Below are 138,468 nucleotides of genomic sequence, written 5' to 3'. Positions count from 1 at the left end.
GACTGCAAACTGTAACGCCCAGCCAGCACTTGAAGTCTATGGTAGTACCATGTCACAGACTTCAAGTACTTGGGTTCCAAGATGGGCTATAGTGTTGGAGACCTAAAAAGAAGAAAAACACTAGCCTGGGCCGCTTTCTGGAAACTGGAACGCCTTTGGAGAAGCCCATCCCTGCCAATCGGAACAAAAATCAAGCTGTTTGAGACAACTTGTGTCACTATCCTTCTGTACGGGTGCGCATGCGAGTCATGGGTAATCACCAAGGACGTGGAAAACAAGATCAATGCCTTTGCAACATCTTGCTACAGAGTCTTGTTAAACATCAAGCGTGTGAATCGGATCCCAAATGAAACCATCTACAATCTGACCAACACCACTCCACTGGTTGCCAGAGTCATGATTCATCAACTCAAATTTCTCGGCCATGCGTCTTGAAGATGACGAGCCTGTGAAAGAATATTCCCTTTATATTCCACCACATGGGAAGAGGAAACCGGGACGGCCGTGGACACTGTACTTACAGTATGTACAGCACCTCTTGGGAGATACTGAAGGGATGCTGCAGCCAAACAAAATTGTTTCGCTTGCCCAAGATCGCAACAGTTGGAGAAAGCTTGTAGGCGCCTGCTCCGCAGCCGACTGATGATGATGATGATGCTATCTACCTAAGATGACTTCGTCAGTGAGTGTTATCTACCTAAGATGACTTCATCAGTGAGTGTTATCTACCTAAGATGACTTCATCAGTGAGTGTTATCTACCTAAGATGACTTCATCAGTGAGTGTTATCAACCTATGATGACTTCATCAGTGAGTGTTATCTACCTAAGATGACTTCATCAGTGAGTGTTATCAACCTATGATGACTTCATCAGTGAGTGTTATCTACCTAAGATGACTTCATCAGTGAGTGTTATCTACCTAAGATGACTTCATCAGTGAGTGTTATCTACCTAAGATGACTTCATCAGTGAGTGTTATCTACCTAAGATGACTTCATCAGTGAGTGTTATCAACCTATGATGACTTCATCATTGAGTGTTATCTACCTAAGATGACTTCATCAGTGAGTGTTATCAACCTATGATGACTTCATCAGTGAGTGTTATCTACCTAAGATAACTTCATCAGTGAGTGTTATCTACCTAAGATGACTTCATCAGTGAGCGTTATCTACCTAAGATGACTTCAGTGAATGTTATCTACCTAAGATGACTTCATCAGTGAGTGTTATCTACCTGAGACGACTTAGGATGACTTCATCAGTGTATGTTATCTACACTAGTACCTAGGATGACTTCATCAACGAGTGTTAGCTACCTAACCATACATTGGTTAGGTAGATAACCATACATTTTGCACCATGCATTTTGTACATGTGATAAATATTTTTAGGCAAAACCTCTTAGTAAACATGGCAATTTCTGGCCAATGTTTGATGTTCTCATCTTTTAAAGGCCGCACATCCCGTGAATTAGTGTGATTCTCGACAGATGGTTGACTTCCTGGTACATGCATGGCTAATGCATTTTATTCAACAGATGTGGAGCAAGGGCTTTTGACAGGAATACAATACATCTATCTATATATCTATCTACAGGGTGTAACAATAAAATTTGTACAATTTTGACAATAGAATGACAGTATGCCACTTATTTTTTGGTTTGATATTTCTATTTCTATCAAGATCATTTCGTTAGCCACCAGATAAGCTTTGTTCCAGTAAAATCGATGATATACAAATGAAGATATGGCCAATTATGTAACCTAGTCTTAAAACCACTTGGGCCACTTTTGTCTAAGTGTTACAAAAGTGACTGAATAGAGTTGAACCATGGACCAGTTGGACGGTGCTCTTATGATAGGTATTTTTAAACAATGAGGTGTTCGAAGTGGTAGAAATGTGTTATCTACCAAGATGACTTCTCAGTGAGTGTTATCTACCTAAGATGAATTCATCAGTGAGTGGTATCTACCTAAAACGACTTCATCAACGAGTGTTACCTACCTATACACTTCTAGTGCCCGTTTCTATTCATCGTTATGTATTCTTCTCCCGTGCATTATTTTCGCGAACTACCCTTCACAGCCCAAATTATATAAACCTGCACGCTAAACAATAGATTCTAGATAATACGTGCACGCTCAAATACTAGAAATACTACTTTCACATAACCATAAAGTAGAGTTAGGTGGCGCTTTAGACACAGAGATCACATAACTATATAATTGTCTGTTCGATATATATACCAACAAAAAAGTACGAATATACATTCTGTGGTGTTAAAATGGTATAGTTACAAACGGTGTTCTATAAGGCCGTGTAAAATTAATATTTTGGTTCTCGTCCCTCCTCCTCAATTTCTGGGATTTTTTTTTTAGATTTTTCAATTTTTTAGACTTTGGAATGATTTATGAAATCTTCATACATATAAATAAGTTTATTAGAGAACAAGCATCACTTCCAAGTCTTTTTGTGGTACTCTAGGGGTTTATCCCTCAGAATCTCACATTTGGACTGTTGGAGAAGACCGAAAACTACTGACAATGCTAATTTTACATTGAAAAAAAAAAAAAAAAAAAAACACCTCCCTCCCTCATCAATTCATGAAAATCCTCTGGACGAGAACCAAAACATTAATTTTATATGGCCTAATAGTGTACAATTACCGAATAAGGTGCAACTCGCTAGACTTGAGTCCAGTCCTCGTTTACGGAGTTTAGGATTAGGGTTTAGGGTTGGGATAGGGCAGTCTTGTAATAAGACTAGTAGAGTTGCACCCTTGCAAATATCATTGTCATAAATTATGATTAATGACCTCAAATAAATCAAACATCAAATGAGAATAATCGAGCTTCTATTAATTAAAAGGGCCAAAAACAGGTGGATCATAATTATACAAGATGACACCATTGCAAAATATTCAGCATTTTACAAATGAAATACATGTAGGCCTATATCTAAAATAACATAGCCGGGCCAGGAAACACACACTAGCGCATAATATCATGATCATGCTTTATAATACCATAGGCCTTCAAACACATGTGTTTGAAGGCCTATGATAATACTGAACAAATTGTTAAATCCCAATGTCGTGTGTTTTAATATAAGTAGTTCAAATTATAGAGCTATAAAGTCCAGTTGATATTCACCGTAGTACTAGTCTGACATCTAAATCGATCGTTTCCAACTGGTTCAGTGCTCTCTGTGTTCGAAACCACGATATTAAATGATCACAACATAAAGTCAAGTCAATTAAACCATGCGTGAATAAGTTACCTAAGTATGACGTATGGCGCAATCGATACCATTGATTACAGGGATTGATTTTCTTTACCAGTTAAATGCTACGTAGCTGGTCAATGTCCTGACGGTGTTTTTAAAATGTAAGATATTTTCCCTAATATCAAAACTAATATAATGAATGCAGCAATTAATATTGCCTATTGTTTTAATAGACCTACACTCAAAGTGTATGACGGATAATGTACTCGTGTAATGCATTCGTCAAGATATTCGCACTTGCTATGGAGTTATTGCATTTAGCTTTCGAGCCTATCGGCTCTCAAGCTAAATGCAATAACTCCACGGCGCGTGCGATTATCTTGACGAATGCATTGCACTCAGTTCATTATCCTTATCATATCTCTATCAAGATAGTTTCTTTAGCCACCAGATAAGCTTTGTTCCAATAAAATCGACGGTATACAAATGAAGATATGGCCAATTATGTAACCTACACTCATACAAATTGTTCGTTGGCATTACTCAGTAAGTTGATGTAAGTCGTTGCGTCAACTTTCCGAGTAATCGGAGTAATGCCAACGCGTACAATTTTGAGTAACGCTGACTCGATATCATTATGTTGGTCGCACTCATTTGCACTTACTTTATTGAGTTGTTACAACTCAGAAAATGAAACTAGCCTAGGTTAGCATAATTTTCTAGAGGTGTGCTATAGTATACAGAATTTTGCACTGATTACAAAAATAAATATTTGAATACTGCTAATTGTGCAGAAAATGTTGTGCAGAAAATTTTAAGTAATGCCAACAAAGTTGATTAGTTGACGGAACTTTTTCAGCTTTTTCAGCATTTTTTAAGTTCGGATAACTAAAATGAATTTTGTTTGGCAACTTTTACACTATTTTTGAGTTGTCAAACTTACTCCTTTTGAATTGCTCCAACAAGGCGAACAAGTCATTTCTATGAGTGTAGTCTTAAAACTAAAAATTAGAAATAATTACATAATCTCAACTAAGCACTGACATAACAACCTCGTTTACTAGAAATCGTGGCTGCAGCTCAACAACTTCAACCCCAATTTACGTTGCCAGAGCGTATTTTTATTGTTGTGACATTCGGTAGCACATGGAGTCAAGCAGAAACTACGGAAGTAACTAAGGGCCACGTGAGTTCGCTTTGTAACGCAAGAAGTCAGGATCTTGTGATCACAAATCCTGACTTCTTGTGTTCCTGACTTAGCCAGTTTGAAATAAAGAGATAGTAAAGATATCAAAATAAAGAAATAGTTAAGACAACTCAGGATCTCAAGAACTCATGAAATCTGTTCAATTTTCACGGCGTTAGTAGTTTAATTGTAAGCCCATCTACTTTAGTTATCTCGAGATCCTATTTTCTTGAATTAAAGTCAAGAACTCGTGAACTCAAGCCACGCTTGAGTTCCTGACTTCCTGACTTCAAGTCAGGAACACAGGATCACGAGCTCCTGACTTCATGAGTTCAAAGTCAGGAACTCGTGAACTCAAGCCGCGCTTGTGTTCTTGAGTTCCTGACTTCCTGACTTTAAAGTCAGGAACTCGTGAACACAAGCCGCGCTTGAGTTCACGACTTCCTGACTTTGAACTCAGGAACACAAGAACTCAAGCGCCGCTTGTGTTGGCTTGTGTTCACGACTTCCTGACTTTGAACTGAAGAACACAAGAACTCAAGCGCCGCTTGTGTTGGCTTGTGTTCACGACTTCCTGACTTTGAACTGAAGAACACAAGAACTCAAGCGCCGCTTGTGTTGGCTTGTGTTCACGACTTCCTGACTTTGCCTGGACTAGCACGTGTGTTGCTAGCGCCATCATTTGATATTAAATATAATATTTAGGCTCTCTCAGCTGGGAGGTGACACCGAACCAGAATTACAAGTATCGAGACAGCCTGTATCGAGTTTCTCCCATCCATAAAAGAAGATGTATCCATAGACATTAAAAAACCAGCGGATGTATCAAACAGGTTTACGCCAATGACCTGACAGCCCGGGTGTGACGGCGGTATGTTTTGATTTGTTTGTTTGTTTTAAAACGGTCGCTCCGTGTGGAGACACGCTTGGGCCCTGATGGGACCAAGCTCAAACAAAATGCTCTTGAAAGCCAGGCTAAAAAGCCTATTTAAGCATGCTGGCCTGTATGAAAAGAGAAGAAACAGGCACGATGACCCCCTTTTATAAAAAGTCATAACCGATGACCACTTCCCTTCCCCGTTTTTTTTGTTGCGGCTACCCAATGACCCCCTTTTTTGGTCACGGCTACCCAATGACCACCTTTTAGATGTTCTAGAATAGCATCATCAAAATGCAATAAAACAATGCTGAAACTTCCACATTTTGCTCCATATTTTTACCCGATGACCCTTTTTTTTTTAAATACTCAATGACCCCCTTTTTCAAAATATTATACGCAATGACCGGCCCCCTTTTTGATTTTGTTTGTAGGCCTACCACGCATACCGTTCCCGATACTGGGCCCATACTTCGCGACGCCGGTAGGCACATAGACATAGGCCTACCCGTCGCTTCTACTTTATAGTTGAGTGCTGGGGGGGGGGGGGTTACTGGTCTGCTCCGAGGGTTGGTGCGATTCTTTCTTTTTTTAATGCCGCAAGCCTACGATATTTTAGCAATTGTCGGCTATGAAGTTATAAATTTTATCTTAAAATTATGAATTTTATCCTAAAATTATGAATTTTATCCTAAAATTATGAATTTTATCCTAAAATTATGAATTTTATCCTAAAATTATGAATTTTATCCTAAAATTATGAATTTTATCCTAAAATTATAAATTGTATCCTAAAATTATGAATTTTATCCTAAAATTACGAATTTTATCCTGAAATTAGGAATGAATTTTATAGGAATTTTATCTCAGATTATACTTGTGCCCCGCTGGCCAAAATTTATTGTGCAGACTGGAGGCCGAGGGTTCTGTTCAGCTCTTTTTCGCAGAGAAATTTTGTAGCATCAACCTGGCCTGAGCCTGAGGGTCAAGGTTTCCTCAACAGCCAACCTCGAAGCTGCAGGCTACATGTAGAACTAGAATGAGGAGCTGGTCGCCGGGGCTGGTCGATGCATGGAAGTAATAGATTAACTATTACTTCCATGGTCGATGGCATTATAATATCCCGTATAATATGTGTGATATAAAACTTGAGTAGATTTTTCTGTAATAAGCGTAGGCCTACAGCCTACCCGGATCAGATCATCAGTCTTCACGACGTATCATCATCTTCATGATCATCGCTAGTTTTTTTACTTTGACTTTTAACTTAAAAATTCTTAAACTTGTCGAAAGAAGAACCTCCCATGTGTCAGTGTCATCACTTTAATATATTTAATAATCATTTCTGGATCACTTTCATTCATTCTTTAAAATACCGGGCAAGTATGTCGGTAAATGTATTTTTGTGCTAATTTTATTACAAAATATTTGATATCAATCCACTATAGTTGCAAGATCCACTTATAAGTGGTAATGGTATCCGTCGCCGAGTATATGACAAGTTTAGTTCGGTGTCACCTACCCGCTGAGAGAGCCTAAATGCATGCATTGTAATATCAAATGATGGCGCTAGCAACACACGTGTTAAAGTCAGCAAGTCACGAACACAAGCCGTGCTTGAGTTCTTGTGTTCGTGACTTCCTGAGTTCAAAGTCAGGAAGTCGTGAACTCAAGCGGCGCTTGAGTTCTTGTGTTCCTGAGTTCAAAGTCAGGAAGTCGTGAACTCAAGCGCGGCTTGTGTTCACGAGTTCCTGACTTTAAAGTCGTGAAGTCAGGATCTCAAGCGCGGCTTGTGTTCACGAGTTCCTGACTTTAAAGTCAAGAAGTCAGGAACACAAGAACTCAAGCACGGCTTGAGTTCACGAGTTCCTGACTTTAAAGTCATGATAAAGTCAGGATCTCGTGATCCTGTGTTCCTGACTTGAAGTCAGGAAGTCAGGAACTCAAGCGTGGCTTGAGTTCACGAGTTCCTGACTTTAAGTCAAGAAAATAGGATCTCGAGATAACTAACGTGGATGGGCTTACAATTAAAATACCAGCGCCGTAAAAATTGAACAGATTTCATGAGTTCTTGAGATCCTGAGTTGTCTTAACTATTTCTTTATTTTGATATCTTTACTTTCTCTTTATTTCAAACTGGCTAAGTCAGGAACACATGAAGTCGGGATTTGTGATCACAAGATCCTGACTTCTTGCGTTACAAAGCAACCCGCATGGCCCTTAGTTACTTCCGTACATAAACCATAAGATTGCTTATAGCTCATTTTCCAAACTCAAGTCTTCCATCAAGGCATAGGCATACAATTACGAGAAGTATGTAGAATTTGTTAACAGAAACGCTGGCAATAGTGGTCCGCCCAGAACAGCTAGAAGCCCAACTGAACTAAATTTCAAATTGTATTGTTTTGTACTTATATAGAAAAAAAAACTGTTCTCAGTTTTACCAATGATATCTCAGGGATATGTGAAATTACTATTTCCCGAGGGGGGGGGGGGGCACTCGAATATGAAAGTGACGTACCTGTGCCCACCAGCGTACGAAACTATAGGGGTTTATCAGTGTAGATATTTTCTGAATAAAAGTGGGTCATTCGGTGTTAGCAATGTCAACAATGGGGTGATTTTGTATAGGAACACCCAAGATTTCACATCGTTAACAATCAAAAATAGCTTTTTACCCAATTTTAGAGTACAAAATAGACAAAACTCGTAAATTCTTCAAAAAAAGCGCGAGGCGCGGCGAAATTGCAATTTTGAAGACTAATTGTTCAATAAAGGGGGTCATTCAGTGTAGGCTACTGAAAAAAAAACCCGGGGTCATTGGGTGTAGGATTTGCCAAAAATATCGGGGTCTTTTCATGAACTCATGACGTATGTCAATATAATGGGAGTATAAGATTATTTGAAAGAAATGTCATGACTTCATTTATAGATTTTAAAGAAATATCATATTATTATTATTAAGTTCATGTTAATTATAATGACGAAACACGACTTATAATTCTGTTGTGTCAGTTCTTTGACGTTTAATGCACGATAAGCATATCTAAGCGGTTCAAACTTAATATGCGCAGACATGGCAAAAGTGGCCCAAGACGTGTTTTGGACGATTTAATTAATCGGACATAATTTTTGAACCCAAGCTAAAGTATAGTAAAGTAAAATAGTAAAGAAACCAACTAAACGTCTTCTTTTATCCAAGATATTACTGATTGTATTGCATATAACATTTGTACCATAACTCTTTTTTTTGAGAAGTCAAAATGCAATTGTATAAATTTCATTGTTACACCCTGTACACAGAGTTTGCGGTCTCCACCTCAACACAGTTTCGAGTCCGCGTGATTATTACACTTATCATACAGTCATCATGAAACTATGCTACCGTATTACGCTATTATTCGGCGTTCTTACCATCCTTCTAATTGTCCTGTGTACTGTCCTTTATTTACCTCTCAAAATTAACCTCAACTTGAGCTCTCTCCATGTCATCAGTCGACTTGAAACAGGAATAACTGGAGCGATTGGAAACACCAGTCATCTGAAATTTATTTATTATTATTATTTATTATTTATATCTTCCGTCATCAGTGGTGCAAAATAATTTGAAACTGTTATTGTAATTATTAATTTGTATTTGTCAGTTGTTATTGATAGTGTTTGTGTTGTTCTTGGCAAGGTCATCTTAATTTGATAGTTCGACTGAGCCAGGCCCCCGCGCGAATTAGTAGAATCGCCCGCTTTTTGCACGTTATTCATTTTTTTCGCTGGTTTTTTTTTCAAATCCACCCCACAAAAATCACACGTTTGACATTTGAGTTACATTTATTTCTTTTTGTTTTTCTCTTTTTTCGTACATGGTACTTATGGCATCTACACCAGCACTGGGCCCTCTGCTTGGCAATGTTCTGTCATCGTCTGCCTCTGTTTGTTGTTAGCCTGCTCATTTCTACGCGGTTTGCCCATCTTCTTTAAGGATACGATACATGATTTACCGACAAGTGACTCATTTCGGAATGCGATCATGGATGTTGAAGAAAAAAAGTATCCACAGGCTTCGATGACGGGACTCGAACCAGTGATTCGAAACTTCTTTGTTTACGAGTCCAGGTCATCCGGTCTTCCTTTACTTGGGCTTCCTCTTGTCTCGCCCCATATCTTTGGCCTTTAATGGTCATCTTTTGATATCTCTGTGTGTATGTTTAAACCGCGCGCTGCTTTGTCATGTTTGTTATGCTTGAATGCCGGTATCCATTACTGACTAGATTTAAACTCTCGGAAATAAAACAGAGCAAAATTTATTCTCTGTTCATCGGAATAAAATGACTACTGCGTGCCTACTCAAAGTCGGACCCCGCCCGCTAACTGCACCGTGCAGTCATGGTAATGAATATCGTCAACGCCGCGAGTCTATTCATCTATTGTGTCCGATTTGAACACTGACATATTGGAAAATGTTGCTAATCATTATTCATAAGATTGTAGAAACAGCGCCCAAAATTTCCAAAATTGGGTGAAAAGTTGGGATATTTTGGCTGCCACCGCCCGACAAATCTCTCTTCCATTATCTTGGATAATCATCACAACGCATGCGCGCGAAGTAGCATTATACTTCATCAAGTGATATTTGCCTTAAAGCATACTTTCGATCGTCATCTTCACTCTTAAATCCTGTTATTGATGTAGGTCGTTGATATCCAAACAGCGTCATATCCTTCTCAAATCGTTTCTCAAACTGCAAAACATCTTCCTCAGTAACTTGCTCATACGCTTTTTGAATCTTACTCTCACTTGAGCTATTAGTCGCGTGAAGTGGTTTAGCCTGCACTATGCTCATCAAAGTCGTAGCGCCAATATGCGATAAAATGAATTTGGAATCTTCGATAATTGTTTCTAATTTCGCGATGAAATCGTACTTGATAGAACATGGACTGCATAGTCGGTACATCTCGCGCCAATGTTCTTCAGCGTTTATCGCATATTGGCGCTACGAATTTGAGATAGATTAACAAACCTTGGATTATACAAATACCCGGACTTCTTAATCTAGTTTCCAGTCTTTAAAAGCGGGTCGTTATCGTGGCTTTAAAAACTTATGTATATAATCTAACACATTACGGCACTAATTGCTCGGTGTGCCGTAGCATTTATGCGTTACGTAATTAAAACGCCAAGTCAGATGTATTCATACCTGCCAAACACAAGTCACCCAATTTTGGAAACTGGGCGCTGTTTCTACAATCTTATGAATATCGAGTAGTAACATATGTATATAATCTAACACATTACGGCACTAATTGCTCGGTGTGCCGTAGCATTTATGCGTTACGTAATTAAAACGCCAAGTCAGATGTATTCATACCTGCCAAACACAAGTCACCCAATTTTGGAAACTGGGCGCTGTTTCTACAATCTGATGAATATCGAGTAGTAACATTTTCCAATATGTCAGCGCTCAAATCGGACACATTAGATGAATAGACGCTGCAGTCCGTTGATCATGACGACATTCATTACCATGATTTAGCGGGGTCCGATTTTGAGTAGTCACGTAGTAGTTTTATTTTATTCCGATGAACAGAAAATAAAATTTAGCTAAATTTGTTCAGTTTAATTTTAATTTTCGAGAGTTATGGATACCGGCATATCAAAGCAGCGCACGATTTAAACACACACAGACACCCCCACACACAGACATCAAATGACTAACCATTAAAGGCCAAAGACATGGGGGAGACAAGAGGAAGACCATGTAAAGGAAGGCTAGAACGTGTTTTTAAACAGAAAGAAAGAAAGAAAGAAATAATGAAGAAGAGAATGCAGGAAAAAAAGAAAAAAAGAAAGACAAATGGAGAAAGAAAAAAAAAGAAAAAATGGGAAAGAAAGAAAGAAAGACAGACAGACAGAAAGACAGAAAGAAAGAAAGAAAGAAAGAAAGAAAGAAAGAAAGAAAGAAAGAAAGAAAGAAAGAAAGAAAGAAAGAAAGAAAGAAAGAAAGAAAGAAAGAAAGAAAGAAAGAAAGAAAGAAAGAAAGAAAGAAAGAAAGAAAGAAAGAAAGAAAGAAAGAAAGAAAGAAAGAAAGAAAGAAAGAAAGAAAAAGAAAGAAAGAAGAAAGAAAGAAAGAAAGAATTTTGGCAGGCCGAGAGGGGGAATGAAAAGCGATTCTTGGCAGGCCGAGGGGGAAGCAGTTTTCGGCATGTCGGTGAAAAATATGTAACGTAACATCAGCTTTTATTAGCTAAGTTATAATGGTATCCAATCCACGGCATAGAGCGTGATTCTCAGCAGATGGTTGCCTCCCATGGCTAATGCATTTATAGAACAGATGTGGAACAACTTTTGACGGGAATACAATACATCTATCTATATACAACTGCGGTCTCCACCTCAACATACTTTCGAGTCAGTGTGATTCGGGGTGTGATTATTACATTTAGTCCTACATCATACAGTCATCATGAAATTAAGCTACCGTATTCCACTATTATTCGCCGTTCTTACCATCCTTCTAATTGTCCTGTGTGTTGTCCTTTATTTACCTCTCAAAATTAACATCAACTTGAGCTCTCTCCATGTCATCAGTCGACTTGAAATAGGAATAACTGGAGCGACTGGAAACACCAGTCATCTTCCGTCATCAGTGGTGGAAAATAATTGTAAGTCATAATTTGAAACTGTTATTGTAATTCATTGAAGAGATTCATCAGGATTGTCTATATAAATTATTACTAGAGTTCTCTTAGCAAATCCAGGTACTCACAATTAGTAGCTATTAGTAGTGACGTTTCGCAACCTTACTGGCTGGTTGCTTCTTCTTGACTGAGCTGTATCCAGTACTAGCACTTGCTGTCTTAGCTGTAGTGTTGCCAGTTGATTTTTCCTGGATAAGCTGGTTGTATGCATGACTGAGAAAATAAGGAAGAAACACAGTGTCTCTGCAGCAGTTAAGCCACACACCACATTGAGGAACATGTTAGTTCACCCTAAAGATAAAAGGGACATTAGTGAAACATCAGGATGTGTGTATGAAATTCCATGTCGCAACTGCACCCACACATATGTTGGGGAAACAGGAAAACAGTTTGGAACTAGAATGAAAGAACATCAGAAAGAGATAAAATCAGTCAAAGGACATGCATCAGAGCCGCTCGGTTATCATCGGTTCAGAACAACACAAGTCTGCCATTTCAGATCACGTTGCAGAACACAATCACATCATAGACTGGGAGGGAGCCAAAGTTCTTCATCGGGAAAGTGATAAGTTTCCAAGATGGATAAGAGAATCAATCTGGATCAGGAGGCGCAACGAGCAAGCTACGAGGGACAGTCAGTATGTTTTAAGAGTTGACTCGTGACCTCATATGTGGATTGTTTTCATGGCATTTCTCAATGATTACATAAACACTGTACCTTTGTCTTTCAAACAACACATGTAAAAATTATATCATACACATGATTACGTAACAGCATTAGCATAAAATCAATATACTAGGGACACTGCCAAAGCACGCAAAAAGGCGGGCCTTTTAAATTACAGAAAAAACACGTGTTTACAATGTCCAAAAAACAGCAAAAGTACAAGGTGCATATGGCTAGTTTTGGGCAGGAATAAACACTAGGTCCTCCGTTTGCATTTGGTAAAATATGAGACTTGTCACTAAACGTTGGTGGAAATGGGACGTCTGGAAACTTCAACAATTTTAGGGCTAGAATGGAAGCAAAATTATTCTGCAGAAATGGCGAAAATGAAAAAGCAGTTATTACAAATGACAGTAAATATCTCCAAAATGAAACAGACTAAAATATAATGACTGGTCACGTGTGAGAGCTGGTACTCAGTGCGATGATAACTGGTGCAAATGAAACAACAACCTGCGCATGCGCAGGTGGGATGACCGATACAACATGGTGGAAATGCACGAAAATTGTTAAATTCCATGTAAATAGGGCCTAAAATATTACAAAATGCTATGAAAATTGTAATTTAAATATTCATATGAATTTTTATGGATGATCTCAACCTGAAATGAACAGAAAAGTTTTAAAATAAATTTCTCATTCAAACGATGGCCTCTCTCTTTGTACCACTACTTTTTGTATAAATGTAACAATGGTACAATAACAGTTATATTTTAATCACGGATTCAAATATTTTCTAGGGAGACTCCCGTTTAAATGTTTGGAGATTAGTCAACAGAACTGGCAAAAAAATTTAAATTTCCACGTTTGCTATTGGCAATATCAAGATTTTTAAAGCAAGAAAAGCCTTGTTTTTGTCAAAAATAAGACATATTTGACCACGCATTTTAAATAAACTAAAACCTTTACAGCACAACAAACATGGTTTAATGAACTGGTAGTTTGTTTTCTATTACTGTTCCAAAAGGCAGCATTCTCCATTCTTTAATTCTCGAGAAAATATAGAAAATACAACAATACCTCATTTCAGCCTCTTATTTCCCTTAACAAAAACGCCTCAATTTCACAAGGTGACTCTAGACCATTGATTTTATGCTAATGCTGTTACGTAATCATGTGTGTGATAAAATTTTTACATGTGTTGTTTGAAAGACAAAGGTACAGTGTTTATGTAATCATTGAGAAATGCCATGAAAACGATCCACAAATGACGTCACGAGTCAACTCTTAAAACATACTGACTGCCCCTCGTATGAACAATCAGGGGGGCGCAGCTTATTTTCTCAGTCATGCATACAACCAGCTTATCCAGGAAAAATCAACTGGCAACACTACAGCTAAGACAGCAAGTGCTAGTACTGGATACAGCTCAGTCAAGAAGAAGCAACCAGCCAGTAAGGTTGCGAAACGTCACTACTAATTGTGAGTACCTGGATTTGCTAAGAGAATTCTAGTAATAATGTTATTGTAATTGTTAATTTGTAGTTGTCAGTTGTTATTGGTAGTGTTTGTGTTGTTCTTGGCAATGCCATCTTAATTTGATAGTTCGACTGAGCCAGGCCCCCGCGGGAATTAGTAGAATCGCCCGCTTTTTGCGCGTTATTCATTTTTTTCAAATCCACCCCACAAAATTTGTCAGACGTATATAGCCTAAATCGTAAATCTCAATAAAATAAAAGGTGGTCTCTTCTTGTCAAAAAGTTCGTCCCACAGATAAAAAAAAAATTAAAGGATAAAAACTCTAAAAAAAGAATTCCGCATTAGGTTTTTAACTTGCGAAGGGCTTTGAGACGAAGTGTTAAATTAAGATGACCTAATAGTGGCGATGGTTCCATGAAAAAACTGTAACGTCGAACATTTTAATGTTTGAGTATTTTATTGCCCCATTGAACCATGACAAAATACTTGACATATTAGAGAGGTTGCGATTTCCAAACGCCGTGATCGTACACACGTCTATCCATTCAAAATCACTCTCCTGTATCGAAGCGAGGTCACGTATTTAGCCAGTTGTGAAGATTTTGCACGTACGAAATGAACGCGGAGATAACGTCGAAAATGTTGGAAAAAGTGTTTCGCCCTCTTGTGACTAAATCAGTTGATCTTTGTTCCAGCCGCCGTGCTCCTTCGTGACGAAGGAGCACAATCCAGCCTGGAACCGAGACTAGCAATATGTATACGCACGTTTTGAACGCCGTATAAACACATGGTAGACGTGTGCAACATCGCAATCTCTCTATTAAAACAGCTTTGACATAGCCTACTTTTGAAATTTTGAAAACTGACTGTTTCGTTCTCCAAGAACGGAGCATGGGCCATAAATTGTCATGGTGTTCAATATATGTGTGACTCCGTGGAATAATACAACACATTTATTTGTGTTATTTTTGTCCTCAGATTTGGGCGATATACCTTGTTTAGATGAGTGTGAGTGGAACAGGGAGCAGAAGAGAAGACGAAACACTGTCGAAAACGCATGCGCACATTACAACCCTGAACAGGTCACTAAGGAAGTTCTGAGACACATTTTAGTTTCTGATGAACACAAAACTCTATACTGTTACATCCCGAAAGTTGCTTGTACCACGTGGAAAAGGATTATACTTGCATTGAATCATGGAAAGGATCACATAGCTGACGTGCCTCGTAACGTGCACAGTGCATTTATTCCGAGTCTAAGTATCTTTTCGCCAGATGAGGCTGTAAAGCGACTTCAAAATTACACCAAGTTAATGATAGTCAGAAACCCGCATGAGAGGTTGCTGTCAGCGTATATCGAAAAGTTTACCTCAACATCGCCCTATGCCATACCCTTTCAGCGCAACTATGGTCCCCGGATACAAGCAAGTAATGCCAAATATTGGCGAAAAAAATTTCATTTAAACTACACTGAAAAGACAGAACTAGATATGACTTCAAGGAAGAATGATAAAGTTCAATTTCAGGAATTTATCAGATATATTGGTGATGCCGACAATAAGTTAAATAGTGCCGCTGAAGAACATTGGCGGGAGATGTACCGACTATGCAGTCCATGTTCCATCAAGTACGATTTCATCGCGAAATTAGAAACAATTACCGAAGATTCAAAATTCATTTTATCGCAAATTGGCGCTAAGAATTTGATGAGCATAGTGCAGGCTAAACCACTTCACGCGACTAATAGCTCAAGTGAGAGTAAAATTCAAAAAGCGTATGAGGAAATTACTGAGGAAGATGTTTTGCAGTTTGAGAAACGATTTGAGAAGGATATGGCGCTGTTTGGATATCAACGACCTACATCAATAACGGGATTCAAGAGTGAAGATGACGATCGAAAGGACGCTTTAAGGCAACTATCACTTGATGAAGTGTAAGGCTACTTTACGCGCATGCGTTGTGATGATTATCCAAGATAATGGAAGAGAGATATCGGGTAGTGGCAGCCAAAATATCCCAATTTTTCACCCAATTTTGGAAACTGGGTGCTGTTTCTACAATCTTATGAATAATGATTTGCAACATTTTCCAATATGTCAGTGTTCAAATCGGACACAATAGATGAATAGACGCTACAGTCCGTTGACGATATTCATTACCATGACTGCACGGTGCATTTAGCGGGCGGGGTCCGACTTTGAGTAGTCACGCAGTAGTCATTTTATTCCGATGAACAGGGAATAAAATTTGCTCAGTTTCATTTCGAGAGTTTAAACCTATACCCCCAGCAAACACAAAACGTTTTCGACATCATTCGCAAAAGGTTATAAAAGGTTGTCAGAAAACGATTAAATGTCGGGTTATATAAAGGGTATATTAAGAGTATGAAACGTTTTCATAACCTTAAAAAGATTTTTGATAATCTACTGCTCAGCAAACAAAAATGTTTTACAGAAAACGTTTAAATGTCGGGTTATATAAAGGGTATAAAAACGTTTTAATAACATTCCAAAAACATTCTTGAAAACTTGATACAAAACATTCTAAACAGAATGTTATTTTGGGGTTGAAAAAATATTTTACGAGAAATGTTTGCCCAAAATATTTTCAGCAACGTTTTAAAAACGTTTTCATGACATTTATATAACCCGACATTTAAATGTTATTAAAAGGTTTTGAAAAAACATTTTAAGAACATTTCTGTGTTTGCTGGGTTCAAATATTTTAACATAATGTTATTTAAGTATTGACACAATATTTGGCAAAAATGTTTGCAAAAATAGTTTACAATAACTTTTTTGAAAACATTTAAAATATTGTTGTAGTGTGTTTTCATACAAAACGTTTTAAAACGTTATCATGACCTTTATATAACCCGACATGTTAATGTTATTAAAACGTTTTTACCTAAACCAAAAGCCAAAATATAACTTATTCAAAACGTTTTTAAAACGTTTTTGTGTTTGCTGGGCCGGTAGTCAGTAATGGATACCGGCATTCAAGTCTTACAGCATAACAAGCAGCGCGCGATTTAAGGTGTGGCATCACGCAGGATCACAAATTTTAGACATTGTTTTGTATTGTATCTTTAAAAGTAATGATGATAAGTATATAAAAGTATACATTTTCAGAAGGAAAATGACAAAAGGAATCCATCTAGCACGGCATATTTCTACAAAATTAGCATTTTTTGAGAAAAGCACCAACATTGATTTTCCATGCCATTTTTTTTGGTCCGCCATAACAACTTATACCCTAAATATCAAAATTGACGTAAATTGCATATTTGTGTTCTAAAGACACAAATCTAGAAAGTGTTTCCTCAATTTTTTGAATTTTTTCATTGTTTTGAAAATATACCTAAAAATATCCCAAATTTTTGTCAAAAAAAAAAAAAAAAAAAGTCAAATTTTGATCCTTTTTGACCCATATTTTTAAAACGAAGCAAAAATTCAAAAATTTAAGAAAACACTTTCTAGATTTGTGTCTTTAGAATAGAAATATGCAATTTTCATCAATATTTTGATATTTAGTGTAAGTTGTTATGGCGGACCGAAAAAAATTGGCATGGAAAATTAATTTTGGCGCTTTTCTCAAAAACTGCTCATTTTTGCAGAAATCTGCCGTGACGGTTTGATTCCTTGTGTCATTCCCTCTCTGAAGATGTATACTTTTATGTACCGTACTTATCATTATTACTTTTAAAGATACAATACAAAACAATGTCTAAAATTTCCGACTTTGAGTGATCCTGCGTGCCCCCTTAAACACACACACACAGATATCAAAAGATATCCTTTAAAGGCCAAAGATATGGGGCGAGACAAGAGGAAGACAAGAGGAATCACTGGTTCGAGTCCCATCATCGAAGCATGTGGATACTTTTTTTCTTCAAAATCCATGATCGTATTTCGAAATTAGTCACTTGACGGTTAATCATGTATCGTATCCTTAAAGAAGAAACCTGTGGATACTTTTTTTTTTCAAAATCCATGATCGCATTTCGAAATTAGTCACTTGACGGTAAATCATGTATCGTATCCTTAAAGAAGATGGGCAAACCGCATAGAAATGAGCAGGCTAACAGCCAACAGAGGCAGACGATGACAGAACATTGCCAAGCAGACGGCCCAGTGCTGGTGCAGGCATGAGTACCATGTACGAAAAAAAGAGAAAAACAAAAAGAAATAAATGTAACTCAAAGGTTTGCCTTTCGTCAACTTTGTATTTGATGGTTAGTCACTCTTAATATCACTGTCATCATCGGCGCTCCTACGGTTAAAGGATTTGGGATTTGACTTGGAAAAAAAATCTGAAATTAATTGGCAACTTCTGTAGATTAAATTCAGACTTCCGCTCTCCCCATGGTTCATTTAGAATTGGGTAAATTAATCATGAAAGTACTCCATCCAAGTTGGGAGGGGACGTTAAGCCGTCGGTCTCGTGTGCAGAGAGCCGATACCTGTACATGTATTTCGCAGCCAGTTTCGAAAAGAGTTAACCCCTGACTGTTCCCAATCCGTCCCGGTGTTCAAATGGACCCCAGTGGAAATTCAATAGAGGCTTTCTTGGGTTTTTTCAAGGGTTGTCAAAATCCGAACAAATCAAATCAAATCAAAAAAGGATATCTCCGGCAATCACAACATTATGCCTTATACCCTTATATGATAGAAAAATTGATTATCAAGCACTATTCACGTGCTTTTATTTGAAACAAACTCGTATTGACCACAAAAACGAATTAATACAGCCGTCTCTCAACACACGATATAGACCTTTTCCCTCTATCCCACAATGCACTATTCCAGGGGGGTATGACGTAGTTCATCAACCTCATAGATCGTGTGCATCCGATGGTCTTTGCCATACCTTTGCAATTATTTTGTCTTAATATGGGCATACTGATTCCATATATGCGGATTATCGTAAAGGCCATCGATGTTACTAATTATGCAATTATTGAAACAACGAGTGATGCAGTTACGGAGCGATGTAGAACATCTGTGTAAGAGATTGTGTTTACATTTTATTTTCATCTCCGAAAAAAAAGTGAAACGGACGCCGACAAAATATCACGGCGTGTCCCGTCATTAGTTTATTACCATTAGGTCTATAAAATGCCGTATACAAAGTTAGGTTTCAATAGCAGGAAACTTTTTTGGCTGATGACACCATGTCCATAAGGCATAAAATGTTGTTTTTTGCCCCGAAAGGTATTAGTGATCGCGGCGCCATTATCGTGATTATCGGGGATGCCTTTTGTTGTGATGAAGGCACCAGCCGAAATGTCCGTATTCCAGAATGTAATGAACTTAACTCTGTACTCCCCCGGGGAGATTATGTATATAGTTTGCGACACTCATACCCAATAGTGCATGATGGGAAAGAGGGAAAAAGGTCTATTCGCGTGTTGTTGGGAGCCGGCTGTTTTTATTCTTTTTATTTTAATTTTTTTTTTTTTATCTATGGTCAAAATAAAACCATGTGACCCACGGTCGCTTTTATAATACGGAGTTTTAAACTTTGCAGACATTATTTAACAGGAAGGATGAATAAAGTTATAAAGTCCCTGGCGAATGTCTTTTGGGGCTGACCTGACCTTGGTCTAGGTGTAGTAGTTCCAGTCTCTCGACGTCTCTTCAAAATTTTAGAGACTGCACCTCATGTAATTCCTAAAGCGGAACCAATATCCTTCTGTTTGTAGCCGGGATTACGTAAGTCAACGACGCGGGCGTATAAATCTGCGCTCAAGTCGTACCCCATGATCAGAAATATCGTATACAACAGACAGATGCAACAAAGTAAAGCTGGTTCTTCTTCACACCGTAGTGCAAAAGCCAATGCAACCTTATGAATGATATCGCTAAAATAACTGCGAAAAGGATACCCGATGGTTCATTGGTCAGGCATAAGAAGTCATTGTCCTACATTAGGTATTGTGTGATATGGAATGGTACCTAAGACCTTGCCAGACACCCATGATCCATTTTACATGGCTGACGGGTCATTAATTGATGGTAAGAAATGTGCACTTAAAAACAGGGTTATGCAAGAAATTTAAAATATTCCAAACTTTTGTCCATGACTGTATTAGTAAATTGTGATATTACAATTCATATGTATATCAATATCATGAGAAATATTAGGCCTAAAAAATAAATACATAATTTGAGTGTCAACTTATAATGTAATAATTATTCTCTTCAAATAGAGATAAACTTGTTTTTGCAATAGACCTGCCCTTTAACTTGACATAATGGAAGAACTCTTTCTTCCATGCTAGTCTCCTACACAGCCAGTTTGAGTCGGTCTGACACTCGTCGATCCTCCTAACAAACATGTTATGTTCGTGATAGCCACATACAGTCTGGCCGCGAGACTACTTCCATGCTTGACATAAGTAGGAGAACTCAGGTTGATTAAAGGGGAAGGTCGATAATACAAAATAGATTATTAAAGTTCCTCATACAATTTTCAATTTGCTTATGACGATGTTCGCAAATAAAATCACGGAACTTAAGATGGATTCATAGTTTAGAACTACAACTAGGCCTACTTGCGATTGTAAACTTTCTGTGTACAATAAATGGATAATTTCGTGCGCAAATAAAATGGACTAGGCCTACATCAAATTCACTGACTAAGCGCGATGACTCATCGCCATGCTATCGCTATCGACTGAAGTATGAACCCAGCTTTAACAAACATGTTTAAGGAGGCTACCCTACAATGAAAGAATAAACACAAGTCTTATTTGCGTTGCTACGGTTCTGTACCTTATACCATCCAAGTATTTACTCGGTAACTAAGTTGAACTTTCCATTCACTCACACATTCATTCAACATTAGCCTATGCGCACTGCAACTCATGGACTAGCATTCAATTCAAGCAACACATTTAAATGTGCAGTTCAGGATCAATCCCAGTCGTCCGCATCATGAAATTCCAACATCGTTTTTACGTTTTATTGGGATTTTTCCTGGCTGTATTCACGATAGCAGTATTACATGTATTTTCGACAAGTGTTGATACACGTCAAGTAAGAAGATTTAAGGAGGGTGTGGAGGTTGAAGATCGTACTCAACATGTTTCACTTTTGTCTTCACGAGATACAGGGTTACACAACAATGCGCCAAAAGCAGGTATGTAGAGCCGTAGTCAGGGGGTGCTGCGGGGTGCGACCCACCTCACCCCCATAAATGCAAATCATACCAAGGTCCACTTTTCTGTAATAACGTTGAAAATCAGTGCTTTATTGAAGGAAAAAGATCACACAAAAATCCCTTTTTGGTACATGCGGTGAATTCAAAGGAAAAATGCATAAAAGGTCCACTTTTGAGCCCGTCGCATCCCCAATAAATTCTGGGAGCTGGGTACGTGCCTGATTCTAACAGCCAAATTTATTTTATGCTCAGTTTCTAAGTCCTAAAGGTGGATAACCCGACGGACATGCTTGTTTTATTTCTTCTTTTGCCTGGGTTACTCATTCAGTGGATGTTTTAAGGTATCCTCTGTTCTTCCATGAGGCCCAGGCTCATCCTGAGATTGAAATTTTGGCATAAAATGTCTCATAACCGAAGTAACATTTAGGCCTTTCGTTTTGATGGAATAGGCCTATAATAAACAAGGAAATCCAAAAGTAGCCTCATCTCCCATGCATATACCACTCGCGCATGCCCTTCTATATACTGAGATCATGATATATAGTTTTACATCATGTCTATTATAATAGTTCCATATCCAAACCGCTGGACCAACATGACCAATAATGCAGAATAACAGAATAAATCAAATCTTAAAACGAATAAAATGCTTTGGACCTCATTTTTGTAGAATTGCCCATGAGTTTCCTATTATTAATGGCCATATACCACCACCGTTAGATTTAAATAAACCCAAACCTGCTGAGACCCTTCCCAAACCAAACAACAACAAAAAGGATGAAATATATAAATAAATTAATACATGAATTGCTTCGTATGGCTTTCCAAAATTATTCTACGAATAAGGCATGATTTAGTGTCGAACCTGAATCCTATTTTATTGTTCAAACATGTTTACCAGAAATGTAACAGTTTGAATGACAATAGAGGCAAACAGCAGGACGAAATCGATGCAGCATGTGTTCTATTACTACTGTCTGTTCAATTAGCTTAGATTCTTGTATTTTAAAGATATTTGAAAAAATAACAAATTTTGGTCTAAGTCATCAAAGAAAAGTGTTAGCACAGCCTTAGACCCAATGTGATTTTAACTTTTCAAATTCCAACGTTCAATTTAAAACCCCATTTCTTTTCAATTTTGCCTCATTTTAGGCAGTTACTTGGGTCCACCAAAAGGGTTCGCGACCTTTTCACAAATCGAGTGGGATGGTCCATTCTCAACTTAGGGCATAGACCCTATCCAATTCAGCAAAACAATCTGTCCTGCCATTTCAATTGTTATGTCGTTCCGGTTATTGGATAGGGTCTATAGGTGACGATTGTCCACATGTTTTTGTTGCACGAAATTATGCGCGAATACGTTTTATGCATAACATTATGTTGAGCATTATCTTTTTCCTAAACAATGACATTAAAATTATGGATTTCGTTCTTATTTCAACTGGTTTACAATGTAAATTGAGTTTTGTTTAACACCATCATTTCTTTCCAATAATAAATATAAATACGCAAGGAATGTATTTATATAAGCTGGGCCTATTCTGGAAAACCTTAGTTCATATTCACATTTTTATAATAACGTAATGATTCAACGGTTTCAACATAAAAAAGTTAGGCCTACTGGCAAATATATCTATTTAGCTGGACAATACTTACTGATGCGGATGGTCGAATACTATATCTCAGCGCATCTAATTATTATGACATTCGTCCCCATTGCACTAAATGGATTGATTCAAAAAAAGTTTATGGTACCTGACGTTCTACGGCTTTTTATAAAAATATCGCGGAAAAGACCAAAATTGAAAAGAAATGGGGTTTCAAATTGAACTTTGGAATTTGAAAAGTATAAATCACGTTGGGTCTAAGGCTGAGCTAACACTTTTCTTTGATGACTTTGACCACAGTGTTTTAGTTTTTCAAATATCTTAAAAATACAAGAATCTAAGCTAATTGAACAGACAGTAGTATCAAAATCGTGTTTGCTTCTATTTTTCCGTTCCTTTTTTTTAAATTTTGCCATTATTATGAAGAGTTTGTTTCCAAAAGGCGCTAAATCCAATAGCTTCCTCGAGTCACATTTTTCTGGTATATTTTAACATCTTAAAGTTTACTATGCCATTTAATGATTGGAATTGGTAACTCTAGCTTATTTTCGAACTATTTTCAACATCATTTTGTCAACTAAATAGAAATTCTCCGAGGCAAAGTTTTAAAATGGCTGCCATTGGATTTAACTCCTTTTGGAACAAAAATTATTTTATATTTATTTTCTTCTTCGCACGTGGGAGGTTAAAGAGATTTGCATTTTTTTTTAAAGATAACCGAAAAATTGTTATAACTATTCTAGTGGTCCAATGTTATTAGATTGGCAAGGTTGCTGCTACTCTTACGAATATCTTCAAATGAATTTTACATAAAGCAGCCTTTGGAGTTAGCGCCAACCAAGCTCTATATAGCCGCTATGACATACGTTTTTCAAAATGTATGCGACAACGAGACTCTAATTTATATTTAGTAAATAAAATCAAGCCAACACGTGCCACCATTAACAAGGATAGCTGGCAATACCCGCCCCCCCCCCCTTGATCTTGATAGTTTCAGCTCTAAAAACCCTAAATCATGTAAATTGCTAAATTCCTCACATTTCTATAATTTTATATACGATTTTCAACCAAAGAGCCAAGACAGACCCGGATTTTGACTGTTCGCAGCTCCAAAAGACCCCATTTTACTTGTGCGCAGATCTAAGACCTCCTTTTACCGTATACCGGTACGCCGTCAGCTGACCCACCACCTCAAAATTCCGGGGGAACATACCAACCAAAACCTTTGATATGCTGGGAACCGGGCCACCTTAGAAGTGACGGGCATGTACCTGTCAAAAGGCCCCCCTTTTGAAGTCGAATATACCCGATGACCTCCTCCCTTTAGGTTTTGGCTACCCAATGAGTGACCACTTTTTTAACTTTATCATCAAAATGCCATAAAATAATGCGGAAACTTTCAAATCCTCCCATTTCAATTTGTATTGTAAATTTGGCAACTCTGGAAAAAATAGAATTTTCCTCGATTCATTTGAAACTACCCCTTTCTTCATGTTGTTATAGGCTACTCAATGACACCCTTTTTTAAAACAACATTTTTGCACATACGTTCGCCCGTATAACAGGAGTTTTCTCCGTCTAAGACCAGGTTATAAAGATAGAGTCTTGTCATCCACACTGAACAAGAATATATTATAATGTTCTTGAAGTTTAAACATTGTGTTTCAATTTACTGTTGTTTTCTGTGCAGTTCATACGACACTCGTTGATCAGCCGGTGCTGGAAACAGATGCTGCTAGGAAATTAGAAACAACGGATCAGAATCAGGTGCGTATACTGTCGGCTAACTGTCGTGGAAGAGGATGTTTATAGCAGCTCCACGTGTTTTTAAAAAACCAAGCTGCGCGTAGATAGCTGCACGTTATGACCTCGGTGGCTTGCCATAGGCGTTAGACATGTCCATATTGCAGACACGGAAGAACATGAAGGGGCTCGACCTTGAGTCTTGAAACGTACAGGTCGAAAGTCCTAAGGGTCACTAGTCCAAAAACGCAATAGTTTAGTTCTAAACCCTAACCCTTACCCTAAACTACACCCTAACGTATAATTGTAACCACATAACCCTAACCCAAAACTTACTCTTACTCTAATGCTAACCCTAACCTATAATCCTAACCTAAAATACCATAAATCCTAAATGTATATATACTTCTAGACACTTTCATTTGGGTGTAGGCCCTATTGATATTAAATATTATTTTTCTATTACGTCACACCACACACCGACACCGCCTGGCTAATAATTATTTGGTGCAGAAGGGACACTAAAATGAATACACGGGATCGATACACGTGAGTTGCTATGCACGATTTTGATATCAGACGAAAATCTTCTGATACCGGGTTAGAAAATGATGAATATCTCCCGTCATGATTTTTTCTCAAGAAACCAGATTTGGTCTCATAAACTTGGAAATACGTGTTGAACAGATATGATAGTCGCTAGAATGCGCTTTGAAAATTGGCCGTGCGCTTTGAACTCAAAATTTGACCATTTTATATTGCGTTGGTCCTGTTATGGACTACAGCGTGCAGCGTGTAGTACAGCTGCACTCACTGTAGGCAGTATAAAAGTCGATGACCATTGACCTCAATGGGGTATACAAGCTTAATCACGCACAACCAAGATCGATTACCCGGCTATTGTGAGTAGCCTTAGTTATGTCCCTCGACTAATTATTAGTTTAAAAGAGCTTTAAAGGTTTGAACCAAATGGCTAATCGTGGCTGTGGATTTAACCTACCATGGCGATTCCTGCCATGAAGATATAGGGTCGAAGACACTGTGCACCAGCTAATTGAATTTGTGCTTACCGAAATAATATTGTTAGAAGTTGAGCTGATTTTTACTCCATCGCTGAGGGACGAGCGATTGGTATTTGACCAATGAGTTTGAGCGCTTTTCCCAACATAGGCCTATAGCAAGAAGAGGGCGCAAAGACAAAATCCTGAAAAAGAAAATCCTGGTGAGCTCTGGTATGATGGGCGCGGGCATCATTCTTGCCCTGTGTGGCGGTGATTGTGCGCGAAGCGCGATTTTTTTTTTAATTGTACACTATTTTAGCCCAAAATGAAAGTGAGATTTTACCAGTGAAAAGCATTGTACTGACCCCCGGGTAGGCCTACTGACCATCCATGATTCTAACCTAGGAGTAGGACCTTTGGTTTACCGGTCTAATGCTCTAGGCCTATACACACTCAGCTGAATCCGGGGAAGTGTATTCAGTTTGAGATTTTACCAGTGAAAAGCATTGTACTGACCCCCGGGTAGGCCTACTGACCATCCATGATTCTAACCTAGGAGTAGGACCTTTGGTTTACCGGTCTAATGCTCTAGGCCTATACACACTCAGCTGAATCCGGGGAAGTGTATTCAGTTTGATCCATCCTCTAGCATTTTATATTTTGTTATAAATCTATCTTTTTTTTTTTATATGACAGAATCCTAAGGCGACTTTGGATGACAAAATGGAATTTTGTGACGAGGAGTGCCAAAAGTACGAATGGAACCAAGAACAGAGCAGAAGACGAAACACACTCCAAAATGCATGCAATAAATTTGAGTTTCAAAATAATATCACCCATGATGTTCTACAGCATATATTAGTATCTGATAAGCATAAACTTCTGTATTGTTACGTTCCCAAAGTTGCCTGTACAAATTGGAAGAAAATCATGTTATCATTAAATGGTGTAAATGCCACCGAGGTACATAAAACGCATATACCAAATCTGGAAAAGATGACAGCTACTGAAATCGCAGTTCGTTTACGAGATTACAGAAAAATAATGATTGTTAGAAACCCTCATGAAAGGCTGCTATCAGCTTACAACGAAAAAATGGTGAATTATTCACCGTACAGCGATGGAATTCGAAAACATTATGGTCGAATTATGCACATCAATAATATAAAGTATTTTATTAGAAAATATTACTCACTTTATCCTAATTCGACCAAAGAAAGCGCGCTTTTGAAAAGAACGTTGAAGATCGAGGAAGATCGCAATACCTGGGTGTCATTTCAGGAATTCTTACGATACGTAAGTAATACTGAATATAGTTTAGATGAAGAACCCGAGGAGCATTGGCGCCAAATGTACAGACTCTGCAGTCCTTGTTCCATTCAGTATGATTACATCGGCAAACTTGAAACTATAGCCGATGATACCAAATACATTTTATCGCAAATCGGTGCTGATGGTTTAGCGAGTGTTATGGAAACTAAACCACATGCGACTAATAGCTCAAATGAGGAGAAAGTTCAAAATATGTATCAACAAGTTACTGAGGAAGACGTTTTGAAGTTTGAGAAACGGTTTGAGAAGGATATGGCTTTATTTGGCTATGAACGACCTAAGGCTATAACGAGTCTGCGCACTGAAGCTGAAGATCTGAAACATAGTATGGGGAAACTGGAGTATCTGTTTTATCTACGATAAAAACGCGCAATTATACTTTTTAAAGCTGAATTAATACTCCATCTCCGTACTCCATCGCTGAGCGACGAGAGATTGGTTTCTAGCTAATCAGTTAGCGCGATTTGTGTTGCGTCGGGAATAGCGCGCTACCTCATTGGTTAAATACCAATCGCCCGTCGCTCAGCGATGGAGTATAAATTCAGATCTAGAGATTAATTTGCCACAATGCTCTCATTCCCAATGACATAGCTCAATGGCCCTCATTAAACAAGCTCAAATTTTGACCCTTGTGGAACATGAGTTTTTGTAGCCAACATATCCAAAGGTTATTCTTTGAGTGTAGAGGCATACCGTAGAAATTAGACAATAAGCATATTATTAAGAGCTTTGTTGCAACAATTGGATGTAAGGGGTTTTGCAGCCAAGCTCTTCATAATGTGCGTACAAGAACGAATTTTTACGGTAGTTTAAACTTTTTCATTTGTTTTCTTTTGATTTACAAATATCTGTCTTACACTATTTCCAAATCAAAAAAAAAAAAAGTGAAAAATATTAACAAACTACCGCAAAAATTCGTTCTTGTCCGTGCAACTCGCGCGCACATTATGAAGAGCTTTGTTGCAAAACCCATCCAATTGTTGCAACAAAGCTCTTCATATGCTTATTATCGAATTATTACGGTATTGGGGTTTAAGGAGCTCTGTCCTAGAGATTGTCATGTTTCGGATATTGACGCAGGCTCTGTCAGCTTCTGTCTGCAGCCCTTGCTCCGTTAATGATTACATATCGGTTAACTTGACAAGACTAATAAGCGATGATACGAAATACGTACATTCCATCGCAAATTGGTGCTGATAATTTAATGAGTAGGCTTATTATAAAAGATAAATAATCGTGCTAATAATAGCTCAAGTGAGATCAAAACCATTTCAAATAACAATTGTTTGCAAATTCACATGAAATTTATTCCAACAAAGTTATCGAAAGACACTCGTTAATTCAACCTCATGGAAGTATCTAGTATACAGCTCAATAATAAGGTATAGAACGCCACAGCGGCCATAAAATGTCGAGTTTACTAAAAAAATAACTTGCTATTAAAGAGCGTATGCGTAGAGTAGGATTCTTGTTCATCTTTCAAAGTGCAAAATCACTCGGAACTCGGAAATATCAAATTTTCAGTTTCTTATGGAATAGTAAATAGCATTTACAAAGCTGCATTATGCAGAAAACTCCATTAAAATTGAACGACCAGTTCCAAAGATATGAGCAATTAAAGAGTTTCCAAAACAACAGGAAAGTAAAGGAAATATTTCCTTTGTTTGGCTATATCTCAAAATCAATATTTTCGAGTTCCGACTGATTTTGCTTGATCGAATCACAAATGTGAACGTTTTGAAGTTAGCTTTAATATTGTCTTCGTCTCCAGATCCATGGATATCCTAATTTAATCAGTATAGACATTATTTAGAGATGAAATCAAAACTGGCCCGCGGTTGACTTTTTCTAAACAATGGAAACCGGGTGGAACCGGCGGTCGAGTTTTGATTTCATCCCTCAGACAATTCTGTTATGGATTTAAGGTACATTTACCCCGGGTATTTATATAACGACAATGTAGGCCTATTCTCATTAATCTTTACAGTGCTTTTACTCACCATCAGCCAATGAAAATGCAAACATTTTCATTTTTAGAATTGAATGTTTTAGTATGTTTCATGTAAATACTTTTGCAAAACAGAAGAAATCGATTTACGTAAGACTGTTAATACTTCTGATACTTCGGGCTATTGTAGACATTTTCAGTTTAGATTTTTAAAGTTTTTTGTAGGATCTTTTTGAATACTTCTATGTTCACTCTTAAAACGATCTACTCATTTTTGAACAGAAACTTGTCAAATTTGACACGGGAATCTATTCAGGTGGGGACATACCAGATTTCTCTTCAAAATGATTCGGATGACAAGAAACTCATCTAAATTTAATAAGATTCTCGTGGCATTAAAAAAATTAACAGGTTCTTGTCCAAACTGACCTAACTTATCAAATTTGAGTAGTATATCTAAAGTGTCAAAATTTAAAAAAAATTGAAGTTTTAAACAATCTTGTCAAAAGGAAATGGATAATCTTGTCTAATAATGAGTTATCAGGAATTATTTGCGTCTTATTTTGACGTTATATGTTGGTAATACAATGTAGGCCTACATGTAGAATGACTGACGTAATACCCCAATAATGACCAGCGATAGCTAGAAATTAGCCTCCCCACACCCGAGGGGATAGGATTTGCGCTAGGTATAGGGTTATGGAAATGGTGATGATTAGGGTTATTTCAATTTTACTATAGGCCTATAGCAAAAGGATGAATGCCATTAAAGGCTAATTATTCAGTGATCCAAGCGAAAGTGTAAAAAATAAAAGTGTGTATAAATTTCCTGAAAGTGTAAAAGTGAATAATACAGTCATTCCAATTGTCATTAGGTCTTTTTGATATGAAAGATTTGGCAAAAACCAACAGCAGTTGATTGACAAAGTTGAAGCCACATATGTTATTAGTAGAGAAATTACAGATCCATGTAAAAATGTCTTACTTTACCACTATAGGACACTATAAAGGTACACATCTGAATTTTGATGCTTTTTCCGATCCTCCGGATGACCACTGAATGGGCCTTAATGAAGTAAGAATCCGGCTGGGTAAGAATAAGCTATTCCAGTTGAAATCCATACACCCCCTATGGAAGACACGACCTTAATCTCTCACACAGGGGGTGTAGATTTCAAATGGAGTCACCCATTCAGGCAACTCCATTTGAAATTCTCACTCCCTGTGTGGAAGGTTAAGGACATATCTTCAGTGTTTGGATTTTAACACGAATAGCCCATGTCGTCTCACTATAGGCCTACTCCTGAATACCGTGGGGAGCACTCGCATATTGGCACGTATCAAGGGCCTGTCAATAGACCCCCCTTTTTAACTGCAATTCCTCCTTTCTTCAAAGGTTTACACCCTATGCCATTATAATACCTTAGTCATATAATGAATGGAAACGCCCAATGACCCCTTTTGTTTTTAAATATGATTGGAAATTCTCAGCATAACCTCAACTCAGGAATTAAGTTGTAGTAACCATTGCATTTGTATGTTTGTTTTATTGAAAACATTTGTTGAAATAAAAACACAGATGTGAATAACTAATTGTTACCTTTGATTGAAATTATTAGAATGTCATAAATTTGCAGTGGTATAACCAGTGGGGTGGGCGCCAAATTGACAAATTCAGCATCGATTCTGTGCCCCTCCACGCGATGAAAGTCAAAATTAAATAGGTGACTCCATTTGAAATCTATACTGCGCCAATAAAGTATCCTTACACTTCACACAAATAATCACAATTTCAAAACTAACAATATTGGGGTAAATTTGTTTTTTAATAGATGCACCAATCTAATCCTGCACATTATGACACCCCATTGAATCCAATGTGACCTCAATAAGTAAAGTTACAAGCAATTGAATAGACGAAGGAAAGGTGACAAACAGGCCTATACAAGGCGCAAAAAGATTCCAACAAGCCCCAACAAAGAGACAACACAGTTTCTTCAATGAAGCGTTATTTAAAGCAGCTTTTATTTCAGTTTTTACTCCTCTGTACTTTTCATAACTTCCATTTTAGTTGTCAGTTCTTTTGTTTCAGTTTTCTTTTGTTCCTTTTGTTTTAAATTAAAGGCAAACGCATAAATTAGCCATTCACCACTCTCAAACCAGATGTCTAGTCTGTGGAGTTTTGAATAGGCCAGTTTGTCACTTTTAAAACTGGACCTTCGTCTAATCAAATACTTGCTTCTTGAAGTCACATTGGATTCAATGTGGTGTCATAATGTGCAGGATTAGATAGTGCATCTATTAAAAAAACAAATTTACCCCAATATTTTCCAGTTTGGAAATTGTGATTATTTTTCCAAGTGTAAGGATACTTTCTTGGCGCAGTATACTTCCAATGTGTGGGAGATTAAGGTCATGTCTACTATAGGGAGTGTATGGATTTCAAATAGAATAGCCCACAGATAACATTGTACAATGACCATTTCCTTAAGGGGGTACTACACCCCTGCCCAATTTTGTGCCTGTTTTTGCATTTTTCTCAAAAATTATAGTGTATTGCATGGTAACAAGTAAGATATGTACTGGTATATTATAGGGGCAAAGGCAAGGACTACAACTGCACTGAAAATTCAGTGACTCAAGGCAAGTAGTTATCGATTTATTGATCAAATATTGGTTTTCCCTCATTTTTGACTGTAACTCCACAACTGTTGTCTGTGTTAATATAAAATTTCCAGTGCAGTAGTTGTAGTCCTTGCCCCTATAATATATACATATCTTACTTGTCACCAGTGCGCTATAATTTTTGAGAAAAATGCAAAAATAGATACAAAATTGGGCAGGGGTGTAGTACCCCCTTAACCTTGTCTCTAGTCCTTTGCTGACAGTCGTTGTGCCATTCAATTTGAACCTTGCCCCTCCTTGAGCAAGATTTTGGCATTTCAACCAAATTAAACATTTTAGATCCCACCTGAAAATAGTGAAAAAGGCCCGGTGGGTTCAGTTTGTATTTAAAGGGAGGACGTATGACCCCCGGTATGACCGTTCGAAAATGACCCCCTATTTCACGGGGAATCGAGGACATTTGCAGCAATTTTACCCCTATTTTTATCATTTTGAGGACGCATTTTCATTTCACCTCCTTATCACAAGAAATTGAGGACATTTTCCCGAAATAAATACCCCTATTTTTACCATTTCATCAAGGACGCTTTTGAATTTTGCCCCCTATTTCAAGGGGAAATGAGGCCAATTTTTTACAGAAAAAATACCCTATCAATTTTTGTGTGGAACTACTAAAACAAAGGACAGACAAAATACAAAAAACGAAAACTGTAGCGGTAAAATGTGACCCCGGCAGCACAAATGAGCCGTAAATTCCCTAAATTGTATTCTGAGTTACGGTGTAAAATGTGTACGAAGGTCGTATTCATCGGTAACTTAAGCTGGCCGACATCTGTCTCATTTTGATAGTCAAAAACTAATCAATAATCCTATTGTTGAAGTGGATAATAAGCTTCTACCTTAGATGGCTATAGAACTTTTAATAGCTCTGGTCTTTGTTTGCTTTTGCTAAATCCTGTTCAAGTGGTGAGTTACCAGGCACTTGGGGATGATTTGACACGACCGCCAATTCTGACTGTTTGATATTTATTGCCAGCAATGTGAAAAAAAAGACACATGTAAAAACGTAAAAGCTATAATTTTGTTGAAGGAGCAAAGTTTAACAAACCATAACCCCGCTTCTGGATATCGTTTGAAGTCAAATGATATACCGGGTACCATTTTTAAGTTTATGGTGTTTATTTTTTAAACACAAAATAAAACAAAATTGACCGGGGGAGGAATTTACGGCTCATTCGCCGTGAACGGTCACAAATGCGGATGAAAGTCAAGGATAATTTTGCTTCAAAACACCCCTAATTTGGACAATCGCGAACAATTTTGTCCTTGAAAATTTTGCGGATATTTCTTGAAAAGTACCCCTAATTGGAACCATCATGCGTACACATCGTTATACTACCCCGTAGTCCACTTGCCCATTGTGCATACTCTGGATATTGTATTTAAGCTTAAAACTCTGATTTAATTAATGTGTGCACAATTGATAGATTTTCACATCTGATCAGTCACCCTACTCCCTCTGTTTGTTAGCTTCCCAAGTGGACTACTGACATTGCCTTGCGGTTAAGATTTTTAACACGGGACTCTATGGAGAGTTAGGCCAATTTCGGGGTTCGCTATCAATAAACTGGTAGATTCCAAAATCAGAATTGTTCAGTATTAAAGTGAGCCGTTATAATTATGCAAGATAATGTTGCATTCAATTACTTTTATTGTCACTAATCGTCTGATATTTTTAACTCTTTATGACCATTTTACTATTGAATACTTTAATTTTAATAAACATCAGGGTATAATTTTGAGTTCAACGAAATGGGTTCATCATGACTAAAAATAACATATTTTTAATAAAATTCGACTATGGCATAGTCTAACACATCGTCAGTGAAGACTAAACCCACCGGGGAAACAGGAGTGGAAGATTTGGGAATTCCAAACAAAATATCTCAAATTTAGTCAAATCCAGTTGGATTTCATCAGTTCCAAAGTTTTCAGCTGTAAAATGCGTAAAACTGCTTGACCGAAAAAGGGGTGTAGATTTCAAAAGGAATAACCTGCTGTAATTAAGAATTTTTTTCAGTTGATCATAATAGCATAATTGATTGTAGACTATAGCCCACATATAAATACTTTTATTTTTCATACATACAATCATACATGTATACCACACCATACCATAACTATGAAATCAACATACAAAATAAAAACAAGAAATTGTATCCAATGTGACCTAATCTGATCCACTCAGGACAAAGTCGAAAATTTTGAAAATTGAGTTACTACCATTTCATACACTTACTGATGTTGAATGCCCAGGTCTCTTGAATTTGCAAAGTTATGAATCTTTTGTATGTCCATTTTCTTATGTTTTTTTATTGTTTTTTCTCCTCACTTTTTGCCTACGCTATATCTCAGTTTCATTATTGCCAACTTTTGCCTGATTGGATCAGATCTATAAATTTTTTTTATCTTTCAATATTTATTGAATTAATAAAAGAATAAACAAGTCCCAGCAAACACAAAAACGTTTTTAAAACGTTTTAAATAAGTTATATTTTGGCTTTTGGTTTAGGTAAAAACGTTTTAATAACATTAAAATGTCAGGTTATATAAAGGTCATGAAAAGTTTTTAAAACGTTTTGCATGAAAACACAATACAACAATAATTCTAAAATGTTTTCAAAAAATAATGTTTTTTTAAACTATTTTTGCAAACATTTTTTGCCAAATATTTTATCAACACTTAAATAAACATTTTGTTAAAATATTTGCCCCCAGCAAACACAGAAATGTTCTTAAAATGTTTTCTTCAAAACGTTTTAATAACGTTTAAATGTCGGCTTATATAAAGGTCATAAAAACATATTTAAAACGTTATTGCAAATATTTTGGGCAAACATTTTTCGCAAAATATTTTTTCAACTCAAAAATAACATTCTGTTTAGAATGTTTTGTATCAGGTTTTCAAAAATGTGTTTGGAATGTTATTAAAACGTTTTTATACCCTTTATATAACCCGGCATTTAAACGTTTTCTGTAAAACATTTTGTGTTTGCTGGGCAGTAGATTATCAAAAAATGTTTTTCAATGTTATGAAAACGTTTTATACCCTTAATATACCCTTTATATAACCCGACATTTAAACGTTTTTGACAACATTTTATAACCTTTTGCGAATGATGTCGAAAACGTTTTGTGTTTGCTGGGAAGTACCATACAAGAACCTTGGTCAGTTGTACACGAAATAAAAAATGGTTAGTTCATAAATGGCACATTCCAGTTGAAATCCATACATCCCCTATGGAAGTCATGACCTTAATCTCCCACACAGGGGGTGTGAATATCAAATGGAGTCACCCATTCAGGTAACCCCATTTGGAATTCATGCTCCCTGTTTGGAAGATTGATGCCATGTCTTCCATAGGGGGTATAACCCAATGTAAACTTGATAATAATTAGCCAGGTTACCAAAGATAAATGTATTACTTGGGCCTAAGAAGTAGTATTTATAAAGACATAATTATCCTGTAGATTTTTGTGATTGATGCTACTGAGTAGCCAGGCTTTTATAAAGACCAACTCCCGGGGGGGCACTTTAACTTTGGAGGTGACGCGTATGTAGGGCTGGTAAGACCCCCCTTTTCAGCATCGCTGTCACCCAAAGACCCCATTTTTTTTTACAAACACATGCTCTTTCACCGAAGACCCCTATTTTTCCATTTGATCTGTCACCCAAAGACCCTTACAAGTTCAATTTGAACAGCAACTTTCATTTTTCACTGATTTTGTTACTTATTTTGAAAAAAACAATGAAATTTGAAGCCATTTAGAACTAGAAATTCGATTTTCGACGTTTTTGTGGCGCTGTTTTGGCTCTCACCCAAAGATTCCATTTAAAAAAAAGGTCATGTTCTCACCCAATGACCCCATATTTTTTACATTTTGCTCTCACCAAATACCAAAAATCATGCTCTCACCCAATGACCCCATATTTTTTACATTTTGCTCTCACCGAATGCCCCTTAGTGCGAAAGTGCCAGCCCTACACCTATATCCATTTCATATTGAAGTGCCCCCCCCAGGACCAACTCTTGATCAATCATGTGCCATTATATGACAGGCATGTATGAAATACAACTAATTTACAAAATTACAATCCTGAAGTTTAAATAAGGCAGAAAAAAATGTTTGATTGGAGTATTCCGACTGAACCTAATATACTGGAAAATAAAAAAAATGTGACAGTGAGGAAAGCACCAAATTTTCCTGAAATGTGTGCTTTGTTTATAGCAAAAAGCACGAAATTTTTACTAGTGTTGCACTTTAAGTCAACTTAACGGGATATTCCGTGATCCACAGCCTCATCCTCTACTTTCTCAAAATAATTTGAGATTTTTATACCACCAGAAGCCTCTGGCTACATAATGTTTATGTACAAACAGAACAAAATTACAACAGTGCCTATGGAGCAGTGCAATACACATAACCATGCATAACTCGCAAAATCAGAATCAATTGAAATTTTGGGAATAAGCTTTTTGCGTGGATATCAACTGAAAAATGTCATGCAAAGAGGATGCTAGAATCACAAAATACTCATGTAAGTCGTAGTTGCCACTATTAGTTTTAGACAAATTTACCATGTTTACATGTAGGCCTATATTGTATCCTGTTGTTATTCTGTTAAATTCAACATGAAAGAAAAGGAAAGCGATAAAAACAAAAGAAACACAGACGTACCAACTCTTCCCTCACCCCCAGTACTCCAATCAAACAATTTTCTTTTTAGGCCCAAGTTCAATCATTTATGTTCAACAGCACCAATCTCCATTAATTTACTTTCTTAATAAGGTATTCCAGTTGAAGTCCATACACCCCCTATATGGAATACATGACCTTAATCACAGAGAATATAGCTCAAATTGGGCTAAAATAACAAATAACAAATAAAAAAAAGAGGAAATCAGCTAAAAGTCAGTTTCAGGTCTGCAACTGGTATAGCCCCAGAGGATGATTTAAGGAAGCCCCAACATGCACTGTAAAAATGTTGTCACTAGAGTTTCAACTGCCACTTTACTTTTCAAATCCCATTGAACTCTGTGCAAAAGATGTTGTTTTAGAATTGCCCGTGTGTCATTATTACTTGGTCGATTTCAGATTTAAAGTGATGTATGCATGAAGGATAATTCACACCTTCTGTAGATAACATAAAATGTGAAATCGACCAACTTTTTGAAGGTGTTTTTATTGTAAATATATCTGTCCAAATTCAAATTTAACCATGCACGTGTGTATGCAGTGGGCGGTCAGTGGTGTCATGTTCACTCACACAGCTGTGCTATTAAACCGCAAGACTTGCTGGGAAGTGCTTAAATCATCCTCTGGTATAGCCCAAAGACTAGCTTGCCACCACCAACCTACTTTGTGGAAAGGTGTATGATCGAGTTTCATATGAAGAGTATTTTACACTTCCCACAACACATTTTTCAGTTTCAGTTTTCTATACTTGTAGGCTAAGGCTATGCAGTTCCGTGTCTTTAGGGGTTATCGCTTTCTTCGGAAGGGGGTCCAAAATTTACCAAAAGTTAGCGTCAATAAAATTGCGACCCCCCTATTTCGGCAACAAAAATGTTATGACCCGCCAACACCGATACACCCTACCCACTAAACAGGCTAAAATTGTATTGAAATCAGTCTTTTTGAATAAAATAAACACACTATCTGTGGTCATCTTGTGACTCCATACATTTTGGTCATCAAAATTTTTATGACCCCTATGTTGCAATGAATTCTGGGAAGGGTTAGAAAACTTCTCTGGAGTAAAAGTACATTGACATTACCATATTTGGGCATGTTAACAAATTGACACAGACTAACATTCAACTCCAACTATCCATACGTCCTAATCTGAATATGTGACACGATCAAGGGGAATCAGTCACATGTCAGCAATTTTCAATTTAAAAAGTCTTTCACATCATTTTCTGGCAGTTTACGAATGTGCAAAGCCCATCAAAATCAGACATCTGGTTACCGAGTTATGAGCTAGCAATTTATCAATGGCTGAAAACAATGTACAACAAAAGAATTTGAACACTATTTTTGCCAATATCTCAAAAACAATATTAGCGACATCCGGCTCATTCCAGTTGATCATGTGACATATATACTAACCCTATTATAACCCTATATCCAACACCCTAGCCCTATAACATAGGGTGTAAAGGTGTTCTGAAATTACGCTAAAACAAGAATACTGAAGACATGTTATTATATTCTATACCTATCTATTGTGACTCGCTCTGATCCACTTAGACTAATATGTCAGAAATGTTACAATTGAGTTATCCCAGCAAACACAAAAATGTTTTTAAAAATGTAATAAACCAGTTTCGGTTTTGGTCAAAAATGTTTTAATAGCATTTATATGTTAGGTTATATAAGGTTATGAAAACATTTTTGAAATGTTTTATATGAAAAGCCTACAGCAACATTTTGCAAAATGTTTTCAAAATGTCATTGTAAAATATTGTTTGGCAAACAATTTTACAAAGCGCCCATACCTATTTACCAGTGCGCAACCACCCCAGCCAATAGAGGCCGTCAGCCTTTCGCCATCTTGTGGGTACAAATGATCTGCGTGTTCATGCATCGGACGCTACGTGCAGGGCGCAGCTTGCCATGCAGCTGTTATCACGCGTTGATGCGGCGATTTTGTTGTTCACGCATGCAGATCGAACGACCATCGCAGCGTGTACCCACAAGATAGCGGCATATGATGTCACGCTGACGGCCTCTATAACTCCCATTGAATGAGGGATTGCCAGCCAAGCTGGGGAAAGCTGCACACTGGTATTTAGGTATGGGCCCAAAATTGTTTAAATACTTAAATAACATGACTGTTAGAATATTTTTTGGCAGCAATATTTCAAAAACGTTTTGAACCCTTTATATATTATAACCTGCCAATTTAACGTTTTCTGTAAAACGTTTCATGTTTACTGAGATTACCATCCCGAACTTGCTTAGGCAAAAAAAAATTGTTTTATTGGCGAAACCTGACCAACCCTAAATATACTTTTCAAGCGTGAATCATGACAGTAGTGTTTGTATACATGATTCGTACCCACAAGCTCATTTACTTGCTTGATATGATTGACCTCTATAGATTGACTGACTGCTAGTATTGCTCTACACCTAATTCACCTGTTGTTCATGCCCTGTAACTTTGAACAGAGTTTACTAGAGTTTACTAGTACCCACAAGAAGCCACTGTGACACCACACTGACGACCTAAGGTTAATGGGTTGCTAACTAGTGTGTGAACCAATTACTAAGGTATTACACCTGACAGCGAATACTTATCAACTTTTTATATGCACACCTGAAACTGACCTTCAGATAAAAAAGTTTAAAGCTCAAAAAAAGCTGTAAAGCAACTTGAAATTGGGATATATAACTCAAATTGGAATGACATACAAGAAAATACATCAATTTGAGCGACAAAAAAACCAAACAAAAAAAAACCCTAAAAAGCTGAAAACAACTTGAAATTGGGATAAATAACTCAAATTGGAATGACATACAAGAAAATACATCAATTTGAGCGACAAAAAAACCAAACAAAAAAAACCCCTAAAAAGCTGAAAAATTTTGCAGATTTTATGTCCATTTTCTTATTTTATGGTTTTTTTGCCTATATCCCAATTTCCTTAGTTTGATTGGACCAGATCGTGTCACATTTAAAACTAAGTGCAATGCTACTGTAAATGTACATATATCAGCACCCCGTGGGACTGTACAAAATGTTCAAATGGGTCGTCGTCTGCATTACATACTGTCAAATCTCAAAAGGCTGCCTTGTGTGATTTTTTTTAAATTATTATCATCATATTGTGATGAGATGCACTTTAACATTATTTTTGTATATCAATTTTGAGGTATTATCACAATATTAAAATCTCATGTCTATTCATAAAAAGAAAGAAGCATGTTGAAATATAAAATGATATGAAAATATGACAATGATAATATAAATCACACAAGGCAGCCGTTTGAGATACGACAGTATGTGATGTAGATGACTGTATATGTGTTAAACTTTGGTCTAGTAAATTTTGGTAAGTTTGAAAACACCATCCAAATTGTACAAAAAAGTCATCTTATACATACATAATTTTTATCTAAATTTATACCAAATTTCATAATAAATTATACGAAAATTACAAGTTTTGTTCACACCTTAAAAGAGATGAGACTCAAAGAGAAGCAACTTGCAATATTTGTGTGTCACTTGTGGATGGAAAAAAATAGTATACCTAGTGGGTGCATTTTGTATTGTGTGAATTGTGTTGATAACACATGCATGCTAAATGTTATGCATTTACCGTATTGTTTGTAATAAACGCACCTTCCAATTTTTATGTGAAAAATTGACAAAAATACAAACTCGTGTGAGTAAGCTTAAAATTTGCATCAGTCATGTCAATCTTGTCAGTGACGATCCCTAAATTGAATGGACAAAACCTATTATGACTCAAATTCCATCCATTCCATTGCCTAATTATGGTAGAATTTCACCAAATTCTTGCTTGATGATGCACTTACGGGTGTAATTTTGTTGTATTTACCATGAAAATCGCTATGATCGCTAAATTGAATGGACAAAACCTATTATGACTCAAATTCCATCCATTCCATTGCCTAATTATGGTAGAATTTCACCAAATTCTTGCTTGATGATGCACTTACGGGTGTAATTTTGTTGTATTTACCATGAAAATCGCTATGATCGCTAAATTGAATGGACAAAACCTATTATGACTCAAACTTCCATCCATTCCATTGGCTAATTATGCTAGAATTACACCAAATTCTTGCTTGATGATGTACTTATACGGGTGTAATTTTGTTGTATTTACCATGAAAATATCATTTTCCACTCAATTTCTGTGAGCGCCGCCATGGTAATATTAGTATAGTCTTAAGTTTTTTCCACTGACAATTCACCTTCAAATAAACGCTCCCTTTTGGAAAAATGCAACGGCCCTGGAGCGTTTATTACAGACAATACGGTAAATCTCTGTAACGCTTAAGCCTAAAGACACAAATTATTGTTCCATATTGGGCTTGTCCCGATAAATGCTATAGGCACACTTTTTTGGTCCCCATGCTTGACAAACCAATGAGTTATTGCGGGCGCCATTCCGAGTCTGTTCTCACTGGGTCTTATCTCTTTGGTTGAACAATTCGGCTATTCCACTTGAAATCCATACACCCCCTATAAAAGACATGACCTTAATCTCCCACACAGGGGGTGAAGATTTCAAATGTAGTTCTCCATTCAGGTAACCCCATTTGAAATTCATACTCCATATGTGTACATCCATATCAAAACGATGCACTTGTCGGTAGCTACATGTGTCTCATTTCACATAATAGCTAGGAATAAATACCAGACTCATCTCAAGTAGAGGTCACTTCAAATCATCCCCAGGTCACATGGTTTAGGAATATGTTCTCTGTATTCCTAAATCAAGTGACTTCGGTATGATTTGAGGTGACCTCCACTTGAGATGAGTCTGGTATTTATTCCTAGCTATTATGTAAAATGAGATACATGTAGCAGCCGACAAGTGCATTGTTTTGATATGGATGTACACATATTTGGAAGATTAAGGTTATGTCTTCCACATGGGTGTATGGATTATAACAGGGAATACCCCATTTTTACAATGATGTTTGCATTACATGTTTAGAGCAACAAGCAGGGACATTATGGTTTCAAAGCACTGACAAATACTAGGTATTCAAATCATCACCATCATTTCAGCAGGCGAAGGGTATTCATACACTACAATCATCATCATAAGTCAAGCATTCTCCCTTACAACAAAATAACCCCATCCTGTTCTATAGGCCCGACAACCATGATTATTTTGGAAAACTTAACAGATTTTGATTGAAAAATGCGACTGGAAAAAATGAAGAAAAAAAAGATGTTGGTGATTTTTAAGGGTGTTGCTTCATACATTTTTAGCTTGATTTTGTACTTGATTGGTGCATTCAATTCGTTGATTGGTGCATTCACAAGACTACTAGACTCATTTCTATTCCTACATGCTTGTTGATGGAGCAACAATTTGGAGGTACAATGTACATGTACACCATACAGTGGTACATCTCAAGCATATTTTTATGCTTCTCAAATTGTCACCTAAAAGGGTGACAATAAGAACCTTCGCTACTACATTACAATTATACAATTGTTTTAACCAAGTCTACAAATTAAAATAATAATAATAAAAAGTAGTTTCCTTTGAGGAAACATTAAATAAAACATACAGCATTTGAAAGAAATAGGTTGACATTCTGTCTAATTACTGACTCATAGATTCCTGGAAGTTGGAACCTGCCTCTGTCCTTGTATTAGGGTTAGAGTTAGGATTAGATTACACGAAATAATTACATGAAGGATCGACCCCTTGTTGAGAGACGGCTCATTCACATTGTCTAATGTTTCATGTCCTGTTATCTAACTTAAATTGAGGCCTACCATTAAAATAATATGTTTCAAATTTTGAAATGCACTGGTACAGCTGTTTTGATATGAGAATCACTATAACAATGCCTCATAATAGTATACACACTTTCGGTGTGGTTACTAACATTCACCACATTTTTGTTCACACCATCAATAAACAAGCATATCTTGTTTTGCTGGGGTAATGAGAAAATTGTGAGCTTTCTTATGATACCACAATCTCAGTTTTGATGATGAAAAATGAAGGATTAGGCTGTCATTCGGGTCAAGGACCTTTAATGTAGACTCCCGTGTAGACTGCCTCCTTGACACAACATTCAAACTTCCAGGAGTCTACAAGTCTGTAATCAAGTCTCAGGATAAAGTGGTCATGACCTGATGAAAGTGATTATTCTCATTCTGGGGTCTCACTAGTGGGCTATTCCATTTAAAATACATGTACACACCCCCTGGAAGATTTTGTAAAGATCTTCCACAGGGGGAGTATGAATTTCAAATGGAATGAGCACATTAGGCAACTCTATTTGAAACTCACATTCCCTCTGTAGAAGATTCATGTTGAATCCTTCTCAGCTGTATAATGTGTTCATTCCATTTGAAATTCATACTCCCACTGTGGACAGTATTTCCAAAATCTTCCACAGGGGTTGTGTGGTTTTAAATGGAATAGCCCAATTCATTAAACAAACACACATGATCTTTCATGAACATCCAGCTATGCACTATTCCAATCACTGCCCTATCCCTTATCCTGGTAATTCTCGCTATTCGCAATAAAGGCGCCGCCAGCGGTTTATGATGTAATCGTGATGTATCATGGGAAAAGGTCGACATCCAAGTCCGCATAATACTGAATATTACCATGCTATTACATAGGAACACGTGACAATATTTTTTAGTTTGTCAAAATAAATGTGTTACACGCTAATTGATATGCAATAATACTTAATAATGTCATTTGAAATGTGCACAATTAATTTTTTCTCTATCGATTTGTGTGTAATACCGTTATATTGACAAACTAAAAAATATTGTCACATGTTCCTATGTAATAGCATGGTAATATTCAGACATGCGGACTTGATGTCGACCTTTTCCCATGATACATCACGATTTTCCCATGATACATCACGATTACATCGCAAACCGCTGGCGGCGCCTTATTGCGAATATCGAGAATTGTGGGGCACTGGTAGGGACCGTAACCTGGGATTACATAAAGATTAACTGATTGGTGTACCCCAAGGGTGGGATCTGTAGTGTTTTGTATTATAGTGTAATTTCCCAACCCTGTCACCATGGGATTATCAATAGTAGAAACAACAGGATAGTGGGCCATAATGCCCACAACGGCACTCAAGGGTTTGGAATATATTAGTCCTGCAAATGACAAGCCCCATCATTTGCCTGGACGTGGGGGCGGGGGGAGTACATTACTTGGAATAGTACATTACTTGTAAGTCAGTCTTTGGTCCTTGTGCAAGAGAGTTACAATACAAAACAAAATTATGGCTCTACACATACAAGAGTTGCTTACAGAAGAAATTTCCGTTCCATTATTTCTTATTTGACATTCATACAGTACAATACAGTCAGCATTACTGAAGTGCTTCTAGCTTTAAGGGTATACGATGTATTGTTGGTCGAAGCTTGGTAAGATACTCAAAGGTGCGACTCGTCATGGATGGTCACATAATGTGGGTTTATGCATCAATGGCAAAAATGTGCACTTTTTTACAGTATCAAAGAATGAAAAACCTCATTCTACAACCATTAATACATTCCACAACTGTTTGGAGTAACCTTTATTTTTGTACAGGTATTCAATTCTCACGGTTCACAATATGATGCACCGCCAGCTCTTGGCAGTCAAATTTTTGACTCCAGAGTCAACATCGCTGTTCTAGCTGCTATTGAATTTTCACGCGAGTGTGATAATAAATATGTTGAAAACAGCTCCACGAAGGATTCCCTGTGATCAATAGATAGAAAATGGATCTACTATAATTGTAAATTGTTGTTTTAGTGTACATTCGCATGTGTCATCATTATAATGACATTTAAACCCACAATGATGTATATATGTTCCTGTATTGTATTTGTATTGTGCGGGCTTTGGATGTCGACATTTTCCCATGATGCACTGCATATTTTGGCCTCGACGCAGCGACCGCTGGAGGCGCATCGTATTGTGAAACGCTAGAATTTATGTGCTCACCGACTCTACACTAAGCAGGTAGGAAATCAATAATACATTCTGTTACCTATGCCCTTTAACCTTTTCTCATTGCTCCAATGTATTACGGAATCTATTAGCCACTTGCGGTTCCGCCATTATGCACTATATGCGGGAGAGCCTCGAACTGGCAGCATACATGAAAGGAAGAATTACGTAACCTTACACAGAATGTTATATGACTGGTTCAATTCCCATTCATGTATGCTGCCAGTTCGAGGCTCTCCCCGCACATAGTGCATAATGGCGGAACCGTGCAAGTGGCGAATTATGGTGTACAACATAAACTGGCCTCAAAAAGAAACTTATAATTTTTCACAAGGTCATATCTTAAAATCCTCTCCATAAAAATGAACAAAAATTGCACACAGGATTACTTCAATACTCTACTCTAAACACATGTCAGTAACCAAGCAGTTGTCTATCTGACACAACAGCAAAATGCACTGACATGGAACACCTTTCTGGACCAAAATTCACATCCAATCAGATTTTGTTTGTTGGGTTCCAATTATTCGCCTGTGAATGTGGTCCTGGAAGCTGTTCCGTGTCAGTGCATTTTACTGTTGTGTCAGTTGGACAACTGCTTGGTTGCTGACATGTGTTTAGAGTAGAGTATTGAAGTAATCCTGTGTGCAATTTTTATTCATTTTTATGTAGAGGATTTTAAGATATGACCTTGTGAAAAATTATAAGTTTCTTTTTGAGGCCAGTTTATAATTTGCTGGATTATATCAGGCCAAAAAATAGTATGTTTCAAAGCTACTGCTATGCATTAATTTTGCAGTGTGCATTTGTCTCGGATAAATAGATCAATATATTTCTCTTCCCCATTTTTTTGACATATACCGGTACCAAAAATATTGTACAAAATATATGTTAGTTGGAAGAATTGTGTGAATAGCACTTAAAACTAATGAAAAACTTGTGAAAGTTCAGAGAATCCCAATCTTCTTTACACTAAGTTTGAGACAGGGACAGCATTGGATTTTAAGCTCTGAGACACACCATTTTTTTGTTACCTTATAAAATCATTTGTGACACGATCAAGGGGAATGATTCATATGTCGGCAATTTTCAATTTGGAGTTTTTTACATCCTTTTCTGGAGAGTACAAATGCTACATTTTGATGCAAACGCCATCAAAATCGGTCATCTGGTTACTGAGTTATGAGCAATTTATCAATGGCTGAAAACAATATAAACAAAAGAATTTGAACACTGTTTTTGCCAATATCTCAAAAACAATATAAGCAACATCTGACTCATTCCCCTTGATCATGTCACATTTACAGGTCTTTTGTAGCTTGCAGACAATATATAAAGTGTATAAGGCTTCCACCATCAAGTTTGTAGACATTAAAACCTGGATTATCTGGAACTCCATGACTCTGATGTAGATCCAATCAGACCTTCTTTTCCTCTTCCATGATCTCTACCACTGTTGACCTTCTTGTTGCAGGAATGATATTGTTGCAGCATTAAGTATGAGCTTCCATGGGTTAATCCATTTGAAATCCATATACCCCCTATGGGCATTGCCTTACTCTCCCCCACACAGAAAGTATAGATTTCAATTCAGATCACCCTTTTGAAATTGACACCATGTGAAAGAATTAATGTCATGTCTTTCATAGCAGGTGCATGAATTTCAAATGGACTATCCTAATTAAGCTGCAGTCGACTAGAGAACAGGTTCTCAATAAGGATAAACTGCGTCCCTGAATGTTGCCAAATGATTTATGGGATTTCTTCGGCCACCGAGGTCTCATCTAATTGCGATAACAATAAATCTGTGGATTTTTTCATCGTACAGAACTTGCCTAATACTGTAAACGTGTAAATTTCCAAATGTGTAATTTTTCACGCTTTACCATTTCACTTGTTTTTAAATTTGCGATTCTAAGTTTCCTTACATTTGCCTATACACAGAAGGAATATATTTGTGTGTTGTTATTTTCGTGGTAGCAGCTTGGAATGTGAAAAGCACAAAAATAAATACAGCGTGAAAATTTGCACTTTTACAGTACATATTGGCCCTCTAGGCATGCATTCCAAACAGGCCTTATATTAAGTATGCCTGGACCAGGAGCTAAATTGAGCTTCTGGTCCCAAAGATGGCTCCTGGTCCTATAGAGGTAGTCATTGTGACGTCAACGCCACCATCTTGTGGGTACGGAGTGCTTTGTTGCTAAGATCACTGCGTTGACGCTTGACTGAAGAGGTGCGTCACGCGCTGCGACTTCCGCGTAATCGGGGCGTAATGTCTAACGATGACATGCAGAACGGCAGTACCCACAAGATGGCGGATCCCGCAGAAAAGGCTGACGGCCTCTACAGTTTGTAGTGTAAAATACTGGATACACCAGGAGCCAAAACTTGGCAACCATGGGGTAAAGAAAGCCTGGGTGCCTGGTTAATATAAGCCTTGATTCCAAAGTGCCATGAACACAAAATAGACAATGTATTTGGCCCCGGTGATCTGCTTATGTCACTGGCTTTCAACTATGCTTCAGTTTATAAGCAAATAAAAATAGCAAATGCCATGCTAGAGTAAGGTGTACAGCAGAATGACATGGAGCATAGTCAATTATAACTTTATAATATTTAATTCTTATTTACATAATATACAAGTTTTGTACAAAAAAGAAGAGTTGTTTTCAATGACATGAAAACTGGAGGCTGTCATCACACCTTGTCATCTGTGAAAAAAGAGAAAATAACGAATAATGAATAATGAATACAAATAATTGAATAAGTAGACAAATATACCATAAAAACTTGACAGTTAGCAAGTGCTTACTATCGAGCGCTTTTGAAAACATGACATTGTACCAAGTCCGGTGCTCTACCAACTAAATAATGGGGTTGAGACACACATTTGTAGGTTTATTTGTTCGTATATAAACCAAGTGTATCGATGATTTGCTCAAAACCCTTTACACTTTTGTGCTCGATAGTAAGCACATATGCTAACTATTGAGTTTTTATGGTAATTGAATACAAATGAATACAAATAATTGAATCAGTACACAAATATAGAGTTTGGTAATAAATCCAATACAGGAACTTACATACATAGAGCGTGTTTCTACAGAGCCAAATACCGTTTTGGAAATGGTATGGAACCGTTAATCACTCCTGTGGAAACAGCCTCCAACGCCTTTTTGCAACGCCTTTTCAACGCCAACGGAAACCTCGTCGGAGTAGGTTTTTGCCGTTGACGAAGCGGGTAGATTTTCTGTAGAAACAGACCGAAGCGGTAACTTGCCGTTTATTGAGCAAAAATCAGGCAAAATGGCTGTTAATCAACAGGTACTAGTAAATTGGACGGACGACATGACAAAAACAGCCTGGGCAACATAGCAAGTCCAAACTATTATGTAAAGCCACGATTTCTCCGTGATACGGAAAAACGGAAAAATTCACGGAATTCGGGGTTTGCTCACTGAAATTTGTAAATGCCACAAAATAGTGAAAAACTGTGTAAAATGTCAAACTTTTCTGTTGAACAAACAAAGAAAAGTGATTATTTAGCAGTAATCAACCATTAAACAATTCATTTTAGCATTAATTCTAGGCCTACAATGCAAGATTCTGGCCATACTACAGTAAAAGGTAAGACAAAATACACTTTTAAAACATGTTTGTTGGTACGATGCAAATAACTAAAACCAATATTAGGCATGAACACGCCAACGGCAAAAACCTGTCTGTGGAAACAGCAGATTAAACGGTAAGATAACGGTAAGATACCGTTATCCATTTAGCGGTTAACTTAGCGGAGCGCCTGTAGAAACACGCCCTCAGTATTACAACTTTGCTACATGTATGTTACTTCTGGAACCACCAGATTTCATCAGGCAACTGACCAATCCAAAAATTAGATTTATTTCCCAAGAACATTCGCTCATTTACACAAATATACAATTATTAAGATATATAACTAGAGTGATAGTTCCTTAGAAAAAGTTGTTAAAAAGTTATTTGGTGAGCGCTTATAGGGGCATGGGGGTTAATGGAACGAATAGGGACATATGGCATACGCTACCCAAGTGAAAAGTGTAAAAAAAAGTTCTGACTTACCATGATACCACCATTTTGTTTTCTTTGGACTCTTATTGCACGTTTTAACATAAAAACTATTGTCTGGTGGACGTTTCTGGGAAGAAAACAAAGCAAAGAGGTAAAAGCACTATTTATATAGCAATAATTTCATGATGGATGGCAAGAACTGCCCATGCAAAGAAAAATGGCACTGTCTTAAGATCAAAGAAAACTACTTCTTTTGAGCTTATTTTAAATCTGCTAATTTGAGCATTTTAAATTTGGGGTACAATTACTGAACTCGGTATAACTTGCTAGACCAGTCCTCGTTTACAGAGTTAATGGTTACGGTTTAGGGTTGGGGTAGGGCAGTCTTTTAATGAGACTAGTAGAGTGGCAACCTATTTGGTAATCACTCCAAATTTGGACACATCTCCATATCATAATTTCCAGACTTCATGCAGTTTTTGTGGGAGCAGGTGCTAAGCATACTGGCTATGCTTAGACATACTGTTTGTACTGATAGCGCCGGTGACCAATCTTACCTTTTCTGTACAGCTGCTAAGCATACTGACTATGCTTAGACATACTGATTGTACTGATAGTGCTGGTGACCAATCTTACCTTTTCTGTACAGCTGCTAAGCATACCGACTATGCTTAGACATACTGATTGTACTGATAGCGCTGGTGACCAATCTTACCTTTTCTGTACAGCTGCTAAGCATACTGACTATGCTTAGACATACTGATTGTATTGATAGCGCTGGTGACCAATCTTACCTTTTCTGTACAGCTGCTAAGCATACTGACTATGCTTAGACATACTGATTGTATTGATAGCGCTGGTGACCAATCTTACCTTTTCTGTACAGCTGCTAAGCATACTGACTATGCTTAGACATACTGATTGTATTGATAGTGCTGGTGACCAATCTTACCTTTTCTGTACAGCTGCTAAGCATACTGACTATGCTTAGACATACTGATAGCGCTGGTGACCAATCTTACCTTTTCTGTACAGCTGCTAAGCATACTGACTATGCTTAGACATACTGATTGTATTGATAGCTGGTGACCAATCTTACCTTTTCTGTACAGCTGCTAAGCATACTGACTATGCTTAGACATACTGATAGCGCTGGTGACCAATCTTACCTTTTCTGTACAGCTGCTAAGCATACTGACTATGCTTAGACATACTGATTGTACTGATAGCGCCGGTGACCAGTCTTCTGTGAGTATTGATAGACATATGTGACCATTGCTGTAGACATGGGGATGAACAGGAATGTTGCTACCTGTAAACACTACCTGCAAATCAAGAAAACAGTATGGGATTGGGTTAAGTATGCATGGGTAACTTGGTACAGTAATTATGTAAACTTGTAGATAATTGCCACTAAATGTACCTGAGGGCTTATTAAGCAGTGCCAGTTGAGTATTTTTAACGACGCTAATTAGATTAAATACGGTACTTTGACAATATTTGAATAGGCAAGGTAATGGGATATGTAAAGGTTTGATTTGGTTTTGAAACAGCCCCCGCTACTTGAGGAAGAGCACATAGTTCACCATCAAATCCAATGTACCATGAGCTATTTTTGGTGGCAATTGCATCTGGTTCACTTTGCTCTTCAATCTTTCATTGTAATACTAGGCTTGGTGTAGATGTATGTGTCTTTGGACAGTGAGAGACCAAAGAGATTACACCAAAAGAGTACCGACTCAGAACTGCTCTGGATTTTTAAATCCACCATTGGTTTGTTACACATGCATGGAAACAAAATAGTGAACCGCCCGCATTGAGCGCAAACATTACAACATAGCACCTAGAGCACTTTATTGGCACCCACATCTCTTTATGCGAGACCAGAGTTAAAGTCCATTCATATTAAGCCACAATTGCGATGCGAAGCATTGCCATACTGCATCATACCACAGAATACCACAATAAAGGTAAATACATTAGAGCACTTTACTGGCACCCACCCCACACATCAGATGCAAACAATCATATAGACAAATCCAATTTCACACATTCCTACTCCTCAATGGCAGCCATTAGCCGAGACAGGGACCCAACTACCTCACCTAAAATGTGAGATAATGCGGCCTTGAAGGGTATTATAAATTGCATCACCCGTGTTACACATAGACAAAAGAATGATGACAGTTTACAACACAAAAGAATCTATCATCGAATTTTAAGCAGGTTTAATCCACCCAATTGGGCACTCACAACACCTGTTTGGTGCATGCGGGAAACCAAATATGGCCGACCAAATCCTGACCATGACTTGGCTCGTTGGATTTGTCTATACTCAAAATCAAAGTTTATCAGGGTGCATGACTGTATGACCAGTAAAATAATAGGTATATATATTGCTCTCTATGAGCAACACACAAACATGGCAGACAGTACTCTATGGATATAATCTCTTTATGCGAGACCGGAGTCCATTCATACTACGCCGCAATTGCGATGCGATGCGTTGCTGCACTGCATCATACCGCATATAAAATACATTTTAACTGGAAATGTGCTGAGTTGCGGCAAAAAGTAATCGATATATCAGCAACGCAGAGAAATTGCGGCGTAGTATGAACGGACCTTTAGAGACCTAACAGCGGCAGGACATACTTACCTCTGGGGAGTCAAATGGGTACCTATTGTTAAATTTAAATCGTAGCTGGAATTTCTCTCCTGCATATATTGAGTTTGGTGCACCTTCCACGTCCACCATCCACCTGAACAAATCACACAAAAAACAAACAAGAAAACAAATAAATGTTTAAGTAGTACACGTACAAGTGAGGAAAATGGTAATAATAGTTTGGAAATAGTGTCTATAAGGCCCTGTATCCATAGGCTGTTCCCTTGTGGCGTGTGCCCTTTTTCCGTGTTCACTTGTTCCCATGTGACCTGCCACACAGACAACGAACCTTTGTTTGCCGCAAAACAAAGGTTCGTTGTCTGTGTGGCAGGTCACATGGGAACAAGTGAACACGGAAAAAGGGCACACGCCACAAGGGAACAGCCTATGGATACGAGGCCTTAGATCGCCATCCTTGTGCGCCCCCAAGACAGGCACATTTAATGACTTTGATGCTAAATTGTACAATGGAGGTAACTAACCAAAATTACACTGTTCGTAATAGCTCTAAATAAGAGACATTGTGATATGACGCAAGTCCAGTCTAGGCACAAACCCTCTGATCACCACAGGTCCTGAGACTGCCCCTCCCATCTGATCATGAAATATTTGTATTTCATGTATGTGAATGCACATAAATAAACCCATACACAGCACTTGTTGGAACTCCCCGTCGGAGCCGGGACTTTCATGTGACTCTAACAAAACCAGTAACGAGTCGTATTTTTGACATTTCATGATTTGAATATAAATGTAAGCACCAGACAATAAGCTTTGAAACGATACCAAAATTAACAGAATACTTCCAGAGTCCAGACCTATATATTATAGATAATTTTGTAAAGTACCGGTACCTTTATATTTTGGACTAATTGCTATTATGAGAAATGAGCTAATCAGTTTTCTGCTTTACACAAGATTGAATATCCTAGTTCAAAGGGTTAATTATTGATTAAATAAACCTTCTTTTAATGAGAATTTTCAATGATTTGAAAGTCCACTTGTCCCACAGTCAAATATCATGAAATTATTAATTTCAAAATTTGAAATTTTTTTATGGGAATGTCATCTTTAGAAGCCTACATGTATAACTCAAAACATGTCTGGTGACTTGTTCCGGGTTTTGTTGGAGTGAGTCACATGTAGTGACCTCTGCCAGTCTGATTCACTGGCATATGTACCTCAGAGAGGGTAGGTCATGATTTAACATTTTGTTTTTAAGATAACAACTTTATTGAGGACTCAAATTGATGTAACTAAATATAGCACACAATTGAACTTTTTAAACCCCAGTGGGGTGTAGAATCATCAAGGTCAACATTTTAATTGGATGTCATTCCTATGACACATGCTTGTACATCAAATTCTGTCAATGGGAATCTATCTAGAACAAAGCAAATATGTGTACATCCATATCAAAACGATGCACTTGTCGGCTGCTACATGTGCCTCATTTCACATAATAGCTAGGAGTAAATACCAGACTCATCTCAAGTGGAGGTCACTTCAAATCATCACCAAGTGACATGGTTATGGAATGTTATCTGTATTAATAATAAGCCATGTGACTTGGGATGATATAAAGTGACCCCCACTTGAAATGAGTCTGATAATTTATTACCAATTATTATGTGAAATGAGACACTTGTAGCAGCCGACAAGTGCATCCTTTTGATATGGATGTACACATATGTGAACGTCCACCACAAACCAGCCGTAAAGTCCCCGTCAATAGAAAATCTGACTGTTAGGCTCCCAAAACCTGAAATACTTACGTGTTTAGAGTACTATGCTGACTCTGCATTGACAGTGATGCCCACTGGTGGGTCTTTATGAAATACTTACGTGTTCAGAGTACTAGAAGCTGACTCTGCATTGACAGTGATGCCCACTGGTGGGTCTTTATGAAATACTTATGTGTTTAGAGTACTACAAGCTGACTCTGCATTGACAGTGATGCCCACTGGTGGGTCTTTATGAAATACTTACGTGTTTAGAGTACTATAGAAGCTGACTCTGCATTGACAGTGATGCCCACTGGTGGGTCTTTATGAAATACTTACGTGTTTAGAGTACTAGAAGCTGACTCTGCATTGACAGTGATGCCCACTGGTGGGTCTTTCTGTAGCTGCATCAGCTCCTTTTGTAAACGTTTCTATAAATAACAAAAAAAAAAAGAGTGATAACAGAGCTAAAAATTACATCTGTATATTTACAAGCCATAAAAATAATTTGGCCTTTCTGATGTTTAAGAATTGTGAGGGGGGGGGGGCGCCATTATATCCTTAGCTCCGGATGCCACAGCCCCTAGCTACGCCACTGGCCATACTTACGATTAAAAACCTAAAACCCAGGAGCTTCGGGAGCTCTGCCCCTGCACCCGCCAGGGGCATTAAAACAGGTCCCTGGACTCCATGTCTTAAAAGGGCATTTTCGTGATCCACAGCATCATCCCCCAACTTTTCTCAAAAAAAGTTGAGATTTTTTGCCGACTCCAAAGTTCATTTTGACCGATGATTATTTGAGCCACGGCGTTCGAGAATGTGAAAAGCGGGGGAGGGATAGGTGTAGGAACAACAAATTATTCACGACGATGCGTGAGATTGTACTAATTTTTCAGCTTTTTGCGTGAGATTTACTACCTGGGCGTGAGATTATACTACCTTGGCGTGATCTTGACCGTGAGAAAGTGACCCAATGCGTGAGACTCACGGCCAATGCGTGAGAGTTGACAGCCCTGTGGTAATACATATATTAATCATGCATAACTCACAAAGGCAAAATCGGAATCATCATCAACTGAAATTTTGGGAACAAGCTTTTTTCGTGGATGAAAAATGTCATAAAAAGAGGATGCTAGGATCACGAAATACTCCTTTAAGCAGGGGTGTGATTCAAAACTTGTGAAATATCCTGAAAGCAGTAGAAAATCCTGAAAAACAGAGCAAAATTTGACTATTTATAGGGCTGACAAGCTCAAATTTGAAATCTGCTGAATGTTTTTGTTATTAAACTGGTGCATTGTATAGATGTTGAAATGCTTTTAAAAACCGGTTTATTTATCAAAATCAGACATTGGGTTGCGGAGTTATTCACATTTGAAATATTCAAATTTGGATGATATTTAGACATAAGGCCGCATTTTTACCATAAAATGAGAAAATAAAGGTTTTTCAGTCTGAAACTCAGAAATGAAAATATTTACAAGAAAGAGGCACTCAGGGTATTATACAGCTTGCATCTAGGAATAGCTGGAACTTTGTCTTTTTTTGATGGGGCTTTGTCAACAGTTTAAGAAATATCACCAAAGTTTGTGAATTTTAGCCTCTTTTTTTGCAAAAAATCCAAATTTGTGTACCTTTTGTGTACATTTCAATGGGGAAATCAGTGCAAATCACCACTTTTTCATTTGCTCGAAGCTCAGCAATGGAGTAATATTTTTGAAAGAGGCAAGTGGGAAGTTGATCTGAATGCTTCCAGGTTACTACTGACAACTTGGGTTTTGTAGTAAGATACCGTCAACATCTTAAGAAATTTAAAAAACTGTTTTGGTAATATCACAGTGAAAACTCCCATAGACATATGTGTACAGCATTGTCCAAACCAGTTTTATACAGTGTTGGCATCCCTACTATTTATACCCCAAAACAGGCTGAAAATCAATACAATTGCAGAAACTTTGGCCACAAAAAAATCCCGAAATCAGGAAAAATCCTGAAGTATCACACCACTGCTTAAGGGCTTTGCATCTAGGCATTTGCGGTGTCATTTCAACCTTGGCCACAGTCATTTGGGGGAACAGGATTATGTGCCCCCAGTCAAAAAATCCTGTGCACGCCACTGAATACAAATATTTAGATTAAATATTTTAATGATAGGGTAGCAGAGATTATACTACCTTGGCATAGTCAACACTTGGGAAAGTGCCCAAATGTTTTAAATATTACATGACCCTGGGATTGAGTTTTAAAAACAACAGGCGTGCTATAAATAGGCATAGGCTAAACAGAAAGGGGAGGATCTTATTTTAAGTGGCTCATCCTCCTGAGCATTTTGACACCTTTAAAAAAAATTGGTTGAACAATGAGATCGTGCAGGCCAAAAAAAGCGATGTACCGGTAGTGTGGTTGCTTTTTTGACCCCCTTCTTTACATGTAGAAAAAATATGGAAATTTTCTGTATTGTTCGATGGTTTTTAATGATGATAATTTACATAGTTTGGGGTCCACTGGACCAATTGACTCCAATTTAGGATGCAAAGGCACTGTTCAGCCTAAAAAGCTGTTTCATGCACATACACCTCTATTAAAATTTTGTTCTTTATGACCAAATGAAAGCTATTTATAATTAACAGAATCTTCTCAAGTTTGAACTTTCTAGCTAATTTTGTTTTTGCATAGTACCAACTTAATTTGAACAGCTGCTTCCATTGATTTAGTCAAAATTTACTACAATTAATTTCCCAACTCCAAACAAAATTTCTAATTAAGTCATTTTTTAACCACATTCCATTGGCATTGTGTAGGACTAGGCTACATTTTCAAAGTTTCGTGCTCACATTCGGGGAACTAAAGTCAATTTTATCCGCACAGAAAACTCCAATTTGCTTTTCCTTTAAATTGGGAGTTTATTCCCTGATAAGAAATCAAATTTTTGAATTGTTTCACCAAAGAGGTATTTATTTTTATGACATGTTTTTTGATTTCCCCTAGCTGGCAGGTAAAGTGTCCCCAGTATCCTAGGGCGCAAAATGGAACAGCCGAATCTCGTTAAAAACAACCATGGAATGCAGCGATCTACATGTATCATGAGCAGGGTTCGATTTAGAAAATACATTTTACATGCACAACTCAGATTTTCTCCTCAAAATGGGCTGAATAACACAAAATTTTGCATGCACAGGCAAAATTCTACATGCACAGAGCCAAAGTTACATGCATTTGTGCATGTAAAACCCCTCTAAATCGAACACTGATCATGAGTGACGTCATGCTGACTGCCGCACGGTCTACCAACACTGACAGAATGATGAATGCAAGATTGATCAATTGATGTGCTTGCGTCATAAGCGCATGCATGGTCTTGCATTGCATAAAATAAGTACGGTACGCTCAGTATCCGATTTACAAATTTTTTCCTACCTGCACTGGTTACCAGCATGTAGCCCAAAATTTCTACATGCACAGCAAAAAGTGTACATGCACCAAAATTAAAGCAAACATAAAATCCCACTGAATCACGAACATTGTCAGTTAAGCTTGTAATAATATTCCCGGCTCCACTGTCATTGTCATTTTTTATGCCGCTCACTCGCCGATTTCTTAGCCAAAACACTGGATGCTGTGGCTTCATCTGTTCTAGAACTTGTCGCCGACGAGGTGCACAATTTCCAGAATGATGCAAGTGTTTTTTGAGCTATTTCCTTTTTGCTGGACATTATGATTATTTTCTGTACGTAAACAAATATTTCCCACGGTTTAAATTCCGCTTCTTTTTTTTCAATGAAATGAAAATGACAGCTTCTACATAGTGCGAGGGTATCGGGAATTGGTGGATGACGTCACATTACGCTAGCCCCTCTAAGGGAAGTCATAGTCTCGGACCAGACTGTATGTGGCTATCTCGAATGTTTGTTAGGATCGACAAGTATCAGACCGACGCAAACTGGCTGTGTAGGAGACTAGGGAAGTCAATGAAAAAAAGTGACAGTTCTCACGTTATAGGGGTATCGGGAATTGTCAATTGCGCGATTTGCGCCAGCCCTTCTAATGAAGTCAGGATATTGCGCTAAAAATAGATTGGGTTTTTCCAAATCGGACTGACTGCTTGTTTACTTTTGTATATTGCCTTGTCATATCGCTAGCGCTAAAATCCGGGGGTTCTTCAAAAATTTTATGTACGGGGGTGTGCCACGCAGACTTTCGGATGCTGACTTTCTCTATACCTACTTTTTGCTGTTTTTGCTACCCATCAGTATACCAATTTTCAACAAAAAGCACCCAAAAAGCACCCAAATTTGCCATAATTGGGTGCTTTAAGGGCACTTTTTCAAATGCGCCCAATTGGGCGCATTGGTCTCCACTGAAAACCCACCCATCGATATACCAAAATCGCTGAAAAGGTACCCCAAAACCGTGGCACATCCCCGTATACCTTCAACCAGGAAGAACCCCCCCCGGGGCTAAAATCGTACATGCACGCTAGTCCGAATAATCAGACCCAGAACAAATTATTAATTTCTGACATTATCGTGTACTGGGTCTGAACTGTTTTCATTAGAAATCTTGATGGCAAATTGGACAATAGAAGCACATGGTGCTACTTCACAGTTTTTTAATCCCCTATTCATGTGGCGTGAATCACTGATTTAGTCTCTATTGTGGACCATCCTTTTGATACTTGAGTATTTGGACAAGCGGAACAGGTTTGACAGGCCCCTTTGTCTACCTCTCTGTTTGTAAACAAACGAGGAGGTCGAAATCGTCCTCCTCGCCGAATACGAAAGTCAGCGTAATAGTACGGCACTACATGCACGCGTGCAGGCAGGTAGTGAAAAGCTGCATGCACAGAGGGAATGTTACATGCACTGGTGCAGGTATGCAGGTGGTAAATCGAACACTGGGTACGCTTGACACAAATATCTGTGCTGCCTTAGCCAACTTGGTTCTCATGATCGAGAATTTTATATATTTTGCCTATTCTCTTGGTCTGGGCCAAGTCACAATGCATTGGAGTGAAAACAACTTATCGCATATTTTTATTTGCAGAGAGTCGAACCTGCCACAATAGTGTGATAGCATGTAATACACTCCAGAGTTCAGTGACAGTGAATGTGAATGTTGTTTTCACTCCAGTGGCAGTGCTATTGTCACGTCAGCCGGTTCATGTCCGGATGTCCGACCGACAGAATAGTCATCATACATGGATTGAAGAAAATGACAATGTCATTATGTCAATAAATGAAGTGAACTGAGTAGTCATGGTAGTCTGACTTCAACTTTTAAAGTGTTTTTATAAAGTCTTATTCAGATTTCATTTGACAGATTAACCATCGCGTATATGCGCGCGACGTTAAGCGTGTACATTGGACCTTGTGCAAATAATACGCGCTGGACGGCTAGCAGTACGCTTAATTTGTAAAAGGGAATCTGAATAAGACTTTAGTATTTTGATGATAGTTTCTTCAACATTCTGAATCTCTGAAGTAAGCTTAAAATCCATTCCAGAATGTGTAGCATATTTCAGAAGTTACAATAAGGCATAAAATAAAACTACTAAATATACATAGCGACAGGAATATTTAATGTTTCTAAAATAAATTTCTTAAGATTAGAGTTGCATTCTTTTAGCAAAAAGCAATTTATTGAAACAAGACGGAAGCGTAAATTACCTGCATGGAAGCCATGTTTGTTATGCTGGGAAAATAACCTCATCTCAGTGGCGCATTTCAGTATTTTATTATGCACCACCACATTATGCAAAAGCTTTGACTTTGTAAAAGAAACTGATTTACGACTGCTTAGGCTAGTAGAAAATTATGCAAAGCCTGAAAAGGTGAACTTGTAAATTTTGGTGATTTTGAAGAAATCACTCAAACGATTGCTTATAAACCGGTGTCAAATTAATAAAGCACTACTTATAAACATAATATGTCGATTATATCATAAATTTATCCCAATTTAATAATGTAAGGCATTTATTTTTGTCCTTGACTTCTTTGTTTATATTGCCCAAAATCGCCGAGCTAGGTAGTTTGTAAAAGTTTGACGACCTTTGAAGCCAACCAATCAAATTGGTCAATAATTCTCTGTAACTTGATTAGCCAATCACGAAGCAGGACAGTTCCCACTGGCTTTTAAAACATTGAGACCAGCTGATTCCACGCGGAGGATGTGCGCTGCAGGTTTTGCAACTTTTAAAGTGTTTTTATAGTATTTTGGTGATAGTTTCTTCAAGTTTGCTACACATCTTCAAACCTGAGCCTTTCCTGATTCTTCTCGAGTTCGTTGGATAATCATCAGACGAAATAATGGAGCGATTGCTGAACATGAAATTGAACGATGTCGGGTCATCTTTTCTCGCCGATCAACATGATGATGATCAACCCTTGCGGAACACCGATTACAAGAAAAAGGGAAACGGCATTGATAAACGTGCAATGCGACTTCACAGGTTATTTTTTCAAACATTATTTATGTATTGTATAAACTGTAAGATACTGATATAATTCCAAAAATCGGCATGTGCTCCATTCATGCATTATATTCGTCCCCATCTCCCATGCATACGTGCATGCAGCCATTGACTTTGTATAGGTATCCTAGGTGAATTCAAATTTGCCATCAAACTGCATCATTTCATATATCAAATTAAAGCCCTTGAGTAAACAAAGCCAAAACTGAAAACCATTTTTTCATAGCACTTTCCGTAGCAAAGTTACATCTTGTCAAAGATTGACTTTCATCAAAAAGTTTCAGCTAGCAAAATTCCCAAAAACGGCATTTCGGGGGTGTTTCTAGATCTTAAGTCTCATTATGATAGCAGCTTTTTTTTAATGGAACTGCTATCCAAATCCCTCTAAAATTCCATGTGCGGGTGACTTATCACCATAAAAAATCACATATTTGGGTCAAGTGAAGTATAGAAAACATATTTATGTAGGTTTCTTTCTTCGGGCACTTGTTTTAAATTTCTATGTAAAAATGCATTGACATTGTCGCGAATTTGGCTGACTAGCAAATGTGTTAACTAAGGTTTGCCTGGGTTACCTACTTTGTATTGTAAGTTTGTAGGTATGCTAGGTGAATTCAAATTTGCCATCAAACTGCACCATTTTACATATCAAATTAAAGCCCTTGAGTAAAGAAAGCCAAAACTGAAAACATTTTTGTCATGTAGCACTTTCCGTAACAAAGTTACATCTTGTCAAAGATTGACTTTCATCAAAAAGATTCAGATAGCAAAATTCCCCAAAACGGCATTTAGGGGTGTTTCTAGATCTTAGTCTCATCATGGCGATAGCAGCTTTTTTTAATGGAACTGCTATCAAAATCCTCTAAAATTCCATGTGCGACTTGATTATCACCATAAAAATCATATATTTGGGTCAAGTGAAGTATAGAAAACATATTTATGTACCGAACAATTATCGAAAAAAATTCAAATTTCTATGTAAATATGCATTGTGTTTGGGTCCCGGTCTCGGCGAATTTCGCTGACTAGCAAATGTGTTAACTAAGGTTTGCCTGGGATACCTAAAGTTTGTAGGTATGCCAGGTGAATTCAAATTTGCCATCAAACTGCATCATTTTATATCAAATTAAAGCCCTTGAGTAAAGAAAGCCAACACTGAAAACCTTTTTGTCATAGGATAGCACTTTCCGTAGCAAAGTTACATCTTGTCAAAGATTGACTTTCATCAAAAAGATTCTGCTGGCAAAATTCCCCAAAACAGCATTACGGGGGTGTTTCTAGATCTTAGTCTCATGACGATAGCACCTTTTTTAATGGAACTGCTATCAAAATCTCTCTGAAATTCCATGTGCGAGTCTCTCATCACCAAAAAAAATCATATATTTGGGTCAAGTGAAGTATAGACAACATTTATGAAGGTTTCCTTCTTAAAAGCTTCTTTTAAATTTCAATGTAAATTTGTATTGCCGGTTTAGGCCATTTTGACTGACTAGCAAATGTGTTAACTGAGGTTTCCCTGTCATACCTAGACTTTGTATGCATGCTCCGATTTTTGGAGATTTTCAAATATTTTTATTATTTTTCTGGCGATCTTTTCCTTTGAATGCTTTCGACCACTCTCGATATAGGGACTATAATCAAATGCAGTAAACCTTTGACAACCGCGTATTTACTAGGTATCCCAGGTGAATTCAAATTTGCCATCAAACTGCATCATTTTATATCAAATCAAAGCCCTTGAGTAAAGAAAGCCAACACTGAAAACCTTTTTGTCATAGCACTTTCCGTAGCAAAGTTACATCTTGTCAAAGATTGACTTTCAATTTCATCAAAAAGATTCTGCTAGCAAAATTCCCCAAAACAGCATTACGGGGGTGTTTCTAGATCTTAGTCTCATGACGATAGCACCTTTTAAAATGGAACTGCTATCAAAATCTCTCTGAAATTCCATGTGCGAGTCTCTCATCACCAAAACAAATCATATATTTGGGTCAAGTGAAGTATAGACAACATATTTATGAAGGTTTCCTTAGACTTAAAAAGCTTCTTTTTAATTTCAATGTAAATTTGTATTGCCGGTTTAGGCCATTTTGACTGACTAACATAACAAATGTGTTAACTGAGGTTTCCCTGTGATACCTATATTTACTGCGTTGGACGCACTTGTCTCTGATTGGCTGCTGCTGAGGCAATACCGATGTATACGCTGTTGCCGAGTGGAAATTTATGAATGAACTGTGCGCCGTATGCATGTGTTGTTAGCTCTGAATTTGCAACGTCGCGCTCGTCAAAGGTTTGCTGCATTTGATTATAAATTATCACTTTAAAACAATGTTTACTTTCGCATCAATCTTTAAATTTTAAACAGTTGCCTTGAGTCAAGGTTTAATTTAAAATGTAATTGTAAGGAGGGTAGGGCGGCCGAGCCTTCAATAAATGAGGAAAATTATTGGATAAAATTAAAAGACAACTAAAACAACTTTTTCAAAACAAGTGAAGACAGCTATTTTGCTAGGAAGTAGGTATGCCAGGTGAATTCAAATTTGCCATCAAACTGCATCATTTTATATCAAATTAAAGCCCTTGAGTAAAGAAAGCCAACACTGAAAACCTTTTGTCATAGCACTTTCCGTAGCAAAGTTACATCTTGTCAAAGATTGACTTTCATCAAAAAGATTCTGCTAGCAAAATTCCCAAAACAGCATTACGGGCGTGTTTCTAGATCTTAGTCTCATGACGATAGCACCTTTTTTTAAAAAATGGAACTGCTATCAAAATCTCTCTGAAATTCCATGTGCGAGTCTCTCATCACCAAAAAAAATAATATATTTGGGTCAAGTGAAGTATAGACAACATATTTATGAAGGTTTCCTTCTTAAAAAGCTTCTTTTTAATTTCAATGTAAATTTGTATTGCCGGTTTAGGCCATTTTGACTGACTAACAAATGTGTTAACTGAGGTTTCCCTGTCATACCTATAGGAAGGTTTTGTATCAAAAAACATTTTTAAAATTATCAGAAAAGCATGAAACATACGGCACCTTCATAAAATCAGCATCACTTAGTCTTCTTCCGTCACATAAAACGATGATCAGATCAGCAAAGTGGCAAAGAATTTGTGAAGTAAATTTATAAAAAATACATTGCGTTTTTTCAAGAAATTCGCCATCTTGAATAAATGCAGAATTGCATCACACAGTAAAAAACTGTCAAACGCGCTTGATACGCAAGTGTTTACAATCGCTGTCAAAACGAGCGTACAAGCATCTGTGCTACGGTACGCGAAAGTTCATGCTTTTGGAGTTTGCATCACCGGTTTTGCATTCAGCTCGTTTACATCAAAAAATTGCGATAAAAACATGGATTTTGGAACAAAACAAGAAATGTCTTTAAAAAAGACAATGCCTCCAAGATACCAGTGGGCAGCTTTTGTTATTAGTTAAGGAGACACTTGTAATGCTAGCTTTAAGGTAACGCTATTGGATATAGATTTGTGTCTGATTGAAATATGTGAGCCCATTCTCTCCTGATTACAAAACTGAAAATTTTTATTTTAATCGGATATTCGGTTACCAAAATATGGCCTGTCAAAATGGCACGTAACCAAGAAGTTGGCAACAACTTTCTTTTATTTTTGTTATGCAATGTTGTCAGGTAGGCCTTATTTTCTAATTATATATGCAAGAATTATACAAAGTAAAATGTTCAGAACGGCTACAAAATAAAATGGATGCCTTTGGCAAATTTCCATTTGCATAATTAATTAGGGCCCTAATCAACTTTTCTAATAAGTGGCCCTAATTAATTATGCAAATTGAAATTTGCCAAAACGCAACCGTAATTTTGTAGTATAGTGTGTTTTCTACCCATGTACCATGCCTCAGTGCCATAGCTCTTTTAATTGTATCTGATTATCTGAAATCTTTACTTTGCATAATTCATGCATGAATTAGAAAATCATCTGGCAACTGGACTTGTCAAAAATATAGAAAATAAAAAGAAAGTTGTTGCCAAGTTTTTGTTTTGGTTTCGCGCCATTTTGACAGGCCATATCTCAAGAACCGAATGTAATCTACAGGGCATAAGTTTTAACATACTATAGTATTATTTAAATAGAAAGAAAATCTAAATTTGTGCATTAGCCAATAGGGCCACGGTCACCTAAAGCCATCTTGCAATCTTGCAGATAATTCGTATGTATGAAATAAGACCTTCAAACTTTCAGATATGAAGAGTTCCAGATGCAGGCAGCCGTTTCTGTTTTTTAAAATATAGGCCTAAGTTGTATCAAGAGTCATTTCTTGTGGATTTTTTGACTGAAAATTACGATTGTAGCGTTTCAGAGTAACACATTTTTGTATTCAGGACTAAACTAATATTAATATTATTATATTTAGGGGGAGTCTTTTCATAGGCCATTACTTTTTTTGTATAGGCCTATGTGTAATTGAATAAAAAATCAAAAACATTATTGTTTTGTTTTCTTTCCTTCATTTGTGCTTTGTTTTGCATCGAAAGGGCCGATATCAACACCTTGTTTGTAAGAAGTATTGTGTGGGGAAAGATGATTCTTGCATTTTATTTTATAAACAAAAAGCAAATTTCTCGGTCATAGTCTTGAAACGGTCATGGGTATATGCATGCAAATATATTGCAACATTACTCAGTAGAATGTAAAAAACTGATATAGGCCTACATACCACCAACATGACCAACCACGCATGGGAATTGGGGAAGCAAATACTTTAAAAGCGAATTATTCGAATTATATCAACGCAATAAAATTGCAATACTTTAGTACAGCAATGAAGCCGCCATAGGCGCGGCTAGGCGTATCATACCATACATTGCAAACATCATCATGATCATGACATGCCGTGTGTACGTTGAACACGGCACTACAGCACATACATCTCGTATGCAGAGAAATCAAATAGCTAGCCGGTCTTTTCAATCCCATCATTTCAACCTATATTATGATGTAGACACGCATGTACGATGATTGCGGCCTAGTCGAGCCTAGCATGCATGCCAGTCGGCCTGCTGACTCACCGCGCATTAAATGGCACAAAAATACCTCAAATTTTGCACAAAACAATCCATGATGTCAAATTATCACATCCAAAGTGTCGCCATGAACGTCAGCTTCAACTTCTCCAGCCAAAGTTTTTCCATTGATAATCAGATTTCATGTAATCATGAAATTAAACCTTGTTTGATGTGTATTCCCATTGTCACAGCATAACTGTTTTCCATCTTGCCTTCAACGATAAAGCTGCTGAGCGCTGAGGCTACAACCTATAATTAAAGACCGAATTAAAAAAAGACTAGTTTGCGTCTGACGTCATGACAAAGGCGCGCCGTGATTGGTTGCTGGTTGACAGGACGGTATACGCAAGCTAGTCTTTTTAATTCGGTCTTCAATTATACAACATATGAGTTTGAAAAATTCTAATGCATAATTCATGAACTTGATAGACCCGCACCATTGGCGCCACGTGCTAGGTGTTTCTAGAATCCCTATAGAATAAGATTAATTTTAATGCTAATTTATTGCACATGCCGAGGAAGCATGATTACCTTTTTGAACATTCGGAAATGGCGATAGGCGAATTTATGTATTGCGTAGAGAGGTGGGGGATATATATTGGGCTCTCGATATTGGGCGGAAATTTGAGTACTTGTCAGAATATAAATTTGTACAATCGGCCTACATGCCGCGCAATGTGCGGCATTTTAGGTGTCAATTTCAAATCAAACTACCTCCTGGCGGAGGCAGAAAAAGCTTGTTCAATGAAATAAAAGGTACCGTATGTTTGTTCAGCTAAAAACATGTTTAACCTTGATGCGAAAGTTTAATTTGATAAATTCGTAATTCTAAAAGAAACGATCGCCATATTTCTTGATCTTCAGATCTCATGACATGATGATCTTTCATGGTTTCTAAAAAAGGTGTAATTATGAAAAGGCATGTTAAGAAGTCCTTGGTTTTTAAATATCATAAACACATTGCAAGTTTACACTTTCTTCAAGCTATGGGTACGTGTTACGTTCGCTGCCACCATGTTACGTTCTCTGCCGGCTTATCTTCTTAGTAAAACTATGAAATCACACAATTATCACACCATCAGGCTAAGTTTTACCATAATTCTTAGACTAGTTCACGAGTCCTTTTATTCCTCTCCATCCTCTCTCTCCTCCTTTTTTCCTTTCTTATTATTATTTTTCTCCTTTTCCTTGCAGCTCTTCCTCCAAATCAAAGCGCAAATGCTCACCGCGTCGCTCCCTCTGACAACGCGCGTTACACCATGGAAACCCTATAATCATGACACTCCCACCGCTGCCACCATGTTACATTCGCTGCCACCATGTTACGTTCTCTGCCGGCTTATCTTCTTAGTAAAACTATGAAATCACACAATTATCACACCATCAGGCGAAGTTTTACCATAATTCTTAGAGTCCTTTTATTCCTCTCTCCATCCTCTCTCTCCTCCTTTTTTTTTCTCTTATTATTATTTTTTCTCCTTTTCCCTCGCGCAGCTCTTCCTCCAAATCAAACGCAAATGCTCACCGCGTCGCTCCCCGCACAACGCGCCGCGTTACACCGCGGAAACCCTATTTTTTTATCATGACAGTACGGTACATGTAGGGCTTTGATGAAATAACTAAAATATTAGGGCCTATTTGTCATGCCTGCTACATGTAAATTAATGACCATAATGTGATGTGCAGAATTCCAATCTGTAACATCACGCCGACCGACAGAATATCATGGAAAGATTTCACACTCAGATTTGAACATGAAGAACAAGGAAAAGACAGCCACTCCCAACAATACCATGAAGTGAACAAATTTACTGTCAGCCCTAGGTTAAAAGATAGGAAACTTAAAATCTCAACTGCTCCTGATGCTGCAAGATTTACTGTACTAAAATAGTTATAACTTCTAATTTTTATGTATAACAGGAGATCTATTGATCAGAGGAAAATGCGAGATCAAACTTTGCTGAAACAGAGAGGGATAGAAGCCATGTCGCCACTGAAGGAGGTCCAGAATGTGACAGAGAAAAAAGTAGCACCTCAGAAGAAAGCTAGCAATAGGCCTATTGGTAAACCACAGCCAAAGCAGGCTACGCAGACTGGTGATATGAAAGGTAAGAGCTAAGGCCTTTTGTTTTGAGGAGAGCTGCACAGTCCTTTATTTTTTAAGAGCGTGATCATGCAGGCGCATCTCAAAGCATAGTCGTTAGCGCTAATAACAGCGCTCCGTATTTGGAATTTGTTTGAAGAGATAATTTATTTACTGAGCATAAAACAAATTACGCTAATTTCAGACAAAATCCAGATTTAAAAAATGTATCAATTATTTCTTTGTGCAGATCGCCTCAAGAAGTGGAAGGAGGAAAAGGAACTGAAGAAGAAACTGACGAGGCAGAGGCAGGCTAAACCACAGTTCAAAGTTCATCACATCCAGTATGAGAAGACACCATTTACTGTGCCTACAATTACTGCTCCAAATGCCATGAAGAACGAGGTAATAAAAAAAAAGCGCAGTGATTTATAGTGCGCTATGCACAGGCACAACGCCTAGACGTTGATCCACAAGCCTCAGCACACTTTACAGGTTGTCGCTGACCACTACGGCCCCCACATCATTCCATAAACCATAACAAATCAGGGACTTTTGCTGCTACAAGAGCGCACACCCTAAACATTCTACAAATAACCATAGCAACCAGGATCAGCTCCCGAGTTTCAGTACAGGTAATACAACGAGACAATTAGCACTTTAGCAGTAAGTTCCTTGTCCAGGGGAATTTCAAGCTATCTCAATTTTTCCACGAGAGCATACTAGGCACGACCAGGGTTCGAACCTGCAACCACTCGCACCATAGTCGAACGCCTTAACGATTGAGTTAACTTGACTGATTGAGCTAACTTGACTGTAATATAATCTTCATCTCATCAAAGATAGAATTTCGATAAATGGACATTCTTGAAAACTTGCAACTTATGTAGGGCCTACTGTACAAGTGGACATTTTTGCATGAGTGTTTTTTTTTCTTTTCACTTTGCTATTTTGAACTGTTTCACTTGTTTTTAAGCTTCCATACGTTGAACCAAAAGGAATAAAATCATGCGTTATTTTCACTAGCTGAGCAAGCGCAAAACATTCCACTTTTACAGTTTTGCAGTCATGTGCATTGTCTGAGGTACAGCGTGTCCCAAAAGTAACTTAACATTGTGAATTTGCCATATCTCAAACACTTTCTACTTCATACCAAAATGGTGAACATATTCACATAGATTGATCTTTTAGAATTGTTTTGATACCAAAAACAGCATTATTGATGACCCCTTGACCTTACTGTGCGACTGTACATATGTGTGTATCAAACCCACAAAAGCAAACTCATATGTTTTTTGTTCAAGCACATGAATGATGTGCTTCCCTGATGAACAATGGCTCACTCATTGCACACGCTACACTTAGGTATGAACATTCATGGATTACATGGCCTAGCGTAAGCGTGACTGCTGTTTTAGATTATAATTAGGATATATTGACAATACTAAACTTTATTTTAAAACAGTTGAAGTGAAGATGAATTTCCTATATAGATCAACGGATTCAGATTCTTTGCCGAGACAAAGTCGGACAAACTCACTCAATAGCAAAACAGATTTGAAACACGTTTTATCGTGTTATCACATCTCAAATGACGAGACTTATTTTGCGTTTATAAAAATGGGTTTTAACAGCCATTGTCGGTAAGAATGGGACCGAAATGGGACTTTGTGATTCAAGTGCGTCATGGAATTTCTTTAAAAAAAATAGGATGATGCAACATCAGTCCCAGAAACTACCCCCAAAATTTTAGCTTCCTCGCTCATTTCGTTTGTCCGAAAAAAAATCATTGAAATTTTGGCCCCATAAACATTGTTAAATGGTTTATCAATTAGCAGCCACTAGAAAATTGTGCGCCAACGTTGGCCCAGTGAAAAGAAAACATTTTTTGAATCCTTTTATGGGTATCATTACAATGACACAAAAAAATGGTTGGGTTGCCATTGGCACGTCGTAATAATCAAGTTTAAAATATTAGTGGAAAGCGCCCTCGTGCTGTTTTATGTGGCTTTAAACGCATTGCGCCATTAAGCACCCATGAAAAAAGCAAGTTGAAATGGATAAACTAATTATTTAGAATCAAGTGCGAATGCAAAATTGATGGGTGCTCGTTGGCGCAAGAAGAAAATGGAGGTCAAAGGTCAAATTTTCTAATTTTGAGCCATTTTCACGCCTCATTAATTTCATGCGCCAAGGTCGAAGAACAGAAAAAGTGGTGTTCAGTGGTAAACAAACTGTAACTCCACTAAAAGAAGCAGTAAAAAGCTTGGGTCCTGTTGGTTTAGTATTTTCTATGATTTTCTAAAAATCATCTAAAATGCAAGTAAAATGTAAATAATATGCCATGCCGTACTATATATGCGAACTTTAAGCGTCCTCTACTAGATATGCCAACAAGTACCCATGGTGTTTTAACTTTAGTTAGTTTATTCAAGTGCTGTTGCTTGCATTTCTGTGGAAATAGGTGTGGGCTCATGTTGGCTAAGGATATTTTAAGGGTCAAAGGTCACTTCAAAATCACAAAATGCTACTTTTATGTTAGTTTGTGCGACCAATATGCAATCTTCAAGCATCCATTTCTTGATGCGCCAACAAGTACCCATGGTGTTATAACTTCATTTAGTTTATCCAAGTGCTGTTACTTGTGTATCTGTAGGAATATGTTTGGGCTCATGTTGGCGCAATGATATTCTGAGGTCAAAGGTCAATACAAAAACTCAAAATATGACAAATTGCATTCTTTGAGTGTTGGTAATTTCAATGGCAACAATAATCCCATAAGTTTTTCACTACCTATAACCTATGCCAACTCGATTTATTAAATTAAAATCCTTGGGATAATATTGGCATATTGATACTTAAAGAGCCAAATATTACAAGTATGTGACCAACTTCTGCATTTTTATTTAAAATGCAGAAGTTACAAGCTTAATATTATTATATGAAGATCAATAGTGCATTTTGACTGCAATGAAGCAATACACTTGTAACATGTGCAGGCTTATAATATTTTGGAGTTCCTAAATATTTTTGTAAACCATGAAAACTTAAAATGTGTACCTTCCACTTGGTTTGTTGTGGATGGTCACATGATCTGAAAATGCAGGGTAAGTTTCGATTTATACACATTCTGCATTAAAAAAAATTAAAGTGTTATATTCTTAAATATCACTGTGCCATGAGCATCCCATTGTTATGACTTCAACAAGCAAATATACACTCCATTTGAGGTAGAAATTGGGACAATGTTTGCGACATTTTCTGAGTTGCACAAACTCGCAAAAAAGTTGCTCTTTGTGCTTTAGGATTGACCTTTGACCCTTAAAATATCCTTGCGCCAACATGAACCCAAATAAATTTCTACATAAATGCAAGGAACAGCACTTACATAAACTGATTGAAGTAAAAACATGGGTACTTTTTGGCACATCTAGTAGTTGACGCTTGAAGATTGCGTATTAGTTGCAGGAACTATCAATAAAAATTCCTTTAAAAGGAATAGGGCGGGCAAATGAAAAATTGTCAAGAGAAATGAAAGAATGAGTAAGTCTTCACAATTAAAAACAGGGAAAATATGACACAACATCGATTTCCAATGGGGAATAACAAAACGTATAAACAAAGTTAAAAGAGTTTTTAACTTTATACGTTTATCGCTTGTTATTCCCCATTGGAGGTTGTGTCATATTTTCCCTGATTTTAATCTTATCTATTGCTTATCCTTTGTTCTCTGCTGGTCAGTTGGAACAGATTTTCCCTGTTTTTATATTAAACCTTCACATCATAACAGAAGATGTTTTATGTTAACATTTTATATAAAACATTGTTATAAAACTTTTGTAGATAATAGTTATTTAAAACATTTTCGTAATCATACCTAAAGTTGTTTTTTTTATCATCAGATAGAAAGACTTCTGCTCATCTTCTCTGGTGAGACAACAGGGCTGGGGTATCTTTCCATATCAAAGTTTAAAAATCTGTCATATCAATTTCCTCAATATGTTGTTTTGATACAACTTATGAGGGGAAAAGTTTGATTTTACAATATTTCGATATTATTTTTTAACTTTGTAACTTTATTATGATTAACATAACTGTATTTCAAAGCGTCAAACTATATCATTATTTTGTCCCATCAAAAATAATCCAGGGAATAAAATATTCATTCATATGTTTATTTATTTTATTCAACCTGGGCCATTTCTACTGGTGCACATGTATTCTAATAATTTGTCTATAATATCTTATACAAGCATCAGCAAACACTATTTGTCACAAGATTTGAAAAGTAAATAGCCTATGTACACACTGAACACAATGCACATACAAGCTGTATTTAAGTACATGCCGAAGCTGTCAGTACAGTATAAAATGATATGACCTTCACGATGCTATTAATTTAGCCCAAAGATTAGGAAAACTAGCAAAACTGGTGAACTGGTACTGTTCAAATAAAAACATCTGCAAATCTTGCTGCAATTTCCAAATAGTATTTCTATTACTTAAATAATTATTTTTGTTATTTCTTTTAATACAAACACATTACTGCCTATGACGACTTTATTGTATTACTTACATATATCAAAATCAAGTAATAATTACAAAACTCGCCAGTAAACTATCACCTCTGTGGGTGTTTGGGATATAACCGGCACGAATATTTTCTCAACACTGCGGCATGTGAAAAAGTAGGTCAATAGTCAGAGAATATAGGGCGGGTGCGGCCCAAAAAGTAGCATTTTATGGTTTTGGATTAACCTTTGACCTTTAAAATATCCTTGCGCTAACATGAACCCATACTAATTTCTATATAAATGCAATTGACAGCACTTAGATAAACTGATTGAAGTAAAAACATTATGGGTACTCTTTGGCACATATAGTAGTGGATGCTTGAAGATTGCATATTGGTTGCACGAACTATCATAAAGCAGCACTTTATGGTTTTGGATTAACATTTGACCCCTAAAACATCCTTGCGCCAACATGAGCCCAAACTAATTTTTATATAATGCAAATAACAGCACTTAAATATGGTGAATGAAATAAAAACACCACGGGTACCTGTTGGCGCGTCTTGTTGTGGATGCTTGAATATTGATGGAACCCCTATTTGGTCTATTATTTACTATTTACTAGGCTTTAGGGTGATATTTAGAAAATCATTAAAAATACTAAACCAACAGGACCCAAGCTTGTTTCTGTTTCTTTTATTAGAGTTATAGTTTCTTTACTACTGAACACCACTTTTAATGTTCTTTGACCTTGGCGCACAAAATTAATGAGGCGTGAAAATGGCGCAAAATAAGAAAATTTGACCTTTGACCCCAATTTTCTTCTAGCGCCAACGAGCACCCATCAATTTTGCATTTGCATTTGCTTCAAAATAATTAGTTTATCCATTTCAGCTTGCTTTTTATATGGGTGCTTAATGGCGCACCGAGTTTCAAGCCACAGAAAACAACACGAGGGCGCTTTTCACTAATATTTTAAACTTGTTTATTACGATGCGCCAATGGTAACCCAACCATTTTTTTGTGTAATTGTAATGATACCCATAGAAGGATTCAAAAACTGTTTTCTATTTACTGGGCCAATGTTGGCGCACAATTTTGTAGTCATTGCTACGTGGTAAACCATTTAACGATGTTTTTGGGGCCAAAATTTCATTACTTTATTGCGGACAAACGAAATGAGCGAGGAAGCTAAAACTTTGGGGTTATTTTCTTGGACCAATGTTGCATCATCCTATTTTTTTTAAAGAAAATTTATGATGCACTTGAATCACAAGAGTCTGAATCTTACAGACAGTGGCTCTTAAGGCACAGTAGATATCCGTTAATTTCATGCCAAGGAGTCATGACCACATAGGCATGTTTAGCATCATAACATTTCTAAAAGAATTATCTACATACTGTGCAATTTTGTAACAACACTATTAACACAAAGCAAGTTATGGCCAATTCACAATGTTAAGTTACTTTTGGGACACCCTGTACTTTGATGTTTTCAAAAATTTATTTTACAATTTGTGACGTGGTATGTCAATAACACCTCAGGTGATTTCTGACTAACTGATAACTAATAAGTTTTCACCTGCACTTTGAATGAAGATCACAAAGTTCATTGTCCTTTGACCTATTCTGTGCCCAAATCTGCCTGCTTTTAACATACCATGGCATTTGTTTTTCATCAGCCAACACTAAATATATTTTGTACTATTAAATATCTTTTTGTTTTTCATTAAAAAAATAGGCTAAAAGTAAACCTGCCAGCAGGGTGACAAGGTCGTCAGCGAGAACCAATGCAAAACCAACAACGAACAAAGCAGCAAGTAATAAACCAACAGCACTAGTATTAGGGAGACCTGTAACAAGGCAATCAAGGCTTAATACACAAAAGGTACGTATACGGTATCATGACTCTCCTTATACCGCTAAAACCGCAATGCTCCTGAAATAAATGGCAGAATCTTGTTACAGTCAGGCATGGTAATTTTCAGGCTATAGATGAATTCGGGCTATTTTGTTGCCCAAATTTACGCATTTTTATTTTAATATTTTTTATCAGCCTGTTTTGGGCCTTTTAAGGCCAAATTCACATGCTTTTTCGGGCAGTTTTCAAAAAAGCCATTCTCATGCCTGTATCGTGGAATGCTCCTATAGCAGCGTAAATTTGGGCAGAAACAAAGTTCTGCATAATAACTTGTTAAAATGTAATTGATGGTGTAATTCTTTTCTTTAATTTCAAAGCCATGGGGTCTTGACCTGAGTCTTATTCAACAATGGTTTTGTTTTAAACACAGGAACAACCACAACCAGCTGCAACTCAGAAAAGTACTAGGACCACCAGGGCTAGAAATGGATCAAAGTCATCAAGTACTGATGAGGTAAGTTTGCTGCAGGCTAAAACCCCTTCCCAACGTTAATGGACGTTTTTGGCTCAGCTAACTCTAATCAGGCCAGAATTAGCAAAGTGGAAAGCTGACAGCGAGCATGATAACTGTAAGGGCTATCTAAAAGTGGGACTTGGTATATGTAGTGCAAGTACAATGTGTACAATAGCGTTTTCTAATTTCAATCTGCATAATTCTAAACACAAGTTCATTTTAATTTTACAGAAAATTAGTTCAATGACTAATTATGCAGAATAAAATTAGCAAAAAGCCAAATTTAATTTGCTTCTGCTGTACTACATATGGACCAAGTCTCAGTTAGATAATTCTTATAAAAAACAGTTACCTAGTAATTAACTTTGAAATCCATTCACCCAGATGGAAGACGTGTCCTTAAATTCCCATGCAAGGATGTAGATTTGAAATGGGAGTCATCCATTCAGGTAACCCTGATTTGGAATTCACACTCCCTGTGTGGAAGATTATTAAAGGTCATGACGTCCATCTAGAGGGGTATGGATTTCAACTAGAATGGCCTGGTGCTTCGCAGTGTTTTTAGTTGAAGCCTGACCTTTTGAACCTGTCGCAATGTTTATCATCAAGAGTTGAGCAATTAACTCCTGGGATTGGCGCAAAAAGGCGCTCTGTATGTAATAGAGCTCTGCCTAATTTGACACCTGGCAGCTATTGTACACAGATGACCCCTCGAACTAGAAACTTTGAATTCAGGTACGTGTGTACAGTCTCTTTGAGATGGACAAGCACTATCAAGCAGTTTTTGGAGCCGTTCCATTTTAACTAAAACATTTTGCACATTTATGTCCTTGCACTTAGCTCATCATCACAGATCTTAATTTGGACGTGTAACGTAAAATCTTTTAAAAAAATGTAAAATAAGCTATCAAATCACTTATTATCTTGAATGAAAATGTCTAAAATGAAAATATAATTACCGTAATCTTGCATTTAAAGATTTAAGAAACTAGCCTTAGTCTATATTTTCCTTAAGAGACCTTGTGTATAAAAATCAAAGATGTGGTGGCAGACTTCAAAAAATTGATTTTCTTTATACATTGCACATGGTTAGACATTGAGTCAACATGTATAAATTTGTTAAAATTTTACCTCTTCATCTATGGTTACCATGGTAACGGCCAAAATATGAATTGACCCAATTTTCACTATTTTTACCCTTTTCACAACTGGAAAAATGCTTAAATATTAGGTCATATTTCTGTATGAAGAACGTGAATTAAAACAATCTTCTCCCATACAATGAAGTATCCATCCTTGTCCTTTCCAAAAATGAAGTAAACAAAACAATTAATTATTTCAATATGGTAGATACCATTTTGTAAAATAGGGGTGGTTTTTCATTAATTTAATTATGAAAAAAATGATCTTTTTAAAAATGACGTAACCTCCAAAGTGGTGCTGTTTTTAAATTATTTTTTGCAGGGTAGGTAGATAAGGTATTGGTCTACCCATCTATAGAAAAAAAAAAGTTCTGGTAATTGTTTTACTGGAGAGCAGTGTTGCCAGAAACTTTGAACTTTTTAGGATTGTTGACATTATAAGGTAGTATGGAAAAATATGGATTTTGAGCATTTACTTTCACTGAAAATCCTGATTAGGGTTGATAATGTACCAAAAGAAATTGGCATCAATACACCGTAAAGTGAGACACGATTTGATAATATTTTAATGACAGTGTTGCCAGAAAAAACGTCTCTCAGTGAAGCTGTTGCTCATCTTGTTATTACCTATCATACAGCTATGCTGAAAAACGGCCAAATGGACCAGGTTAAAAATGAGCTAGGTCCCACACATGAAAGGGGAAACTGAGGAACAAGAATGTATAAGCTAAAAATCCTGTATCCTGAAAACTTTCCTGTGAGGGCGCTTTTTTTTCCAAAATGGCTGCCAAAATCCAATGAAAAGCAATTATGCTCTTAAAATAGGCGGATAAAAGATAGAATTTGTTAGATTATGGATTTGTATTTATGAAAGTAATGTATAGATAAGTCGGTATATTAATAAGAAGGTACCAGGAGGTCACAGTTGGGGACGCTTTTCAAAATGGCCACCAAAATTCAAAGAAAAGCATTATACGGTTACCGTAGTCAATTATGAGGTATAATTGACCAGATTTTGGTTTAAGTATTGATGACAGTAATGTAACGCTAAAGGAGGTCACAGTTGAGGACGCTTTTCAAAATGGCTGCCAAATCCAATGAAAAGCTTATATATATGGTACACCGTCACTTAAGAGGCATAATTGAACTGAATTTGGATTAATATTTATCAAAGTACAGTATAATCAGCCACAAAGCCTCAGATAATGTTATTGAAAAACATATTTGAAATATTGAAATAGTTGTCTTTGATGTAATCGTAGTCTTCAATCATTGTCACCTCTAAGTTATCGCTTTGAGGGTGCAAAAGAACGAGTCACCAAGTCAAGATGACCACTAAAATGTCCACAGGAATAATTTATGTTCACAAAGGGCAACATATTAACTAAATATACTGCACTAAGAAAGTATCCTTACCCCAGGGGGCCACTAAACTTTGGAAGCGACGGTATGTGCCTGTCAACCCTCTTTTAAAGTCGACTAATACCCGATGACCCCCTTTTTTAAAAGTCATACCCGATGACCCCACTTTTTTTAAGTCATACCCGATGACCCCCCGTTTTGGTTGCGGCTACCCAATGCCCCCTTTTTTCTAGAAGAACATCATCAAAATGCAACAAAATAATGTCAAAATTTTCAAATTTTGCTCCATTTTTTTCAAAAATTTCTACCCGATGACCCATGTTTTGAAATCTTATACTCAATGACCCCTTTTTCAAAATATTATACCCAATGACCCCTTTTTTATTTTGTTTGTACCCAATGACCCCCTTTTTAAAATAACGCTTTGTTACCGATAGGCCCTACTTGCGACACCGGTAGGCACATACCCGTCACTTCTAAAGTTGAGAGCCACCCCCCCCCACCCCGATCCAAGTTACACTTGGAAAAATAAGCACAATTATTTCAAAACTTAACCATATTGGGATAAATTGTTTTTTGTAATATATGCACTATCTAATCCTGCACATTATGACACCACATTGAATCCAATGTGACCTCAAGAAGAAGCAATTGAATAGACGAAGGTCCAGTTTTAAAAGTGACAAATTAATTGGCCTATACGATGTGCAAAAAGATTCCAACAAGCGCAACGAAGAGACTACACAGTTTCTTCGATGAAGCTTTATTTTAACGCAATATTTATTTCCGTTTTTACTTCTCTGTACTTTTCATAACTTGTATTTTTGTCAGCTCTTTTGTTTCAGTTTTCTTTTGTTCCTTTTCTTTTAAATCACTCTCAAACCAGATGTCTAGTCCGTGTTGTTTTGAATAGGCCAGTGTGTCACTTTTTAACTTTGCTTTGAAGTTACAGCAGAGGCAACTGGCATTGCATGTGCCGTTGACCCGATGACTTTAGTCAGGACATTTACACCTACCAGTCATGTATGAGGCTTTCGCTTGATCATTGTTGCATTTTTCATTGACATAAAGCATCAAGTATGTTGAGAGACAAACAAGAGGTATGACAATAATGACATCCAAAGTTATCGCCAGGTATTCACAGTTGTCTTGTGATTTCAACCGTTTCTTTACCAACATCGAGAACAAACCAGTCTATTGGTGTCAAAGAAGGAAAATGTTTTAGCAGACTCAAAGTGCAGCTATCTTCTTTTCAGAGAATGCAACGTTTTCACAAAAGAAGATATATATAACCTATATGCCGCTTTGATTAGATAGGCTAGATAATGAAGAATAATTTTCTTAATGTAGTGATATCGATGTGAGTGATCTCAAAGATAAACACACAATAAAAGAATTCAGTGAAACCAAGAAGAGTATGAAGTAAATATCCTGCCCTTTGTCAATAGTCAATACATAGGGACAATTCTCTGGTGGTCATTTTGGAAATTTGGTGATCATATTAGCCATCTTGACTCGCTATATAGCACTCTGAAACACTTGCTTAGAGGTGACAATGATCAAAGACAACTATTGAATGATTCATCAAAGACAACTATTACATTCTCTTATCAAAGACAACTTTCTTTCTTAACACTTTTATCTGTGGCTTTGTGGCTGATATCATGCAGCTCTTTTTGGTGGCCATTTTGAAAGGCAACCTCAACTGTGACCCCCGGTATCTTCCTATTATTACATTGACTTAATTTTACTGTACTGGGATCAATATTAATTCAAGATCTGGTCAATTATACCTCTTTTTAAGTAAATATTTTAAGTTTAACGGTGTACTATGTTGGTCCGACATTTTGAAAAGTGCCCTCAACTGTGACCTCCTGGCACCTTCCTATTAATATCTTGACGTATATTTACATTACTGCTATCAATGCTTAACCAAACTCTGGTCAAGCATATACAGTGGCGTAGCATCAGTTATCATATGGGAGGGGGCACCAACCAATATGGGTGGCAGTCCGTTTTTTGGGATTCTTAAAATTCAGATCGATTGGGGGCCATGTAACCCCGTGCCCCTATGACGTTACGCCACTGCAATCATACCTCATAAGTGACTACTTTAAGGGTACACAAGGTATTGTTGGTCGAAGCAACCTAAAAATCGATTTTCATTATCTAGATCAATATATTATTGAAAAATATTTTGATGTTTTGCTAAAGTTCATTCTGCAAATCATATACTTTGCAAACTTGCTTAATTTATTGTTGTTAATGAGTTATGTACGTTTTACAAAAGTGTTGTTGTTTCAGCCCTCTTTACAGCGTAACTCAAGAACCGCCGCACCTATAAAATTATATCTGTGATATTTTAATTCTTCTACACACTCGCTATGAATTGAGCAATACAGTTTTTGCCAAAGCTCACTACCATTCGTAAGATGCTGTGAACTACCAAATCACAACAGTTTAAAATAATTAATAACCTTAACCATATACATGCTTTTCATTGGATTTTGGCGGCCATTTTGAAAAGCGTTCCCAACTGTGACCTGTTGGTACAATTCTATTAATACCTTGACATAGTTATACATTACTTTCATCAATACAAACCAAATCTAGTCACTTTTATCTTTTATGTGTATAACGTATAGTAGCTTTTCATTGGATTTTGGCAGCCATTTTGAATAAAGCGCCCTCACAGGAAGTTCTCAGGATACATGGTTTTTATTTTTACGTCATAAATTCTTGTTGCTCATGAAAAACTGGTCCAGAAAAACTATGTGAGAATGTTTCCTTTCATGTGTGGTAGCATTTTTAACCTGGTCTAACTCTTATTTTATGGAAAAATACCTATCTTTATGGCAACACTGTTTGCCTATATTAAAATTACCAGAACTTTTTTTTATTTATTTGGGTACAGTACTATTTAGTCCAGCCACACTGAAAAATATAACATATAAAAAGCACCACTTTGGGGGTTACAGCTCATTGAATATTGCTATATTTCAGAAAGTCAAAAATTACGAAAAACACCCCTATTTGAAACAATGGAATATCCCAAGTAGGACAGACTGTTTGTTAAGAGCCACTGTCTGTAAGATTCAGACTCTTGTGATTCAAGTGCATCACAAATTTTCTTTAAAAAAAATAGGATGATGCAACATTGGTCCAAGAAAACAATCCCAAAGTTTTAGCTTCCTCGCTCATTTCGTTTGTCCGTAAAAAATAATGAACTTTTGGCCCCCAAAACATCGTTAAATAGTTTATCAATTAGCAGTGACTACAAAATTGTGCGCCAACATTGGCCCAGTAAATAGAAAACAGTTTTGAATCCTTCTATGGGTGTCATTACAATTACACAAAAAATGGTTGGGTTACCATTGGCGCATCGTAATAAACAAGTTTAAAATATTAGTGAAAAGCGCCCTCGTGTTGTTTTCTGTGGCTTGAAACTCGTTGCGCCATCAAGCACCCATATAAAAAGCAAGCTGAAATGGATAAACTAATTATTTAGAATCAAATGCAAATGCAAAATTGATGGGTGCTCGTTGGCGCTAGGAGAAAATTGGGGTCAAAGGTCAAATTTTCTTATTTTGCGTCATTTTCACGCCTCATTAATTTTGTGCGCCAAGGTCAAAGAACATTAAAAGTGGTGTTCAGTGGTGAAGAAACTATAACTCTAATAAAAGAAATAGAAACAAGCTTGGGTCCTGTTGGTTCACTATTTTTAATGATTTTCTAAATATCATCCTAAAGCCTAGTAAATAGCAAATAATAGGCCAAATAGGGGTTCCATCAATCTTCAAGCATCCACAACAGGACGTGCCAACAGGTACCCATGGTGCTTTTACTTCATACACCATATTTAAGTGTTGTTATTTGCATTGATGTAGAAATTAGTTTGGGCTCATGTTGGCGCAAGGATATATTAGGGGTCAAAGGTTAATCCAAAACCATAAAGTGCTACTTTATATAGTTCATGCAACCAAAATGCAATCTTCAAGCATCCACTACTAGATGTGCCAAAAAGTACCCATAATGTTTTTACTTCAATCAGTTTATCTAAGTGCTGTTACTTGCATTTATGTAGAAATTAATATGGGTTCATGTTGGTCCAAGGATATTTTTAAGGTCAAAGGTTAATCCAAAACCATAAAATGCTACTTTTTGATAGTTCCTGCAACTAATACGCAATCTTCAAGCGTCCACTACTAGATGTGCCAAGAAGTACCCATAATGTTTTTACTTCAATCAGTTTATCTAAGTGCTGTTACTTGCATTTATGTAGAAATTTGTTTGGGTTCATGTTGGCGCAAGGATATTTTAAGGGTCAAAGGTCAATCCTAAAGCACAAAGTGCAACTCTTTTGCGAGTTTGTGCAACTGTGAAAATGTGCACAAACATTGTCCCAATATCTACCTCAAATGGAGTGTATATTTGCTTGTTAAGTCTTATGGATGCTCATTGCACAGTGATATTTAAGAATAACACTTCAATACTGTTGAATGCAGAATGTGTATAAATCAAAACTTACCCTGCATTTTCAGATCATTTGACCATCCAAAACAAACCAAGTGGAATGTACACATTTTAAGTTTTCATGGTTTACAAAAATGTTCTCCAAAATATTATAAGCCTGCACATGTTATAAGTATAAGTATATTGATTCATTGCAGTCAAAATGCAATATTGTTCTTCAATAATTATATATAAAAAGCTTGCACAACTTCTGCATTTTAAATAAAAATGCAGAAGTTGGTCTCATACTTGTAATATTGGGCTCTTTAAATATTCATATAATGCCAACATTATCCCAACTTCAAGGCTTTTTGTGAAGAAATTGAATAAATCAAGTTGGCATAGGTAGTGAAAAAATTATGGGAGTTTATTGGCATTGAAATTACCAACACTCAAAGAATGCACTTTGTCATATTTTGAGTTTTTTGTATTGACCTTTGACCCTCAAAATATCATTGTGCCAACATGAGCCCAAACATATTCCTACAGATACACAAGTAACAGCACTTGGATAATCTAAATGAAGTTAAAACACCATGGGTACTTGTTGGCACATCGAGAAATGGACACTCGAAGATTGCATATTGGTCGCACAAACCAACATAAAAGTAGCATTTTGTGATTTTGGATTGACCTTTGACCCTTAAAATATCCTTGCGCCAATATGAGCCCACACTTATTTCCACAGAAATGCAAGCAACAGCACTTGAATAAACTAACTGAAGTTAAAACACCATGGGTACTTGTTGGCATATCTAGTGGAGGATGCTTAAAGTTCGCACATAGTACGGCATGGCATATTATTTACTGTTTACTTGCTTTAAGATGATATTTAGAAAATCATAAAAAATACTAAACTAACAGGACCCAAGCTTTTTACTGCTTCTTTTAGTAGAGTTACAGTTTGTTTACCACTGAACACAAATTTTTCTGTTCTTAGACCTTGGCGCATGAAATTAATGAGGCGTGAAAATGGCGCAAAATTAGAAAATTTGACCTTTGACCTCCATTTTCTTCTTGCGCCAACGAGCACCCATCAATTTTGCATTTGCATTTGATTCTAAATAATTAGTTTATCCATTTCAACTTGCTTTTTTTTTGTGGGTGCTTAATGGCTTAATGAGTTTAAAGCCACAGAAAACAGCACGAGGCGCTTTTCACTAATATTTTAAACTTGATTATTACGATGCGCCAATGGTAACCCAACAATTTTTTTGCATCATTGTAATGATACCCATAGAAGGATTCAAAACTGTTTTCTTTTCACTGGGCCAACGTTGGCGCACAATTTTCTAGTGGCTGCTAATTGGTAAACCATTTAACGATGTTTATGGGGCCAAAATTTCAATAATTTTTTTCGGACAAACAAAATGAGCGAGGAAGCTAAAATTTTGGGGTAGTTTCTTGGACTGATGATGCATCATCTTATTTTTTTAAAAGAAAATCCATGACGCACTTGAATCACAAAGTCCCATTTCGGTCCCATTCTTACTGACAATGGCTGTTAAAACAAAGTATTTTTAGAAAGCTTAGATGTTGCCAATTATGTCGTGGAACTCTCAAGGTTTACTTCTATTTTTCCTTCATATGGTGAATCCTGAAACTTGTTATTTTTTAGCCTTGTAAAAGTGCGAAATAGTCTAAAACCGGTCATTTTGATGTTTTGGCCGTTGCTATGGTAACGAAGGTGCAGTGATGAAATAATTTTGATTTTTGTAGACTTTGACCAAAGTTGCACCCTGATATAAAGTAAGAAGAAATTCCATTTTTTGAAGTCTGCCAACTATTTTTGATTTTCTTTGATTGGTACGCAATACTACTCTTAAACATTTTAACTAATTAAACTTTAAAATAAAAATACTAATTAATTTCTTGCCTTCCCAACCCTCCCCTCTGCACCACTTTCCCTCCTCCCTGTGATCCCTAAGCAGGTTAGACCAACAAGAAGTACTCGTACAACCAGAGCAAGTGTGAGAGCAGCACATCAGAAGAAGCCAAAGGTAGGATGTAACATCACTGACTGAGTCTACCCGAGAGTGTCGTAAAAAATGAAATTTGGAAAAATAATTTGGAAAATGTTGCATTTGACATTATTGATTGATCTAGACATTTTCAAATCAAAGTTTTTCTGAAGACATCTGCTGTTAGTTTATGATAAGTCTGTATCATTCCTGGTCATCAAGCAGCTGCTGACCGCAGCACTTATGCACTTTGCTTCATGCGTGTCACTAGCGAGGGCTACAGTGAATTTATGTGAGCGCAAAGATGCTTGAGTACACTTTATTATGCTGTACATGCACCTGGTCATGTGGCCTGGATTTCCAAGCATTTCCAATGTACTTGTGGCCCTTGAACATGTTTAAAACAAAATTGCCAAGAGGTTACATATGAGGTTTTGGTTTAAACATGTTCAGAGGCCAATGAGACAGGTTTTTTCCTGCCCAACGACAAAAATAAATTTATGATTGGGTTACATACACCCCCTATGGAATACAAGACAACATTTTCAACACGGAGAGTGATTTTCAAATGGGGATACTCGGAACGGGTGACTCCATTTAAAATCTACACCCCCTGTATTGGAGATACGGCCAGTCGGCCATGCCTACCATACACGTAGGAGGTGTGTGGATTTCAACTGCAATATTAGCACATTGCCTGTCCTATTGAAGCCTCCAAACATTAAGCAGACCGTAGGGGAGATTGGGGTTAGTTGAAACATTTTTCACAAAATCGTCTTTTTAACGCAAACCGATTACTTTCAAGAAACACTAACCATATCAGTATAAACATATACATACATGCTACAAATACAGCCTTAAACTTTATTGGACCTGCTTATGATTATTCATATAATCCAATTTGAAAATTTGAAAAAAGTGTTTCAACTAACCCCACCCCTGGGGTAAGTTGAAACAGAGGGTGAGGTTAGCGGAAACATGGCTTGTAAAAATTTCAAAAGGCTTAGTTTCGTGTTGTTAGGGTTATACTTCCCTTGAAGGCACCCTTTAACATACAATCAGTGTGAAAAAATAAATATGTGGGAGCGCGGGTCAATACTTTGGACACAAGGTGACGAGTGTCACCATGGACAAAAATATGAGAAGCCTAAAATATTATAAAATGTACTTTCTGTGTGCACTTTTTGCTTGTATTATTGCTTTTTAACCATATTAAAGCAATATTGAAGAAATGGTAAACATGTTACAAATTTTTTTAAGTCAAATTTTTAACCATATTTTTCTATGCGATTTTCACGTTTCAACTAACCCCACCTCAAAAGTTTCAACTAACCCCGATGCCTATTTTTACATTTCAAAGTTCATTACACAAAATAAGAAATACAATAAAATTTTTTATTTAACATTATTCTGGGACTTACTACTAGTGCTTATGATACTCAAAAAATAATCCCCTGAATCTTCAAACAACACTGGTGGGGCATCAGTGCTGTTGCTAATTTGGTGGATGACCCTTACTAATACCTATTACTAGGTGCCAGTATTTTACCAAATTAATTTTTTTGTGTCAGAAAAAAATACAATGTTTCAACTTACCCCGCGTTCCAACTAACCCCAATCTCCCCTACTGTAGTTTACTCCTGAAGTTGAATTGGTGGATAGGATTGATCGGACTAAACTTGTCCGACGGCGAACCCGCTAAAAATCCACTAATTGTCCTGAAGATGAATTGGGGGTTCAGTGCTTTGCTACTTGCAAATCTGATCCCCGTCCACTTCATTTCAGCTATAGTTATAGATATGGCCCATTTCACGGTTAGGCGCCACTTTTTGATTTTCAACGTATCTGGCCTGGTGTGTAAAAAATAATGGGGTTACAGAATTGACTGTTGGTGATTTTTCATTGTCTCTGTATAGCCTACCTCCACTAGCTTAATCGGCCTTTCTGCTTTTATCTTTCAGGGCGCACAGGGGTCAGAAGTGGTCAAAACCACATTTTACTAGCAACCTAAAACAGACATTTATTTTCCAATGCTGCCACTTTTAACTATGTTGAGCCTACCAGCTGCTTTTGTTGTTTTTATGTAATGAACAAGTTGCACTATACAGCCATACATGAACAAAGTAGTAGTTGTCAGTTAAACTAGCATGAGAACCATTTAAATTTCTGAATTCGGATGTGACATTTTCCGTTCACATCTATGTACCTTATTCAATGTGGAATAGATTGACTAATACTTTACATGAATGGCAAACTAGTGTGTTTTAGTAAAGTTCAGAGTCTTGTTACTATTTGTTGAACAAATTACACTTGTTGCTCTTAATACGTAGATACAGCGATATTTTGAATTTTTGCCAACAAATTCCGTTCACAATTTTGTCACATCCCATTAATTTTCCAAATAGTATAATTTATTAACAAATAAGTGGCAGAATTTGTTCTCCTTGATTTTAAAATCTCCTGCTATGAGCTATCTAATGACACCATTTAATGAAAACTCCTTCATCAACTTAGCTTGCAGATGTCATTTCAAAGTTTCCGTTCACATGTGTCACATCCATGGTACCTGTCACATCCAAAATAGTTTCTTCAAAGAACTAAGACAGGTATGGGACTAGGATGCCAGTTTGAAGTTATTTCATTACAAGTTTGTGGGGATCAAAAGGCACAATAAGTTTTAATTCAGCATGCCTTCTTTAATTGTGACAGGAGATTCAAAAAGCTTCAATTTCCGCTCACATGTCACATCCTCAAAATTAGTAGTTTTAGGCCAAAATACTTAAACAACATGATATTTGACTTTCTAAAATAGGTTTATTATTTCATACATGTCACATATGATTATTTCATGGCTTTGTTGTTGTCTTTTAGGGGACAGTTTTGTATACAATTTACAGAAGCGGATGTGACATTTTCAATTGTGAACGGAATATTTCAGTATTATAAACATTTTGCTTGGCAAAAATATAAAGGGTCAGGAAAAACATTTTAGCATTGCTCAATTCAATAGAATTTATCAAAATATATGTGTTAGAAGTGCTTTAAAGCTTATATTTTGACAAGCAAACTGTTTATAATAATGAAATATTCTGTTCACAATTAAAAATGTCACATCCACCTCTATAAATTGTAAACAATGTTTTAAAATGAACACTAACACAGGTTAATATGTTTCAATATATCCCATTTAATTTACTGAGTGTGTGAAAACTCTTTGAATCATTATTTTCTGAAACATACTCTGCTTTACAATGTGTGGTTTCCGTTCACATTGACATCTGTCACATCCAAAATTGCACAAACATAAGAATCTTGAATTTGACCTGTGCTTTCAAACTGGCTGATATTATTTGTGAACATTGCCCATATTATGACCATCAAAGCTGTGAAATATCAGAGTCATTCATTGATTATTAAAATTGTTGAGTAAACCTTTTCATGTCAATTTCCCTTTTTTACCACAAAAATTACATGTAAGTGGCCATAAATGTGTCATTACACAACAAAATTTGCCCAAATTTGGTCAGGTTTTAAATATCTATTATATGTATTGGACAGTAAAAGTATAAATATTCACTACTCAATATTTATCAAATTTGTTAAAAAATTACATGACATGAGATAATAAATTATAATTTTCTTCAAGAAGTAGAGAGATTTAAGCTGGGAAATGATATTTTTATGAAAATCTGGTCTTATGTGGAAAAGAAAACCCCAATTAAATGAAATTTAATCCATTTTGAAAATTTCAAGTTTTTTTCACCAAAAGTGGCGCCTAACCGTGAAATGGGCCATATTTATACTTAAGCTTCAGTCAAAGGCATTAATTTTGCCCATAATGATAGGAAAGGCAGAGGAGTCCCTAAGACGCTGACTCTACAAAATGATTTGTTATAGTGACTAAACAAGAATTATTATGCATGTAGATTATACAGCTTTTATACTAAGTTTTTATTTATTGCATTTGTTTACTTTTCAGGATGAACCCAAGCAGACAAGTCGTGCAGCACGATCCAGGAGTGGTGCAAGATCTTCAAAGAAAGAAGAGGTATAATATTCAAAAAAAGTTTCAGTTGATATCCATACACCCCCTATGGGGTAATCTTCCACATAGGGGTTGTGAATTTTAAATGGGGTTACCTGAATGGGTGACTCCATTTGAAATCTACACCCTCTCTGTGTGGGAGATTAAGTTAATGTCTTCCACAGGGGGTTTTCATCCCCATAGAGGCCGTCAGCGTGACGTCATATGCCACCATCTTGTGGGTACACGCTGCGATGGTCGTTCCATCTCCATGTGTGAACAGCAAAATCACTGCGTCGATTGCGTGAAAACAACTGCGTGGCAAGCTGCGCCGTGCGCGTAGTGTCTGGCGCATGAACACGCGTATCATTTGTACCCACAAGATGGCGAAAGGCTGACGGCCTCTATACCGGAGATTTCAGTGAACTTGAATAGCCCACTGCAGATTACTCAAGTTGAACACAGGGCTCAACATGCTGCTACACAGTAGTATACAGCCCTGTTTTGTGCATCGGATCCAATTCGGACTAATGATTGTAGTTTTACATCTATCCCCATGAATCCAAGATGACGAGTGGACAGATTATAAAAAATCTGAAATAAAAATTTCAGAGTGCAAATTATAAAGGACAAAGCAGCTAAGTTTTTATTTATTGCATTTGTTTACTTTTCAGGATGAACCCAAGCAGACATCTCGGGCAGCACGATCCAGGAGTGGTACAAGATCTTCAAAGAAAGAAGAGGTATAATATTTAAAAAATATTTGAGTTGAAATCCATATACTGCCCCCCCCCATCTTCATGGAAGACATGTCCTTGTTCTTCCACACAGGGAAGGTGAATTTTTAATGGGGTTACCTGACTGAGTGACCCTATTTGTTTGAAATCTACACCCCCTGATGTGGGAGATCAAGGTCATGTCTTCCATAGGGGGTGTAATGAATTTCAACTGGATTGAGTTATCTTCCAAGAGAGAACTACACCAGGAGTGCTCATCTTAAGAAGTGTGAAATTAGACTCTGAAGATGACCGCGCTGGTGATCTACCACTGAACTACCCCCTCATAATCTTCCCCATGTCAGTGCAGTTCACACATCTTGCCCCAGGCCCCTTAATCTTTGTCACATGACCAAATGCATAACAAATCACTCATATTAGTAGACTAGGGTAAGAACCATGTTATTGCAATGTCATCAGCTTTTCAAACAAGTTGATTATTTATCCCACAGTCTTTTTTGAGCTGACCTGCTAGCCGTAGCATTTTCTTGCATTTCATTGACAATATCACTTTGTATGAGTTTGTATCATGGGCCCAAATATGACAAATTTTATTTATGTACAATAGTTTTGTAGGATCAAAGAATGAACGTGTTTAAAATAACTTATACAGGGTAATGCACTTTCTGATGGCTGGTTTATTAGGAATGCGACAAACATCGATCATTCTATTAAATTTTAATATTCGGCTCTGCAGCGTTTATCTGCAGCTCAGTTGGTTAGAGCATCATTCTATTATTATGAAGGTTACTGGTTCTAACCCAGCCAGATGCCCTGGTTTCTTTTATCAATGTTTATTTACGCTAGGTGCCCCAGGTAAAAATTTCAATTTGTTCAATGAATTTCTTTACATGACTTTGTTTGTTTTCTTAGCAGGAGGAAGAAGAGGAATCAGTCATGAAAACTGTAAACCCATGTAAGTTTGCCCTTCTAAGCTCTCTTTCCTCCCACGCAACATTTTGCACAATCATCAAAAAAGACTTATTTTTTGACCAGTATAGAAAAATTGCAGCTGCTGTTGAAATTACAGGTGCACACCACACTCCCATGGAAGTTTATGTACTCTTGTTCATAAAAATAAATACTTGTTAATCCATGTGCAAGTTGTGATCACTTTCTGGTTATAGTCTCTGGTTGAGCAGCAAAGTAAATTTTGTTCGACTGATAACATTGTGTGTTGATATAGAATGGCATGAAGTAGGGCACAGCAGTTAGCGTGTTGCATAATGCGTGACCGGCGCATCATGCTTATGATTTACGCAAGTGCAAGTTGAGACTTTATTGACGTGCGCAGTAGCAAAAGCCAAATAATTTTTGCTTATTATATACGGCCAATAACAAAACTGCGTATCACAATCTGCAAATATGGTAGCGCGCAATCCAAATACAGCGACCAGCATGCAGTTTGTTTGACACAGAGCGCGCGCAGAGGTTACTTAAATTTATGCTGGAACAATTACGCAATTGTGAGATGCTAATGACCTCGATTTGCATTCACATTTTACAAATAACAAAACATGGTATTCATGAGATTATGAATTATCCTTAAATGTGGTATTTTGTTTTTATAGTACATTAATGATTTATTTTTATCATAAATATAGTTCCACAGACCAGTGTTAACTTTGAGCGAGGTGAGCCTACCGTGTCTTTCCTACAAGGACCATCATTTGCGCCAGTGGATTTCAAGTTTGATTTCACCGTCCAGGCTTCCCAATTTGTACCCAAGACACCAGACAGAAGGTGAGATTTGTAACAGGGATGGCAGGTTTTTTTATGATAAAAAAAAACAAAAAGAAAATCATTATTTGCAAGTACAAAATAGTATATATACAATACAATACAATAAATGGAATTTATATAGCGCCTTAGCATAAGTATGAACAAAGCGCTTTACAATGATCTTAAAAGTACAACTTACACTACATCTTAGGCTACAGTAAAATTCTAGTACAAAATCTGCAATTTTCACGTCCACATGCATATGGCCGTGTGTCTTGAAGTGGTGTTCCTTTGCGTTTCGTTAGTAAATTTCTAGGATCGCGCATCATTTCGCATTGAAACATTCATAACTTCAAAATTATATATCCTATCATAGCAAAAGTAAACATTTTCTGAATGGAAAAAGTCCAATCTTTCCAAAAATGGCATCTAATTTTCAGTAGGGGCAAGTCTAAATCAGGTAAAAATCCAAATATGCATGAAAAAGTTGTCAAAAAGTAGCACCTCCTCAAAAACATGTAACATCCAAACCATAGCACCTATCTAAAAAACAGCCTTATTGGTGCAAAGTAGAGGCAATAGCCCACCCAAAAATGTATACTTTGATAGGGTTACCCCTACTTGATGTACTTTTTTGATACACGGAATGACACGTTACAAAATTTTCCATCAAAATTTGAGGAAAATACAAAAATAATACTTGAATTGCTAAAAGGGCCTCTTTATACTAAAATCTTAGTTTATTCTTTAAAACATTAATACATTTGTAAAGTGCAAGCAACAACTATCCTAAAAATGTTTACTTTGATAAGGTTGCACAGATAGGGTACTTTCTGTGGTGTGATGTCACGGTACACCGAAACATGCCGACATAAAAGACGTAAATTTTGTTCAGTTTAAAAAAATAAAAAGAACCAATCTCTTGTGTTGACTTCAAACATGTAAAAACTGTAGGTATTAACTACAAGTTTAACTCACTTCAGATTCTTCCTAGCAATACTTTCGGGCACTGTTGCTTTTATAAACTATCCAAAAAGGTTGTGTGAGCAACCGAGCCCTACCAAATTCACCGTAATTTTTATTACTCTCTTGACACTCTTTAATAGCTCACATGCAGTGAGCAATTATAACATAATCATTAATATAAATGTGTGCGTATTTTTTTAAATGTCCAATTTTAAAATTCCATAATATGAATGAGGCTGAGCAAATATTAAATTTTGGTCTGTAGCTATTATTAATTAATTAATTACTTACTTACTTTATTTATTTATTTATTTATTTGTTTGTTTGTTTGTTTGTTTATTTAAAGTAGAAAGGGTTCTTTTTCAGATCCAATTATTCTGGTACTTACTCAGAAATATTTCAATTCCTATCAGGAATCTTGATCACTCTGTTGTGGTGTTTCTAGATGTTTGATGAAACGGCAACACTGTTTGGTCTTGATGACGTTTCCAAACTTCCTGGTTGCCGTTTATTGATGAGTTGATCGTAGATCTTGTCTAGTTTGTAAGCCCTCTCGTCTTTGTTCATGGTGTTATGCCCCCTACTTCTTGTCCAGATTGCCTCCTTCAGCCAGCGTGTTGTTTTGTCTGCTTCTTGGTCAATGATCTGTGCCTCCTCCCACCCAATTACGTGATTTTTTGCTGCTACATGTTCTGCTATTGCTGATTTATGAATTTCTGATGTTGAGACTTTTCTGTGCCCTAGTAAAGCTTTTTGCACTCACTTTCTCAGTTTCTGTTTTATGTTCTGAAAGTCTTGTACCGAACAAGCGACCAGTTTCACCAATATATGTTTTGGGACAGTTTTGACACGGTATTTCAGTAAATAGCCTCTGCTGTCTGCAATGGGTCGCGTTTGTCCTTAGGGTGCACAAGTAGGTTTCAGAGTGTGCGGTGGGGTTTGAAACAAGTGGAAAACCCGTGTTTCTTGAAAACCCTGAAACACGCTCTGACAGTCCCTCAACATAGGGAATGACCACAAAACCTTTGTTCTTTTCTTTACTGTCATTGGAAGGCTTTCTCTTTGGTTTTGGATTCTCTTTTCTTCTTTCACCTTGTTGATAGTCCATGCTGGGTATCCGCGACGTTGCGAGTGCTTGTTTAATGTGCGACTCCTCTTTTGCCGGTCTTCTGGCTCGGTGACTATACTGTCCTTCCTGTCGAGCAGGGTTCGCACTACTCCTAACTTCTGATGAAGTGGGTGGTGGGATTGGAACTGTAAGTATTGGTCTGTGTGAGTTGGTTTCCTGTATATGCAGACCTTGGTCGTGCCGTCGGGTTTCTTGATGATGAGAGTATCTAGGAATGGTATGCTGCCTTCCGATTCCTCCTCGTACGTGAACTTGATACTTCCTGTTGGATCCACTTGGTTGAGATGTTCAGTTAGATTGTCCACTTCCCCACGCTTGATGATCTCTAGTACGTCGTCTACGTACTGCTTCCAGAGCGTCGGCCTACAATTGAGCGGTGCTGTTGCAATGGCTTCCTCTTCCAACCATTCCATAAAGAGATCTACGGCGATCGGACTCAGAGGACTGCCCATAGCCATGCCTTTCTTCTGTTGGTATATGCTGCCCTTCAAGTGAAGTATGTTGTGGTTAAAATGAACTTGACTAGTTCCATGAGATCATCAACATTGAGAAGTGTCCTTTTTTTGAGATCAGGATCTTGCTCCAACTTCCGACGAATAATGTCTAAAGTGATCTCAATCGGAGTGTTGGTGAAAAGGGACACCACGTCATGAGAAATGAGGCATTCGTCTTCCTTGATGGTTACTTCCCCTAAATCGTCGGCTAACTGCTTTGAGTTAAGCACATGGTGACAAGAAGTGCCTACTATATAGGGCTTATGATATCCGCCAAAGATCGGGATACATTGTACCCGATCGAGCCTGTATAGTCGATTATGGGACGAAGTGGGGTATCCTTCTTGTGGATTTTAGGGCTGCCGTAAACCGAGGGACAATTTCAGCAGTGGGATACAGATATTTTTTGTCCGCACTATTTATCTTACCCTCTTTCTCGAGTCTGCTGAGTATAGACACCAACTGCTTTTTATATTTTGGTGTAGGATCTTTGTCAAGTTTAACATATACACTGGTGTCATTCAACATGTCAGATAACTTGGTCTCATACTCAGTAGTATCCATGATGACGGTAGCTCGACCCTTGTCAGCACCTAAAATCTTGACAGATTTCTCTTTCTGAAGTTGTTTTATAGCAACTCTTTCCTCTTTGGGTATGTTTGATTTTGGGGGTTTGGTAGATTTAATTGCCCCAACAACCTCTGATTTAAGTTGGGCTGCGACACCGCCCGGTAATTTCCAGCACGCTTTCTCACACGCGATGATGTACTCATTTGTTATGGACGAGTCTACACTGTCCGGGGATATGGCAAAATTAAGGCCATGGGCTTACAAACTAGACAAGATCTACGATCAACTCATCAATAAACGGCAACCAGGAAGTTTGGAAACGTCATCAAGACCAAACAGTGTTGCCGTTTCATCAAACATCTAGAAACACCACAACAGAGTGATCAAGATTCCTGATAGGAATTGAAATATTTCTGAGTAAGTACCAGAATAATTGGATCTGAAAAAGAACCCTTTCTACTTGAATTGAACTATGAACGATCCTGATGAATCTGTTTCAAGTGTTTGTTTATTTGTTTGTTAATTAATTAGATAATTAATGAATAATTAATTTAATGAGTATTCAATACAGGCCTGTATTGAAATTAATTAATTAATATTAATTAATTAAATTATCACAAAACAAATAGATCTTTAATATAAAAGTAGAGATTTATGTAGAAAACCATGATGAACTGATGAGTGCTCGTTTCTCCCATAGACTTTACATGGTGCCGTATCCCAATTTTGCACCACCTGGCATCTTCGTTTACTTAATTAATTAAATCTTTCTTATTTCAAATCTCAGAACATCAAATTTGGTACCAAATTAAAGAGTACATTCTAGACCTTTAGGCAGTATCTTATTTAAAGACTTTATTCATTGTTGTAATATAGAAAAACCTTGATGAGCAGAGTGCTCATTTCTCCCATAGACTTTACATGGTTCCGTATCCCAATTGCACCACCCTGCGTCTTCGTTTACTTAATTACTTACAACTTTGTAATTAAAAACCTCAGAATATTAAGTTTGGTATCAAATTAAGGAGTAGGGGAGATTGGGGTTAGTTGGAACGCGGGGTAAGTTGAAACATTGTATTTTTTTCTGACACAAAAAATTAATTTGGTAAAATACTGGCACCTAGTAATAGGTATTAGTAAGGGTCATCCACCAAATTAGCAACAGCACTGATGCCCCACCAGTGTTGGCTTGGGAAAGGAATATCTGTTTTTTGACTTACTGACTAATTTTTATACCCCTCAGAAAAGATGCGTGTTGTTTGAAGATTCAGGGGATTATTTTTTGAGTATCATAAGCACTAGTAGTAAGTCCCAGAATAATGTTAAATAAAAGTTTTATTGTATTTCTTATTTTGTGTAATGAACTTTGAAATGTAAAAATAGGCATCGGGGTTAGTTGAAACTTTTGAGGTGGGGTTAGTTGACACGTGAAAATCGCATAGAAAAATATGGTTAAAAATAGGGGGGTCACACTATTTTGTAATCAATGCTTTATCTCCTTGGTTTAAAGCTTTTATGAAAGTGCTTACAAAACTAAACTTATAGCAATTTAAATGGTGAAAATCGGTCAAAGCGTTTTTAAGTTATTACAGTTTTAAGGTTCCCAAAAATGCAGATTTTCAGCCCAAATCGGTGAAAAACACCCACATTTAACGAAGTGGCAACTTTGATATAGAATAAAAACTTAAATATGAGTTTCAAAGATCCAAATTCAGTATAATTATACTGTATCCATTAATAATATTAAAGAATTAAAATAATAACAGACATGATATATTATGCAGTTTCTGAAATAAAAGACCTGGAAAATGGGCAAAATGGCAAAAATCGAGGACCGACGAAAAGTAGCATGCCATAGAGATATTCCCCATAGAAAACACACGTTTTTACAGGCAAATTGATAAAAAACCACAATATTCAATATGTTATAACTTCGAACGGTTTATCATAGAAAAAGAAAGTTATATCCAAAGAAAGCATTTTTATTCAATATCTAGAAATACCACCTAAGAAATTGATTGCATACTTTCCTCATTGTAGGGTAACTTGATTTTCCAAATGACCAAAATGAAAATTTCAATTTTGGTAGGATTTTCCCCATAGAAAACACACACGTTTTTATAGGGAAATCGACCAAAAAAGGTACCATTTTCAATTTGTTATAACTTTTGAGCCATTTATTGTAGAAATAAGAAAGTTATATCCCAGGAAAGCAATTGTATTCAATATTAGGAAAAATCATGCAAGAAATTCATTGCATATGTTCCTCACTGTAGGGTAACTTGATTTCCCAACAACTAAACTAGAATTTTTTCATGGATATGACATTTCACCAAACAAAACACAACAGAAGCAAAAATGTGTCAAAAGCCATTGCAGAAAAAAATACATTTCAAAACTTTCCATGACTGTAAAAAACAAGATTTAACATGTTTGTACATTGGTGAGTTAAAATAGGAAAGAAGAGTCATTTAGAATGAATAAAATCAGTAATTCTGATCAATTCAAAATCAGCACTTTTGGGCTCCGAGTCAAATTTCTGTGCTGTGACGACACAAATTAGGCTAAAGTGTGACCTCCCTATTAAAAATTTGACTTTTTAAAAATTTGTAACTTGTTTACCATTTCTTCAATATTGCTATAATATGGTTAAAAAGCAATAATACAATCAAAAAGTGCACACTGAAAGTACATTTTATAATATTTTAGGCTTCTCATATTTTGGTCCATGGTGACACTCGTCACCTTGTGTCCAAAGTATTGACCCGCACTCCCACATATTTATTTATTCATTTTTTCACACTGATTGTATGACAATGTATGTTAAAGGGTGCCTTCAAGGGAAGTATAAACCTAACAACACAATAATAATTATTTTGAAATTTTTACAAGCCATGTTTCACCTAACCCCACCCTATGTTTCAACTTGCCCCAGGGGTGGGGTTAGTTGAAACACTTTTTTTCAAATTGGATTATATGAATAATCATAAGCAGGTCCAATAAAGTTTAAGGCTACGTATTTAGTAGCATGTATGTATATGTTTATACTGATATGGTTAGTGTTTCTTGAAAGTAATCGGTTTGTGTTTAAAAAAAGACGATTTTGTGAAAAATGTTTCAACTAACCCCAATCTCCCCTACACTATAGGCTTTAAAATGAATGTAAATTTGATGGCATTGGAAATGATTAAAGGTGCTTACTTATTACAAATAAGTCATTTTTTACTAAAATATGAAACAACACCACCCTATTGAGAACACCAGTTCACGACACACGGCCATATAAAACTGTAATTTGCAGCGACATACACAGACACCCCAACATTCACTTGATTGATCGTTCATGGTGCGCCATTGTTATTGTTGTACATTGTAGTTAACAGTTTCATGATAGCGTACTATGACTAACACATGTCCCAGATGGGTGTTTCCCTGTTTACAAAATTAGCCAGCACTCAACTTGGGCTGGTGACAATTATTTTATTATGGCTATAAAAAAGGCCTATGGCTGAAAGCTCGTCAAACTTTGTATATTTTATGGAAGTATCGTACTTTTAACCTTTACATTGGGCTGGTGACACCCTGGTTATCTCCCTGATTTCGCTCTGTTAACATACATGTGGGACATCATTTATTTTTTTGCTTTAAATTGGATATAAGGCTGTTAACATTGAACATTGTTCAAAGCGATCATATGCTGTTCTCTCAAATATGTTGATAGACCAGATCATTTTTGTTAAAAAACTGGTGATACCGCGCTTTGATTTTGATTCAAACTGTTTCAGCTAAGGCAGATTAAACGGTGGAATCCAAATCTGCTACTTGGACGTAACTGTGGAATACTAAAATAATCAATCAATCATGGATCTTGTCTTTTATTTCAGGTGCTCTTCAACACCTTTGAATACAGCCAGGACTGGAATATTTCAATTGCCCACACCACCACAGGGACTGTCAGCAATAAGACCAGACAAAACATTTACAAATCTAGAGCCTCCGAGTAAGTAGAAGAAATGTAGATGATTCAGCCTATTCTATTTCCTATCTTGCATTGAAGCCTACCAATAAGATAATATTTTGGGGGTTAACTTTTGCTCGGATAATCAGAAAAATATGAGCATTCTTCTGATACCACAATCTCAATTTTGATGTAGAAAAATGGGGGATGAGGTTGTCAATCGGATCTAGTACCTTTAGTAGTCGATATGCATGGTGACCAGCAGGGTTGACGCTGGAAATTGGGTGCATAATATAATTTAGCATTTTCCACCAATTTTGCCCAATTCTAGCTCAAAAATACATTTTTGAAGGGCAAAACTTGCAACATAAAGCCTCAGAGTAAACAAACATATTGGTGGCCAGAGTTTATTTGTTATGGTTGATAAGTAAACAAAATAAATAAATGGCCATTGCTTTTTTATGAGGTACATGTACCGTACATGCCAACTGCCAAGCCAACCATTAGGTACAACTTGACTTGGTTACCAGTATTACTGCTGAATTCCTTATTGGTATTACAGACAAACGTTCAAGGACTTAATAAAGAGTATGTTTTACTATTTGATTCTGTTTTCATTCAACAGTTAATATCCCAGTGCTGAGTTTATCTACCTCATCAGTGTCTAGTGGCCAGCCGAGCAACCCAGCGCTGCGATCAGAAACATACCTTATTGCACCTGCAAAGGCTGCACCCATAGAGGTGCGTGACGAAGAGACCGTGAAACCACAGGAAGATGAACCAACAAAGACAACAGAAGCGGATGCACCCATGGATGTGCCCGAAGAGGAGACCGTGAAACCACAGCAAGATGAACCACCAAAGACAACAGATGCCCCCATGGATGTGCCCAAGGAGGAGACTGTGAAACCACAGCAAGATGATGAAATCGCACATAAAGCGTCAAGTGTGGCTGACGAGCAATCCAATGAACTGAGTCAGAAGTTGGCCGTAGGTGAGGAAGAAGAACCACAAGCTTTGGAAGTGGAAATGGAAACAGCAGAAATGAGAGGAGATGATGTAGTTTTGGAGCCAGAGAGCAATGCGGTAGCAGAAGTTGAAATGCAAGAGGTGCCAACTACGACGGAAGATAATGTAGTGACAGAACCAATCACCGAAGCGATAGAAGAAAAGCTGAAAGCGCCATCTACTGAAGATGCCAAGCTAGTTGAGAAGCCAGACAACAGCAACCAACCAAAGATTGAAGCAGTCGTTGCACCAGCGTGTGAAACGTCAGCCAAGAATGACGAGGGCACAATGCAAGATGCAGGTTTGGTGAAGGACGAAGAGAAGGATGTGCCGTATTTCCGGAGGTTGGTTAGCAGCGTGACTGGAAAGTTGACTGGCCTGTGTGAAAAATGGCAAGGAGTTATGGATGCATCAAGTCTTAGCGAAGATGGTAAGGGTTGAAATGGGAACATGCATATTATGTGACATGATCAAGGGGAACGAGTCAAATGTCGCAAGTTGGTAGTTTTGAGACATGCTTGCTGCTGAGTTGATGTTGTTTGTTTGCCGTTCACCTGTACAAAGCAGCAGTATGTCCTTTCGTTAATGGCCCATTGTGTCCCCATACTAAATAGTACCTACTAGCAGAAATTTTTGGTTCACCTGCCCCCTATTTTTTATGTTCTTGAGCGTCTTAAAAAAGCAAAAAATGGGTCAACAATTCAGTGAAATGGAGACACATGTTTGAAATACAAAATACTCTCTAGGCAATGTTTTGAACAAACCAAATCACAAATATACTATTCTAATGAAAAATTCACAATGTAAGGCCCCCCCCCAAAAAAAAGGGTTTGTCTCAAAGCTCACGATCCGAGTGGTTTGAAAACAAATACGAAATGAGATTTCCCCCCGACTTTTTATGGTATTTTGAGAAAAAGTCCGATTTTTGCCCAATTTTCTGGAAAAACTATTAAAAAAAAAAAAATCCGCATTTCTTTTTGTCAAATCATGTGATTTTACAATTCTTTTTTTGTCAAATCGCGTGATTTTACAAATCTGCGCTACCAGCTTTGAGACAAACTTTTTTTTTTTTTTTTTGGCCTAATATACCCATTCAGCAAAATGCTTAAAGAAACCCCTGATTCATACCTTTTATGTCCATCCATTTATCCTTTCCAGTGTTGGGTGAGATTCGAAGTACAGCCGGCAAGGCCCAGCTATTGATGGATCAACGCTTCAAGCAATTCATCGGGTTGGTTGATGATTGCGAGTTTGACCGCGGTGAGCTGAAGACACACTGCACTGATCTGGTGGGATTCTGGGAGATGGTATCATATCAGGTGAGTTACATTGGCCAGTCAATTAACTATCAGTATAAATACACGATGAGTCAAATAGGTAATGGGGCTATGCATCCTACACATGAACAAATAAATACTATGGGGAACGATTGCTGACTGCATTGAGGAAACTGAATATAATTATTAAGAAAGAAAGAACAGTTTACAAAAGTGTTACAATTAAACAAGACAATAACAAATAAACAGAAATCCCAACCAGTGGTTTATTAGTGGGATAAGCAATAGAGCTCTCGAGATTGGAAGGTCATGGGTTCAAATCCTGTGCCGACACATTTCCTTGCTTTTTTTTTTTTTCAAATTGGGATGTGTGCTGGTCGGGATTTGCATTTATTTGTTGTTTTGTTTAATTGAAACACTTTGGGTTGGTAAAATGTTCATTCTTTCTACATGATGAGCCCTTTTTTTGGCCAATTAGAAGCCAAACAAAGTATAGCCCATTAGAAAACAACATGAAAATAGAAAGTAAACTTAGACTTTTATGCTACTCAAATTTGGTACACTGGAGCGCTTTCACTGGCTAAACCAGCGGATGTTATTGCTCTGAAGATTTATTGTTGCTAGTGATGTTGAGACGCCTCTGATGATGTCACAGGTGTAGATGACGTCACACAAAAAGATGTTGTGGTGCCCTCTTGATTCCGGGGCTAGGGGTGTCTTCTTGTCTGACATGATCTACACATTTGATGTTACCGGATGTGTCTCAACATCACTAGCAACCAGTGCTGTTACTGCTGTACGATGCGACTATTTTAGTCGCATTGGCGGCTAGATTTTTTCTGAAGCGACTAAATCTTGAATCCCTGGTGCAAATTGAATGGTGACCAACTGTTGTAGCTTTTAATTGCCAGGATTCCTGCCCCACGGTAAACAAGTTACAACTTGAAAGGCTGCTTATATGCCAGTATCAATAAACAAATATAGTGTAATTGAATGAGCGTGCATGCCTGTCAGTGTAGGATATAATAGGTTGAAAGTTTTGATTGTTCAACTCAGTTGGCGCCCAAGTTTTTTCACTTGGGAGCGAAATTGCACCGTACAGCACTGCTAGCAACAACAAATCTTCAGAGCAATAACCTCCGCTGAAGTCGCTGATGAAAGCGTTTTGGTGAGTGTACCAAATTTGAGTAGCGTAGAAGTCTAAAATGTTTTGCTTTCTATTTATGTTTACCGCTTCGTATGAATATACTTCATTACATAGAACATGAAAAGATTGGACCACGTCCCCTTAGGAATGTTTGGGTGATATAACGCATCATTTTGTTATAATCAATTTACATTTTTCAATTTGCCATGCCTGAACTAGGTGGAAGATGTTGAAAAAATGTTTGCTGAACTGGACAAGTTGCAGGCCAACAACTGGGTGAAGGAGGTCAAAATTAAACCAAAGGTCAAGAAGGTTGCTAACAAGGTAAATATTAAATCAGATGTACCATATTATGTTAGTAAAACAATTTGAGTAGGATTTAATCTAAAGCCAAGAATTTTCCGTGTTGCGGAAATTCCGCGAAAATCGCGGAATTCGGAGATAAAGCGGAAAACGCATTTCTGAGAAAAAAATAAGCAAAAATGACCTGGAAAAAGGAAAAAATACAATTGAAAAGAAATAAATAAAATACTAAATGAAATGGGTCTTCAAAATTCATCAAAATAAAGTAAAATCCGTCATAGATTTACCATTACAACGCCCCATTGCAGCCATGATACCCAATTACCCATCCCAACTTTGCAAATCGCAATGATCGTCACAAGATTCTTGTGAAATTTTATTATGTCAGAAATGTGCTAAAATTACAAAGCGGAATTTAGCATTTGTAAAGCAGAAAATTCTTGGCTTTAATTTAATCTTAGAGAAGTCCTTTTCAGTACTCTAGTGGGTGTCATCTTCAGAGCAACTAAAGAGTGCACCTGATGACAATTCCACTATTGCATGTGAAATCTGCCTTGGAAGATATGAACATCTTTTATAGAGGGAAATCCTAAATGGAATTAGCTAGGGCGTTAATGATTTTTTTTAAATCGCAGTGATTTATAGTGCGCTACGCATCTAGGCACAACGCCTAGACGTTGATCCACAAGCCTCGGCACACTCATGCTTCTCTTATAAACATTGTTACTTGTATCATAGAAATTACCCAATTGTCTACCCAATTTGGAACCCATACTCCATCTGTGGAAGATTTGCTGTCATCCACAAGGGTGTATGGATTTTAAACATATAGTACCTATGTGATACGATCAAGCAAAATGAGTCGGATGTCGGGAATATTGATTTTGAGATATAACCAATAATAGTATTCAACTTCCTTTGTATTGTATTGTTTTGAACAACACTCAAATGGCTATATCTCTGGTAGGTATGATCATCAAATTTTCAAGTAGGATATTTCACATTTCAACCATGTCTGTAGGACAAAAATTAACAAAGTTATGGGCAAATGTCTTTTTCCAATTTCTGTGACCATCATCGACTGTACCTTTATAATGAATTACTGTACAAAAAGCAAGTAATGCAGCATTTTTCAGCATGGCGATCCATTTTACACAAAAGCGATTTCATTTGAAAAAATCTTACTATCACTGTATGATAACTTTTGTATCAAGGTATACCAATTGACAGTTTGTGACTTTCTACGTAAAGTTTCTGATGTCCAAATTTCTAATTTTTGTACTTTCCTATGGGGATTACACAGTTAAGCCATTTCTGTGGTCACAAGTTGGGTGTTGAAGGAGCCCTCTAGGCAATGTAGGCATACCTATCTCTGGAACCATAAATCTAATTATGATGGGGTTTTCAGCAAAATATAGCTCTAAAAATGGCTCATCTAATGAGATTGAAAACTGAATTCTGATTTTGATCGACGTCAGACTCATTTTGCTTGATCGCATCACATATTAGCTTTAAAAATCAAATCTGAAACTAAAGTTTTGATATGATTTCCTTCTACAGAAACCCAAAGCCACTGCAGCTTCCAAGAAAGCCGCTGCAGATCGTATTGCCGCAAGACAAAGACTAATGGCAGCCAGGGCTGCTATGAAAGCCAAGGCTACCAGAAGCAAGGACAGTGAGAAGGTGGTCTTTGAAGGCGGCTTCTTTAAAGTGGAAAGTCCTGTCAAATCACCCAAGGTCCACTGTCAAGGTACGTGAGAGGATTTTGTAACCTTTAAAAGGGTTTAGGGCATTTTAGGTTATAAATGATTAAGGATATACAAGGTATTGTTGGTGAAGCAGCCCAAAAAAATTATCTGAATCAATATATTATTGAAAAATAACACTTTGGTGTTTTGCAAAAGTTCATTCTACAAATCATATACTTTGAAAACTTGCTTAATTTATTGTTGTTTAATGAGTTATGTATGTTTTACAAAAGTGTTGTTGTTTCAGCCCTCTTTACAAGAACCACAGGACTGACAAAAGTATATCTGTGATATTTGAATTCTTCTACACGCTCACTATGAATTGAGCAATGCAATTTTTGCTGAAGCTCACTAGTCACTACCATTGGCAAGATGCTGTGAACTACTTTTTTTTCTGCTGCTTCGACCAACAATACATCGTATAACCTTAAAGTTAGGGTTAGTGTTCAGGTTAGGCTAGTGTGTTTGGATTAGAGTCAGGAATAGATTTGGGAAGTGACCCTTTTGGACAACATGTAACCGTACCTTGCTTGATATACCACTTGGCTTCATTAGACATTGGGCTATTGCAGTTGAAATCCATACACCACCTGTGGAAGACACAACCTTAGTCTTTCACATAGAGAGTGTGAATTTCAAATGGGGTTAGATGAATGGATGACTCAATTTGAATTCCACACCCTGTGTGTGAGATTAACCTTGTCATATGGGGGTGAATGATTTCAACTAGAATTACTCAATGTAATAAGTTATTGGGATTTATTGATCACTTTGGGCTATGATGCAACCTTGGACAGAGTGGTGATCTTTATAGTGTGCTGCAGGACCCACAAGACTATACACTGTACAGATAGTCACTGATCCAAATAGCCTAAATCATTTCATAAACCTTTTTAGGGATGAGCAGTTCGATATCAGTGCAAACCCTAATCAGCATACATCAACCATCACAGCCAGGATCAGCTCCTATAGTTTCATGTACATAATGTAAACTGGGACTAATGGCAGTAAGCAGTAAGTTTCTTGTCCAGGTGAAATTTCTTGCTAGCTCAATTTTGTCATGAGAACTCAAACTTGTACCGTGAAGCAACAAAGTCGACCACCTTACCAATTGAGCTAACTGGATTGCTGTAATATAATATTAATCCAGCACACAGTTGCGTAGCAAGTGGTTGTGGCACCCGGGACCAAGGATACATAATGGCGAAAATTTACACAAATACCACCAAGTTATTTTGGTTAAAATGAAGTTCAGTGAATTTCGGTCTTAAAGATGAAGCCCCACTTTTGGTCTAAGTTCCTTAGGGAATTAGTCAAGGTTAAAATGTATCCATGTAAATTCTGTTCTGTCTATTATCAAAGTAACAGGTGTAAGTCAGTTCTTCACTTTCATCTCTTGGAGGGGTGCTGAATTGATCAATTCGCCTGCCCCCCCTAAGGTGAGGAGAATGGGGCCCAGGGCACGTGCCCCTGTAGAACTTATATGAATTGATATGAATTGAGAAATTTCATTTTAATGTCAAAATCATCTAACGTTTTGCTTCCCTCTTTTGTCCAACTATTTTAGCTGGTTCCCCACTCAGTGCTGCATTCCTCAGGAGAACAAGCCCTACACCAGGCAGTAAACCAGGTAGTCGTCAAGGTACCCCACGTCCCCAGGCTTTCATGCCCAGCAATCCAAGGTTGTCCCTACAGAGCTCCCTATGCACAACCATCAGTAAGCTTGTGCTCACTGAATCCGACGATACGGTCAAATCTCCAAGCCGAGTCACAAGGTCCAGACATGGGACACCCGTCAGTGTAGTTAAACCAATAGTAAAGACACCAGCTTCAATGTCCAAGACACAAGGGACGGTTGCACCATCTACACCGCTAGCAAGAACACCAGCTACACGCAAACATAGAGGTATAAATATATATCAATCTCTTTTCTCAATCGTTAACCCCCTGAGTACTACCTGCCGATCTAACACTGCCTCTGATTGGTCATTTACATGATATCTTCACTTAAATCACCAATCAGAATGGAGCTTTGTAAATAATTCACTCCAATTTTTTTGCGTGGTGAAATTATTCTAACAATGTTGCTGATTGGGCCAACTGATAATGAAAACTTCTTTTTGGCCAATCGGTAGGTAGTTCTCATGGGGCTAAACATATTAAATATTTTGGTTTTATGATAAAACCTGCTGTTGATCTGAAGTCTAATATCAACATTTTGAGGAGTATGTTTTGTTACATTTACATTAGATTCCAGAGAAGTATGGCACTCTTTTACTCTGGTTGATGCGAGCGTCCTGTTAATGATCGCAGGGCTTGAAAATGCCATGAATGAGCGACATACTTGGTTCCCTTCAAGAGCGCTGCTCTGCACTGACCAACGCTTCTACACGAAATTAGACAATCAGATTATCAGTTTGTTGTTATGATTGCCAGACAATTGAATCAGCCAATCAGAATATCACTAATGTGTTTATGCTGTGTACGCTCTCAAAATGTAAACAAGTGCTGTTGTTCGCTCTCATAATGTAAACAAGTGCTGTTATTCCTCCGTCTTGCCACCAAGTGAAGTTAGTAACCTACAATGGAGCTAGGCCATTTCAGGAGAAACATGGCGATAAAAACATTTTCAATCAATTTGTGGTGATTTGAAAAAGCGAAAAGTTAATAAGGGTGATAAATGAGATGTTAAAAGGGCCCTGCACTGCTCCTTGTCCATTGGCCCCGAAGTTCTTGCCACGCTCCTGATTACACGATTGGTGTGAACAATCATTTCATGCTGCATGGTCTCAATCACTCTGCTGCCATTGGTGTTTTTGTTTACTGCTTACAACATTTCCCTGAACTAACTTCCAAAGGTTTCTGACCAGCTGCTGAAAAAGGCTATCTATTTTTTGAAATAAAGGGTAATGCATTATCCTTTACACGCAAATAATGTGTCAGAGGCAGTAAAAGCGTAAAATGGGCAGGCGCGCCAAACCCATTTAACGCTTTTACTGCCGAGGACACATTATTTTGCGTAAAGGATAATGCCGCACCCTTTATTTCTAGTCTATTACCACAAAATAGTGCGATTTAAAGAGAAAATGTCACTTTTTTGGCCAAGTATTTGAAGTTGGAGCGCCTACGCGTAGCCAAAGCATAAGTGATATTGAAATGTGAATGTGAATTCCTGTGATTATAATGTGTTCAATCTTCTACTTACCTATTTTCAGAGTCAGTCGCACATCCATTGATTCCTGGCATTGCAAGCCCTCACTTGACAACAAGCAGTATGGTGAGTATATTACTAGAAATTGGTAAAAAGAACAAAGGAAACCACCAGGACTTACAAAACTAACAGCAGCTGAAGGGAGTATCCCATTATGCTTTGCGGTATCATAATACTGTACATGAATGTCATAGAAAATTTGCACAAAACACCTCACTTCAACTTTCAATTGCTCGCTTAGACTTTTGTCTCACTATCCAAGCGGCTCTTGTTTAGATTTTGTATACATCAAGCAGATCTACTCCAATGCACCATGATGTTGTGCTCCATTCAGCTGCCGTGCACAAAATTTGCACAAAACACCTCACTTCAACTTTCAATTGCTCGCTTAGACTTTTGTCTCACTATCCAAGCAGCTCTTGTTTAGATTTTGTATACATCAAGCAGATATACTCCAATGCACCATGATGGGGTGCTCCATTCAGCTGCCGTGCACAAAATTTGCACAAAACACCTCACTTCAACTTTCAATTGCTCGCTTAGACTTTTGTCTCACTATCCAAGCGGCTCTTGTTTAGATTTTGTATACATCAAGCAGATATACTCCAATGCACCATGATGGGGTGCTCCATTCAGCTGCCGTGCACAAAATTTGCACAAAACACCTCACTTCAACTTTCAATTGCTCGCTTAGACTTTTGTCTCACTATCCAAGCGGCTCTTGTTTAGATTTTGTATACATCAAGCAGATATTCTCCAATGCACCATGATGGGGTGCTCCTTTCAGCTGCCGTGCACAAAATTGGTAAAGCGTCTTTGTTCATGTGAAAAGTAAAAAAATGTCAGCATGATGTTTTTATTATATTGTGAGAAGAAATCAAATTGCAAGAATGACCTATCTGCAATAGCTGCCCTATAGACCTTTGATAATTTCTGCATTATATATAGTACAACATCTGGCAGCTACTGCACTAACCCATTGAAATGTGACATAATCTGATCTAGTCAGTCCAAAGACCAAAGTCGGTAATGATGAAAGTGAGATACATAGGAAATACGCAACAGAAATGCAATAAAAACAGGGGGAAAAGATTGGATTTCATCAAATATGACGTCTGCTTTTAAAAATAAAATTAAAATATGACCAAAATTCACACAACTTTATTGCGCTTACCTGCAGAAATTTTATGTTTCTTCTTTTTTTTGTCATTTCTACAGATGTTCGATGCTTCAAATGCTTTTACTCCTCAGTCAAAAACGACACCATCAACACCAGCCACAGTGAACGATCTAATATGTTTAGATTCACCTCTAGCACCTACCCTAGCTCCTCCTCTTCCACTTCAACAAGCAGCTGCCCTAGATACTGGTTCCGTCAAGTGTTTCGCCGCCATCAACGCTTCTGCCGACATGATTGACCTTCTCGGCACAGATGTGGTGATGTCTCCGGTTAGGCGGTCGTCACGGTTACGACATACTAGCGGTCAAATGGTGGTAGATAAATTGGCTGATATGCCAGAAGAAGTGAACTATGGTTACCAACCAAATGTGTCTTTACTATAGTATTGAGATGTTCACATGTATGTGCTACTTTATAAATGGTTATTTTTCGCGATTTTGAGCATAGATTTTTGTGCGCGTTGACATCTTCGCGAAATTCATGCCTTACCAATTGTTATCATTTGACAAATGATTTGACAAATGTTCATATTTGTGTGTTGTAAAATTTGCAATATTATCTCATTTCGCAAAATCTGCATAATATGAAACCCTTGTGAAAATTAACACATATGGTGGTTTCCTACTTCCTGCCATTAAGCGGTGTGACACTTCATCATGAAGTACAAGCGGCACGCCGCTCGTATGTCTATGAAAGTCAATATTGCTGCTCAGCACCACCAAAAGTTGTTTTCTGTTCTATACTTCAGAGCAGCGTCCCTCCTGAGTTGACTTGAATGCAACTTCTAGCACGGTTGTTTGATGTATATATAGAATTGGCTTCATTATTAACTAAATGCAAACTATAGATGGCGCTATTTATCCTAAATCATATTTCTTTATTTGCAAGGGGTAGGTGATTAATACTGCTATTAAAACAGTTGGAATAGGTGAAACAAGCAACAAGGACATTTTATAAACATTTTTTATCAAACAATAAAAGGAATAATTTGTAATAAAAGCTTGAAAGAGTAATTTCCAGTAACTAAATAGCGCTACCAATTTTGTCATTAATAGATACATTTTATATCCGAAAAAGCTTTAAAAAATACTATAAAAGTGAATAATTTTGTTAAAGAGGGGAAATTAAAGTTGAGAATGATTCAAAAGCATCTGTATACATTAGCATGACACCACTTCTAGCTGTTTAAGCCTAAAATTTGGTTGTACATGATGTTTTGTTTGAAAAACTAATAAATTGATCCCATTAAACAACCGTGCTAGCGATCTGCCACTTTGGGCAAAGCATTGGAATGATCCATATATCGGCTTGCCGCTGGCTTTACCGCTATTTTTTCTGGTGCGACTGTGCAGTGAAGCTAAGTCAGAGCGGCAAGCTGCAGGAAAGTATGAAGCTAGCAATATACAGTAATATAAGGCATCCTAATTGTGTTGCTGTAAACTGGTTGTGTAATTACCTCTAAGAGGGATATCAAGAGTTGTTACCATGGCAACAGAGCCAGTCATAGACCTTTACAGCAGCTGATCAGAAAAATTAAGTTCAGAAACACCACAACAAATCACACTAGCGACAGCATGTTGGATGAGCCTGTGGTGTGTTCTGATTGTTTACACCAGTGACCATTGTGCTGTGCTTACTTGACCCAACATATTGAATGTGGTGTCTTTTGTGTGGTTGATTATGTGTTGATGGTCATGCAGGATTATTGTTTTCGTAAAAGCCTTCCTGAAAAGGTCTATGGAACAAAACAAGGGCTTAAACCGTTGATGGGGAAAATTTGCAAGCCTACAATGTACTTTGTGCTCAGTTTATTTGTGCTATGATTGTAATCTTGAAAGATATTTATGTGTATTTGGCAGATATTTTTTACCCAGGCATATATTAAAAGGTCAACTTTTGTTCGGCTTCCTTGACTCACCTTACAGTCTTTCTGCAAGGGTGTAGAGCACGTTTTGCACAACTTCTCAATCAAGTCATTCTGTGAGCAGGTTGACCCACCCAACAATCTTATGTATATATCAACATGTATATTATCTACAAAAATTGGCAGGAAAGGGACTAGTGACTTCATCCAACATCAGAGACCGTGTTTAGGGTCCCAATTTTTGGCTCCTTTAATAAAAAGTGGGGTTAGTGGGATGACTGCAATTTTGCCCAGCTTTTCTTATAAAGTTTGCGATTGCACTGCATCACACGCCTAAAAAGATCACAAGGTGTGCAATTAACAGTCACACATTAATTTTGATAGATGAAAATCACAGGAGTAGGATTCAAGCATACCTTAGCCATAAACTGATAATATACGGACCATTCACAAACAGTCCCAGCAATGCTAGCATCATCCTTTGATGAGGGCCAATCGTTCCATGAAGTGGGAATGACAAAACTGTTATGCACATACCACATACTTTATAGTCTTTTGCGTAAATGCGAAGACACACAACTGGATCGTGTAACGAGAAGTCATGCAACGTGTATGTGATTGGTTAGACATCCAGACATTTCTGAGGGCCATTTGGGCCCTTGATCTTAAATGTTTGAGGGCCCTCACAAATTTTTGTGGGCCCGAATTTGGGCCATTGGTTTTAACCTATGAACCCCACCAAAAAGTGAGAAAAATTGCCAAATTTGTGCAGGCCATTTGGGCCCGCCGGATGTGTCTTTTGCGGGCCCTCACTGATGTTTCCCTTGGGCCCTCCTTATTTTGAGCCCTGTCTATCGACCAATCAGCCAGGCTCATGAATATACAAGGATTCTCAGCATACAAAGCACATGGACTTTGCCTGTTGGTGAACCGTCTGTATCTCCTAAGTTTAGTCTATGACAGCATCCAGAGAAGTGTGGTTTATAGCACCTCTGAAATTTTCAACAAAGGTAATAATTAGCCCATGGTTAGACTATCCCAGGTGAGGTATGGGCTCAAGACCTAAGCATGACACCTTTGATTTCTCGATGTCACTTAAAACCAAAGATGGCATGCAACACACATTATTCTGTAAAAATACTGTAATATAATGTAAATAAAACCCAAGCAGAGCTTGTGTATATATTTTATATAATTTTTGTATAACTTTTTTTCAACACATGTATTTTTTTACTTTCAACACTTGCTTGTTAGTTTGTAACCAAAGATACTATTTCCAGAGTGTTGTATTGTATGATATTGAGCAAGTTAAGTTTTACCACAGAGGAGAGAGAAAACAGGCTGTACCACCAGTCAAAGTCTCTGCATCACCCGATAATGAGGGCCGATTGTTCCATGAAATGCGACAGGCGAGACTGCTACGCAAATTCCACATATTTTTACGGTCTATCGCGTATACGCAAAGGCACGCAGCGCTGGCGTGATTGTTAGACATGGCACGATCGAACAATCGGCCCTCATGAATATGCGAGAAATCGCACTATACAATACACGGAGACTTTGACTATTGATACATGGTCTGTAGTAGTCTGCGAGTTGTATTACATGCAGAATGGTATTCGGTTGGTTCCCAATGTAACTAGCAAGATCACATTCTAGATAATATACCGGGATCCAGTTCTCAGTGGCGTAACATCATCATCTATACCATTTTTCACTCTGTGGCAGTAACGTCAATGTGTTGAAGCAGATGTTTTACATGTGCATCTATGCAGTGTCTTTAAGCGTGTGTACCCCAGCTCTTTGAGCGAACACTAGTGATTTGAGGCTGCGTCTAATGAAATGCACACTCATGACGTCATGCTGCCACATCATGGTGAAAAATGATATAGCAATGCATCTCGCTGTCAATGTTTTATATTGATAACCATCTAAAAAAACATTTTTGGAGGTCAGCATTTGCAAGTGGTATCTTTTGTTTAATGGGCTATTCCAGATGAAATCCATACACCCCCTAGATGGAAGACATTACCACATCTTCCACACAGGGAGTGCGAATTTTCAAATGGGGTTACCTGGAAGGGCAACTCTTTATTTGAAATCTACAAGCACTGTGCTGGAGATGAAGGTCATGTCTTTCATAGGGGTATATGGATTACAACTGGAATAGCCCAGTACATGTTATGTAATAAGTGTGCTTTAAAGAATTCTCAGCAATGGCAGCAGCAGGAATGGAAGTTGCTTCACCTTAAGGCAAAATTCTGAATAGTTTGTGCAAACTTTTGTGACAAATCAGGAGGCTATTCAATCTTATATTTTAGCCTTGAAACATTGTCACATCAGGATTTGAAATGGGGTCCATTTCAATATCATGAGAAGGGGTGTGCATTGCTAAGGAGTCAGCCATAATTGAGAATTTTACACATGGCAGATTTTTATCAAAATATTTGTAATAAATTGGTGGCAGATTATTGATTTGACTTAAAATGTTTAATAGTATTGTATAACTTTGATTCCAAGAGAAATTTAATTTGGAAGAAAATAATGGTCCATCTTCTGGAGATTTATACAAAATGGTATGGGACTACTTGCTTAAATAATCAATAGATCAGTTGAAACCATCCTTTCATAAGCTGTGTTGAATTCCTCTTTGTTACACCATGGGATTTTGGCAGACTCAAATCAATGCGTTTACGCAGTTGCATTGCAAGCATACAGAGAAATTGTGCTTCTACGTACATGTACATGGCAAGCTGGGATGATCCTGTAAAGAGGCACATATTTGAAGGCTAGTAACCAGGCTTGGATTCTGAGGGTGCAAAAGCCTGCTCAGTATGAATTTGGTCATGATTAGGGAAAACATCTATTGGCTCATTTAACAGAAATGGGCTATTCCAGTTGAAACCCATACACCTCTTATGACCTTAATCTGCCACATAAACAGGGTGAAAATTTCAAAAGGATTCCTCATTCAGGTAACCCCATTTGTAATTCACACTCCCTGTGTGGGAGATTAAGGTCTTCCATAGGGAGTATATGGATTTCAACTGGGATCGCCCAATGTTAATTTGTTTCATATAGAATATATTTTTGAGGGTGCACAGGATTTTTGACAACTGTCAACATTAACTGGTATAACAATAGATCTATTGGTATTTAAGCAAACGCTCAGTGTAAAAGTGTAATATAATTGTTTGGGAATTGTAAATTAAATATTTTATTCCAAATTCATACTTTTTGTACAGTTATCATGACTATAATAATAAATGATTTCTCTTTTTCAAAGTTATAAGAAAATAACTTGTCATTGCGTATTATTGCTTTTTAAAAAGCCAAAGCTAGAAACAACTGGCCAGTAGTTATTAGTTGTAGTCCTACTACTTCCCATTCCAGAAAAAATACAGCACTAATAATATTTTTTGGATTAAAAACTATTACCAACGGATGTCAAATGAAACATAGCTAAATCATACTCCTTTAGTTAGTTCTAACTGACAATGAAAGTCAACTTTTAATATTTGGCCAATTGTAGGAAAAAAGTTTTTCTGGTGTTTTTCGAATGCTGTGACAATCAAGCCAAAGACTTCAGGAAATGCATTTTATTATATCTTTTATAACCAGTTATCAAAGTTAACATACCGTATTCATTCCAATAAGCGCCCATGCCCCCAATAAGCGCCCACCCAGGGTATTTCCAATTTGCTAAAGGGTACCATTAATGTTGGAAGTGACAGATAGATGTCGATACAGTGAAATAGCTGGAGGACTACAAGTCCTGTGTAAAACTACTAGAACGTCTCAGGACCCTTTTATAACCTACGTCAATTTGTCTTTAATAAACGAAAAATAAAAAAAAAATTAGGTAAACCAGGTAAAAAATAAGCGCCCACGAAAAATGACTTTGGTAAGCGCCCTGGGCGCTTATTGGAATGAATACGGTACTAAATTAATGAGCAAACTCGGCCTTTTTTTTTAATGCTCAGACTTGTGTCAAGTCTTTAAAAATTTTGAGACTGAAATTGTCAGAAATCATGCAAAATTGCATGTTTTTGGCCCATTTCCCTGAAATTGCAAAACTATTCAAATTTTAGAACTAAATAAACTAAAATATTAAGATTTAGCCAAACAGGATAATATTTTCTTTATCCAAAAAAATAAGCGCTGTATTTTTGTGGAATGGGGAGTAATTCATGTCATTTTGGATGGCCCAGGGGAACTAAAAAACGTCTGAGAAATAAATAGCAATCTGTGGCTTTAATGTTTTAACCTTGGTGGCAACGGGAGGGGTCGGTTGGGGTACTCAAATACAATGTGTTTCCATCCTTGTGCATAAATTGGGAAATGGTAAAGATTTTTATACGACATATAAGGCCAAGTAAAAATAAAAAAATGTTTCTCGTCCGGGTTTTTAAAAATGGGGGCTTTTTATTTTCTATTTTTTATTGGAAAACGACACTAAATACCTGTATTTGGCACCATATTTTGGGTATTCGACATACAGATTGATATCTGGGAAAAAGGAGAAGGCCCTTTTTATGTTATTGTTTTGAGAGGTAGGCCCCTCTAGTGATCACAAAACTCTTCATAAATGATGTATTATGCATTTACAAAGCCGTAAAATAAGTTTCAACTTCTGAAACATCTTTTTCAACAAGTTATAACTGAAAGTTTACAAAATAAAAAGAAATTTGAAAAATCTTCAAAAAAGGAGGAGGGCACAGACGAGAAACATGTATTTTTTTACTCGGCCTAAATAAACCACAGAGTAGTAGATGGCACTGTGTAGCGATATGTGAATTAGTATTTTGTCTTGCTACATTAGCGGAACCAATGTATTTTTGGCATCCTTACACCTCAAATGGTAAAACTATAATTGGTTTCATTTTTTCTATGCCCCGTGTGCTTCCCATGAGGGGTTGAAGGTCATGATGGGGCCAAAATTATAATTTTGTTTTGTTGTAATACTTAAATTGTTCCTATCATTGCTAGGTATACAAATTATCATTACACTAGAGTACTTAGTTGAGGTGTTATTGAGTAAATTAGGTCAATAATACAGAGGCCAAATTTTCAAAATGCTTTGTAAATAACTAACTCAAATTACTCCTTGGCAAATGAAATTTTGAAAATAATTTATTTGAGAAATGTGGTTTCTAGAAAGGAGGTCATTTTTTTAAATGCTAGATCTATTGAACAATAGCCCATGAGGAATGACACAGGCCAAGAACTTATATAGGCACTATAAAAGACAAAAACAAGGGCCAATCAGTGGTCCACAGCAGGAACAACAAGAGTGAAGGGGTACAGTAAAGCATCAGACACGAGAAATACATGTAAGATGCTTAAATTAGGGATGACCAATGAACCATCAACTTGATTAGAACACTCCCATAGACATGCAGGGAGCTCAACTGTGCACTGCTTGCACAGACATTTCTAAATTGAGCTCATTCTTTTATTTTTCATAATTTTTCTGTAAAAATTGGAGATGTTAATGCCAATTATGTTTTGTAACTATCCTGCAAATTACAGCATCATAACTTATTTGGTTTTTCTGTAAGTGTGAGTCAAAATTGGTCCATCGCCACAGTGCGCTTAATTGCCAGTGGCCCAGTGCAGCACTGCTCAGAATGGCACAAAATATTCAGATGAATAAGATCAGGTGAACACCTTGACCTACTGAGCTGTAATTTGGCAGAGTTGTTGTTATTACCTCTATCATACCCTCTGTAAAAAGGAAAAAAACAACGGACAAGTAGATCACGAGTTAAAAATTAAATCACCAGCTTCCCTTTGGAATTTCCAAACACCTTTCGAATCATGTTAAATAGACACCTTTCTGAACATAAATGTGAAGTTTCATGCTCATTTGTTGTATTATTCACCTGATCTCAACCCTAAACATTTTCTTATATTTATACCATCTGCACTGACTTGCTGCTATACACGCACAGGAGCTGTACTTTTAAAATACGCGCCTAATCAATAATGAGTCTTTCACTCCATTGTTAAAGTACTGTGCTCCCTGTATATAAAAGTGACCAGGCCCTGGAGTGTGATGGTTTTGTAGCACATGACAGTATTCATTCAAGCCTATCAAGGTCAGTTATTAGCCACTTGCTGAATGGCTGGGCATTATCAGCTATCAAAGAGATACCTTATGCTGCTGCCAATCACAATAGAGGTTAAACATTTTGTTAAAACCCCAGAAGTGATATCAGGACAAAGCTGTGCATGTTGGTACTTGATTGTTTGGATTCCTATGTTGCAAATCCCTTGTAGTACATTAGTATTTTTCTTATGTGTAGTGTATATTGTTGTGGAAAAAAGTTCACCTGGACTTTTGATTTTGTGTCACTTTGGCCATTATGGATGATTTTTTGGCAGATGTTTTCTAAAAGCATGATTTCAGTGCCTCGGTTTGAAGAAATACTTCATGCTATTGACTAGTAAAGTGCCATTTCATAAGAAACCCTTTGATACTTTCACAATATGCTTGTTTCATGTTTGCATATATATTAAAATAAAGAAATATAAAAAGGTAAATATATGCTTATACCAATTTTGCTCACATTGCTATATTTAGACTTTGTCAATTTATTTCGTTCCAATGACCGGTCAGAATGGGAAACTTTGAAAATTCATAATTCGAAAAGTTTTTGACCGATTTTGACCATTTAACCACCAAAATACTTCTGTTGATGAGTTCTTTCCAGAAAACAATCTTTTGTAGCAAAAGTGGTGACGCTGGCACTCATTAAGACAGTGAGGAGTATTCCATCACACTTGAGCCTTGTACCCGGTTGCTCTGCCTTTGATATCAAGTTTATTTGCAACTCTCCTCAGTTTGCCCAGCTTCAGTCCTGCTCTGGATGAGACGTTAGAAATGTGCTATATCCAGGTTAGCTTGCGACTCCAAGGATCTCCAGCCAGTTTGGTGGTACTAAACAGAAGATCTAGCTTGGTTGATTCCTTTTTCTTGATATTGTCATTGCCACATTTCGATGGCTTGAAGGGCACCTTCCATCTGTCTGCCCATATCCTCATTTCCTCCAGGCCTCTGTTCAGGCTAGCAGTAACAGCTTCAGGGACTGGGTTGTCTCTAGATGTAATCTCATAAAACAAGGTAGAATCATCTACATAGAGGCAGAGTTGGTTTTCACGATCATCACGATCACCCAGGTCATCAATGAAGACAGAGAACATTGGCAACATATTGACCCCTGGGGAACTGATGCATTGATGGAGGAAGTACTTGTTGACTATCCAGATAAGACAACTTTGATGGAACGATCTATCAGGTAGCTAATCCAGGTGAGCAGGAGTTTCGAGCAACCAGGTGCACTTCCTTGCCTCTGTCCAGGGAGTTGGACTACTCTTGGGTCAGTCATCTTAGGGTATTTTATAAGTAAAAGCACTTAATTTAATCATAGACCATTTTATGGGCGCTGACATTACAGCTTCTAGACAGGGTGTCTGGAAAAGTGACTTTTAGCACAGCGGGTGGTCTTCCTGTGTATTTCAATTGGAAAGGCGGGATGCATGTCCAAATTTTCTAGCAAATTTGGCATTTATTTGCAACTTTGTAGTATTATATTATATGAGTTTCCGTCGATAACTTTTTTTTCGTCTGTAAAACTTTCCAAAATAATAGTTCTTGAAAACATACTAAAAAAGCAGAATTCCCAATGTGTAATTAAGTTGCCATGTACATTTTCAGCAATTTTGATGATATTTGTCTGGAAAATTCCTACCTCTATGTGTTGTAGCATATCTACTGATCACTTGGTGGCTTTGGTATGGCAGCGCCCATGGGTCACGTGTGCAATAAATTTAGTGCCTTTTATTAAATGGCCTATGGTGACTGATTGTAAGGATATCAGCTGTGCTTTGGTGTGGCCTAAATCCAAACTGTCTATCCGATATCAGTTGGTTCCAACGAGGTATTTCTGAAGTTGGTTCTGTACAACAGCCTCCATGACCTTGCTGATGATGCAGAGCAGAGAAATCGGGCAGTACATGGATTAGACTTCGAATCTCTCTTGTGAATAGGGATGACAGGTGCAGTCGTCCATTGGCTTGGGAAAACTCCCTTGAAGAAGCAAATCTCAAACAGCAGGCTGAGTGGTCTTGCAAGTTATGCGCCGCACTCCTTCAGGACTCTTTCCCGGTCCCCGCACTCCGTGCATCCGCGGGTATTCATGCTCGTCGAAAATTTTGCGAAATAAGGGGTGTTTTCAGATGAAGAAACGCGATTCGCGAAACACACAAAAAAGGGGTGTTTTTTCAAACCACGTGTTCGCGAAATTGAAAAAAAAGGGTATTTTCATCGAACAGCCTACACGTTTTTGCCAGAAAAGGGCATTATTAGAAATATCGTTCGTGTTTTAGCGAAAATAGGGGTATTTTCGAAGGGCAAATAATTCGCGAAATCGCTAAAAAAGGGGTGATTTTCCCCTAAAAACTTCGCGAAATGAGATGCAAAAGGGGGTGTTTTTAAAGTTCACCGACAAGCATTAATACCCGCGGATGCACGGAGTGCGGGGACCGGGGACTCTTTGCCGGGATTTCACCAGGACCAGTAGCTTTATCTGGTTGCAGATTCCGAAGAAGCTTCCTAGCATCATTGACCTTGAAGGCTATCTTTTCCATTGAGCACGTTGCTGAATGCTGAACTTCAGGGGCAGATTCTTCTGCGATCTGCAAGCTGACATTTAGCAAGCAAAGGTCTGGCAATATTTTTCAGCTTTATCTTTTGATGTAGTATAGATTTGACGCCCGTCCTTCAGCACCGGTATGTCAACTCTGGTAGACTTACCAGACAGGGTGCTAATAGTGTTCCACCATTTCTTGCTGCTGAGGCTGCCATCTGAGAGTTTTTCCTCAACTTGTTGTTATAGCCCCTTCTGGTTACCTTCTCTGCATGATTGTACTCATATAGCTTTTGTAAACGTATCCATGTTTTCCTTGGTGTTATTCTTTTTTAGCTTCCTAGATAAGCGGCGCTTCTTGGTTGCTGCTCGTTTGCAGTGGTTATCACCAGTCTTCTTACAAACAAGCTTTGCTGGTATGAAAATCTCCATTGCATCGCTGATAATAGTGGTGATGTTGCTGCAAGCTTCTTCTGGATCATAAGATCCAAGTGCAAGAGACTAGGTCTACAGATGCAAGAAAATCTCTCACTCCCCCAGTAGTCAGCCTTATTGTACTGCCACACTTTGCGCTTGTAGAGTTAAACTCTGTACAGCGACACGTTCAGTTTAAAATGAACTGGACAATGGTCTGAGGTACCAGGTCATCCATTTACTGTGTAGGTTGCAATCAAGATAGCTAGCAGTCAAGTTAGCTCAATCGTTAAGGCATTCGACATTCGACCCACCAGACTCGACCTTGCCCCTGCAGGTACGGTGGTGGGGAGAGGCATAGATTTCCTTTTGACATTGGGGGATGGGGTTGGAAAATGTTCTTGAAGTTTAGTGAATCCAGAACCTTTTGGCAACAGAATTAGGGTACACATTCGCGCAGAAAATGTTGCCATTATTGAAGCTCATTAAAATGGTGAAACATGGTGCAAAGGTATAAGCCATAATTGTTTTTCATGTTATGTTCCTGTATGGTGAGGACGGCTCCACGGTTGTTTGATGGGATCATTGATTAGGTTTTTTTAACATAACAAAACATCATGTACAACCAAATTTAGGCTTAAACAGCTAAATGTGATATCATGCTAATTTATACAGATACTTTTGAGTCATTCTCAACTTTAATTTCCCTCTTTTACAAAATTATTAACTTTTATAGCATTTTTATAGCTTTTTCGTATATAAAATGTATCTATTAATGACAAAATTGGTGGCGCTATTTAGTTACTGAAAATTACTGTTTCAAGCTTTTAATACAAATAATTCCTTTTATTGTTTGATAAAATATGTTTATAAAATTTCCTTGTTGCTTGTTTCACCTATTCCAACTGTTTTAATAGCAGTATTAATCACCTACCCCTTGCAAATAAAGAAATATGATTTAGGATAAACAGCGCCATCTATAGTTTGCATTTAGTTAATAATGAAGCCAATTCTATATCAAACAACCGTGGCTCAAACCCGAGCCACATTTGGGACGACTTGCACGAAGGAGGTAGGGTTAAGTTAACGCTTAATGCGCTTATAGGTTGAATTCCCAGTCTGCCTAAGCATGAAGCTCCCGTGGTTAAGTCGCTGGTCTCGTTAACCTAAAGGTCTTGGGTTCAATTCTCGTGCAAGATCACTTTTCCTTTTTCCTCTTTTAATCATTGCTCGACGGCGAAACTGATAAAATTGCATCTTCGCCCGACTCCAGCGCAAAAGTTTTAAGCTACTATGGCCAAATATTAACACTGTGTATACTTTCAGTCATCTGGGATTTGATCAATATTAGTAGGTGATTAAATCTGGGCAACCAGAAAAACTCACTTTTGGTTAGATGGAATCACCGACGTTTCGGCCAAAACCTTTGGCCTTCAGCTGGGTGGATAATTTAGGGTCATCCGAGGTCAATCGATAAGGAAGTTGCTTGATGACCCGATCCCAATCATGTGACAGATTAACTCTAACGCCCCGCTCCTGTTGAGGGACGGTTGTTCGGCTCGTACCCACATTGCTTCTTTTACTCCCCGTTCAAATCAACGGGGTTCACGGTCCAAAATGACAACGCCATCAATGTCAAAACTGTGATCGCTGCCCTCAAGGTGTTTGTAGACAGCTGCCACTTGAACTGGCGCGTCGATGTTGGGACATGCGACTCTGCAGTGGTTGGCCGGTTTCGCCAATGTAATGTTCTTGGCACACATGATCTTCAGCGCACTGGACACCATAAACAGGCCTCGGCTTTGTGATGTACCTACCTTCATCAAATCTTGTTAATACACAATAATTGTATATAATATTGCTATAATGTTTGTAATGAGATTGATGAAAATAAAGATTGATTGATTGATAAACTACACCACTATGCGGCCCTTGGGCTGCTTGTCCTTTGGGTGTACTAGCGACTGCCGCAGGGTATTGGTTCGCTTGAATTGTGTAGTGATGCCGAACACACAAACTTTGGCCGAACGCACAAACTTGTCGCCAGATCAGATTTGTGAATTGTTGAGCCTATGTTTATATAATACTTTATACTTCAGTTATGACAATAACTTTTACCAACAATGTCATGGTTGTTCGATGGGCTGCCCTGTGTCGCCGATTATTTCCAACTTGTACATGGAGCGATTCGAACAGTGTGCCTTGTCGTCTTACCCCGGATCTCCACCTTCCAAATGGTATCGTTATGTTGACGATACGTGTGTTATAGTCAAGTGTCAAGTCTTCGGAGTTCGACAACTTTTTCGCGCATATCAACCAAGTGGATAATAACATCAAATTCACACAAAAAGGTCTGACGGACAATAAACTTCCATTTTTGGATTGCTTGATTACTGTCAACCAAGATCGTACTCTCTCAGTATCAGTATTTCGCAAAGCAACACATGCTCATCAATATTTGCAGTTCAGCTCTAATCATCCATTACGGTCCAGAAACTCGGTGTAATGAATACTTTTTATCACAGGGCTGATACCATCATCACAAAGGACTCTGATAAGATCACTGAGCACCAACACTTGCGCCACGCTTTAAAAACGTGTGGCTACAAAGACTGGGCAATCGACAATGCCCTAAATCGTGGTGAAAAAGACGCTAAACCAGCTAGCGAACCTACCGCGTCTTCTGGTACCAAGACTTTTGTCACCATTCCCTATCATGGGGATGTTTCAGAGAAATTAAAGAGGATCTACCAAAGGATACAAACAAAGATATCGATAATGACGTCACTCAAGAGCTTAGGCAGGATAATAGGAAACCACGTGACCAAAACCAAAACTAAAATTCAAAATTTGAAACGACTGACTGTGTAGTGTTACTTTACAATGGTGTGGTTTATTGTCTTTTATCCAATGTACTTTTTAAAAAATAGAACACACAGGCAAAATCCGTGACAGAAAATGGGTTGTATATATTTTCTTTCTACATGCTATATCATTACTATACATCAAAATATCATACAATACTACGGGCATGGAATACTATACAATCCGTCGGTGACATCTACAATACCATTATTTTATTTCTTTAGTTATACAAGGGCGTAGCATAGTATTATACAGACACAGTGGGCCGGTACCCCATCACCTATATCCAAGTGACTTGAAAACATTGTTTATTTGATTTTATTAACATAATTATTGAAAATAGCATTTCGATTTATATTTATATCACTCATATAAATTTCATAGGTTTCATTGGTTGGTTACCATTTTTACCACCAGTCTCTCCGTGTGACAGTTTTACCCAAATTACAATCACAGTGTTGCGCCTTAGTACTTGTACGCCAGGCCGTGCGCTGACTCTTAGACTCACCGATTTAGTTATGGGGTGTATGGAGTGGGCCCCAATGTCACGGCTAAACATGGTATTATGTTGATGAAAAAAATTGCACCTTATAAGTAGTATTTTTAAGCAATAGAATTTATGCAGAGGATGATTTAAGGAAGCCCCATCATGCACTGTAAAAGTGTTATCACTAGAGTTTCAACTGCCACTTTACTTTTCAAATCCCATTGAACTCTGTGCAAAAGATGTTGTTTTAGAATTGCCCGTGTGTCATTATTACTTAGCTTTACTTGGTCGATTTCAGATCTAAAGTGATGTATGCATGAAGGATAATTCACATCTTCTGTAGATAACATAAAATGTGAAATCGACCAACTTTTTGAAGGTGTATTTATTGTAAATATATCTGTCAAAATTAAAATTTAACCATGCACGTGTGTATGCAATAGACGGGAAGTGGTATTATATTCACTCACACAGCTGTACTAACCGCAAGACTTGCTGGGAAGTGCTTAAATCATCCTCTGGAATTTATGTATGAGTGGGATAAAACAAATAATAAATGTCTTAAATTCGTGTGTATAGTCGAAATATAATCACTCAGTGAAAGATGTATTGTAACATTCTACAAGCTGAAAAATGGAACAATCCATCTTTCACCTCGTGATTATAATTTCGACCATCTCACTCACAGATTTTTATACTGTGAAAAATTATTGCGAATAACAGATAGGCCTAACAAAGTCATTACATTTAGGATATACGCGTCGAAATGCTATATACAATCATATATTTTTGAGTTCCAAATCTGTGATACAACGTAATAATAATGTATATACATGAAAGACAAGCAATTGTCGACTTCCGTTATATTTTTTTAATGATTTCTTAAGTTTCTCTTAATTATAAACACTACATTGCTTTAATGTTATATATACCGTGCTTTAAGGGTGGGGTATGAACGTTTGGACAGTATTTATTTTGGGACATTAGAGCACATCAGACATATCGAATTGCATTCTGAATACGAAGAATGTCATTCTGATATCAAATAATTTTGATTTTTGAAATTCGCAATTTAATACACGTTTTATGGCAAATCATTAAAAATTGATATTTTTGATATTTAACAGTACTTGAAGTAAACTTTATTAATCTGATGATTTATACTTAAAGTGTATGTAGTTGGGATTAAAAGCCGATGATAAATTGAAAATTTTGACCTTTCCTATTGAAGATATGGATTTTTTTCCCAAAACACCAAAAAAATTAGGTCTTTTGGGAAAAAAATTCACATCTTCAATATGAAAGGTCAAACTTTTCAATTGACCGTCGGCTTTTCCTCCCTGCTACATGCACTTTAAGAATATATCATTAGATTTATATAATTTACTTCGAGGACTGTTATATATCAAAAATTTGAAAAATATCAAATTTTTATAATGTGTCATAAAATTTGTATTATATTGTGATTTTCAAAAATTAAAATTATTTGATATCAAAAAGACATGCTTCGTTTTCAGAATGCAATTCGATAGGTCTGAGGTGCTCTCATGTCCCACAAAAAATACTGTCGAAACGCAATAAACGCTCATTTTAGATCCCTTAATAGAGATACGATACACTACTACATGCCTTACATACAGGCTTATTCAGTGATCCCAGCGAAAATGTAAAAAAATAAATATTGTGTATAAATTGTCTAAAGGTGAAGGATAAGTCATTAAACATGTTAAAATTGTACCTAGGTGTTTTTGAAATGAATTTGGCGGAAAAAAACGAGGAAAACTGCAGTATTGACAAAGTCGAAGCCCCATTCAAATACATGTACCGGTAGTTTATTTCTCTACTTTAGTATAAATTACAGATTCATGTAACAGACTACAAAGTTAGCACATCTATAACACTAACAAAGGAGCCACAGTCTGACTTTTGATAATTTTTAAGAATCCTCCGGAGCAAATCGCACTGAATATGTCTTTAATGAAATGTTTTCAGCAACAACTTAAAGCCATAGTGTGCGATCTTTTTAAAAATGAAATTGACTCATTTTTAAGCCTAATTTTTGGCATAGGTTACTAACTGTACAACACATGCCCCAACTAGTAATGAGAATCAGCCAAATGTGTTGTGTTTAGCAGCCAAGTGGGGGTGAATAACAAAATTAAAAGCTTTGACAAAAATCGCAAATTATGGCTTTAAATCAATAATATATTACACACACTTTGTCCTATCAGCATACTAGGCATTGTGTATTTCGTTTTATCAGGCAAGGGTGGCTAAATCATTCGAACCCAACTCTCTTTGGCTTCCAAGCACTTCACTTTCGTATTACTCATAAAAGAAGAAGAACACACACAAAAAGCCCACCGCAGACTCACAAAATAGTTATATTCGGTAAAAATTAGAAACCCAATAATATATATCCTTGGGGAATTTGTAGAAAATTTGATATACTTTTGTATTTCCAAACTTTTTAACGACACTTAGAATTTCTGTAATTTGCAGAAAGTAAACTACATGAAATCCCAGATGTCTTTTCTTGAAAATTGCTCCGTTATAGCTCCTCTATAGGTTCAATACCACTAATTAAAGCGGGCAGTGCTTGAATAAAGAGAGGAACTATTTTCTTGAATGGCATCTGAAAAAGGTGCTTAACAATCACTATAACAATACCAAGCCGTATCACCAAAAAATGTCCAAATATCAGAGTAACATTATTTTACAGTTTTTCCCCCAAATTCCACCCAGCTCCTATCTTGTCGAATATCTGTCAAAATAATGATCGATTTTACTTCTAACATCGATAAAAGTTAAACTTAGGGCCCATACCTAAATACCAGTGCCCAGCTTTCTCCCAGCTTAGCTGGGGATCGCTCATTCAATGGGAGCTTATGTATTGTGGTTGCAATTAGGCCGCAGCATGGCTGGGGAAGGCTGCGCACTGGTAAAAATATGGGCCTTACCCGTCTCAATAGCCTACAATTCGGATTATACAAAATTATATGTTACATCATACATATTATGCCGAAAATGCATAGAAACAAGACGTCACAAAACTGCATTTTGTAGTAAAAATTAAAAGTACGATATAAAATACCACTGTTTCTTGTTACCTCTCAAGTATATAATCATTCATTCTTTCAATGAATGGGGCATGCGTCATTCGTTCTAAAAATTAAAACTTTCATCGAGCAAGAGACTGGTGACCGTTACAAAGTTGCACTTTCATGACGTCATTTCCTATTTATAACTGTGCGATTAACCTTTGACATAATTTCTTTTTAAATTACTATAAAAAGACAATATCATTACACATAGATCTTGACCCAATAATGGTGACGGATTAAAAACGTGCGTCATTCAATGACGAGTCGATGACGTCATGAGCGTAACTTTGAATGACTGATCTATTGCAAGAATAATGCCAAGAAATAGGTTATCCATACTACGCGTTTTGATTTATATGAACATTCACCGGCTTAAGTAAGTGCGTCCACAAGAGTGACGACTTAAATTCAGTCCAAAGCGTAACCTATATGTCCATTGAAAACCACGGGCTAGATTTATCTTGATTTTAGGAAGCCCGAATTAATCCGAATTAAAAGACTTAGTCTGGATAACCTTTTCATATTAGTAGGGGACCCACAAGTGACGTTTTAAGGGAACCATACACAAGATACACTGAAACAAGTAGAGCACAAAATATGACATTTGAACTTTTCGCTTACATCTTGAGAACGGTGACCTTTCACTCATGTATCCAGCAGTGTCCCATTATATTGAGAATGTTTCCACGTTCCTCCAATTCAAAAATTGTATCTGCAGCTGATTCGAACCCAGCACCTACTAACAGTCAAATTGACCTGAAACATCTCTCAGCTCGTTTAGTGCATGTATTGTGTATGGTTTAACTTTTTCAATAGCCCCTCTGACTTGGTGGCCCACGGTTGTTTGATGGGATCATTTATTAGTTTTTCAAACAAAACATCATGTATAACCAAATTTTAGGCTTAAACAGCTAAATCTGATATCATGCTAATGTACACAGATGCTTTTGGGTCATTCTCAACTTTGATTTCCCTCTTTTACAAAATTATTCACTTTTATAGCATTTTTATCATAGCTTTTTCGGATATAAAATGTATCTATTAATGACAAAATTGATGGCGCTATTTAGTAACTGGAAATTACTCTTTCAAGCTTTTAATACAGATAATTCCTTATATTATTTGATGAAATATGTTTATAAAATTTCCTTGTTGATTGTTTCACTTATTCCAGCTGTTTCAATGGCAGTATTAATCACCTACCCCTTTGCAAATAAAGAATATGATGTAGGATAAATAGCGCCATCTATAGTTTGCATTTAGTTAATAATGAAGCCAATTCTATATACATCAAACAACCGTGGTGGGTCCTCTATTCGCCGTAGATGTGATGATTTATCAGGATTGACTACCATAGCAATAGATGAATACAATTTTTGCATATACCACCCTGCAATACAAGCAAGTTGCACTCAACACCTGTGTATGTATCATAGATTTGAATACAATACCGCTCTTTTCAAACACACTGATCTTATAGGTGCGAGTGATCAGCATGATATGCATATTCTATAGAATTTGGATCCAGGTCTTTATCTCTGTTCGTTGACATCTATGGTTCAATGCAGATGTACCACATGAACGTACTAGTGCAGTGCGATGATTCAAAAATTGTTTTAACCTATTGCTATGGTAGTCAGTGTCGCCGACAAGGGGGTTAATGGGATGCGTTAACCCGGGCTCGGGGTACTAGGTGGCCCGTAAAAATATAGAAAGCATACCTTAAAGGGTTCATAGAAGCAAAGAAAAGATACATCAAGGGGCCGTAAAAAGCGGGACCCGTGCGATAATTTTACCCAGGGTCCGAAATGGCTCTCGACGGCACTGATGGTAGTTAATCCTGTTACATCATCACTTCTACGGCGAATGGTATATTGCCTTATGTTTTATGACGATGTTGTTGTGCCCATCTGGTCATATTTTCTCTCAAAGATGATGTTAAGGACGGTGAGTACGATCAGGATGCACCACGAGATGAAGGAAACCCATGAGGCACCCTGTAGATAAGTGAAACAATCAAAGGTCATCTTTGAAACATTCATCAGGTCCAAGTACAATGCATACATAAAGGTAAAACAATACATTTCAGCCAGCGTGTCATTTCTACCATCATGTTGCCGCCCATTGTGTAATTTAATACAATGTGTATCTCAAAATGTTAAAAATCAAAGAATTAATATTGAACACAATTCGCTGTCGAAGTGACGTAATAAATCGAACTATCATAGCAATAGATAAATACAATTTTGTCTATATCGCTCTGCACTACAAGCAGGTTGCACTCATCACCTGTGTATGTCTGCAATCAAAGATTGAATACAATACCGCTCTTTTCAAAGATACTTATCTTACAGGTGCGAGTGATCAGAATGCTATGTTTCAAAGCTTAGGTACCGCGTGAACGTTGTAGTGCAGGGCGGTATAGTCAACAATTATATTAATCTATTGCTATGGTAATTGATCCGATTATAACGTCACTAGGACAGCGAATACGGACCTCGATGTTTTCTCGACTCATAAAGTCAATCCAGTGTGACTTGCAAAACCTCACCTGGTCCAACTATACATTGAGCCATATGCGATTAGAAGAATGTATTGATCAGACCACGCAATGCTGTGCGAAAAGTGGACAGAATAGGAATGTTTTTGCCATGGGATACTGGTTGTATAACAAGGGTTTGAACAGAACGTCTTTCATTAAATGGTAATAGTAACAAACTGGCTGAAATATATACAGTATCTACATCAACCAATACCAATGTCTATACCACGTATACTGATTGTACACATGAAACATCGATATTGATATCTAGAAAGCTTGTCAACTGAGATGAGAGAACTATCTGCTTTACAATTCAGTGATGTATCTACATGACATACCGTAGAAGTGTATGTAGAGGAAGATAATCATCAGTATAGTTTCACAGTGTTATTACCGAAGGAATAGGACATTGCGCTCTTGCCAGAGGAATAAGTAGTAAATTTTGGTCTTGGGAGAAGCAATGAGATGACGGTACTGACATTAAGCAATAATATACTCAACTTTAACATTAAGGGAAGGGGTATGAACGTTTGGACAGTATTTATTGTGGGACATTAGAGCACATCAGACATATCGAATTGCACTCTGAATACGAAGACTGTCCTTCTGATATCAAATAATTTTGATTTTTGAAATTCGCAATGTAATACACATTTTATGGCAAATCATTAAAATTGATATTTTTGATATTTAACAGTACTGAAGTAAACTTTATAAATATTATGATTTATACTTAAAGTGTATGTAGGTGAGATGAAAAGTTGACGATCAATTGAAAATTTTGACCTTTCGTATTGAAGATATGGATTTTTTTTCCCAAAACACCAAAAAAGATTAGGTCTTTTTGGGAACAAAATCCATATCTTCAATATGAAAGGTCAACATTTTCAATTGATCGTCGGCTTTTCCTCCCAGCTACATACACTTTAAGAATATATCATTAGATTTATAAAATTTACTTCGAGGACTGTTATATATCAAAATGTGAAAAATATCAAATTTTAGTAATTTGTCATAAAATTTGTATTGTATCGTGAATTTCAAAAAATGAAAATTATTTGATATCAGAAAGATATTCTTCGTATTCAGAATGCAATTCGATATGCCTGATGTGCTCTCATGGCCCACAAAAAATACTGTCCAAACGCTCATTTCAGATCCCTTAAGTGGATTGAAAATTTAGAATTTGCGGTGCAATGACTTCAAAGAGGCAAAGTGGTGCTGCTTAAAATAACGGAATCTTGTGCAAATTATAATGTCTGTGTAAATATGGATATCGACAGCACAATACATTCGAAATAAAATAGAAGAATTATTTGCAGTTTGTAACACTTTTCGGGACGTATTTTGACGATATTGTGATTTAAACCCTTGTAAATTGGGTACACTTGTGCGCAATAAGGCAAGAAATAGCTTCAAAACGTAGACGTCGGTTGCTTGCCCAGGAGCGGTGTTGAACGTGTAAAACGTTAGTCTGAAGAATGAATTCGATTTCCCGCGTTACAGCCGTTGAGAAACCCACGGTTTGAAGCTATTCCCTTAAATATCAAGGTATGGCCAATCATTTCAAATTATAATAATGAAGAAATGTGCAGCATTTTCACGCTGTTATACTGTGTGAAATGTGTGACAGTGATGCCCTCCACTACACGAAAAACATTTTGCAAAATGTACATAAATACATTGCTATTTGCTGCTTTCTCTCCATCAAAGCAAAATTGTTTCAAAGCGTAGTGGGGGACGGTGCTGAAAGTGTTTCCGTGCATGCAATGATGATATATATTCAAAGCAGTGCGGAAAATGATTGGCCCTACCTAGTTCTAACTGCTCATGCGCATTGACATCAGGTCAAGTTATGTGTTGACACTGCCTCCCATTTTTGCATATTGTTGTTGCTTGTATAGGCCGAAAACGCCCAGTAGAAGTAGCACGAACCAACTGAAGAAACAGGCCCAAGATGCCCCCTGTGTTACAACATACATAACAAAATCAAATTAAATATTAAGTGTATGTCAGTTTTCGGCAAGTTTTTTTCCCGCTCAGCCCTTTTTTCATCGGTCATATTTTGTAGATGTCACAGGCGATGTTGCAGCCTCGGATGATGTATATTATTAAGATGCGGGTTCGGCGCCCTCTCGTTTCTTGACGCAGCAATGCACTATAGCTATGACAATGAGGATTATCCAGCAGCCGCAAGATGCCCATGATGCACCCTGTATATGTGACAAAATGGCGGCCAAAATAAATGAAACAAGGAGAGCAGAAAATAAACATGCGATTGAAGTAGTTAGAAAGGTCAAGCAGGTATACCGAACTGAAATATGTAAATGTAAAGTTATAATTCTTCCGCACAATCTGACCTGATGACCTAGGACCGCGTTCGTGAGAAAAGGTTTTTTATTGGCTGTCTGTGGGTAAAGAAATTTTTTGTGTGTGTGCATCTGAGCCAATTATAATTAAACTATTATTGCAAAATTACAGGTGAAAGTGTATATCTCTGTAACGCATCGATGGATTATGACGTAAATTTTACGGTAATTAAAGAAGAAATTAGTATGATTTGGCTTACTCTATTAGAAACCTTGTTAATTACACGCACGTGCTTTATTGTTTTTACAATATGACGGGATAGCCAATGAGGTAGAGGCAAAGGGTACCAACTTTACCAAATATTGGCGTGTCGCTCATGGAGGGCAAATAATGTACCTCCGGATAGTGTTTTGAATATGACGAGTATTAAAGACATGTGTCTATTCAAATACAAATCCCTGATTTATTATATCACACTAGTTTTGAAATATTTTAGATTTTGAGACTCATTTTATGAACATTTTGGCCAACATTTGAACGTTTTGTGTTTGCTGTGTTGCGACTGACCAGATTTAATTTAGCTTACTCTAATGTATGTATTTCTTCTTTAATAACCGTTAAACAACTTGTTGAAATGTATGTGGTTTATTGTGGCAACTTATTATGAGTGAGGTGGCATAGTTAGTGCAGTGTGTAAGTCGTACCGGCTGAGTCAAAAAGAAGTAAACTCATGTTTGAGGGGCTGTAACTCGAGATCTGTAAAGAATCTGCTAAAGATAAAAATACCACTGGAAAGAGAAAATTCTACACCTCTAAATAAAAAAAGAATTATTGCAATTTCTTACAGCAAATTTAAGTTATACTCATTTGAATACAACCACCCATTTTTGTAGCTGCACACGGTTTCACTTCCCAAGTAGGGGCCTACCTTAATATATTGATTGGTAAGGCGCTATATTCAAATGCTTTTTAAGTTATTGGTGTGGTTTCGATCAATAATTCCTACATGTTAAAGAGCTCTTTTCAATATGAATTTTACCTCGTTGCACTACATTATAATAAAACGGGCCAAATGACAACACTGCACCACAATTTACCGCACGGGAGCGCACGTTTCTGTCGACGAAGTATCATGAAGCTAAGAGTCCCACTGAAGTTCCGCGTCTTTTTCGTCTCCAATTTCCTACAGCTAACCGGGTTTCATGTAAGGGAGCAGTATATAAGAATGTGAACAAGCTCAATATGTATGGGACACTAAGGAACAGACAGCCGGAAGCTTCAGGCAGACCACGAACTGCTAGATCACAAGTGAACATAGCTAGAGTTAGACATGCGTTACAGCAAGACCTAAGATCAGCTCAATCCTTTACCTAACATTCCCCAATCAAGCTTCTGCCAGATCGTTCGTAAAGACTTGAATTGGTATCCATACAAACTATAGTACCGTCATGGACTTTGTTGAATATTAATTAAAAGAAAAAGTTGTCTTTACAACAATAAATCCTGTTAGCACTTTGCTGATTCGTCGAAATTGAAATGGATGAAAATCAATCGGCCGTGTGCAGCTACAAAAATTGGTGGTTGTATTCAAATGAGTATAACTTTAGTTTGCTGTGAGCAATTGCAATAATTCTTTTTTTTATTTAGACGTGTAGAATTTGCTCTTTCCAGTGGTATTTTTATTTTTAGCAGATTCCTTGCCGATCTCGAGTTACAGCCCCTCAAACATGAGTTTACTTCTTTTTGACTCAGCCTGTACCCGTGCAATTTAAATATAATATGACGTGAGAGCCAATGAGGTAGAACCAAAGAGTACGGACTTCGTCATGTTTGCGTTTCGCTCATGCAGGGCAAATAGGTGTCCGGAAATTTTCGATATGCGACTGACAAACTTTCTTATTGCATAGTTGTTTTTTATCCAAATGCGTGTAGCCAAAAAAGCGCGTTATTAAGCGCTGAGTGAGCAAACGTTGGTAACCATGGTAACGATCAAGCTTAAATAGACGATATCTTCCGATTTCGAGCTCTAGCCGAAAACGTCGACAAAAACCACAGTGTTACCAAGAGGGGCAATTAAGAGTCGGTGCTCTGTGGGCATAATCTCGTTGGTTATCAGTTGGTTATATCAGATTAAATGAGATGACATGGTGCATTTCTGTTGTCAAACACTTCGAATTTACCTCTACAATTTCAATGAAGGCTGACAAAAAGGAATAACGATATATCTTACCATATCAATAGATCTTTTTCGGTAATTCCCAAAGGCTATCGCGGTTTTACCACTAACTACACGTCTACACCATCATAGATGGGCACATGGTTACTACAATGCGTGCATCGATTAGACTGTTGCCCTCATTCGTCAACCAATTCGATTGACAACGATCAGCATACAAACACATGCGCAGTGTAGACGAGTGATGGAATTAGTCTATGCAGCAATGATGTGTGCATCGAAAATGACGTAGGGTTAGGGTTAATTGCAAAAGCTTTCCGGGAGTACCAAAAATGTACAATGTCAGACTTTTGTTGTAGAATCATAAGGGATATATTCGTGGAGATTATAATTGAAGACCTAATTAAAAAGACTAGTTTGCGTCTGACGTCAGGGCAAAGGCGCGACGTGATTGGTTGCTGACCTGCGCAGTACAGTATGTTGGTCTGGTTGACAGGACGTCATACGCAAACTAGTCTTTTTTTATTTCGGTCTTCAACTATAACACAACAAATATGACACGATCAAGCTAATTAACCCGGTTTTAAAATAGTTTTCATTTTTTTTTCAATTTAGTATCTTTGTCTAATGTAAAGGCTACAGTATTCTGCAAATCCTACCCTAGTTTCCGGGTCTGAAGACAATATATATCCAGAGGAAAATCCAAATGGGCAGGCTTTAACCACCCAACCCGTTGACCCCTTATAACGAAGATTCAATGACTGCTCCAGTACTGTCTGGAGAGGGTTAAATGGGACAAGAACATTCTAGGAGGCGAATCAGACAATTTACGCAAATTGTCGGCATTTCGGGCTAAAAAGTGGGAATGGTTCAATTTTCTTAATTTAACGGGGTGAGGGGGTGGAGCACCGAAAAGCATTGTGGGAGACAAAACACTTTCATTTGGTTGTATCCCCGGTTGTATCTCAAAAATCAATTTTACCACATGATGCACTCATGTCTACAGTAGAATTCACCACGACCTTTGCAGGACTTAAACCCCATTAAAAGCTATTAAACCAAGATAACACTCATTGAAAACAGCTCAACTGATTAAATCAGATCTTGTCTGGTTGTACACATGTGTCTGTTTTTATCTGTGCGGTATCGCAATGAGCTGGTATTATAGTTTCAGTTGGGTAACCGATTATAAAGGAAACGAAAGATAACAATGGTATGTGGACCTTTGTTCACGAAATGAGACAAAACTCTGCTTATTGTTAACCAGCATTCTTGAAAATGAGCAACATAATGATTGTTGACTTAACACGGTTTGGAAATAATTCCTTCATATTTTTTGGTGTTATCTGTCATTCATATCCTTCCTAAAACACAAAAGTACGAACACTTTCAAACATCTAAATTAGCTAAAAATTTAGGACATGTTACAAAACTATATTGTCTAGAATTTCAGAGAATACTTTATATGTAGCCTATACCGTTTTTTGTAGCATCCTTCAGAAGTGAGCGGTCCGTTACCAATATTTTCGGTCATATCTCCATTCAATTAACACGGGGAGTTGGCTAGCTCATGCCTTGCCCTCACTCATATTTTACAAAAGTGTGACTATTTCTGAACATCTAACCTAGCTGTAATTTTAGGTCATGTCAGAGAAATATATTTGCTAGAAGTTTGGAGAATACTTTAAATATTGGCCGGTTATTTTTCACACAGTGATGTTAACTAGGCAAATGCATATATTTCTAACATAGCTATTTGTAAAGGTCGCGCGTCAATGGTGAGAGTATTGTGTATAGGAAAACGGACAGTAACTGCAGCATGAACGGACGTTAAATGCAATATTGTAGTTGAAATCCATACACTCCCTATAGAAGACATGACCTTAATCTCCCACACAGGGAGTGTGAATGTCACGGGGTTACCCGAATGAGTGACTTTGTTTGAAATGTACATCATCCTGTATGGAGGATTAAGGTCATGTCTTTCATGCAGGGAGATGTATGGATTTAGTTGCAATAGCCCAATTAATGCGAGTAGGGGTGGGCTTTGGGGGCGCCAGTCCCCTGGGTAAAAGCAGGGGGCGGCCAAAATGAAGGGGCGGCGGTAGAAGAAGGGGCGGCAAAAACAGGGGCGGCAAAAACGATGGGGGCGGCAAAAAGAATTAGTAAATAAAAAAGGGTGGAAAAATTTAATAAAGCAAAACAGATAAAGAAAAATGATTGCGTTATTACCTCGGCCGATTTGAGTACGTCATAAAACCGGGTTCCATCGTAATATTGCCATTCAACATCTTGGAACATGCCACACCTGAAAATAACAAACAAAACTTACATCATATAAGGGAGAGGTTGGAGAATATGGAAGGGTCTGCAAACTTTCAACAGAGAAAATGGAGATCTAAGTTTATGTCCAAAACCAAAGGGTATTGGAGTCTGCCCCGCCTTTTAACCGTCCAAGGGGTTTTTCAGTATTGAGCCAATCTCGTCTTGTTTGACTGATGGGACATTCATAAGCCTGGCCAGTGGATCTGATTTTGTAGCTTTATGCAAACACGCAGATTGGACGTCCAAAATGCAACCTGGATTGTTCAAGATGCAGTCTTCGACGTCCAAGGTTATTTTAGACGGATAATATTCTAAGGTATGGTTTTGACTTTGAGCATTTTGGTCAAATACCAAGAGGATCAAAACAATTGATGCATTTAAAATAATTATAGCTGTTTGTGATTTCTGGCCCTGTAATTGGCCAAGATTGCATTTTGAACGTTGAACAATTTTGGATGTCCAAGATTGCTTCGTAATCTTTGACGCATAATCTTAACTTTATGGCCATCTGTTGCTTATTCACATTCACTGTGAATAGTAACTGTGAAATGGTAACTTTGCGTGACGTAATTATTCCAGACTCACAATATTCGAGAGTTTACAATTTACAAAGCTAAAAGAAGAAAAAACACTGGAAGATATATGGTAACTTTGCGCGACGTAGTTTGATGATTCCAGACTCCCAGTATTCGAGAAAGGACTCGAGATTTAAACTTTATAGCTATAACTACCAACGTTTTGGTGGTTAGTTTATGAGAAATAGCCCGTTACGTTGTACTTCACTATATAATGGTCATCATTAATATAATACTCAGCTCATCTACTCCGGTACCCTACCCTAACCCCTAGCGTTACCTTTCAGACTAGCGAAAACTCTTCGGACAAACACATCTTAGTGTCCGTTTGTTTGCTATAGATTGATAAAGATTGTCTGTTCATTAAAACTCCGACTAAAGGCAGCGAGCTGCAGCTTTCACCAACTTTTTAACCATTTTTTTTGTACACCGTGCTCTACGATATTGCAATAATTAATACTAATAGTGAAGCCAATTCGCCTGAATGATCTACAAGAATCTTAAACACTTGCATCTTTCAAGATGTATTGCTATTGTCGTGTTGCAAGACAGAGTTTGTTTTCAAATCGACGACTTATATATAGGCTACCGTCAAAATTCGTATATATTAAAAGGGCATTTCGTGATCCACAGCCTCATCCCCCCACTTTTCTCAAAAAAACTTGAAATTTTTATATCACTGGAAACCTCTGGCTACATAATGTTTATGTACAAAATATTTCTTGCAGATTAATTCGTTTAGCAAAGATATCGTGAAATTTGAATTTCGTTCTGGTGCACCAGAACGAAATTACAACGCATTGTCTATGGAGCAGTGTAATACACATAATCATGCATAACTCGCGAACGCAAAATCGGAATCAACTGAAATTTTGGGAATAGGTTATTTTCGTGGATATCTACTGAAAAATGTCATAAAAAGAGGATGTTAGAATCACGAAATACTCCTTTAAGACAGTACATTAACGAGTTGCTCGGACAAGAACAAATTTTTACAGTTGTTTGGTAAAATTTTTCCTTGTTTTCATTTTTCATTTAATTTACCAATATCTGCTTGAAACCGTTTCAACAAACTACCGTATAAAAATATGCACATGCTTATTAACGAATTTTTACGGTATATCACAATCTTCAGAAGGAAGAGTCTGTGGAATCTTTCCTGCTATATTTGCAATTTTGTAACCCGTGCGTTGTTATATTCTGTTTCCATAACAAAGTCACGCTATACCGTATAAGGATAACTAGCTATTTCTGTTAAACTAAATTATTATTAACCATGATTTGATGTATGTGAATATAAACACCAATATCTACTTGCTATTTTAAGATTCGTTTCACTTTAAAAAAATAACTCAAAATTAGTTTACTCAATAATGTCAACTGTATTTTAACCAAGCCAACAACTTGTTCTTTTAACAAAATTGGACAGATGTTGGCTAAAATTGGACATACGATATCACTAAAAATATCCACAAAGTCATGTAGTAGGGTCTTGTCAGCTAAAGATTGTTGCGGGCTTTCCGGTTTCTAGTCTTGGGCAAATCGATGACTCATCATCCGTTCAACCAACATTTGTGCCAATTAAGTCTCGGAAGGAAACTAGCAACATTTTGTGCTATATACAACTATCAGGAGTAGTATGATTAATGGGTCAAAGTTCAAAGTTGGCTGTGCGTTAATATAATACTGTAGTATTATGTAAGCAAAATTTAAATCATAATATTTTCCATAGCGCATCATAGAACATCAAATTATCGTGATTAAAAGTTCATTCGATCTTCTTTTACAGCTTACCCAGCAAACACAAAACGTTTTCGACATCATTCGCAAAAGGTTATAAAAGGTTGTCAGAAAACGTTTAAATGTCGGGTTATATAAAGGGTATATTAAGAGTATAAAACGTTTTCATAACCTTAAAAAACATTTTTTTTAAATCTACTGTTCAGCAAACAGAAATGTTTTACAGAAAACGTTTAAATGTCGGGTTATATAAAGGGTATAAAAACGTTTTAATAACATTCCAAAAACATTCTTGAAAACTTGATACAAAACATTCTAAACATAATATTATTTTGTGGTTGAAAAAATATTTTGCGAAAATGTTTGCCCAAAATATTTTCAATAACGTTTTAAAAACGTTTTCATGACCTTTATATAACCCGACATTTAAATGTTATTAAAAGGTTTTGAAAAAACATTTTAAGAACATTTCGGTGTTTGCTGGGTTCAAATATTTTAACATAATGGTATTTAAATATTGACACAATATTTGGCAAAAATGTTTGGAAAAATAGTTCACAATAACATTTTTTGAAAACATTTAAAAGTATTGTTGTAGTGTGTTTTCATACAAAACATTTTAAAACGTTATCATGACCTTTATATAACCCGACATTTTAATGTTATTAAAACGTTTTTGCCTAAACCAAAAGCCAAAATATAACTTATTTAAAACGTTTTTAAAGCGTTTTTGTGTTTGCTGGGCCCAGCAAACACAAAACGTTTTCGACATCATTCGCAAAAGGTTATAAAAGGTTGTCAGAAAACGTTTAAATGTCGGGTTATATAAAGGGTACATTAATGGTATAAAACGTTTTCATGACATTAAATAACATTTGTTGGTAATTTACTGCACAGCAAACACAAATGTTTTACAGAAAACATTTAAATGTCGGGTTATATAAAGGGTATAAAAACGTTTTAATAACATTCCAAAAACATTTTTGAAAACTTGGTACAAATCATTCTAAACAAAATGATATTTTGGGGTTGAAAAAATATTTTGCAAAAAATGTTTGCCAAAAATATTTACAATAACGTTTTTAAAATGTTTTCACGACCTTTATATAACCCGACATTTAAATGTTACTAAAACGTTTTGTAAAAACATTTTAAGAACATTCCTGTGTTTGCTGGGTACAAATATTTTAAGATAATGGTATTTAAGTGTCCAAATATTTGGCAAAAATGTTTGCAAAAATAGTTTACAATGACATTTCGAAAACATTTTTAAAATATTGTTGTTGTGTTTTCATACAAAACGTTTAAAACGATTTCATGACCTTTATATAACCCGACATTTTAATGTTATCAAAACGTTTTTACCTAAACCAAAACCCAAAATATAACTTATTTAAAACGTTTTAGGGACCGTTTACAAACACTTGTAAGGGGGGGGTGCCTGATGCAAAAAAAATGTATCGCGAAAATTTTTCGGCCCCCCCCCCCTTTACAGACCTCGAAAATTTCAGGGCCCCCCCCCCCTTTTTGACATGAAAATTATCGGTCAACCCCATAGAAAAGCATATAAACTCAATTTTCCCAGAAAAATGTGTGGCCATTTTTTTAGGCCCCCCTTTTTGCATCAGCCCCCCCCTTACAAGTGTTTGTGAACGGTCCCTAAAAACGGTTTTGTGTTTGCTGGGTAACTTGGTACACAGTGCATGACGCTAATAAGAAGAAACTTAAGGGATCTAAAATGAGCGTTTATTGCGTTTCGACAGTATTTTTTGTGGGACATGAGAGCACCTCAGACCTAGTCTTTGTCAAAGACGACTCGCTATCCCTCCCGACGATCCTTGTCAAGTGGGAAGGGAGCGGCGAAGCCGCGACAGCGAGTCGCGGAGCGACGAGCAGCGAGTCGCGAAGCGACGAGAAACGAGCCTACAATATTTATGTGGGAAAATAACCAACGGGCCTTTCAGAAAGGCTACCTCAGACCTATCGAATTGCATTCTGAATACGAAGCATGTCTTTCTGATATCAAATAATTTTCATTTTTGAAAATCACAATATAATACAAATTTTATGACAAATTATAAAAATTTGATATTTTTCAAATTTTTGATATATAACAGTCCTGGAAGTAAATTATATAAATCTAATGACATATTCTTAAAGTGTATGTAGCAGGGAGGAAAAGCCGACGGTCAATTGAAAATTTTGACCTTTCATATTGAAGATATGGATTTTTTCCCCAAAAAGACCTAATTTTTTGGTGTTTTGGGAAAAAAATCCATATCTTCAATACGAAAGGTCAAAATTTTCAATTGATCGTCGGCTTTTCATCCCACCTACATACACTTTAAGTATAAATCATCAGATTTATAAAGTTTACTTCAAGTACTGTTAAATATCAAAAATATCAATTTTAATGATTTACCATAAAATGTGTATTAAATTGCGAATTTCAAATAATCAAAATTATTTGATATCAGAATGAAATTCTTCGTATTCAGAATGCAACTCGATATGTCTGATGTGCTCTAATGTCCCAAAATAAATACTGTCCAAACGTTCATACTCCAGCCCTTAATGGAAACCCATTGACCTACAGGGTGCCTCAATAAAAATAGGCCATATGGAAAGTGGTGCATAACTTAAAATATCGACAGTAAAATTAAAAAAATTCTTAAAGATTCAAAAACCATGAAGTGTCTGCTTAACAGTGGTCCAAAAATGATCCAAATCCATCGATGCGTCACTGAGATAATTAAGTTTGTACAAATAGACATATTTTTTGACCATTCCAATGGGGTGATACACGTTAGCAATAATTGGAGTTTATTATAAAAGAAATAAAAGGAAACGCCAGGTGTTGCTGAGTAGGAGTTTAAAATCAATCAATCAATCTCCCAAAGAATGTTTTTTCACATGTTTCTCTTTGGGATAAGGGCTCGGATAGCAACGTTTGCACAGTATTTACTACATAACGCGAGAACCACATGACCTACATAAGTATATCTGTAATATCAATGCAATATTTGCCAAAGCTCACTTCGCAATATGTTGTGAACTACCAAATCGCAATGATGCCTGATGCCTCTTGTCTGTTATTGATGTTGTTTATCAATTTTTGTTTATTTCACCATCAATACTATCACCTGAACATTTCATTTTGAGGGAACCAATTTCTTTTGAATCAAATATTTCAGCCACTTCAATTTAAAGTTCAGCCCTACTGTTGCTTGACAAATGTATATAATTAATGAACAGCGACATTTTAGCGTATTTTTGTGGGACCTGTGTGACCCATCTGAAATATTGAATTGCATTTCGAAAATTCGGAACGTCCTTCTGATATCAAATATTTTTTAATACGCGACATAATGCGGTTTTATGGCAAATGATTAAAAATTGATATTTTTGAAGTACATATTATTAGATTGATGAAGTTTGCTTCGAGGATGGTTAAACATCAAAAATACAAAAAATATCAAATTTTAATAATTTGCCATAAAATGTTTATTATATCGCGAATTTCAAAAACGTAAACAAATATTTGACATCAGAAGGACATTCCTCGTATTAGATATGTCTGGTGTACTCTCAGGTCCCCAAAATACTGTGCAAACGTTGCTTTCCGAGCCCTTAACCCAAAGAGAAACATGTGAAAAACATTCTTTGGGAGATTGATTGAT

General features: G+C 37.1%; 5 protein-coding genes across 11 annotated transcripts in view; 3 read left to right on the top strand and 2 right to left on the bottom strand.

Annotated features, from left to right (window-relative positions):
* The first annotated feature begins 11,736 nt into the window (after positions 1-11,736).
* Positions 11,737-16,670, top strand: LOC140139415 (carbohydrate sulfotransferase 13-like). The gene is made up of 2 exons (XM_072161176.1): positions 11,737-11,948; positions 15,109-16,670. Exons 1-2 carry the CDS (start codon positions 11,750-11,752, stop codon positions 16,065-16,067), a joined length of 1,158 nt encoding a protein of 385 aa, XP_072017277.1. The 5' UTR covers positions 11,737-11,749; the 3' UTR covers positions 16,068-16,670.
* Positions 16,671-20,855: 4,185 nt separating this feature from the next.
* Positions 20,856-28,328, top strand: LOC140140016 (carbohydrate sulfotransferase 13-like). The gene is made up of 3 exons (XM_072161828.1): positions 20,856-21,273; positions 24,592-24,668; positions 26,342-28,328. The coding sequence occupies exons 1-3, from the start codon at positions 21,033-21,035 to the stop codon at positions 27,338-27,340; spliced, it is 1,317 nt and encodes a 438-aa protein (XP_072017929.1). The 5' UTR covers positions 20,856-21,032; the 3' UTR covers positions 27,341-28,328.
* Positions 28,329-44,602: 16,274 nt separating this feature from the next.
* LOC140140015 (ubiquitin-conjugating enzyme E2 W-like) lies at positions 44,603-58,496 on the bottom strand. The gene is made up of 6 exons (XM_072161827.1): positions 58,423-58,496; positions 53,096-53,187; positions 51,024-51,126; positions 49,534-49,689; positions 48,416-48,491; positions 44,603-47,031 (listed from the first exon to the last, which is right to left on the bottom strand). Exons 1-6 carry the CDS (start codon positions 58,435-58,437, stop codon positions 47,018-47,020), a joined length of 456 nt encoding a protein of 151 aa, XP_072017928.1. The 5' UTR covers positions 58,438-58,496; the 3' UTR covers positions 44,603-47,017.
* A 388-nt stretch (positions 58,497-58,884) lies between these two features.
* On the top strand, positions 58,885-110,449 carry LOC140140014 (uncharacterized). Of its 5 annotated transcripts, XR_011857197.1 has the most exons (19): positions 58,885-59,204; positions 66,194-66,381; positions 66,607-66,761; positions 72,612-72,758; positions 73,162-73,245; positions 82,190-82,261; positions 86,202-86,270; positions 86,921-86,989; positions 87,896-87,938; positions 88,627-88,765; positions 95,788-95,903; positions 96,487-97,299; positions 98,028-98,188; positions 99,513-99,617; positions 101,157-101,346; positions 102,912-103,250; positions 104,560-104,621; positions 105,774-107,859; positions 107,941-110,449. XR_011857197.1 is itself a non-coding variant. In XM_072161823.1 (18 exons), the coding sequence occupies exons 1-18, from the start codon at positions 59,062-59,064 to the stop codon at positions 106,116-106,118; spliced, it is 3,237 nt and encodes a 1,078-aa protein (XP_072017924.1). In that variant the 5' UTR covers positions 58,885-59,061; the 3' UTR covers positions 106,119-110,449. The 5 variants fall into 5 exon arrangements, 4 of the variants coding, with proteins under 4 accessions (XP_072017924.1, XP_072017925.1, XP_072017923.1 ...); XM_072161823.1 differs by having other exon boundaries at positions 82,193-82,261; positions 105,774-110,449; XM_072161824.1 differs by having other exon boundaries at positions 87,899-87,938; positions 105,774-110,449.
* Positions 110,450-121,327: 10,878 nt separating this feature from the next.
* Positions 121,328-138,468, bottom strand: part of LOC140140021 (transmembrane protein 179B-like) — a 30,702-nt gene continuing 13,561 nt past the window's right edge. Inside the window, exons 4-6 of one of the 3 annotated variants that reach the window (XM_072161831.1) lie at positions 132,381-132,456; positions 127,477-127,626; positions 121,328-125,117 (exon numbers count right to left, since the gene is read on the bottom strand). In XM_072161831.1, coding sequence (XP_072017932.1) covers positions 127,516-127,626; positions 132,381-132,456 — 187 coding nt within the window. In that variant the 3' untranslated portion in view covers positions 121,328-125,117; positions 127,477-127,515. The other 2 variants (XM_072161832.1, XM_072161833.1) reach the window with 2 other exon arrangements.

The sequence above is a fragment of the Amphiura filiformis genome, chromosome 18 (assembly GCF_039555335.1).
Source record: "Amphiura filiformis chromosome 18, Afil_fr2py, whole genome shotgun sequence".
In the NCBI taxonomy this organism is placed as follows: Eukaryota; Metazoa; Echinodermata; class Ophiuroidea; order Amphilepidida; family Amphiuridae; genus Amphiura; species Amphiura filiformis.
Note: the sequence above shows the minus strand (reverse complement) of the source record. Positions and strands in the feature narration are given on the sequence as shown.

Bases quoted from the DNA above. Each gene is read 5' to 3' on its own strand.
- LOC140139415 (XM_072161176.1), top strand. From the start codon at position 11,750: ATGAAATTAAGCTACCGTATTCCACTATTATTCGCCGTTCTTACCATC. The intron at 11,949-15,108 runs GTAAGTCATAAT...TTTTGTCCTCAG, and splicing joins ATCAGTGGTGGAAAATAATT to ATTTGGGCGATATACCTTGT.
- LOC140140016 (XM_072161828.1), top strand. From the start codon at position 21,033: ATGTGCAGTTCAGGATCAATCCCAGTCGTCCGCATCATGAAATTCCAA. The intron at 21,274-24,591 runs GTATGTAGAGCC...TTTTCTGTGCAG, and splicing joins CAACAATGCGCCAAAAGCAG to TTCATACGACACTCGTTGAT. The intron at 24,669-26,341 runs GTGCGTATACTG...TTTATATGACAG, and splicing joins AAACAACGGATCAGAATCAG to AATCCTAAGGCGACTTTGGA.
- LOC140140015 (XM_072161827.1), bottom strand. The intron at 51,127-53,095 runs GTAAGTATTTCA...TGATTTGTTCAG, and splicing joins GCTTCTAGTACTCTAAACAC to GTGGATGGTGGACGTGGAAG. The intron at 49,690-51,023 runs GTAAGTATGTCC...CTTGATTTGCAG, and splicing joins ACCCATTTGACTCCCCAGAG to GTAGTGTTTACAGGTAGCAA.
- LOC140140014 (XM_072161822.1), top strand. From the start codon at position 59,062: ATGGAGCGATTGCTGAACATGAAATTGAACGATGTCGGGTCATCTTTT. The intron at 59,205-66,193 runs GTTATTTTTTCA...TATGTATAACAG, and splicing joins CGTGCAATGCGACTTCACAG to GAGATCTATTGATCAGAGGA. The intron at 97,300-98,027 runs GTAAGGGTTGAA...TATCCTTTCCAG, and splicing joins ATCAAGTCTTAGCGAAGATG to TGTTGGGTGAGATTCGAAGT.